At 34.2% G+C, this 144179-nt stretch overlaps 1 protein-coding gene across 1 annotated transcript; it reads right to left on the reverse strand.

Annotated features, from left to right (window-relative positions):
- Positions 1 to 5449: 5449 nt before the first annotated feature.
- Positions 5450 to 98904, reverse strand: hcn1 (hyperpolarization activated cyclic nucleotide-gated potassium channel 1). Its single transcript, XM_088628910.1, has 8 exons — positions 98405 to 98904; positions 86712 to 87135; positions 57232 to 57393; positions 42862 to 43080; positions 33042 to 33188; positions 28198 to 28438; positions 23111 to 23275; positions 5450 to 10464 (listed from the first exon to the last, which is right to left on the reverse strand). The coding sequence occupies exons 1-8, from the start codon at positions 98758 to 98760 to the stop codon at positions 9506 to 9508; spliced, it is 2673 nt and encodes an 890-aa protein (XP_088485036.1). The 5' UTR covers positions 98761 to 98904; the 3' UTR covers positions 5450 to 9505.
- Between the last annotated feature and the right edge of the window lie 45275 nt (positions 98905 to 144179).

Here is a 144179-nt window from a genome sequence, read left to right on the forward strand (position 1 = left end):
GCTACAAAAATATATTGCTGCTTTGAAATTCATTTCCAAACTCATGTATTTGAGATTGAATTTTGTTTCAGTGCCAAGGCGATGGGATGTGCAATATTGTTCTTTAAAACTATTGTAAAAATTATATTTGTAATTATTCATCAATAAAAAATAAATCAGTACAGCAGTGCTGGTTTCACTAAAAGCTGTGCCTCAGGTGTTGTCAGTTGACCATATTTGAATGCATTCTTTGTTATGTATTCCCAGTCAGTTCACCTGAAAGGGGCACATAAACAAATCCTTCTTATACTTAAATGGTTCTGAATCTGCATGATAAAATTTGGATTTAAAGTACACATAACAACCTACAGGTTTCCCTCAAGGCCAATAACATACACATGTACAGTAAATGGTCAAAGGTAGAAAGAAAGTGGAAATTAAATGAAAATGCCCTTAAAATATATTTAGAAAATAGAGAAATGCATGATTACTGTGCAGTTCATATACAGTTCCATTTTTAGATTCATATTCAGTAGATTTGAATATCTATACAGTGACTGATCTGAGAGGAGTTAAAGACCTGTACCAGCACATGAGCAAATGATAACTATCATTTCAGCAAAGAACTGACCAGATATACTGTAAATCCTCTGGATAACAGTTTTAACAACATTGTAACCTGATCCCTTGCTGGATCTCAGATGTTAGTGTAAATAGTATGTTTGACCAGTACTGTAGGTGGTTTCCAAACCAACATCCCAGAGACACTGTGCTATAGCTGGTGCCACGCCTTGAATGAGACATCAAAGATTAAATATAATTTAAGACATAGATATTTAAAGGCATTGCAATGTTTATAAGAGTAGGGGTGTTAACAGTGCCCTGCATAATTTTCACTTCTGGCTTGCTCAGTCTGGCCTTCCATAACCTCACCCTTCATTCCTTTGTTCAACTCACTTCTCATTTCCTCACCTGGAAAGCATAAAGTGCTTAAGGGATCCTCTGGGCTGAAATGAGCTATACAGATGCAAGAAATTAAGTGTTATTGTTTGTAAAGATTAAGCTGGTTTAACAAAGATCTAGTTTCATGTCATGTGGTCATCTACCTTGTTCCCAAAAGTCTGTTACTCCAGGGTTTCAAAACCCTGGTCCTGGGAATCCACACACCTGCTGGCTGTAGTTCTTTCTGAGCTCTCAAATAATCAAACCCTTAACAGACTGACAGTAATAGTAGCTCCTGTTTGGACTCCTTAATTATGTTCACTTACTAAACATGCTGGAGGTTGTTTTTTTTTAATAACCTCAGTTATTTAAATCAATCTCCAACATTTAAGTACAAAAAAATAATCTAACCAAGCAACTTGTTGGTTCAATAAAGAATGAAGTTAAGAGAAGAGCTTAGCTGCAAGGAAAATCAGCAGGTACATGGGTCCTCAGGGCCAGAATTGAGAATCCTTGCATCACACCCAGACAAAGGTGTACATACAGTATCCACGCAGGTGTAAAGCATTCACTAGACTCAAGGACAAATCAGGTGCTGTCAATCAATTATCTAACTCATGTAAGAAGAACTAGCTTGCAGAAACATTAGAAAATGAAGCAGTGAAAAGTAAAGTTAAAATCAATACATAAGAAAAATTGCAAGGCAAAATAAAGAAGTGAATGAATTTCAGACTGAATTTTAATCTTGACATATTTAAATTCAGAGTAAGTATATAAATATGAAAATATTAAACAAACAGTAGTCAAATTCAGCAATATAGCAAAGAAAAATTCCCCTCTCTTTAAATCAGAGCTATTCCGTCACTCCACTGCAGGATTTCAGAGCAACAAGAGCTTTTAGTGTTATAATGAACCTGCTAATTATATGTTTTTAGACAAAATATTTATTTCAAACTGGAGTTTACACGCAGGATTCCAAAAGATTTACATATATGACTGACACTGAAAGCGGTTTCAAATGAGAAGTGGCTGTGATTGAATGGGAGCTGCTGTAACGTATTCTGTATGCAGGAAAGTGTACAATACAGAAAAAAGAATGGTTCATCTTACCTAAAATAAACACCTTGGTCTAATTACTTTTTGGAGATTTAAGACAAAAAAATCAAACATGCCTGATGTTTCAAAAATCACAGAGAGAACTATACTGTACAGTATGTACCAATGACAATATATTGGAAAACAGCAATATACTGTAACGCAACGGGGGCTCAGGCGGGCGCCCTTGCCGCATCTGGTCGGCCCCATCCCGACTGAGGCTCGAACCCGGGACTTCCGTGTCTCTCTGCAGTGACCTAGCCCCGTGAGCTAAAGAGAGATCTCTCTACAGCCCAGTAGCTGTAGTCCTGCTATCACAGGGAAGGGCGGTGACGTCACCTGCTCTGGTACGCCGGCTCTTACACAGTGCCTGTCGGCCGTAAGCGTTACACTCTCCCCCGCTTAAATCGCCGTCCCCGGCGAAGGGCTATCCCACCCCGCTTCTGACACCAATGTAACGCAACAGGGGCTCAGGCGGGCGCCCTTGCCGCATCAGGTCGGCCCCTCACCGTCCGGGGCTCGAACCCGGGACTTCCACGTCTCTCTGCAGCGACCTAGCCCCGTGAGCTAAAGAGAGATCTCTTTACAGCCCAGTAGCTGTAGTCCTGCTATCACTGCTCTGGTACGCCGGCTCTTACACAGTGCCTGTCGGCCGTAAGCGTTACACTCTGCCCCGCTTAAATCGCCGTCCCCGGCGAAGGGCTATCCCACCCCGCTTCTGACACCAATGTAACGCAACTAGAGCCCCGGACGGTGCGGGGCCGACCTAATGCGGCAAGGGCGCCCGCCTGAGCCCCCGTTGCGTTACAATACTATAACTGGGTATTCATTAAATTTAAGAAAAGAAAATAGCAGCAACAGTAACAATAAGCTGGTGTACCAGTATCCACATCATTCGCTTTCCACATGGCTGACTTGCCTGCTGTGATACCTTCATTAAACTAAAATAGAACAATAGTTCAAAAGGAGGGCATGAACTTGGCAGGTGACCATTCTGACTCTCTAGTCACAGTGCAGCTTCTCCAAAGTACTGTATGGAAAGACTCAAACATATACGGCATTAGTGTTAACCCTAGTGTATCTATCAAGTTGAAAGACTTCTTCAGGAGTCATATCTGCCACTATAATTTGAAATGCCTTTACTTGTTTGTCAGGATTCTCAAATAATTTAATATGATCCCAAAATTTTGAAAACATTTTGAAAAAACATTCTGAGGGACAATTATGAATGACTAATAAGCATTCCCTTGTTATTTCAAAGTTGAAACACACCTTATTTGCTCAAATAACCAAACCGTGTCAGGATGTGACCTTGACATGATTGTTGTTTCAGCAATTTAAGCAAACATTGAAGAATTCAGAAATCACTTTATTACAGAAGGACTACTTACAATATGTACACAGATCAATACTCTATTGTTGGTGTTTATTTATTGAAAACATTCATTTTACTTAATGACTGTATCATTAGAATGGCTAAATTTGTGCCAGGAGTCACAAGGTCACGTAACATGATTTAGTTTGATCCTTTTAAAAATGTATTTTCAGAAATGACATTTTAATTGGTTGAAATTGTCCTTCAGAGTGTACATTTTTGGGGAAATGTCTAATCATGTCTAAGTCAAAAATATTGTAACACATACGACCGACATTATAGGTTGTGCGAGCCAGCTTGCCAGCGCGGTGATGTCACCGCCCTTCCATGTGAATAGCAGGGACCTCAGCCGCCGGGCTGGGGGAAAATCTCCCTTTAGCTCAGCTGGCTGGTTCCCTGTTGAGTGATGCTGGAGACCACGGTTTGAGTCCCCAGTGGTGGGGGGCCAACCTGAGGCAGCAGAGGCGAGGGCGCATACCCACGTGAACCCGAAAGCACTACAATATATAGCAAACAGAACAACAAACAAAATAACTATATGTTTTACTAATTCAGTGCCTATTTACTGTATGATCTGACACATACAGTAAATTTATCAACAACCCAAACAACATTGAATTAGCCTCTTGAAACATTTATTGTGCAAATATGATTTTTAATGCAATACTGAATGAGATACTAATGAAAAAGAAGAAATCATAAAATATTGAGCAAATTAATCTGAAATATTTTGAAATAAGTTGGAGAATTTTGTTAAAACAAAATTAAACTGCAATCTGGTTTCTAAATATTTAAGATGTCTTTTGTTAAAACAAAATTAAACTGCAATGAAGTTTCAAAATATTTAAGATGACTTCTTAATTTTAAGAAATGCCAGTACTTGACAATACTTTCTTTACTTTGAGATATCTCTAGTTTACTTCCATTTTTATTTGATGGGGCATCAAAATTACTAATGCATATTATTCTAAATGAATTGGATGCCATTTAGAGATACTTTAGAGAGTCTTACACATGTTTTACAAGGAGTGATGACAGCCAAGACTTAGTTGCATTTGTGGAGGTACAGTATATTGAGGATTCAAGTACAGTGAGATTGGCTTAACTCTGAAGCTTGGGGTTGGGACCCTCATGCAGAGTGAGAAGTTAACCAATAGGGAACTGCAAAGGTAGACATGAGATGAAGGAGGGTTGCATGAGATGAAAAGAGAGGAATTTGCATATGATACTATATAACCTTTGTAATATGACATTGGGAATTTTTATTATTTAGAACAAATGGGGCAAAAGTAACCTACAGTAGTTGTCATCACTCCCAAACTTCAGTTAAGAACTCCATTAAAGTAGCTGCTTTGAGAAGCATTTAGGGCTCTTGAATGGAGGATCATAGGTTTAAGCCCAATGTACAGTAGATTGCTGTTGTTGTACACTTGAGCAAGGTACTTAATTCAGATTGTTCCAGCAAATGTACTGTTATATAAATGGGTCTCCAGGTCATCTTTGTACATGAGAATTTCTTCTGAATTGCCCTACCTGATAAAGTAATATAAATGAATAAAGAGTTCTGGAAATGAACAGAACGTCCATCACAACAACAATTACTTTAAGGACAGTAAGGTACTTTAAATTTCAAAGTTAAAAGTACCAATTTAGTACATGAATTATCTTTCGAAATTCATACTCCACTTCAAAACATGTACGGACCAGCAACAGCAAATTCAGCAACAGATTGAAGGGTGTTACTCAAAGTCCAACATAATTGTTCAATTGCTGTTACTTACAAACTTGCTCTTCCAGTCCTCTATTATGTTGTCTTTTGTCAAAAGGTTTGTGGTGCAAGATACTGTGGAATCATGATTTTGTATAGCAGATTACTACACTTTTACATTCATGATGTCATCTTTATCACAGATGACATTATTATCACCTTATGGTGTCATATTTAATAACACTAGTTGTGCTTCCATAATTTCAAACAACTTCCCATCTCATGAAAGAATTCATGAAAGAAATTTGCTCCTAAATTCATATATCTTTAAAAAAAACACCCTTCGGTAGTAGTTGACAATATTTCTTTTATTTTTTTCTAGATTTTTAAATATTTATTATTTAGAAACCAAAAAAAAAAAGAAAAAAAAAGAGACAAACACTGTCAGCATGTAGTTTAAGAAAGAATACATTAATCTTTCCTTCTGTTGTACCAGGCTTCCAACTACCAATTCATTAACCAAACCTTGTTTTACAAGAACGATTGTAAGTATAATATGACAGTGGAATTAATAAGCATATGTAGCTTTAAAATGACTGTGTCCTTTCCAATACATACATATTACTAAACATTAATTATTTTTATTTTCTGGTAATTTGTACCTGTATTGTAAAAGTCTTAAACCAAAGTTTTGCTTTGTTGTGTAAGCGTTGCCTTTGTTCTTTCTATATACATTTGAAAATTAAAAAAATATATAAATACAATGTGCTGGTTTATTGAATGTTTTCATACTATTCCTTTCCCTCAATTATATTCACTTAATGCCCATATCAGAATGCTTGTTATGTGGTCATAATAGTGAGAAAAACAAAGCAGTGGGAAACTTTCTTCTGAAAAGGCAAATATCAAAGAGCATATGGATGTCACTGCCATATGGATATACAGTAGGTTGCACAGTACAGTATACTGTTTCTAATACACTACAACATAAAACCAGAAAGAGCTTTCTGTTGCACATTTGATCCACGGAGGGTCAGAAACATTTTATACTATAAGATACAGCGTTCTTAATAGCATTACAACCTTGAAAATCCAGATAATAGATCTGCTTCATATCAGAAAGTGCAATTTTAAATAAATAAAATTATTCTGAATAGTTTGCTTTGGCCAGTTTCATTCCACACAACAATATATTCAATCAAACATAAGTGGCTAATTTTATTTAGAAAAGGTGCTCTAAATTACTAAGATGTCTCATCTTCCTGATAATATCACCATTCTAAGGAAATCTTCTTATACTGCCTAATAATTTCCTATGCAATATCAGAAGTAAGAAAGTCTTTTACAGATAGAGCCACACTCTGCATCCAAAGATTCAACCATAGAAATCCGTTTTAACATCATAGTTCATTTGGCTTTCTTCAACACAGTCATGATCTTCTCTTCCAAACATTGAACAAAACTTACATCCATATTATATATGCATATATATATATGCATACATACATATACATATAGCAACAAAGAATGAAACATGGCTATAGTTTAGGCACAAATACTTAAGAATGTCCTTTATGAAAATTAGATGCTGCAGACACACATATGTAAAGTCTAGGCAGACAATGAACAAAATGTAATCTCACAATACACTTAATATTAATAGTATTTTAAATAGTATTTTCATTTAAGTATTTAAAACAAATAACATTTACGGGCTGCTTGTGACAATGCATGCTTTAGGTAGGACTGTCTGACAGAATATGTAGATGAAATCTGAAGTTTCAATTATAGATAACCAGAAAAAAGAGACAGAAACCTTAATGCAAACCAGCTTAATTTGTTCCTGAGACTATGATTTGAGTAGCAGTTTCAGTTAGTGTGCATAATGCATTTAAAAAAAAAAAGAGCGACAGTATTGCCAGGCATCTGAAATATACAAATAGATCTATAATTCCCAATTGGTCCCTTTCTTACATTCTCTATATGTCACAATTTAGCATCTCAACTTTTGTACTGTACATCCAAACCGTGGAATACAAATTTGGTGCATCATGTTTTGACATCCCAGTTTAGAAGACTTTTGTAAATCCTTTCAAACAACAAAAATATAGCATACAAGATAAACTTTTACATGCATTATTGAAAACATAACTTCTATTGCTATTGTTTTTACCACTGCTAACAGCAATATTATAAACAGTAAATGCTGAATTGATATAGTGAACTGAATTAATGCCCTTTAAATGCCTGAATATTCAGGATGACAAGTATTGAGCAGAACACACTGTGCTATAACTGATAAACCAAAAACCAACCTAAAGAAAAAAATAACTTGTATCTTATTATCTCGCATAATGTATGATTTCTTGACAGTGGTAGAGACACAATTACTTTCTCTTACTGTTTTTGTTATTGTTGTTTTTCCATTGAATTGTCTTAGTCTTTCAGATAACATTATCATACTACCTTTCTGAAGCTGAGTGAAAATAAATATGAACTTGAAATATAATCTCTTGTGTTTGTCTTCCAAGAAAAGTATCCATTACAAAGCATTTTACATTAAAAGCTGTTATACATAATTTTATTTCAAATGAAATAATATCTTTTAACAGTGTATTAAATACCATACCTGTATAACAAGAAAACAGCTTAAAAATTTTAATACTGGTTCAAAATGTCTAGGCTGCACTACATCAAAGGAAACCATGCCAGGACATCCATGTGTTTGTGTATCTCTGAATACTGCAAGACACATGATCAATATGCATCGCTTTTTGGCAGCCTGGGGGCACAGAAGGCAACATTTTTACTGGCTCAATAAGTGGCTAATTCCACTTCACATTCCTTTTTATTGTAGAGCTCCTATTTATTGCAGACTTTTCTTTGCAGTATATGCATTTATTGTAGTTGCAATGCAATTTTTTTTGTTTTATTTTAAACTAAGGGACAGATGCCCAGTTCTATGGAAGCAACAGAACTTTAAAGACAGTAATTCTGATGGAAGTACTGTATGAATGAATGTTTCTGGTGTTTTAGCCTCCCTTAATGTTGCCTAGTAATATTATTTGTTTCCATTTGTATGCAGCCTCTTTTTCCAATGGGACAATAGTAACCTACTGCTCTCACAACAATTTAAACAAGATAAAAACACATAAAGTGCTCTATACTTTAAACTAATGCTCTTGAGCCTTTACTTGCTGGGAAATTGATTTTTTCCTTTGAACTATTATGTATCACCCATTGCCAAATACAAAAAATAGAAGTAGCCAGATTTTCTCAGTATAATTATTTTTTTCTTGACCTGTGTCGTCTCTTTAAGGATGCCAACAATTGCATTAAGGTTTACTAATCCCTGATTATGTCTGAGTGTTTTGCTGTTAATCCTCTACCCATATTTTTAATATCCTATTTATTTAAAACTTTACATATATACATATATGTGTCTTTTATAGATGATACCATGTTCTTGATTAAAATAAGACATTGCCATGACTGAGAATGCACCACACAGTATCAGGAAATACTACACCTACAAAATTATTTACAACACACATATAGTTCATTTTTATATCACAGTCTATTGCATAATGGTGATATTTTTCAGTTTATAAATATTATAAATGTACACATATTTATTAAGCAACATTAATGTCCATCTTTTTCTGAAATTCATATTAGAAAAAGAGTATCATCCATCTTACTCTCAGACGAACGTCATCCTTTTCTAAAAAAAAGCAGCAAATATATCCTTTATTCCCTTTGGACCCATAACACTGCCATGGTCTTAATTAACCAGTATTCAAGGACTGTACTTCTATAGAAGTATTGCAGAAAGTCATTGAACATCTAACAATTTAATCTACTTTAATAGTTTCAACAAAATTTTTCAGATTTGAAAAGTAAGCTACTTTAGTAGGTATACACAGTTTTCATTTTCATTTTTTTTATTTTCCACAGTGATGGCATTGATGCTGCACTTGAGGAATTGTCTTTTTTTGTTTTCTGATCCATGAAAAAGAAAGATAATTTCCAGTCAAGGGCTAGGGTTCATGTTGCATTCCGGTTATAAAACAAAAAGACAACCAAAACAGAAAATATTCTTCATATACTTAAGAAAACATAATAAAGGAAGACTAGTGTTTACAATGAAGTTTAATAGTAGTCAGCTCCAAGTATTCTAGCTGGATGTACCCATATGTACTGTAGTTGTATCATATACATTCTTGAGTTGAAGGAGAACGTGACTAAAATATAATACAAGGGCAGTCTGTACAGGCGATCTATCAGTTGTTTTTTTTTTTCAAATAACTTTGAGAAAACAAAAATACTCTCCATTTTTTTCTTTTACTTAAAGTGTCCTGTTTCAATAAAAATAAATTAAAGTTTAAAAAAAAAGTCAGAGGGAATCATAAATTTGATGCAAAACGTAACTTGTCTTGGTCTGTCTCTGTACTACTTAAGACTGTTGATTCTCTTCTGGAGCCCAGAGAATCCCTGTGCTGGGATGCAGGGGGGGCACGGACAGGAGGCAAAGCCCCCGAAGACATCTGTCGAAAGAGAGTCACTCTCTGTGGGACAGTGGTTCGGATGCCACTCTGCAGGCCTGTCCCTTGCACTGCTGACACTGGCGGGGGGATGGAGGCCAAGGACTCTCCTGAAGTCGGGTGCGGTCTGGAGAGCAAGGAGGTCTCATGGGGCAGTGAAGGCTGGGAGGCAGAGAGAGGCCTCACTTCTCGGCTCAGGCTACCGGAGTGCAGCGCCTGGGTGCTCTTGTGTATGTCGCTTCTCTGCGGTGAAGGTACTTTTTGCTGTTGCTGCTGCTGCTGCATTGGAGGCGGAGGCAGCGACTGCTGGATGAGAGACAGCTGCGACGCTGTTGGGGAACCATATTGGAAAGTTCGGCCTGCCAGAGGACTTTGAACTGGTGGGCTGCATACGGCAGTAGTGAAGGAGCAAGGTGACATGATGGCACCTTGCTGCTGCTGCAGGGATGTTTGGGGGCTGGGGGAGGAAGAATTCAGGTTGCCATGTGACATACTTGGCACAGCATAGGCAGGTTGTGGAGGACCCGACAGGACCCTTGGTACCATTGTGGAAGGTGTACTGTAGGTTAATGGTGCAGACTGCTGGAATTGGGAGTTGCTGAGGGCAGCGGTGTATGGCAGCTGACCGGGAGAGTTAATGATGGAGTTTCCAGAGATCGGGGTGGAATTCATCCCTGTGACTGATGGCTTGCGATCCACCATCATCACCATCTCCCTGTCCTGCCTGATAATCTGCTTCAGGATCTCGTTCTCCTGTGTGTTGAAGACGCCAGCATTCAGGTCTTTCTGGAACTTCTGAAGCAGAAGGGAGTTCTTCTTCCCTGTTGAAAATTGAAACAGGAAAAGACTGTTTTAGGTGAAAGCTACCGGAAAGAAAATCAGTCAAGTGATTTGAAATGTGGGAAAAGGGAAGGCAAAGGGGAAAGGATGGGAATACCCATGTAAAAACTAGAAACGGTAATTATCAAAGCCTTAGATACTGTATATACATATGTACAGTATACGTATATACAGTATTTGGAAATATACCTACCATTGGAAGCATCTAAAATGTATTAAATAGTATCCTGAAAACTAATAAGCAACAATCAAATGTATTTTCAATTGCAGAAATAAAATCTCTGTTTCTATAATGAGACATATGCACATAGAAATACACAGACTTAAGATGCCTTAACATTTTAAAATGGAGAAGGCTTTAAGTGGTCCCCTAATAACTCTGAGACAGGATAGAGTTTTAAACAATGCCTTAGAATTGAATGAACTGAATGAATACAATGTGAAACTACTTTAAATCCTTGCTAATTTGTCTAAACAGGATGATAACACAATGCACTAATCTTCTATGACATGCAAAACTTTAAATGCATCTTGAGTATCTTTTAATTAATATAATTAGTGCCACTATAATTTGCACTTATACGGGCTAAACCAGGGGTGGGCAGACGTTTTTTTACTTATACTTTCCAAGTCCCAACTCAGTGATACCTACAAAATAACAGCGGTCAAACTCCTTATAAATGAAACTAGAGGACTTGCAGCCCACAAAAAAGAGATGGCAATATACAGTAACTATACCGTGTTAATCCTCCAAAAATCAGAAAAGACACATCAAGTCATCCATAGGACAAAAAAGCCTTACAGTATATAGCTACAGTTAATTATTTTTTCTCTATTGTGTAACCGGCAGAAGTTGAAAGGATAAACATCTGCTGTCTGCCAATGTAAAAACAATTGATCTGCTGGTGTTACTGTATGTCACAGTAGACAGAAGATGAAAGTAACATGAAGTCACTCAGCCTATAAAGAGGGCTTTAATCCTAGCCTCCTAATAGTCTTTTTAGGATTAGTTTTAAGGAGTATCACCATTACCCAGGATGTGCACAGCAGGTCCTAATAAAAAAGTGAGTCAGCATAAACTATAGTCCTTTTTTATAGAAAGACAGTAATGTTTGTTATGCAGCAGTTTGAAGTAGTGGTTAGAAAAAGCAGTGTAAAAGTTCTCTCTACAGTAGGCACATTAATCATTTCTATAAATCAAACTGCAAATATGGATGTGATGGTTAATTTAAGAGTCGAAAACTCTAAACAGCATACACAAAGGGTGTTGAAGTAACATTAAATATTCGGACCCTCCTACTTTCATGTTGAATACATGGGTGTTTAATATGGATCCCACATCATTTAACTGCAAACAAGAAAATATCTTTATGTTACTACTCTGATCTGTTAGGCAAAGTTAGGTAATTCAATTGTTAGCTTAGCACCTTTCTAAGAAGGAATTAGATGTTCTGAGAACACAACAGCTGTCATTGTGCCAGGGATAATCTATTGAATTTCGATCCACAAACAGGAAACTAGTATATACTGTACAGTACAAAAATTCAAGTTAGGAAAATGCTGGAGTAAAAACCAATTACTATGGCACAATGGCAACAGTCAAGTGGGCAAAATGTACTGAATGACATCTTATGTCCTCCTAAGAAGACTAGTTAATCTGTGTTATTGCCAACACTGTCCTGAAGTATGCTTACATTAAACATGTAAATCTGATATAGCTTGGTTTAGCCCTTTTTCTAATGAGTTTGAGTCTGGATTTATGTACAATAAAGGAAAACAAGTTAGCCCAAATTGCGCCTTATCTAACTACGCCATGTTATGTCACATTTTTAGAGGACTGACCTATTTTACTAACTTGACCTTTTTAACTAACATTACATTGCAGGGTTATGGCTGTACTGTATATGTTACTTAAGTTACTGATTTTGTACATGGGAAATATTTCTAGCAGACCTCTTAATACAATTAGACAAACATACTACATAAAGGAAAATCCTTGGGATAAGGACTGTTAAAAATGCTTTTGCCTTTGCCTGTTTCAATGAGGAATCTTGCAGTTTTCTAGGTCTTCTCCTGCAGTGTCCTGCAATACTACATGCAGACATGACAGATGGCTAATTCAAAATCTTGCAACTGTTATGCTCCATGTCACAGGGATTGAAGAACAGCAATGTAATAAAAATAAATAAAAATGAGGTCTTAATAATATGCAGCATGATAACACCTTAACAGAGGCAATGTTTAGTGGTATAATGGTACTGTACCGCAACATTTTCATGACTGTTGTTCCAAAAGAAAGAACAGATACATACTGTACAGTACATTTTCATAATGATACATATAATTTGTAACACACAAATTCATAGCATGTCTTTGTGTAATATTTGGGCTAGGGCCATCATAAATACTTTATGTACCTGTTATATCTTCTGGTAAAGTGGTAATAAAGTATAACAAATGCTATTAAGACTATTATGTACAGTTGTTTTTATAAATTGGTTATATGATTACTTAAGACTGCTTATAAATTAAGTGGTATACATGTATACACATTGGTGATTTGATTGGTTCTAATTATGTGGCAAACTTCATTATAGTTTTAATTGTTATTATTGTGAAACTTTAAAATTTTGGTTCAATAATGTTTGAATGTCCTTCCATAGCAACAACACAGAGCATTACAAGGGACCAAAAATGTTCTTTACTCACAAACTGAGTGAGACTTGGGGTTTAGCTGGATAGTACTAAACAGCTGCTGCGACTTGCAACATTCATTTTAATTATTCAGCTTTCATCTTACAAGTAATGCTTGTTAAGAACATTACAAAAGAAAATAATTTTACCCTTAACCAACACATTTCAGCATGAAGGCAATTTCTCACAGAGCATCTTTATTCCCCCCTGAGCTGACTCTCATGTTGCAAGACTCTTATGGTGCCATATAATGGTACCAGGTAGGAAGAATAATTGACTCTAGGCTCTTTGAAGTTTTAATCCTATAATCTCTCAAAAACAATTTAGTTTACTAACCTTTAGTTTCTAACTTAATCGGAGTAAAATAAAATCTAATTTCGCCCAAACACAGTTTCATAAAACAAATACTCTTCCTGTAATACTGTTAATGGACTTTATTTCATGACATATGTATGTGACATACAGTATTAACCACTGATGTGAAGGGGCAACAGGTGATATGATTTGATATTCAAGGTGCTGCTGTCCCACAAAATCAAGAAAAGTCTGGGGATATCTTATTGTTCTTATTGTTCAGTTCCAGCCAATGATCTTGAGCTACAGTGCCCTCTATTCTGTATGTTTTGGGACAGTGAAGTCAAAATAAAAATTGTTGCTGAATACTCAAGCAATTTGGATTTGAGATGACAAGATGAATGAGGCAAAAGTACAGAACGTCACCTTTTATTTCTGGGTATTTCTGTCCATATACTGTATGCTTTAATGTTTTAGAAAAATACTATTTTTGTGTTCCAGCCCCCCATTTTAGGAGAGAGTAATTATTGGGACAAATTAAAGTAAATTAAAGTAGTTTAAAACTTACTAATTGGTTGCAAATGCTTTGTACCCAATAACTGCATTAAGTCTGCAACCCATTCACTTAATCAAACACTTGATTTGTTCTTTAGAAATACTTTGCCAAGCCTTTACTGCAGCCATTTTCAGTTGTTTGTTTTGGAAGGGTTTCTGACTTAATTCTCCTTTTCAGCAAATGCAATTTATACTCAATTGGATATAAGTCCAAGCCTTGTCTTGCTGCATGATAAAGTGACGGAACATGAGTCTGCAGACATTTTCTTGTACATAGGCAGACAAGATGTTTCAGAACACTTCAGAAATCATTCTGCTGCTGCAATAATTAGTTACATCATTAATAAAGATGAGTGAGGCAGTTTCAGTGCCCAAGCCATGACACTACAGTACCTCCACCATGTTTCACAGATATGGTATGCCTTGGATCACCTGCGGTTCACTCCCTCCCACACACTTTCACCTTGCCATCACTTTGGTAGAGGTTTATATTTTATCTCATCTGTCCATAACACTTTGTTCTAGAACCCTACTGGCTCATCTCTCTACTTTTTAGAAAAGTGTCATCTGGCCTTTCTATTTTTGGTGCCAATTAGAGGTTTACATCTCACAGTGTCACCTTTATATTTCTACTGTCAAAAGCTTTGGAGAACAGTAGATTTAGATACCTTCACCCCTGCACTGAGGAGGTTGTTGGTAACTTAAGCAACAGTTGTTTTACAGTTTTTCTTCACAGCTCTGATCATTTTTCTGTCATCAACTACAGATGTTGTCCTCAACCTAACCGGTTGTTGCTGTTGCTCACTTCTGTGTTATGGTTCTGTTTTAATTATTTTCTTTCAGAATCCAAATTGCTTGCTTCTCTATCATAGATGGTTCTCTAGTCATCAGGTTGGTTTAAGCCTACTGACTCCAAAGGTAGACACCAAAGGGAAGAGCAAAGGCTAAATCCACACTACACATTCACAACTCTTTTATGTCTGCATAATCAATGCAACAGGAAACTCCTGACTAATAAGAAACATCTGGCAGCCAATTGTCCTATTACTTATGCTCACCTGAAATGAGGAGATTGAACACAAAAGTGCTATTATTCTACAATGGTACAACATGTAAGCACAGAGATACCCAAAAATAAAAGACCCTGTAGTTTTGTCTCTTATTCATCTTTTCATCTGAAATCTAATTTGCTTGTGTACACAACCAAAATAGTATTTTTGACTTCACTGCCCGAATACTTACTATATGGAGAACACTACATGCTATTGTAGTGTGGCATTGAGTAATGTGCATTTTGAAGTGTACTGGGCAGCCCCTAGTATTTTGTCTTGTGTTAAAGAGACTTGCAATTAAAAGATCAGTCTGTAAGGAGTCACGAGTGAAAGAACATTGACACCCAGACCACAAACATCAAGCCATTAAAATTACACAGCGCTTTTACAGCAATTTTAACGATATCTCCATAAAGTTCAACTTTTAATCTTGCTTTTAAAACAACTCAGTGCCCACTAGAAGAGCTGTTAAAAAGCTGAAGAGCACCTTGCAATGCAAATTTAATTCCCCACTGCTCACTCAGTCTTTGCCCCATTCTCTTGATCATATATCCTTGCTTATCTTTGTACTTTGAAAAAAGCTTGTTGTGCTATATGTCAGGTTATGACTTATTAATTAATATTTGTCTTAGCTGCCTCTTGTTGCTCACTCAGCAAGGAGAACAGTGACTTATTTCACAACATCTCTGCCTTGAAAGCAACAAGTGAACAGTATCCTACAGCAGTGCTTACTGTATTTGTTCTGTCACAGGCTATATTTATTATTTTGTATATAATCATATTTGAACTGAGTCACAATCCCTGCTTTGTGTTGACCAGCAGTTTTTTTTTCTTTAATTTCAAACTTTATTTCCTTACTTATATAAAAACATTTTCTGTTCAGTACCACATTGCTAATCTGTTAAAAGGCTTATTACCTAACAGTTTATTTCTAATCACTACCAACATAAAAAAGGTGAAAACATGAAAAATAATGAAGTATTCTGTCAGAGACAGTGAAATACAAAAACGTATAATCTATTTCTATGTCAATATGCTGTACCACACTGTACCACTGTACCACACTGAAATTTTCAATATATATTTAACTACTGAGTTAAATGCAGACATACAGTATTTCTCATAAAGGTAGAAAAGAAAAAATGTAGAAAGACTTTTAATGTACTTATTCTCCTTACTTCCTATAAATCTGAAGAGTACGAAGCTCAAGAAATTTGTGGATGCATTATTTGCATTTTCTGGGATCTCAGGCACCTACATGGTCTACAAGTGAACCATTTGGATTGTTCTAAAGTAGCTAAATGAATAAAAAAGTGTTAATTTGTGGAAAACCTCCTATTCCATATTCCACAAACCTTCTATTAAATATAGTATGTCCCAAATAATTCATAAAACAATATTTTAATTAATGTGATGTTTTTATTAGACACTTACAATTACATTTTTACCCTTTCAATGGTAATACAAATATTGGTGTATACAGTTGTAATGCTGTGTTTTTTTCTACATGGAATACAAATTAGCAAATGCAAACATAGCTGTTTTTTTAGTTTCAGTTGTAATATACTATAATGTAATAACACTTGCAAGCTCTAATTTAAATTCCAAAATTCTAATTCAATTTCATTCGCTTACTGTTTGAGCACCTAGCCAAGGTTTCGCTAAAAAGTCAACATATTCTGCCAAGTGTACAGTATGTCCAACCCTTGCAGCAATGACCAAGTTGCACACACCTCCAGTTTAAGCTTAAGCTCTTCTAGGTTTTGAGTTGTTGTGTAGAGCAAGACCCCAATGATGAATAACAGCAGTGTTACTAATTTTTAGTTTGACCTTGTCAGATTTCAGAACCTACTGCCCATAAAGGCTGGGTGGCACTGGCTAGTAGTGGGATGGGACACCAAGTTGCTGCTGTACAGTAAGTAATGGTTCTGCACCTGTAGTGGCACTCTTCCCTCTGTGCTAATAATTTTACACTAATGTCCCAGTAAGGTGAAAGATGACACAGTGCTGTAGGAGATACTGTCCTTTGAATGCAAGGTTCTGACTACTTTGCCATTAAAGTTCCTATGGAACCATTTGTAATAGTGGGAATAGAACCCCAATGGCCTGCTTAAGTTCTGCTCTAGTCTTGTACATTTCAGCCTATATTAATTTCGCCATTAGTTCAATTAACAAAGCAGTTTCTCATTTATTCACCTAACCTGCTGTGTAGTGGTATTGTTGACGAATAATGGCCACTACATATCAAATGTCATCTGGGTGGGAGCTGTACCTCAGTAGAGGATGAAGTCTGTCCCATCCCATACCTAGGATTGCACTCCTTTAGGAAGAAAACTTCTATATATATACAATTATTATTTTTCTAAAGGTGCATTTTGTGATTTACAGTATATCAGTGGAGACAACAGTTTTCTGAGATATTGATGTTTTAATTACTGAATAAAGTTCATAATTTAATGGCTCTTTAAACTTGATTAAATATTACAGTATGATTCAGAGCGCCATGATGCTAAACTAAAGATACCACAATTTGTTGCTCATTTGTCCTCAGTGCTGGCACTATTCCTAAAAAAAGGGATTGTTCTTGTAATTCACTGAAATCTTCAAAACATAATGCAAAGAGGTGTCATCCTGATTAAATCACACACTTTGTGGAGGTCATACATGATTGAGGTTGCGTGCCGGTTTCTTGTAAGATTCTGAAATATCTTGCAAAAGTCCATCTACCAAAGTCTAGGACTTGATCCCAAATCAATCCTATCCTTGATTTCAGTTTCTGGTAATTGTAGCATAGGAAGGATAGCTTTTCACATTTAACACCTTATACATCTCTAATCACAGTGCAAAGTTTAGTTCAACAATAGTGTGTTAAAAACTTTATTTTAGCTGTATGGTGTCTTTTACTAAAAGGTAAGAGAAGAGAAACAGAGGCAGACTACATTTGAGTAACAAAAGAGTAAAAGCCCTTAACCTCTTGCCTCCATTGAAGTAAAATAAGTCTAAATCTGAGAGTTACTTTTTAAATTGTACAGTAGATACTTATTCATCAAAAGTGGAGGAAGTACACAGTAGACTGAGTGTGTTTTTACTGTACAACTGAGAGATTAAAACCTGCAATTGACTTTCTAGGCTTCACTCTTCCATCTGTTTAAACAAGTATGATGTACACCTGAGGTTAAGGTGAGTTTTGATCCAATGAGAAAGCAAGATTTTGTTTAGACAGTTCTACTTTGCATAAATGTATGAACACTTCATCTTAAATGCTTGTGATGATTTTTTAAATATTAAACTAATTTAAAAACCTAATTGCTTAACACGGCAAAAAAACAAAACAAAATGGAAGTGACATTTGCCTGTTCTTACAAACAGATGTAAGTGTTAAATCTCCCATCCTGGAGTAAGAAATTTGGAATTTAAATTTAGATGTCTAACAAGTAAAAGATTAGCAGCGGATTATGTAAAAAATAATTTTCTTTTCTTCCTTATCTAGGTTTAGACAGAAATTAAGATAGAACTACAAAAAGCAGTAAATATAAAAACTTCCTTTCTAAAGTAAACACAAATAAGTGTAAAATGTAGAATAAAATCATCAATGACTCATTGTATTCAGAAAAGACGTTACTGTGGGAAGCCAATGTTAAAGTTGTATCCACTTCTCAACCTACATTGCCATTCACTAAGATTTGCCCTCCAGATGTTCCCCGTTAAATGGCATTGCTATTGGTGATTATCCTGATGTTTGGTATCCCTCCCACTAATAGGTATAAACTGTGACTATGATCAATAAAAAGGAGGGCAGGAGAACGTTAAAAGCTTTTAATAATATATGAGTCTGTGCCTTTGATTTCTTATTCATCACTTCCTTCTAAAGGTGACACTTCATTGCCATCATATCATATGGTCACATCAGATCACTTAAAACAAGATTCCTCCAATCAATGATTTTGTGATTTTCTGAATGAGCAAAACTGTATGGTCATGCACCATTTTATTAGCACAATTGCTATCAAATCTTGCATTTCAGAATCCCCTGTCAGAGAAAACACATACTTGGAATAATATCATGGAGCATTTCTGATGGCATAAGCTACTTTCAGGATCATTTTTAATATATTTTTCAATATTATTATTTTATATCACATGGTTATTTTGCTTTTGCTTAACTGTTTCAAGAAAATTGGTAAATTGAGAGAAGGTCAAAAATGATGGGGGCATTTAAAGCGTTTATCTTCATTGACATGCTTCTTTCATGTGGCAATCATTCATAAATACAGTATAAGCAAATGCATAAGAGATGGGGTGACTCTACTTCAGAGAGCTGGTCAACATTCAACAAATGATGTGTTGATAGTTTTAGAAATTGCTTCAGTTAAAGCAGTTGTTTTTTGGGGGAAGAATCACTTCTCAAAATGTTTTAGACATTATGCTCCTTTGTGAATATTGTAATTTGAATAAGATGTTTACCTGCTGCCTACTGTCCTCCCAGGACACCCTTGAAAACGAGATGTGCTCATCTCAAGAGGCATTCCTGGTCAAATAATTTTTAAATAGAGATAAATAAATTGTGCAACATATTATTTGTATCAATACATGGTACGTTCTTCACATTTTTAACCAGACAAGCACTAAACCAAATGCAGTCAATATACAGTACAACTGGCACTGACCATGGCATATATTTATTTCTCCCTTGTATGAGACAAACCAAACCCCTTTATTAATTTGTTTCCATTCATGAAGAAAATGAATTAATTTATCCATAACACTTTTTTGAAAAGTGTTATTTCCAAGTTATTTTCTGTTAAAATGATCATATGTGGAATATCGTAATAGCAACAGGTATGTGTAAATGAGTATGTTAATTTCTAAAAAGGGCAAATGTAAACCATGAACTTGCTTGTCAAAGGGCATAGGTGATGGAACCTTATTCTACTACGCCATAGTTGTATCTTCCTGGAGATTTACAAGGCATGTGAAAAAAAAATGATGTCCTACTCACAGAACTGACTTTTTAAAAAATTTAATAGAGCGTATTACATAGCTCGTACATGTCCATGAACACATTTGACTGTGCTGTTTTATTTTCTTATAATTGTACTTTTAAACTGCATCATATTCTTGCCTGTCCATGCAAACGTGAGGTTGTTGGCTAAATATCATAGTTGCAATAGAGAAAAATCGATTAGATACCACCATTTTCCTAAAATAAAAACAAAGACTATCATGATGAAAAAACAAACCTCATATTTACAAAATTGCAGCAACAAATAAAAATACTTTTCAAGTTTAGAGTTGCACTGTTCACTGCAGGAAGAACGTCATTCATAATGTTCCAAAGCCACATCCTTCTCAGGTTCTTACCTAGCTTAAGGTAAAAAAGGCTTACCTAACGACTGCTGAATCATTTGAAGTATCATGTGCTTTCCAAGGCAGCAGGTGACAGAAAGTGTGGTGATCACTCTTCAGATCAAACAGGGAAAGCTAAGGGATTCTACTGTATGGGTTCATAGGCTGAAGCAAAGTTTGAGAAACAAGAGCCTTCTCTTCAGTGTAAAGAAATAAGCCTTTGTTTCTAAAAGTAGGAAAATATAACTGCTGATGTCAGAGTGCTGTAATGAATACTACTGCTCATGTTACTACATATACTTCCTCAAAAAAAGGACTCAATCCTGAAACATCACACAATTTTATGACTACAAAATTAAGGAGCCCATATCTGGTGTGATTCCAATTTTCCATCCATTTACTGTAATCTAAAAAAACAATATTAGAATGATGACTATATTGTTATTTTAGTCCTTTGTTTGGAGTGAAGTGAGGCTAATAATATAGATACTGTCGTGCTGTATTAAAGAATTATGCCTTTCTATATCTAGGAAACTACAAGCTTAAAGAATATTAAAAGCATTTTACACTAGGTGTTGCCACCTGTGGCCTTGTTATTCCAGGGTGCATTGAAAAAGGACAGCTTTTAAAAGTTGCTCCTAATGTAACTGAAAAGTAAATCAAGTATTTAATCTTAGTTAAACTGATATTGTTGCAATTAATTTGAGAATGCATACCATCACAAAGTCTTTACTTAAAATTCAATAACAACCTTATACTGTATATAATGTCTATAAATCTGTACTGTACTTTTTTCATTAACCCTCACTTTTACTATTCATCTTATTTTATTTAAAATGTTAATAGTTAAAAACTCTCATTAATTAAGCATTAAAATCACTAATCCAAATCAGAAAGAGTGACCAAATCAAATAATTAGTATTAAAGTTATGTCTAATTATGATAACTGATAAAAGTTATGTCTAAATATGAGGTGGGTTCCAAATGTCTGAACAAGAGACTTTTTGTGCCAAATCTTCATGCTTTTGAGTCCTTTGCCTATCAACTGTGAAGGTGGTGTCATTGAGTGAATTGTTTTTTTTTGTAGCTGATGCCAAACTTTTTGAGTGTTATTTTTCACGGTGGCAGAAACAATTAACTTTTACTTGTGAAAAGCAAGGAACTCTCAAAGAACTTGAGGGAATTGTAATATAGATTTTGACAGAAAATAGTACTGAAACCTTGGTTCATCTTCAATATTCAGCAGGCCTAGCCTAGCCTGTTCAACAGTCTCAGAAATTCACTTTTTTCACCTCAAGAGTGAAAGTAAATATCAAATTTAGAAGTGCAATTTACAGTACCACTGGCTTAAATGTACTGTACATGTAAAAATTAGTTTGCTCAATGTTATAATGACAAGACAAAACATTTACTTCTATGTCTCGAATAGGATGACATTTATGTTGAAAAGTAAAACACAGGGCAATGCTGTCCTACATACAATGCTTCTCCATTCATTCTAAAACAGTCTAGACTTTGGGGGCAAAATATGCATGCTGATTTTTAAGTGCAACAGGAAATGTAAAATCGGGGTAGGTACAGAAAAGTAAATTAAATCAACATTTAAAATGCTAAAGTATTTGCCTGTGTCTAATATACTGTCATGACTGTTAGTGATGGTGTAGAAACATTTCAGCCAGGGTTTAAAAATCAATTCACACATCCATGACTTCCAGTTTAGGAGAAACTTTGAAAACAGTTTCTTGGAATTACAGTATATGGCCAGGTGGAAACCCTATAGCACATCTTAGAGCTACTGTATATGCCATTACAGAGAAAGTATACAGCAGGTAATCAGTCTTCTTGTCAAACTGGTGTTGTGTTTATTCAGACATACTAAGATCAGCTTCAGTTCTATGCAGCTGGTGGACAAAACAGAATTAACATTTAAAACTGAAAAGAACTGTGTAGTTAAATCTCAACAGCTACACCTTGCCACTCCTTTGCTTTGAAAACACATTAAGGGATGTGATTACCAGCAAGGCCTGAATATTTAATCTTGATGTTCTCTGTTTCATATATGAAAGTCCATTTAAAAAAACACTGTGGTATGAACTGTAATAGCTGAAATATCCTTAGTAGGTTTCCTTTAGGACCAAATGCCCTGGTTGTTTATATACATGTGCCCCTTTTGTCTCCAAAATCCTAATAATGGTTTTTCATGCTCTTAGGTTATCATCTACAGATGGGAGACTACAGATTTCTAAAGAGACATCAAACAAAATCCTGAAAAGCACTTGGTGTCAGGGAGAACCACAAATTACAATGGGAGAGATCCTCACTGCAGGAATTAAGTGAAATGAGGCATTGTTCCCTTTATCTCATTACTTTGTCATGAGATCCAAGATATTGTCTCAAATGGGGTTGCTGCTCATACCCAGGTGTGCAGGTGAATGAAGCTGAGGCACATGCAAATGAGTTACACTTTGATGAACTCCATGAAGTCAGTCAGGATGAACATGAAACCAAAGTCAACCTGATTTCCTCTTTGGAGAGCAGCATGCACTGTATTTTTTATTTTATCTTTTTTTATTGCTCCAGATGAAGCAGAATGCATAGAGCATGCAGCACAGTTCAGGACAGGTGCCATAAAACAAAGCAATGATAAATACCTTTAAAGGCAAATAAATAACACAAGATTACTTACCAATACGGTCAAGCCTATCAATGGCCACAGTTTCAAAAGCCCTTCTCATCATTGGGTATTCCTCAAGAACCTCATTAAAGTGGTCCACAGATAAAGAATATAAGCGGCAGTAGGTGTCTGCTTTCACGCTGGCTGTACGGCGCCCCTTGGTAAGCAGGCAGATCTCTGTTCAGGAAAACATAAAAAAGGAGGATGGTGAGGAGAAGGAAGAACTGAAAGCCTTATGAATATAGTGGGCACAGCCCCAAACCTATTTGGGATACTGGTGTTTCTCTAGATGCCCACCAATTAAAGTATACCTAATACAGTTTTTTATGAAAACCTTACCGCTGTAAACAAGGGTGGATTGGTAACATCTCAATTTATTTTGCTTCATACAGTATGTCATACTTCATACTGAACCTTCCAAGAACTGGAATTTACAGGGCTACAGGAGCCTGGGATAGTGAAATAAATCCTGAAATGTTGAAAGACCCTTGAATACAATTTCATTTCAATTATACGTACATAGACATAGGCTGTTTCTTGCTCTAGTGATTTTCCTTTTAAACTGTAAATTACTAAAACTATTAAGAGTAAAAACAACCGAAATAACTGACTTTACCCTTTGTTTATACAGTACAGTATGTATACTGTATGTATTAGATATACAGTAGGGAGATATGGCCAACCTAAATCTGATGCATTATTGAATCAGAAGCTCAATATACTGGAAACTGAGCTTAAATGAAATGCCTAAACATCAGTTTAAGGAATAATATCTGGATTTAAAAAAAAAATGAGCCAGAGCTGATTACATTCTCTAGACAAGATATAGAGGACAGAGCATGTCATTCAACTGCACTTAGAGGTTGCAGATACACTTAAATGATGGATCCCTTTACAAAAATAACCTGCATATGACCTGTACATTATGTTCATAAGGGCTGTGACTGCTTCTAGATAGAACCATGTCAAGACCTAAGGCAACCTGCTGCTAATGGAAAATGAGTTTCTGAGTTTCCTTTATGACCAGAACGTGATCTATCCATTTCATTTTTTATAATAAACATAGAAAATGTTTTAGGAAAACATTTTGTTTTCTTTACTGCTGTCTAATCAAATAGTCTGAGGTTTAGGTTAACTGGTATAGCTAATATAACAAAATAGCTCTTCACAGCTCATGCATTATGAGAACATGGAAAAAAACTGTTAATTGTATAGTATTTTACAGTGTAAATGTCTGTACAGTAAAATGTAACTATTTTATTGTCATCACTGTTATTACTGCATCACAAATGCTTTTCAAAGTTCTTAGTACCAACATTTTAAACAAAAAAAACAATTCGATCATTGTAGCTTTTTATGGTGCACTTGTTTTTATGACATTTTTACCATAGTTTTCCACCTCATTTTACATGCCCTAACTTTCATTTGCTGTCCTATGCTTTTACCATGGACTTACTAAGCATTACTAGACTATACTATGATATACAATGACTTACTTAAACACTCAGCTTGTTCCAAAATGTTTATGATCTCAAATAGATAAGTTGATTTTTTTCTGATTGACATATTGCAATTCCAAAATGGTTGCGCATTTAAATTGCATACTGATGCTGCTGTGTCCCTCAACTCTTTGCCACATTCAATTCAAATTAGAAACTACAAAGTACAATAAATTCTGTAGTACCCAATGATAACCAAGTCAATCCAGTTTCATGCAAAGCTTTGAAGTTCTAGCACATATTAACAGATCATAATAGCAAAAAGAGGTGTCTGAGGGAACACTGTGTTAATTAAATATTGAGTAATGGGAGAAACTGAAAGAGTGAAGTATGCAGCAAAATGTCTTTAAAATGTCAGTATAATGTCTTTAAGAAACTAATGTACTGTAATATAATAATGACATCTCGAACAATGCGCAAATGTCAAATTAGTGAAGCACTTCTCCCACTAGATGTAAACATCTACTGTAGGCTATTATGATCAGTGTTTTTGTGCTACAATTTAAAAGCTGTGACTGTAACTGGAGCAAGATGAAACACACCTGCTTATCATTGCAAAATATAAAATAATTTAACTTTGAATCAAACGTAGCTGGCAGATGATAGACACACCAGTGCCTAATTATGCAGTTTTAAAGTGGTATTCCCTTTGAAATCAAATATGCCAGTCTATAAAACATTTAAAAGGACACAATCTTAAATGCTGTACATAATTGGCATAGCCCTAATACATCCATGAACCAAGAATGTTTTCAGCAAACACTAGTATTATACTGTACCAATGAGAACATTTGAAAAACATGGAAAGACATAATAAAATCAAGGCATATTGCTGTGATATTTTGGAAAAATACACCTACTGTATAAATAAACAAGCCTTAAAAACCACACAAAGTTTTCTTATGTGTCATGCTTGCTGCACTGTTTGTACTTGCTCATTTTCCTGTGGGTCCTTGCCGTGTTTCTGTGTGTGAGAGAAAGGGCACTGGTGGGCGTAGCCGCTGTGGCGTGATGGCAGCATGTGAAGCGGTTGGTACACAGCTGCTCACTCAGCACCCATCGGGGAGAGAGGTGGGGTGAGTGCAGGCTCCCCTAGGTGAGCTCATAGATCTTTAGCGAATGGGTCTCTCCTTTGCAAGGGAAGCTCTTTGACCCCAGATTCATGCCTCCGGTACAGTACATGACATACTGTAAATAGGAGACTCCTCCCACTCTTGGGAAGTCCAGCTGCTGCAGGGTTGGAGTTTGTGCAGGTGTGACTCTGTAAGCTGTGGTATCCCCAAAGAGGTGGCCTTCTCTGAGCTGGTTTTATCTCAGGTTTGTGTCTTAAGTGCTTTTGTCCTAAGAGCTTCCTGAAAATATAGGTTTTATTACAGTGTAATAAATGTTCATAAGGGTGTGGCGGAGTCATTGCTACTCTTGTCTCTTGTTATTCTGAACCTGAACAGAGTAGACTGCCCTTGGAATTCACTGAATGTGGGTGGGTGAAAAGTCTCATTAAACTCAAGGGCATATAATATAATGTAACACCAGAGGATATAAAATACCACTGTAAAACTCAAAGACGATTAAGAACAAAAACAGTCATAGGCTTTTGAAGGACATCTGCAATAAACGATGGAGGTTTCATGCAAAATGAAAAATATGCTGTACAATATTGACAAGGAAGAGCTATTATGCCCATTAACTTAATAGAATTCATGATTTCTTGTTTCATGGCTACTCATTACATTTCTGCTTATAAATGCACATCATAATGTGACTGTCTTACGTTAAAATATGAAATAATCGATGAATAAGACTTCTGAGAATATATTTTTACATACATGAAACCTTTAATCAACCCCTCTCTTGAATACAGCCATTATCATGCATCTATTTTTTAATCAAAATCAAAGATATACAAAATTAATCATCTGAACATTTAATTGTCACTTGGCAAATTCTGTTCCCATTTCTGTGCTGGGTTTTTCTCTGTTAAGTACTCTGGGATAGGATCTACTTACAGACTGAGACAGCAGCTTGCAGATTTGTGTCTGGGAGTGACTTGGTGTAAAAGGAGAGTGCAGCTTTATTCACTACCAGCTGCTACCAAGTCAAAGCTGATCTCCTAATGCCTTACTCATGCAAAGGGTAAAAATATCACAGACCATATGGGGAGCTGATTGCAGCAGGTTGGTTGGCATCATTATATAGCAGTGCAGCTACCCTGTTCATGCCTCAAATAGGCTTTGTTTAATTTCAATTAAATTTCCTTTTGGTGTCACTGAGGACAGAGTCATAAAATGAGAAACAAAAATGCTAAACACATTGCAGAACAAAATAGTGATTGTGTTTCATGGGTAAAGATTTCCTTTTTGAAAGCATCAGATTGGGGATTTCATAATACGACAGGCTACTTGCTTTTGAAGGTCTGTTCACCAGCTTTTTACATGACTAATTTCAAAAGGTCATGTATGCTTCAGAGTGCAATTATTTTCAGGTGGTCTTGGCCTAGCCGTTGGTCTACAAGTACATACAGTATAATCACTGGTGTATCCACCAGTATCTAATTTGATTGCTTCAGTTAGTGAGCATGAAGAGTGCCGCTGAAGGCATTGAAACCAAGATTCTCTACGAAACCTAATTAAGTTCTGAATAGGTTTTCCAATGTAACTCTGCAGGAAATATTCAGTAGAAGTCAAAAGGCAGGCTTTCATGATTTAACGCTAGGTCTGTAGTCATTTATGTTAACCCACATCAATAAGTGAATACTTTTAAATTATTGTCACTAATACACTACAGTATGTATGTACAGTATAATGAACTAAAATGTATGAATGAATGGCAAGTAACTGTAGAATGTACAAGCCCTTTTTTACAATGGTGGCTGTTGATTTGTTCCTAGCTTTCTAAAGGGAGGTCAACACACGAAGGCTGACATTTCTGAGAGACATTATTAGGGTTAAAAAAGAATCTCCAGCAAAGGTTGTGCTGTGTTTTATTTGGTATCTACAAAGGAGGAGCAAATTTAACACTGAAGGAAAAATACTCTCAACATACTCCTTAAAGATAACATGGTGTTATCCTGTTCTACTTTATGTCCTCAATCAGTAGCTCATATGAAGTGCAGGAGGTGTCGCAACAGAGCAAATGCAATGCATTTTTTAGAAGACAGAATTGTGACAGCCACAGGTATACAAAGTCTACATCAAATTAATTTCTTAATGTTGATGCTATCCCCCTGATATTTCTTCAGAAGGGTATAGAAGTGGATTATGTATGCAACTCAAAACAAGAATATTCCATATTGTTTCTAAGCTAAAAGGCTTGTTTCTTCCAATATATTTATTTCTAAGTATTCAGCTTAATCTACATTCTGACTTCAAGTCTTGACCTTTATCATGTTACTGACAACAGAGTGCAAAATTTTCAATTATGTGTATAAAAGAATTAAAATAAAGTGAAAGCTTCAAACAAATATGACTTTCTAATCATGACCAAAAGGGTGACCAAAATAATTGAAACACCATTTTTTTTGCTCACAATGCAAGCATAAATTATTTTTTTCATGACCTGATTCATTTACATTTTTTGTTGAAGCACAAATATTTCACAAACCTCCAAAATAAGAGCCATCTGTGAGCTTCATCTCTTTGTTCAATTTTGTGATCACACTGGCCACTCCATGTTGAATGAAATACATCTTTTTTCCAACAGTGCCTTCTCGTATGATGTAATCATTGGGCTGGAACACCTCGAACTTCAGCTTACTGAGCATGCCTGTCACAAAGTTGGGATCTGCATTCGCAAACAAGGGCATAGTTGCCACTAGTTTCCGGCAGTTAAAGTTAACTATTTCCTGGAAAGATAAAAGAAAACAGGTTAGAGTATTCCACTTTCATATGAATGTCTGCTTTAATCCTTCTTGTTGCACAAGCCTTAATAAACAGATTAAGAGATGGCCTTTACAATCCCTAGTATAATCTTGAATGTGGATTTTAAATTAATGTGAACCAGGTCTAAAACCAATTCTCTAAAAAAGATATTTACGAATGCCAGCTTCCTTAAATATTCAACTGTACACAAACATTGCAGTGGTTGACTATTAATGCAGTGTGAAGAGTAAAAAGAAATATGGTTTTGGACCTACCAGAAAATACCCTGCCATCCTACAGTAAGTACTGGATTGAATTAATAAAGTATGTTGAAAAGGTTGATGTGTTTTGTAATTCACAGATTTGAAATGACACATGGTAGTGCTAATCCATTTATTTGTGAAATATGACACATATTATCTGGAGCTCTTGCCATTAGAATTGAAATAAGTATATTTGTTATATTAGTAAGCAAAGGAAAAGAAAAAAATAGAATCAAAATGCAAAGAAAATTTAGGTTCTTTCCTAACATGTCTATTGATTTTTTATGAGGAAGAGACAATAAGGCAAAACATGGTACAGTAAGTGTCAATTAAAATCAGATACTGATGTCACTCATTACCTTACTTTCTATTCCTCATTCCTCAAACAAAATTCATGCTAATTTCAAGTTGTTTTTTTAATTTGTATGTTAGATAATAATTCTCCTGAGAACAGATACAATCAAGGCAAAGATTTTTTGCTTGATCTACAATACAAATAATCGGACTTGATGAAACACCTCAGATCTCAAGAAGTGGTAATTTTTTTAATACAGTGAGAACCACCAACAGCCACTTAGGGTATCACAAGCGGGAGACAATTATTCATTTGTTAGTAATGCTTTTGACATATTGACTTAGCGAGAAAAGATAAATAAACTCCTTACAGTTACTTTAATAATATTTCATTTTGAATATTTTCTTCCAAAATCACAAGGAAAAATCAGCACAAAATAACCAGGAGACATTTTGAACAAGGTAGGTAAGTCCAATGCTTTGATGCAGACCATGCACTTCAAGAATAACTGTGATAAAGTACCATTTATGATTTCATCATTAATTTAATTTTACTAAAGCATTCAGAATTTAAGTGCAGTGCACTTTTATAATACATTTTTTTGTTCAAAACCACTTCTATCAAGATTTGCAGTCTGGTGTAAAGTATCTTGTGAATAAAGTGGGGGGAATGAGAAGAGACAAGCAATGCAAGACTTATTTCTTTTGATTAAAAAGAAAGAGAAGTTCATTCATTGGTGTGCACCTGTTTATGGCTAAATATTGCACTGGAATGACAGCTGGTTCTTCTGCATTTTAGTGATGGTAATTTATTTTCAATTTTTACAGAGCAGCATTCAGAAATCACAGAATACTGACATAATTTGCGCTGTAGTATTGTGGTTAGCACAGCTGCCTTTCAGGGCTGGAGACCTGGGTTCCTGCTGCCTTCCTTGAGTAAAGTTTGCAAGTTCTCCGCCTGTGCAGTTTACAGTATGTCTGACTACTCTAATTTGGCTCCTTTCCAAGAAGGTGGCACTTGTTCCCATTAATAAGACCATTACTGCTTCTGTGATTAAACCAGAACAAAATAAAGAAAGGAAATAAATAACCTTCTTACATTTGTAGCCATTCTGGTGTTCTTAAATACTATCACGACCTTGATAAGAAATGTATATTGTAAACTAGAGTAAGGGGATTATTCATAAACCTGCCATCTGCTTTCCATTGTGGAAAATTGTGTTGTTTTAGTCTTTTTGTGTTTTGTAACACAAAGTCTCACCTGTATATGCAAAAAACAAAATGTTAAAGTTGTAAATCCTGTGGTACATACGTATAATCATGCACCCTTGAAATAAATTTTACTTATCCACTTTTTTATCAAATGTGACAGATGTGACAAGTTATCTTATCAAATGTTATTTTTTACATTTTACTGTATATAATTACCACTTCAAATAATTTGCCTTTTCTTTAATTTCAATTCTTTATAATAATATGTTTTTGAATGGAGACATTTTTCCTTTCTCACATCTTAATGAGAATCATCACCAAATTCCACAAGCCAATAAGTATAGCACAAACTCTGCATAACAAATTTTAGTAATTAGTTTTATATTTTGGGTTTGCTCAAAATTCTAGAGATGTAGTTTCTTCTAATTACATGAATGTAGTGTAAAGTTTACTAAATGGTGGGAACTTTCTTCATTAAAGGAATAAGAGTGCTTCCAGGATTCCAGGTTGTTAGCATGGGCAAAGGCAACTGTAGCAACAGTAGCAGGGGTTTTGACCCCAATCATATGCTACGAATAATAAATTAGATACCAGCATTCAGCTCAGAACTCCTCAGGGGAACAATCTTTGGGCTTTATCTATTTAAAGCCTTCCGTTTATCACATGACCATTTTAAAAATAGACTGTGTGCTGCAAAATTTCAGGGGTGATAAGATGAAATACTGTATTAACTGTTTTCTCACCTTGCCAGCATCATCAATGCATCAGTAACCACACAGAATGCTTACTGTTCTCACATGGTAATGATGATCTGAATTGACTTAATGGGGCTACAGGCAAAGCGAAGGCAATTAATGTCATTTTTTTCAGCAAACACTTTCTTTTTTACTGTATATGATGATATATTGAGAGCACTGTGTTTTTTGGGAAAGTTAGTAAACCAAAATACAAATGTTTATAATATTAATGAAATCAAAGGATATTATACATTTTTGCTATTCTATGCTCATGATAGAATAGGGTGCCAATGCAAATAAGCAAATTTTACCTTGCTTGTTCTACAGAGTAACTTTCAAATGGCTTTAATTAAACACATGAAACAAATGAATATCTTTTTGTGGTTTCACATAAGAAATGAAATCTGACTTCATTTATTTTTATTTAATCCCCTCAAAGAACAAATTTTCATGCACATTTCATTTAGTGTTGGCCCTTGAGAACAATGTGGTACAGCATGTTTTTTATAAATAAGCAATGTAATTGAACATTATCTAAGGCTAATGAATTACAGTCTGCATTCTTTGCTTTATTACAAATGTTGCTGAGCTTTAGACTTTTTAGATAATTTTGTGGAATCGCAAACTGGCAGTCATGCATCGCTGGCAACTTTCTTATTATCTACTGTAAGTCCAAGCACCTTGTCAGTTATTAAGGTACTAACCTTTGATTTGCTTTTCATAAGTTTAAGCAGAAATTGTGAAAATATCTTCTAGGTTTGTGGAATATATATACTCTACTACACTAAATAATAAGACATCCGGGTCCCTTCCCTGCCAGTAGAGTGTAGTCCTGTTCCCGGAGGCTGCCATCTGAAGGGAGCCTAGTCTCCTCTAGGGCAGCAATATCAATATTCAGCCTCTTGAGTTCTAGGTTGATGATGGCTGTCTTCCTAGAGTCGACGATATGACCTGGGTCATTGGAGAGGCCTGGACACATGGTCCTGATGTTCTAGCTTGCTAAGCGCAGGACTGGTGATCTTTTAGTTCTGCTTGGTGCAGTGTTTTCAGTCTGCTTGTCAAGTTGATTCTCTAAGCTCCATGCACCCAATGAAGCAGGCAGACTGTGGCGGGTCAGCACCTTACTAGCTTGGGGCTGCCCAGCTTGAGGTGGGCAGTAGCTGACTAAAGGGATACGTTGATCCCTCCCACTGTCAAAGGCAACCTGTAGTGCCCTGAACTATGCCAATCGCTGTGGGCTTATTACTCGTAACTGCTGACTCCCGTGTTGTTCTGTCGCTGTACTCAGTGGCACTGGAGTGACCTCACCAGGGCGCAAGCCTTGTCAAAGTGTATGGAGACCCTGGGCTGCCCAATTGTCAGAGTCCCCCTCTCGGCCTCGTCAGTGTGGTCCAAAGGAGTGCAAAGCATGACGTTTGGCACTAACTTGGCTGCAGGAGCTGCCAGAAAGATGAGTAGTAGTTGAACTGACCGCCTTCGGGGCTCCACTCCGGATTCTCTGTCAGGGTTCACTCCCTTAGGCTTTACCTTTCCCAAGACCCTCACAAGGCCGTGAGGCTATTTACCCATAGCTGGGGGTTTGGATCATGGACAACAGGGCATTACCACACGCCGGTGGGCCATGCATGCCACACGTCTGGGGGCAAAACCACCGCGAAGTCCCTGCAGAATGGCCTGGGGCCTTGCGGTACCCAGTTACCATCTGTCGCCATGAGGAGGCACTGCATAGGGCTTGATGTGGAGAGGCTATGTACTGCCAGGAGAGACTTATGCACTCGGCTCTCTTTTCGCGGTTCTGTGAGCAGCATTGCTAGCCAGTGGTGTGGCTGAAAGCGAGAGGTGACAAGCACACAAACACTTCGCCAACACACTAGACGCATCACACAACCATTGACAAACTAAGACATACAGTACTGATGTGTTTTATTAGAGATTTTTTGTCAGAGATTTGAATATATCTATGAGAAGACATATAGTAATTGCTTATACAACATATTGATTTTTTTACACTTTAACAGTTAATTCATTAACTAAAAAGGATCTCAAGTGTTCTTAAATGGAAGTCTGAAATGCCTTCTCACCTCTTTGAGTGGATCGTTCAACTCACTGAGAATATTTTCCTCATCAAAGATCTTGCCCTGATAGCGGTGCTCATAGTAATCATGGATCTTCTGTCGCATGTCCGCAGGCAGCTTATGAAAGGACATGTATTGCTCCACTTGCTTATACTGCAAGGATACAAAATAAGATGAAATGAATAAGATTGAAATGTACATTCTGTAGCTTAGTTGCAGACAGCAGAATCAGCAGCAACAATCTTATTAATCAGATATAAACTGCCATTTTGCCACATGTATCTTTAAAAAGGTATCCTTCATTAAACAGACATACATTTCATTTTTGATTTTTTCTAACACAACTGCAATCATCAAACAATACAAAAGTGTAGTATTACAATACAGTTAGCTACAAAAAGGACACAACGTGTCTTGCAGTTTAACAAAACAGAGTTACAGTACAACAGCGAGTCGAACATGACTAATGATATTTCAACATAAATTTCTGTCATCACTCCTGAAAATGGCATATGTGAAAACATAAACAACAACAGTTTGTAGCAAAAACTACAGCAATTTTAGCAAAATTAATAAAGCAAGCAAATAACATGTATGCTAACATTGATGGGAAGTGTGTTAACTCATTCAATTCTTCCACTACTAAGTATGCCGTGTTCTGGTTTTAAATGCACTCCCAGATAGTTTCCACTGGTGTCCCCAGTTTGTGTTTTGCTGTTCAATCTGAAGACATCTGCAGCAATATATTTTCTATATAATTTCTATGCATTATAAAGAGTAGAGTTCCTAGGACTGATCCATCTCTATTAATTATATAACCTCCATTTGAATATTCTCCCCTTATCAAGACCCTCTATTTTCATTTCAGTTGAACTTTAGTTTAAAACTATAGCCAGGGTTATTGGTTATAACTGGGTAATAAGTTATGATTGTATCTATTGTTTTCATTAAACATCTGTCATGCAGATATGATGGCCTGCACAATATGGAAACCTTATATAAAACTACATTCATATACTGTATAAATACTTAATGAACATTCCAAGAAAAGTCTACCAAGAAATTGTAGAAGACTTTGCCATAGTATAAACAGTTCTCAAAAGAACGGATGCATTTATTTATAAGACTCTATAGGATTTATTTTCAGCATTCAAATGTTATTTGAAAAACAGCCAGTTGAAATTAGAGGATGATTTATAATGGCATATAATTTTGCATTCACTCATCCATTTCGAATGATTGCTTAGTCCGAAACAGGGGCGCAGTGACCTGGATCCTAACCCAGCAGACAATAGGTGTAAGGCAGGAGACACCCTGGAAAGCATACCAGTCGGGTACGGTATATGAGTGAAACAATGTTAAATATCTATATTGTGTAAGATTCATATGAATGCAGCAATTAATTAACAGGAATGTAGCATTTACTTATTTGTTGGAAAGTGATTGCTCACACAGTACAGTATGTTCTTTCAGGGAATCAGTTGGTCTTGCACAGGAAGCAGTATGACAGCATGCTGCTGTGAGGAATGAGCAGGTGGCAGGTGAGGATGTAGGTAAATCTAGATGTCCCATGGGAAGCATTGCACTGCCTTCATAATGTTACAAAGTGCAGATTCAGCAGACTTTTCAGTGGAGTTCGTTCCTGTATAATTAAGGACTTACTAACACTAACAATGGCATGGAAATGAAATAATACATCACTAGAATGAGAAATCCAGCCTTAAGTCAGCCATTTGAAATTATGTAAGTTAAATGTGATGGAGCTATAATTTAGTTCAAGGTGCTGGGTAATTAATGTAATGTTCCAAAAAATAGGGTGTCTCAGAGTATTAGTCAATTTGGCATGGATTAAATAACTGCCTTTTAAAGCCATAGTATAAGATGAGCTGCTCCGGAAGAAAACTTGCTGATGGAGAACAGAACATTATATCATTTAGGGGTGTTAGGAAGCCATCTATTTATTTTGCAAAAATATGTAATCAAAATAAAACTAAATAATTAAGTATGAGACCAGCAAAATGAAGTACTCGAACATGTCCCTCAAACTAACTGCTAGCAGAAGTTAATTCCATCATAAAAGCAAAAAGCAAAGATAAACAAAACACAACATTTTGCTCCCTGCAACTAAAGAAGGCTCTGCAGCCGAAGACTTATGCTTTTTTTATTCGTTGCATTGCAACTTGTATGTTTACACAGTTCACCACTCCAACATCATCAAATTAAGATGCGTAACTATTTTGTATATTCCATTGAATATAAAGAATGTATTTCATTATTAAGAAAATAAAGAAAGGGGAACTATCCCTCAAACTACCTGTTGGGCTTTTGTGTTTATTTATTTATGAGTCTCATTTCAGACTGTAGAGCATTGAACCACACATTTTATGAAAGTGAGCTACTAGAACAAAAGGCATTTCCAAAGCATTCAAGAAAGGAAGTGGTCCAAAAAGAAACTCATCTATCAAAGCCAGAGAGTGAGACTACATTTACAAATTGGCACAGTTATATAACACTTGTATGAATGGCAGTTGGCAGAACTTTACCCAAGTAAATAAATACCACCTCTTCAGACTACAGCCTGTAATCAGAAACTCAAAGACAGACCACTATCTTAAGTAACCTACAGATGACACAGAAAGCAACATGAAAATCAAATTGATCAAACAAGAGCCGTAGCAATTATTGTTTCTCGTGGATTTCTAGTTGCTGCTGCAATGTGATAAGACAAGGGTTTTTTGAGAAAAATCGATTAAACATCGGGCGCAAAATGGCGTTTAAATAATTTTTTTACAACATTTCAACTTTCAAATGGAGATCAGTCACAGTAGTGGCATTTTGCCCTGATCCCCCAGATGGGTTTGGCATCAGATTTATAAACACGTTGATCAAATATTAAAACAGCCTTGCTAATCCTTTTTCATCTACTGTGGCAGTTTTATAAAACATGCATGTGCTGTACTCCAGATGCCTTCTGTCATAGCATGTTTCACAAAGTGATAAGTCTGTACGGCATATATATGTCTGCACATACTCTATGTTGAACACACCCAAGTATCAGACTGAATACATACCATACAGTACATACCGTGTGTATGATACTGATGCTATACTGTATATATAAAATTACGGAGTACAGTTGTATTTTAGTTCCAGGAATTATAGAATATATTGCTCAATGTCTTTAAGGTAAAAACATTTCTATAAAGGTTATGTGCCTCCCACAAAAGTGTAAAACTACTTTAAATAAATTAGACAGCTTGTGAAATTCTCAACATACAGTACGACACCTTTCAAAGTTTTTGCATGTTTTTAACTTGTTCTGCATCCATAAAACATATCTTCAGCAGGCTACAATGTTTGTTCCACACCCCAACCCTTATAGAACACTGCTGCTTTGGTTTCTTTCTATGATGCCTTTCTATTTACAATGGCCACAGTCTTCTTCTTAAAATACAGCTAGAGTTGTTTATGTATACATGAGCAGTCTTCACATACTGTACTAATCTGACTGAAAAGAATAAAATAACTATGCTGCCCACACAACTGTCATTGCTAGCCACAGTGCACTACAAAAAAAGTACAATACCTTTAAATGATTAAACATACAGTAAATAAGAACCTCTATGGGCTGCCATTCAAACCAAGGTGTTGTCTTCCCTTGAAATCTATGCTTCCAGGATAGAATTCAAGTTGGTGTAGCTCTAACAAGAAATATGCAGTCGTCTGTTACTGGATGGATATACCGTATACTGTATATCTACCTATATATAATGTTTACAAAATGCTTTATTACTTTGGTTTTACGCATTGCTAGAAGATATGCAATCTCCCATTTAAAAGGAAAAAAAAAACACCAAGCACAGGAGCATATCTCCTTTAAAATGGTCATCACATGAGGTTTCTGTTGCAGAATATGTAGACTAACAGTATAATTGGTTATGTACTGTACATGTACTTAGTGTATTCTAGTTCTTACGTTTCCAAGTACAACATACTGATGATCTCGTCACTTTGTAATGCTTACACTGACTACACAGTATAAACAATCTTTAATTTAATGTGGTTTTACTTTTTATTAACTCAATAAGATCATGTAAAAGGCTGCTTATTTGAGGCTGCAGTGACTCATTTTACTGCGGGGGTTCTAAATTTTGCTGACTTTTGCTAGTTCAGCAGAATATTTGGAGAAACATTTTGATCTTGATATGATGTACAGTACAGTACCAGATTTCTGCCTTTGCCTCCTTCAGCTTTCTCACTCTCTAGAGAAGTCACTTATGAAAGGTTGTTAGGATGTTTATAACAATTTTATCAGCAAATCTTATATATTCATATTCTTAATATTTAATGAATTGTCAATATTTTATTAATGTGTATTGATAATACTGTTAGGATTCATTGATTCATTGATATTTATATTGATATTTTAATTAACCAGTTATTTTTTAAATGTTTATTAAGTTTATAAACAATCACTTTAATAATATTTTATTATTACCTAATCACAAATATACCTCTTATAAGGGTTTCCTTATTAACAGCATTTCGCAGTTTTTGGCTTCGTTTTCTCTTTTTTCAGTATTTCAGTATTGCCCTCTTTTCACACTGATAGCAATTTTATTCATTGTTTTTGTTCTCTTATATTTTCTATTTATAGCAGTATTTTACAAATGTGCACATTATATTCTTCAGGGATTTATGCAGGTTTTCCATTAATGTACAGTATGCTGTTTTGCACTGCAAGGTGCTGTACAAGAAGACAAATATCATCACCCTTTGAATCTGGAAACCTGCAATATGTCTATATTTAAAATGTCTGTTTTAAAACATACATTTGACACGGACATTATTCTTGAAATAGCAAAAAGTTTCCATACATTCAAATATAAAAAAATATGTATTGGATATCTGTAAAATACCAGATTTTGTGATAAAGTGATAAACACCCATACAGAACCCTACAGTATCTATTCTAGAAAGAACAATTCATATAAATATGTATTGATCGGACATATTATATTCCTTTAACAACATACTGTGTATGTAATTTTTAAACTAATAGGGGTTTATTTAAACTCATTGCATTTTAAATGGAAATATATTATACAGGTATGCAAAATATTTCTGAAGAATGTAAGTCATAAACATTGTTTATTATACAAATTACTATTAAAACTGTGTTTCAGGAACATAAATACATGTGCATTTAAAATTGTATTTCTGAAATACAATTCTCACATACTGTATGTGGAACATACTTTCAATACATGTGTTACTGTTCAGTATCAGTACCCCAAAACAGCACTTCAGACACAATTTCTAAATATCACTAATATATTAGTACTACAGTATATTGTACCTTGCAAGCCTTCAAGGTGAAAAGCTTCTGCCTGAAACACATTTGTCTACCACCTAGTAAACTTCTGATTATTTTTCCATACTGAAAGTTTGAACATGAAGCCTAGTGCCAGTGAATATTCAATAATTAGTGCACACATGCACACATAAAGCATACTGTACATATTAGCTAGTTACTCAGTTTTATTTATTTATCAATGTTTAGACAAAACACACCATTTTATCCATCCATTTTATAGCTGCTTCTTTCAAAACAGGAGCTACAGCCTACCCCAGCAAGGAATAGGGCGCAATTCAAGATACACCCTGGATTGGATACCATAGACAAAAATATTTAAAGTGTATTATACAGAAATCTAATAATCAAATGAATAGCTTTTGCACACGTTATGAGGTTTGCATTATACTGTATACAGTATATACTGTAGATGTTTATTTTTTGTTATACGAGCTTCTGTAATTAATGCATGTTACTTGAATTAAAAAAAATCTAAATTCCCCATATACAGTACTTAGGCCATTCCTCCCATATAAAACAGGATACAAAATTCTGCCTATAGACCAATTTAGTTTTCCCCTCACTTTTAGACACTTCTTTTTTTACCTTTCCTATTTTCCTACAAAAAGTTGACAATACAGTATATTCAAGTTATAGCGGTACCTGTAGCCATGTTCAATGATTGTTTTTTTATCAAATTTAAATCTTAGGGCTGCATTAATCAGTTTTATACTTAAGAGAAAATATTAATAGCAAAAATTAAGAATATTAAAGTCAGTAAATATCTATTTTAGCTCCAGGTTTTAATATTGTTATTAATGCATATACAGTATTTATAAAAATGGCTTCTGATGGTAAGAGGTAAATGTGACACAGTTAAAGAACAGTTAAGTTAGCCAAATTCATTCACATTTTTCTATTTGCCAGATTACCATAGGGGCCTTTCCATAAACTTCTCCGTAGACACAAATATGTTTTAGTATGAATTATTACTAATGTATGAGGTCGACACTTTAATCCAAAGCTATTTACACTTGAACCCATTTATAGATGTACAGTATCTATAAATGAGCTGTGTATTTACTGAAGCAATTTGGGTGAATTCTTGTTCAAATGTACAATAGCAATTTCTCACCTGTGTTGTGAACCCTTAACCTTCCAATTACAAAACCAGAATCCCTAACCACTGCTCACAATGGATCAACTACACACAATGGAACAGAGGTGCTACCTGATTGATTAACAAATTCTACAGTTCCATGTCAACCAAAAGAGAGAGACAGATGAAAAAGGGGACTGCTTTAATGTTACCTATCTTTATGTGTTCCATGCAAACTATTAAATATTGTATACGCATTTGTTTTTATAGCCTCTAAAACAGCAGTGACTTCATTTAATTGCATCATTCACATTTTCTCTCACAGTCCAAAGTCATGCAGTAGGGATTAACAGGAAGTGCTAACTTGCATTCCGTATGCATGGGTACAGTATGAGTGCAGTATGAGTGCATCACACAGTTTCTGACAAGTGTATCCTGACATTAAATTGCTTGCATGTTTACCGTTTGGTAAGGTGAGTGAGCAGAGGTCAGGATTTAAAAAATGATTGATAAATTATCTTGGTTGGGAGTTGGAGTTGAGAAAACTAGTCATTTTCTTGGTTACAGCATAAGTGTTTTGTTGAAGGAGGATCATATTCAGCTAGTTGTTTTTGTGTTATGAGGTAGGTGTGCGCTATTTCTTGTTGACTTGCTTTTTCCTTACTGCACCATTTCAACGATTATCTAATGACTTAGTTTTGTTTGTAAATATTAGGCAATTTTTTTCACTGTAAATAAAGCCCCATATTATACAGTATCTTTACTGCTGAACTGGAGTTCAACCTGTTTGTATTTTCCCACCTCTACCACCACACTACCAAAATAGTTGTCATGGACATGTAGCAATTGTCAGGTTAGATACAGGGTGTATCCTATCTTGGCTAATTATTGAAGTGGATGGATGGATTTTTTTAATATTTTCTTTATGCTAGTTCAAGAGATTGAAATATTTAATAGTAACAGACGGCAACCTAAGACATGAAATTAAAAACCTCTGATGATTTGTTTAAATCTATGATAAATTGGATCATAGTTTGTCAAAAAATTAATGCTTATTTTCTAGTTTAGGAAATGAAAACATTCTAATGCATTTGCAATATAACACAGAATAGCTGCACAAAATTAGAACAAAATGGGAATTAAATGGATGAAAACACAGTCAAATAAAACAAATAAAAAAACAAATAAAAAACTTTAATAAATCCTGATAAAATCCTGATGTCTACCATTTTGAAGAGAAATTGAAAGATACAAAATGTAAAAAAATACTTCCACATTATGAGGTTTTGTGTTTGTTAAGCAATGCCTAGTCTAGTGCAAACATTAGATCTAGTGTGTGTGTGGGGATTGGTTTTCCATTTTATTATTCAGAACATAAACTGATTAGCTACAGCTCAGCAAAAGTTATCAGCCTCAGGGTTTGGATCAGGGATGTGGAGCCCACGACACACAAGTTGGCTAGCTAGATTAGAGCCAGTCAAACTGATCATGGCTGTTCAATGTCTTTCTTCCTGAGTGATCAAATGACATTTAGAGCTGGCAGCAGCATCCTATTCAGCAGACTACAGGGACATTTATTACAAAAACTACTGCAAACCCTTCTTTTGCACATTACTCTAAGCAAAGTTCTTCAGAAAGCCCTGCACTTTGGCTGCCTCATCACTATTTTTATTATTTCAGTTAATAAGAAAGCAGTTTTCCAATAGAGCTTTCATCCATTAAGGAACAATAGCAGAATATATGTGCTCTATACACAGTATGATAAATACATATTATTTTATATTGTTGATAAGAAGACCACAAAGAATTCTGTCTGCATAAATTATAGCACAATTATAGCACTAGCTATTCTTTTGAGTTTCTTCTTCCTTTATTAAGACATTAGCAAAGCTTAGTAAATTACATTCTTCCATCTTTTAGAAATGAAAGAATTGAGGATTTACAGTATATAATATTTAGTGCATTACAAAGTACATCATTAGCAATTTGTTATCATTACACAGAAAATACCTTCTTACAATATGGGTTTCAACAATAACATAAATCAATACAAAATGGTACAACTGGTAGAGTTTAGACCCAAAATCAAAATAGAATGCTCCCAAATGGCCCAACTGACTTAATAAAAACAGAGCTAAGGATTCACACCCAAGGATATCATTGTTATTATCAAAATCTGCATTAAACTTTAGTATAGCTGTCTGTTGAGTTACTGTATAGTGAACGCAGTTGGCAAAGATTTACAAATAATGCTTCAAGACATAGGTAGGAGAATACATTGTCAAATGTGTTAAGAGTCCACATCAGAATAAGACTTCATTGAAAAGCCAAAAGCCAGGTTGATTAAGGAAGTGGCACATGATTTACAGTATGTGTATGCCTGTATAAGTATAAGTTCTTTGCACTGATGATGACGCTTACATATAGCTACAGTACAATGAATTTGCCTTTTCCAACATTTGCCTATCTTGATAATGGGAATTTAAATAAAACATATTTTGCTAGTAGTACTGGTTTTACTATGAAAGTGTGTAGACTTGAATATAGACTACATTTTAAACATATAGTTTGTTAATACTTTAATCTGTAACGCAAATGAAAACTATTAAAAATAATCAGTTTGTGCTGGATAGAAATGTACTTGAAACATCCTGAAAGAAAATCTAGCTATAAATATTGTCACAGCAGTATAATTTTCAGAAACAAACATAAGTAAGTACTCAGAGGGGTTAGAAGTAATTTAGACACTAAATATAAATCCCTAATGAATTCTCAATGCACACAACATAATAGACTTGGCCTTAAAAATTATAATTTGATTTTATTGCTTTTTATTACCAACCCATTATTATATTCCATAAAAAGTAAAATTGAAAGGCTTAGTCCTGGGGGATAGCTATCTATCTTTAATTTCTCACTCTACCTTTGTGAGGAAACACACACGTGCAGGACTGAAATCATATGACCAATCTTGCCATGAACAGTGTGCCAGTCCATCTCAGATCAATGGAAGAAAGACACAACATAGGGCAGCCAATCAAATCTACTGTGGCTAGCTTGTCTTTGGAGATGAAAGGAAACCAGGGCACCAGGAGAAAACCCATATGCACATGCAAACTCCACAAAGTACAGTAAGTGCCCCAAGTTTATGTGGAAACAAACTAAAAGTCAGTGAAGTAGTGGGATAACATAGCGTGTCATGTTAGAAATTCTTTTTTTTTGCTCATTAGAAAAATCTAATTTAGGTAATTAAACAAGAACAGAAAAAACAGTCGTGCATTTGCAGGTTCTATCATGGACAGACAAGAGCTGCGTGGGGCTCACAACATATTGTTAGAACAGATCCTAGATGGAAAAAAGAGTGTGTTTACCTTTTCTTGGTACTGCCGGCGTGAAGAGTCCAGTGACTGGATAAGGGCGGTGGCATGACCCACAAACATGGCATAGCAGGTGGCACCCACAATCATGCTCAGCATGGTAATCCAGAGGTCAGACATGCTGACTGGTGCGCGGGCACCATACCCGATGCACAGCATGTGGCTCATGGCTTTGAAGAGGGCATATGAATACTGCTTACCCCAGGAGTCATTCTGAAAGTGAGAAAGGGGGAGAATGATATTGCGCAAGGTTTAAGGCAATTTGTTTGATGGATCACGGGATTTTAAGAGAACATCCTGCTCACATCCCCTTCATGCATGAGAGGAAAGATACACCAGTTTATAATCAGAAAGTTTTGAGCAATTGTTTTTTAGTACAGAAACTTGATGGCTGTAAGCATGCTAATCAACATCTATTACTTCCATTTCTTTTTAACTGCTGAATTTTATTTTCTGTTCAGCCTTGGGACATTTCAGAATAGAAGAGAAAAGAAAAGCCTTGCCTAGATTTGGCATGCACAATGAAGATACATCACCAAATGTTACATGAAATTACTTGGAAATGCAGAAAAGTATAAACATGTTGATTACATATTCTGTATATGCTATTCTTTCCTCCCAACAATCTGTTGCAGTCACTTTTCCCAAGTAAGCATTACTGCCATTTGATGGATTGTTTGTATTTACAGCTGTGAATGTGACAGCCAAATATACAGAGTGTCTTTAAATTCACTTAACACTTACTGTTGGGAAGACCTTACAAATGATAAAATGTATTTTAGTAAAGTTATGTCTGGTTGAGCACATGATAATGAAGCACATATTTCTTAGAATTTAATTTTATCCCCAAGGGATGCCGTTAAAACTGTGTGAATGCTCCCATGTACAGGTACAGTAAATCATTTTTTTAAGTACGCTAACACAGTTGGCAAATAGTTCAGCCAACCTGCGAAGATGGAAGAAAACAGAGATGAACTCCAATATCCCACAACAAGAAGGACTTTTTTATACAATAGCTACTGTATGCTTGCGTCTGAAGTGTTTATCTAAGCCAGGGGTGTCCAGTCCTGAATAAATAAGTCCTGGAGATTTTTTATTCAAACATGGCTCTTAATGTCCTATATCAGTTTAATGTTGGTTTAATTAAAAAATAATAATATCCCCCTGATTTTTGGTTGGTGATGAAGAGACACGGCTAACTATTAGGCACTGGGAGTTTCCAATGTGTCAAAATGGCTCTGCACATGGGTGCATTGGAGAAGTGTTTCAATTCGTAATTCCACATTGGAAGTGGTTTAACACTTTAACACTTTCTGTAAAATCTGGCACTTCATATCCAAAACAGAAACATAAATGACTGTATACCAAGACAGTCCTTGACGATATTAGTAAACAGATCAGTAGTGACAACAGGCAAAGTCATCATCACTCAGGCTTATGTCATTGTCTCTTCCTGACAAGAAGACACACACCATGACTAATTAAGCATCTTGGGCAGTAACACCTTATGTGGTAAGTAGCCTTCTGCTGTACGTCTAGCTGATTATCATTCCATTAACCATTTGTTCTTGAGATAAACAGTTTCACAGATCTGAAACTAAAGTTCCACATGCTTGACCTGTGCAATAATGAGGTTAATTTCATGAATTAAGGCAGATTACAGAGGCCACTAACAGAGAACATAAATAATTCAGTGTGTGGGAACAAGTGGAGGTTCCTTTGAAACTTCACACTTTAAACTAATGCTGTATGTGAGCACAACATGCAAGGATGACAAATTTTCCATTTTGTTCCTACACTGTTCCTTTTCCAAATGATGACTATGGAAGTTTAATTTGGTGAAAGACATCACTACATAAGACATCAAATCTTCAAAAACTTGTCACTGCAGTGCCTAAAATAGCTGGTCAAGGAGACAGGATCCTTACCCTGTTGCTCTGGCACCATGATTTTCTTGGTAGTTTCCTGATATTGTCCACACTAACCACACTCCACAATTCTCTCACAACAATGCAAATTGTTTGTCGTCTTTATAAAGGGGTATTTGACTTCACAAGGAGGTATGTACAGGCAATTTAAATTAACATTAAAATGCAAAATTACTTCACCCATTTTATTCCTTGAACTGTATACATGTATACTACACTTAACACATGATAATACAGTTTTTGATCTTAAAGGGAAACTATTCCCAGGCACAATGATGTATCTAACAGTTTCACAAACTTTATAAGAAAGAAAGTAAAGTTCTAGAGAAGGTATCATAAAGTGGTGTCACTTTGTGGAAAATAGGCAAATACTATAAATGTATTGAGTATGACCCAGTAAGAATGCAAGCTTCATTCTGCTATTGTGATGCTATTTTGTAACAATGTTTAAAATGGCAATCACATTACAATTCACCACTTAGAATATACATCAGCTGGGGGCATATCCCCATTTTCAATTAATCTGCAATGTAATTCTCCATGTTAAATAAGTTATTAAAAAATAAATATTATATACAAATTTATTGGTACACTTTGATTTTCTAATTTCCTTGAATTGCTTACAGTGCTGCAGAACATGGTTATTCAGTGGGCTCAATCACAGTACAGTAGGTACTGTAGCTCCATTGCATTAAATAAAAATGAGATCAACTTGGGAAAAAATGTCATCAATTACAAAATAGAACTTTACAGTATGCTGTTTATTATCTCTTTTTTGAAGTATTTAAAAAAACCTTAAACTGTTTTTCATTTTGTACATACTTACTAAAGCAATAAAAACCTCATCTGACCATCCATTTTTTGCCAGTATGGTGAAGTAAGATTACTTCCTCCAAGGGCAATACAGACCTTTGACTTGACTGATGCTCAGGCCCCTGGGAAGGAACATTAAAAATCTAGAATTCACTTTTGAACATTCATCCTAGAAAATAATTTGTGGAGCTCTCGCCCATAAAAATGTAAATGAGATTGGCTGTAGGAATCAGTGCTCATTAATATTTCAGGCATCAATAAGTTTCATTTTTGGTAAATGAAGAGCTTTTATATTATTTCTAAAAAAAAACTCTCAAGTCACCAAGCAAAATGGTTTACAAGCATCTGCTATACTATGAGGCACCACAACACATTGTTCAAAGGTTAGAAAGAAAGAGCTAACCATGCTTGAATTAATGTCTTATATTTACTCAAGTGGACAAAAAACAATTTGTTATGGAATTTCTACCTTTCATTTTTCCACACGGAGGGAATTCATTGTTATTCAATGAGTCAAAGGACATTACGCAGGATGAAGTCATTTCACAGGATATGCTTTTTGAAGGTGGCTGGAATGCTGTTTTGTGTCTCGAGGCAACCATGATACTAATGGTAGCAACGTTATCTTATCAAATGATTAAGTAGATGAGGTTCACCAGAGGTTAAAGCTAGTTTCATGCTATTAATCATGTAGATAATATATCCTACATTATACTATTCAGCAGTATGCACAGTACATTGCAAATGCTTTGAGAAAAAGCTAAAATGTTTAATATTTTTTCTGCACTGCATTTATATACATGTAGTATATATTACTCTTTAGATGTGAATACAAATAAATGGATAATGGATTCTAAGCATCAGCAGGAACTATTTCTTCTCAGTAATATAAGGGACCAAACAGGTTTATAAAAATTGGCTATAAAAACTGACATGATCCGTTTGCATGTTTGTCTGAAGTATATGTTTTGTTTAGTGTATAGCTGGCTATTGTTGGAATTTTGTTTTTTACACATTGGCTTGTATGCATACTTCCTTGGTTTAAATGAATTTGCCTAATGCTTTTATCAAAACAACTTACAGTACATATAAAGACATTGTGACATTGTTGTTATTACAACAGTACTTCAGACTGGGTTTAGGTCCAAGGCCAAAACACCTGCTCCTAGTATATTGGGCAAAATATATTGTGTTTTTTGTGAATATTATATTAAGGTGTTTGTTCATACTATATTGGTATACATGAATACAGACCTACTGTAATTTTCTAACATGTAATTGGTTTCTAAACATAGAGCATTTCTACAGTATGTATACTGTATCACATTTGTTTATGTGTACCACAAAGCAACAAACTGATAACTCAACATTTAGTGAAAATCATCATTTTCTCACCACTAACTGTACAGTATGTATTAACCAATCCATTCAACAACCAAATCAAACAAACCTGTATACATAAAACATTAGCTTTCAAAACAAATAGCATGTGCTAAAGATGTAAATTATGACTAGTTTGGCCCTTCATACTGTATCACTGGAATTTGAAAACAGTCTTTTAAAACTGGATTTTTCTTTTGTTGGGAGTGTGGCACAGTATGTTAAAGTTTTGAGCCTGATAGAAAGAGAAAAAAGAGAAAAAACAAGGCACAAGTGCTACTCATTCCAGAGTCCTGTTCTGAAATGGTTTTCCTTGACACATTGAAATAAGTAGTACAGTAGATGCGTTTTGGAAAACAATGGCTGGGGAGTCACTTTCATTTTCATTTGGAGCCTGTTGCTTGCTCATCAAATATGTTACTATGGCAGTCTAGAAAAAAAAAACTTTGGAATGATGTTTGATTTGCCTCAAGTCACAGAGTTAAACGTCATTTCTTAAGTCAGTACTTAATTATTGAGAGATACAGAATTGTGAAAAAATACAAAAGGCTGCTTATGTGGTTGGTTTTTGGAATTCCCTAACAATATAAAATAAATTCACAAAAAAAATGTTTTTTATAAAAACAATATTTCCCAAATATTTTTGGGAAGTAGGCAAAGAGCAAAACTGGCATATAACATATAACATGTAAAACTTTGGTGTGACATCAGAAACATAAAAACATAACTAGCACAACAACTGGCAAACATTAGTAAATGCTTGACTCAGTATTAGCGTTATCCTACAGTGTATAAGAAATATATAAGAAAATGTTTTAAATAATGCAAATATTTAAAGAAAACCAAAAGTAACAAGGCCCAAATAACATTGTTGTAGGAAAACATAGCAGAAGGAGCACCATTAAACTAATGATTAATTAGTTGTTTGTATAAAAACTTTACTTCTTAACACAACAAAGGGAGATATATGTGACACTTACAGAATTCTTTAGGAGAAAAACATTGAGGATTTCTTTTGAAAATCTGCTGAGGGAGGCTTCCCTTTTTGATGGTGTTAACTCCAATCCTCTTAACTCAGAAAAGAGAACCTCCCTCAAAAGAGTAGATAAGTTGAAAGCAAATTATTTCCCTGAGGATACTGTTTATATAAATTACAAAAAAGCAAAAACATGCTTCAGAATAGACATTCACAGAAAGTAATTTGTTTATTTTGGAAAGTAAAGAAAATAAAATCTTATTATTAAGATATTATTATATTATTATAGTTCAATAAAGTCCATATAGACTGAATATTTCATTTTTGTTGAAAATCTGCTGTCCCCTCAGGTGTATTATGTGTCTTATAGGAGACAATATTGTCATCAGGTCCCTGGGACACTGGTTTTCTAATAAAAGCCTCAAGTTTAGTTCACATCTATAATATAATATCTCTCAGCACTCCTTTAAAATACAATCCTGCTTTTTTATATTTTTTAAATATTCTGTAGAATATATTTTGTAGTTTGCCTATAAATGGATGTACTGTAATATCTAATGATATGTAGTACTGTATGAACAATAAAACAAAAAAACAAAACATTTTCTTGTAAAAATATGCTAATACTGAATTTTACATAATCTTTTTATCATTGGATTATACATGTATATTTTAAGCATGGTGTGTAAATTCTAAACATTAAATTATTAGAGAAAAATAACAATGTGCCTTTTTACATTTTGGTAATCAACACTAACCCAGTCAGAGAGAAGGTGAACTAGCCAACCTGCTGAGTCGTGGGTTTTCAGTTTAAATCTGTTGTATTGCTGTCAGCATATTAATGTCTAGCCTCGGGTCTGTATGAATAGATTTTACCACAACAAGCACAATTCTTATCAAAGACACACAGAATGGGGTAATATTGTGTACACTGTGTCTTATGTACAGTAAGTTCTTCAATCAGTGTCAAAGGTGCAGCACGGCTAATATAGTTCTCATTAAGACATGAGTTTAAGAAAACCATATAAAATATAGAAAGGATGTGTGAGTAATTTCTAAAACTATTCGTCAACAGAATTCCAAGCAGCCTTACAAAACAGTAGTTTCTATGGTTTAACGGTATATCAATAAAAAAACAGTTTTTGACTTTGATTAGGAGGACACGATGTATACAGTAGGTTGCTCTGCCTTTTGTGCTTGGTGATACAGATCACAAATATCAAGATGTAGAGATTTAGTCTATAAGCCTAAATAATTTCTGTCTGTTTATAAAACAGTTCTCTGGTTCAGCTTTCAGAGTTAAATTTAATCGATGTAGTAACTAATTGTATGGCAGGTGCTGTATTGAACCTAAATGTAAAAGAACAAAAATGCATATAAAAGAATTAAATAGGTACTGTATAAAACAATCTTATATTCACAAATACGGCAAATTCAGATAACTTGCATTCAAGTATGAACTTTCATAAAACCCCAAGTGTTATGATGGGATTTGACATTAAATGATACAGTATATGTAATTTGCCGTCATAATTATACATTTATTATAAAATTAAATTTATTAATTAAAAATTTAAAAAAATTAGCTTCATTCTTTCTAACAGGTGTCAGAACTAAATACGATTTTTTTTGAAGAGTCAGTTGCTCACAACAATAATTATTTGAATTAATATTAATCTTCAATAGATTCCTAAGGATACTTATTTAATTATGTATGTATTATTATGTATTAATTGTAAAACATTGCATTCACAAACTAAATGTGAACATGCTGAAGAACTGTCTGCATTTTCATCTAAAGTATACTGTCTTTTACAAACTGTCAAACTGCAGCTCTATTTTTGTAACTAAATAAATTCTTTCTACTGTTTTCCTTATGAAAGACCTTTTTTCTGATATCATAGGAATTGCTATTTATTCAGGGTTAAATGCTTTATAATTGTTTAATTAATAATTAGTAATTGATAATAAATAATATTTATTATTTGAGTACTTACATTCCATATTTTTAGAAATTATTTCAAAGGTACAGTAATACAGTAGGTCAGACAATTCCTGTTTTTTTACCCTTTTGAAATTTATACACTGGGGTTCTTTGCCTTGTTGGTATCTGGAACTTAGGGGAGATTTTGTTTGTCAGCTTTTCTGAGAATATCAGTCCTTCTGTCACAACCAGCTTTGCCTTCACGGCAGTCTAGCTCTCTCCTGGAAACTGTCCGGAAGCACCCCATTGCTCAGCAACACATCAACAAGTCTGCTGCGTTCTGATTAGAGCTCCTGATGGCACGCAAGAATAGGAATGTTTCTCTACATGCTGCAGGAATTGATTTTGTTGAAATTTAAAATTAAATGTAGGCACAGCCTACACTCATTTGGAGCCCTTCTTATGTTCTGTGTCCTTATGTTCATAGGAGACCAGCAAAGTTAGACCAGTGCCAGTCAAAGGTCTCAATTAAAAACTGTGTTGCAATTTTAGTCTGTGATCTGCAAGGAGGAGAAAAGGGGAGGTACTGTAGGTAGTTATGGGATACAGTTATCCCATAGCAGAGCTTTCAGAAGTTTACATTTGCAGGAGATCAAATCTTATTTAATTGCACATGCATTACTGTATTTGAATAAAATAAATACAGAGCATCCAATTACACTTTTCATATAAATGCTACAAATACAGATATGATCAGGAAATGACCATTTGTTGTGGGAATAATTTTGTTATTTTTCATTGAACATAGTATAAATTAGCAATTGAAAATCACAGGTTAGTAGAGAGTTTAGGAAGGGCAGCAAGTTAGGTTCAAGGAGTTCTGTAGCGAAAAGACACTCCTGTCCAGACAAACACACCTGGCTCTCCCGGTAGATTTTGGCAAGATACCTTGACTCCCTGATCATGACCTATTGTCGACGGACTTTGTGTCTGGCTATATGGTCTTGTCTTTTTTAAGATTTTCACCAGCCATCATATTCATCAGGTAATTTACTTTGACTCTCTCAATAATCAGATGATCTAGTGCTCGTAAAACAGGCAAAATAACACTCAAGTTAATCTTGGTCAGTCGTGAATGATCAATTATTCAAAATGACTTTGAAATATTTTATCAATATCTAAAATCCATATACTGTAGTAAGTCCATATCGTTGTTTTGTTTTTTACAATCAGCAAAGAAATGTACGTTTATGTGAATCTTTATAAAACATTATTTTGTCTTTTGATGTATAATGTTTTAAAAAATCAAAGGTGTCCATGAGGTGGGACTCCACAGGAAATAATACATTAAGTATAAGTGGAACAAATATTACTACAGTATATAACATGAGGTATGATGTTATTCAAGACAATAATCCAGGGCAAGTACAATTTAATAAAAATACATTGTAGACCATCTTCTTTGACACAACAAATCAAACAAAGAAAGATTTATGTCCGTAATAATGTAATGTAATAGTCTGTCCATAGCAAAGGATAAGAGCTTAATGTCTGCATGACATATTTGTTAATAACTGTTTCATACTGTATTTATGCTTGTAATCTAAAGGATAATTAAAGCAACCATTTTAAAATTATCACACACATATACAAGCATAAAACTGAAAAGATACCATTAATCAGATAGGGGATGCCCATATTTCTCTATACCAATGCCCATATGAGGGCAGAAAACCTTCCACTGCAGATGATGTTCAGTCTTCTTCTGAAGATTCACTTCATTATCATTAATACAATTTAACATGAAAAACACAATGTTTCAAAGATTCAAACACTTCAGCACTCCATTTATGTTCGAACCTGATTCTTAATTCACATTTACTGTCTATTGAGTAAACTTGTAGACTTTTACCTACAGTACATGGTGAAGCAGTATTTAATATGTTAATGTATTTAATGGCATTTTAGTTCAGTTTTTACTGCTACAGTATGTCTAAATATGTTAAACCATAAACTCTTAAGGGTGTGTACTACTCAATGCTGAATCATTCACCATTGCCATTGTCAATGAAAACAAGTACTGTATGTAGTGATCCCAAGTATCATGAACTTAATAATGTTTAAATTTCATAATGAATTTAATAATAATAAAATTGAACACTTTGGTTACAGTATTTTTCACATATTTATATACAAGCGAGACAGGACTCACTTATTTAGAGTGACAGAATCTTATTGCACTTTCTAATCATTCAGTGTTTAGAAACTGAGTTATTGGACTTACATCCACAGGAAGTGTATTTCCATTATTTAGAGTAATGACTCAACACGGAAGATGCTTAAGTGAAACTAAGCATCCTTGTAGAAAGAATAACATAAATTCACACTGCTTTCAAAGACATTCACAAAAAATCCTGTAATTGTTAATTGTACTTTCTGAGATTGCTTAAAAAACCTGATGGAGACATACTGCACATGCATGGCTTAAATAGCTTTGTTACTGTAGTTTAGTCATTAATACCCATTAATGGGTTGGGTATTAACTCCTCTGTTATATGTAGAAATCTTTTTAAATGTATTTTTAATTTAACTGTGCCTTTTGAAGTCCATGTACTGTAAATAATATCTGATGTAGATCATGCTTTCATTTCATCATAAAGTGTCTACTACAGTCCTTCCTAAGCTATAATACTGTACTGTATGTACTGTACAGTCTTCTGCAGCTGGGTTTCATACAGGTCTAGCTTTTATGAGTGCACAGCTAATTTGAAGATTCTGTACAAATATTTAAGGCTTTAAAGGAAATAGTGCCTGCCTGTCTAAAGGGTTTATTCCATCACTACATTCCTGTAAAGTACCTGAGTTCTGTTGACCTTCATTGTGCAACTAAAATTGAGACTTTTTGTGCTGTCATAGTACACATCTGAAATTCACTTTCTATATTACTTCCAAATAAACAATGTGTATTTAATGTGTGTTAAAAACAATGTGTTTTTAATGTATGTTATTAAGACTATTGTATAACTTATGAGGCATATGTTTGCAAATACACAGTTGCTAAAAGTTATGAAAAATATTTTACTTTTAGTTTTACCAGCAGCATGGTGCTATGGCAGTAAGTGCTTCTGCCTCACTGGTTCTGTTCAAGGATGGGACATCTTCTGTGTGGAGTCTGCATGCTCTCTCTCTCTTGGATTTTCTGTGAGTGCTTCAGTTTGAAAAATCAGAATATCTAAATTGACCCTGTTTGTGTGCACTCTGTCCACTCTGTGGGAACTGGTGTCCTGTCCAGGGTTCATCACCTGCACTGCTACTGTACATACAGTACATGTCTATGTTTCTGTGACACTTATGTTAATTTATCATAGAACAATTTTTTGTACATTAAAGCCACTTTTACTATTTTGTATTAATACAGATCAATTGCAAATGATGTTTGTTAGTACTGCACCTATTTTAGTTCATGTCACTAAGTGTGTGTTGACTGAAAAACAAGGTTCTTAATGAAATGTTCATGTACAGTATAATAATAAGAACATTGTTTTTTCTATATTTAGTAGATAAACAATTGAGAAAAAAATTGAAAGGACGACGATTATTTTTACTTAATTTTGTGTAATTATGTACTGTATACAGTACAGCATTTTCTTTATAATGTATTACAAAACCTAACTTTATAACAAAAAAGCTCCATTTATTGAGCTGCAGTGACCTCCTATTTTGTGTGCTTATTGAACATCCCGAAGGCAAATACATATCTAGCCCTGCCAAATTAAGACAGATCTCAGGCATTTATAGCATTATGGGTAAATAATGGACTCTAAGAACAAAGTGTGACTGATGCTGTATTTCACTCTTAATGAGAATAAAACTGACATACAATTGATTTCTCGGGCAATAGAGACCACCCAAGACAATGAGTTTTCTGATATTAAAGTTTTACTGCTGTGTTTCACCCATTTCTAATTTTACCTTCAAAGCAGGTACAAAACACAGATAGATGAAATTACTGTCAGGGTTGATGGAAAGGTAAAAGTATTTGTAATCTGTGGAACCAAATCATCGTGAGAATGTTGAAAAACTGAATGGTCAATTACTCCAAGGGCCCTAAAAGAAACCCAGGAATCTGAAAAGTAATTTAGAACAGATACTAAAGATGTGTTTCACAGAATTATATACTAAGCATGTAAAGTATGTAATATACTCAGTCATCATTATCTACAGTATAGGTCTATCTATCCACCTTTCTGGTATAACAAATTCTTCAGCAGAAAGAATAATATAATGAAATAGAACAGGAGCTGTAAACTAGCAAGAATATGGAAACCTTGTGTTCTACCTAAAATGAAACCACTGATCCCTCGAAACTGAAAGCAGCCTAGACAAAAAAAATGTTGTTGTGTAAACAATTTTTTTTTAATCTAGAAGAGCTATAAACAAAAATACATTTTTTGCTATTTGTGCTTATACAAATTTAAAAAAACAAAAAGCAGAGTAACATTAAACCCAGCCTTGCTCCTTTTGGGCAAACACTAGTAATGGTCTTTACAATTTCTTTTCTGTACTATGGGTGCTCTGGAAGGTTTTTGCAAGTGCAATTACATAAGACAAAGAAAAAAACAAACAAGTGATCCAATGTGAATATGGTATTGTACTGGTAAGAGGAAAGTAATATACAGTACTGTAATGATTCCACCTGCCAGGAACATGGAATCACAAGCAGCTGTTACCTCAGGGTCACTCCTTTATTTGTTAGCAGGTTTGACTCCGTGACATGGTAACAACAGTCATTACAGTATATAACGCCCTCATTAAATTAATATTTTCTTATGTTACTAAAGGCCATACTAAGATCAAGAGTTCTCGGAAGATAAACAATAATCTGTTTTAGATGCTTGAACCAGAAAAAAAAAACGAATGTACCTTTGGAATACTCTAATATGTGCTTCCTTATAAAGGTCATCCAACCTTTAAATCAATCAACCAACATGAAGTTTAAAATTCTAATCTCATAAAATACAAGAAAGCCAAGAAAGAAATTGCTACAGAGATTACATTAAATTGGGCATCAACCTTTTACTGTCACAAAAATACGGGCATCTTGCTTTCTTTGTAAAACAAATCTCTTTCATTAGAAAAGCTTTCAGATTTTTTAAGTATAATCCTCAGCTGAACCTAAAGCTTGCAATATTAAACTATTACTTAATACTGAAGACTCAGTATTTCAGAAGAAAAATGTCAGATTACTAGTAACCAACAGCTCAAAGCCTTAGAGTGTTATAAAATGTTGAGTTATAGAATCAATTAATACTAAAACCATTATACTGCATTGTGTTTTTTTTTTGTCTATGCCATCGTACCATATTTATCTTGAGGAACTTCGCCCTGTCTTTAAGGGAACAAAAGCTGATTTTTTTTAAGACTGCATTTTTTGGGGTGTTTTACGTTTATCCTGTGCCAAGTTTGGTTGCAATGCCACTTAAAGGCTTTGCTGATAACAAAACCTAGAAGAAGAACCTGAAGAAGGCTCCACGGCTGAAACGTTGTGTTCTCTTTCTTCTTTTTTTCAGCATGGAATAAACCTATTACTTGTTCCTTTGCAGCCTATGCATGCTGACGCAGCTACCCACCTGATTTAACTATGATGACAGATGACAAACTTTAATAAAAAATGGACAATACTGTGTATTACATATTGATCAATAGTACAGTATATCAAATACAGTCAATTCATAAGTGAACTGGTTTACTACAATTTGGTGTTATTCGTGACTAATTCACTGGTATTTTGCTTATAGAATGCATACTGTATCTTATTCTGTTTTCTAGTTTTTTGAATGAACAGTTCCAGCTTTTGTATAACCTTCCAAGTTCCAGGCTTAACAGTTAACAAGATAATAAAATACACAGTGAGCATAAACATAAAAAAATCAAATTTACTAAGATTCATATTCAGCACCACATGTTGGAGAATGGGTCTTTTTTTTTTCTTGGAAAACAGATGAGGTCTGAGGAGGATTAAAAGATGGAATGTAGTAATAAAAATATCCTAGTCAACATAACTTTGGCCTACCTTCTTTGTGAAACCTAGTCCAACACTTACAGTATAGTGACACAATAATGTTTAATGTGGTTGAGCCTAATAATGTAGTCCTAGATGTAGCCATCAGTAGCTATGCAACTTTTTATGCAGTACTACAGTATGTACTGTGTACAGTATGTTTTATAACTATGGGTCAGAAATAAGTTTCACTGCCTGATAGTAATGGAGACAAAAAATATTGATTTGTATTGGGGACTTCCTCACGACATTAACACTACCTTTCCTGGTACCAAGGGATCTTTTTAGATGTTGTTCATATAGAGATGTCTACTGCTGTGCATGTGACCAGCCTAGCTGCTGGTTCTATCAAAGCACTGTTAATTTCACCATCATATTCCACTAGTGGGTTTGATTCTCAGGGGTCCTTTATGAGCTAGAAACATACAGTACATGGTTGTGGTTGTTGGGTGAGATGCTAGTGTACTTCATGGAGGAGGAATTGGAATATATCTGACACTTTGTTGTTATGTATCACCATTGAAATTTTATTTCATTACACCTACAGTATATGGCAGAGGTACCCAACTCTGGTCCACAAAATCCTGTCCATAAGAAAAAATGATTAAACCTATACTGTAACCAACAACTGTCTACAAATTCCAAATAAGTTCTTGGGGAAGCTTTCCCACACCTTTGGACTTATTTAGCTTAGAAAGAAGGTTAAAGCATTCATAACTAATTATTGTGTTTACTACATAAGAGCTTTTGGTACTAAACTTGATCCCACATCCGTGTACCCTACTTACTGTCTATTATGAAGAATGTTTATTTCGGACCAAAGGACCCCCAAAATGAAGTCAATCATGGCAGACATACAGTACTAACTGTGTAGCAAATCACTATGCCACTATCATTCTTGGTTATAGTCTGACTTGTAAGACCGAATATTGTATTGCTTGTGAAATTCACTTTTCTTAGTTTGTGAGAAAATTGAATGTGATCTATAGCTATGTTTTGAAGTAAAAATGAAACTTTAACAAGAGTTCAACTGCTGTATACGTGTCCTGATTTTATGGAAGTACTTGTGTGTGGCAAATGAGGTCCCAGTTTGAGATATTAAACTACTGCATCTGTTCTCTGTCTATCTACATTTGTGATATGAAACAGCAGAATCATGGCATTGGAAATTGAAAACTACATATATATATATACAGTACAAAGGATGCACAACACTTGGATACAACCATATAATGTAAAGGAAAAAAATAAACAAACACCATGAAAAATGTACAATACTTACAACCATACCGTTTAGCGACACCCAGCAATCTGGAGGGAAATCCTGGAGAAGTGGCACCAGAAACTGGAGACAACCGTCCCAGTGGCAAAGAAGAAGCATCATTCCAATGAGATTAAATATTCTTACCACTGCACTTGCGAGATCATATGTCATGTGGAAGATCTGGAAAGAAAAGCGACACAACCTGATTTATTCCAGGGCCTGGTTATGGCTACTTTCAAAGTCCCCTGTAAAATCGCCCAAAAAGAAAGAAACAAGAGAAAACAATGTTCCAATTACAGTAAGATGTTTATTAGAGAAAAGATAAGTAATTTGTCAGTATGATTAAGATTAGAAACATCTTTAGGTTGTATTTAAAGTTGACAATCTAATTAAGCTGTAATAAATAATATTGTTTGTCAAATCCAAAACTGGGCATGGGTTCCAAATCACTAGAAAACAGCGTAATGTCTAAATTTCCAAGACAGGTGCACTGAACACTAATACCACAAGGGCTTTGGATTTGTCAAAACTAAGGTCTCATAAGCTTTAATTTCACACTAGGTTTATTTTTAGTATTTTTTGGATGCACAAGCTGTTGCAAAATTAGTGAAAACAAGAGAAATTACACAAAAAGAAGATTCTTTAATAGTCCTTGTTTCCTAAAATTTCCCAAATCTGTCTTTAAAATAAATTTTAAATGTAACTGTACAGCACAAAAAAGATGGCAAGATTGATGATCCAAATATTAAAGCTTTAAGATCACCTGAATAGAGAAATCACTAAAACAATTATTAACTCAAATATGAACTGTTTTCAAAGCAGAATTTTATTTTATAGTAAATAGGTTTTTTAAAATACTTGCTGGTTTTCTAACTGTACGAATCGACTAGAGGTTAATCTAGGGTTTGAACATCAGAAAAGAGTTCTGTAGTCACTTGACCATACAGTAGGTACAGTATACTCCATTTATAGTGTCATATCATATTGTATAATACAGTATCACATCATAGCCTGCTGTAATATCTATGAATGGTCATAACCTTAAATTTTTATGTATTTTTCAGTTTTCTTTTAAATATAATCAACATTATTTTATTTATAAACGTTATTTAAATTTCTGAAAATCATATCAGTCTCACTTATTCTTCAATTAGAATGTAATACTGATCACTTGGCTGGATCGATGTAGTTCAAAACAGGTAAAGATCTAAGAATTATGTTTCATACACAGCATACGGTATGTGAAATCTGTTAGGCATACAGTATATTTCTCAAAATTAAGTCTCAAGCATAAAATGCTCAGTATATAATGCTGACTTAAGTACAGTACAAAGCCCAGTGGTTTATTAACTCCAAACTCGTATGCAGTTAGACTTTCCATTCCAGAAAAAAAAACTGGTTTCTCTTGTAATATAAGGGAATGAGGCAAGAGAAAGTACTGCACAGTTTTTGTTAACTTAGTTTTCTTGATGACACTGAGTTCCTTGAGGTTCTCAAGATGTGTATATTTATCTTACAGCTGTGATGGTGCCCTAGGCTAGCAGTCATACAGTACGATTCCCTTCCCCATCACTTAGTGGAGCTGTAATCAAGGTTTTTATTGCTCTGTGGAAAATATATTTTCCCCCCAGTTACTCATTTTCCTGTGAGTCATACAGTACATATAGTAGAAGAGCTGCAGATACTGAGACATGAAAAGCAGACAGATTCTCGAATAATGCACAACACTACAATTTAATTTTTACTTAGAATAAAACATTAAAAAACAAGTATTTTGACACAATATGTTTTTACAAGTAAACCTTTATTGCTTGGTTCAAGCATATACTGTATGGTGTCAGGAGATAAATAGCAATGCAGCAGTATTTACATATTTTTAGACTTGATTTGTTTGATATATTTAGGATTACTTTGGGCACAACAGATGCCTGTTCTTCCTGGATCTTTTTGGTTGTTGTTAGTTTTATAACATGCTCTTTCATCACGATAATTGCTGTGCTTATCATTGTCAGCCATTAAGGTACAGTTTACAGTATCTCAATAGCTGTATGATAAACTCTATCTTATTTAAAATATGAAAACCCTTAATATTGTATAAGAATATTTATATTATGTGAAAAAACTAATTTTCACATGCTAAGAAAACAGATATTTTAAAGTATCTAAATATGTATTACTTGAAAAGATACAGCCTATATATTATGATAAAGAACATAATAAAATTTTCAAACAATATGACTCCTTTCAGTTAACAAATATGAGGTTCTTATCTAAGTATTTTATCTAATTGTTTTGCGAAAAATCCCAGTGTGTCCCAAAAGCAAAATGATGTATTGTACCATGTAACACAACAAATTCTTTGTACTTCACATAATGTTTTCCAGGAAATGTTTTCATTGATTTTCTATTTATAAAGTATTCAAGGTTGAACACTAAAAAAAGGGCTTGACCTAAGTACTGTAGGAAATGTGAAAAGGAAAAAGGCATCACTGTACCATTTCTTATTTTCCAGCAAACGTTCTTGTTTGGGCTGTGATTTTATTACATATGTGAATGGCAACTGGCACATCAATAAGTATTACTTGAGTGTATAATAAACCAAATATATCACAGAAACAACAATAGACAATTGTATGGCAGATGTTTGAAAACAGTACCTGGTTTCTTTCTAAAATCTTATTCCCATGAATAATTAAATATTTAAATACACCCGTAATTGGTTTAATTGATCGTAGAAATTGTGGACATTGTTTTGCAAAGGTCAAGGACCTAACAAGATAGTTATACAATGATGAAACATTTTTATTGCATTCTATTTATAAATCTTACCTTTATAAATCTCAAAGTATTCACAACCTTTCTGGAAGTCTTTAGAATGCGCAGGGTAATGTTAAAAAACATGTAAAACCACAACTACAGGAGCTATGAATCAGTCACAATATCGAAACAGCACATTCTTACTTTGAAGCAACAATTAGATGCCACAATAAAAAAGCACATCTTCTCAAAAACTTTCTATTAGACACCTATTACTTACCAATGTCTTTCCGGCAAAAATAAAAGGCAAAGAAAATAATTGTGCAATTTAAACACTTTGTTGAAACAGTAATAACGAAGCAACATAATTTGAAATATCAAAGAGAAGCATATGATGTACAGATTTAAAGATAATTTTATGTGAACTTATATTTTCATTTTTTGATTTTTTATTTGATCATGTACTTGGAAAATACTATACCCTTCAGTTCTATTAGAATCTGCAATTATTCTGTTGTTTCATTCACCATAATTTAGAATTGCCAATTGTCAATCATCTCTGTTGACCACTGATTTAAACCTGTGTGGGAGGAATGCAAATTCTTCAGAACTTGCACTGTCATGCCATCTGCATTGGTTTATATCACAAACCCTGCAGTGTCAATATCCAAGATAAGGTGTCAGTGGGAGGATAGATGTAGCTTTGAGCGATAACACTGTACACTTATAGCTGCCAAACAAGGCTCTGTGGTCATTGATAGGTAGCATTATGAGCACACCCTGGCCAACTCAAAGACATTCCACCCCAGCACTGATCAGACAACTGTGAGCCACCTGGGGAATTCTGAGGAATCCCGGTTACAGAGGGCTTATTACATAGTCCGCACTGGAACCAGGTATGCCTGTACTCTGAATGGTACCTTAGCTAGTTTAGATACTTGAGAGCCCCCAGAGATGTTTAAGAAAATGAATGTTTGAATTACAACAAAATATACCAGTAAAGCAAATTTTAGCTGTAGCAATAGCAATAGTAACTGTATAACCTATATAAAAATGCCATTAAATAGTGATTTTTAAATTAACTTAAATAGGGATTAGTGTGTGGTAATAAAACAAAATGGTGAGAATCAGTTGTGTTTTTTCAACCACATGTGTAAAATACGCTGTTAGTTTAAAAATAAATACTCCATGAGCAATGCACATGACAATCATGATATTAATATCTTGATAAGCCTGATTGCAATTTTGTAATTTTAGTGCTGTACAATACAAATCTTAAAGGCGAAGACATGCTAATTCAGATACTACTGCACATAAACTGTATGTGCAAATATATGATTACATTAGATTAGATATATTTACTTTAAAATATTTTTTAAATAGATATGGTTCTTTTTTTAAACTTCATCGCATGTACAATAACAATGCACAGTTAATACATTTCATCAGCATTTTAAAAACCAATGGAAAAAACAGTGCTTTTGGAAAACTGAAATTAGAAAAGTGCATTCATCCACAATGAAAAATATATTGATTATTAATAAGAAACAACATAAATTGATAATTTTGTTTAATTATTAATATTGGCGCCCCTCCACAATTAAAGGAATTAGTTAAGGAGTTTTTTTCAGGCCAGGGACAGAGAGGAGATAAGGAATGCAATGAGTGCTTGGATAGAAATGAAATAGTTTTTAAAAATATCTAATTTAATTTATTAATTTATTAAAATGAGTACTAGCCATGGCAGTAGTTGTAGTAGTGGTTCCACTTTGTACTAATATCATTAAGCACAGATAAATCAACATTTTAATTTATATTTAATACGTTAAGAGATTGTTTAAAAATAAGAAAATGTCATAGTACACATACTTACATTTTTTTTGTTTTTTTTTGTTTTGACTTGTCAATTATGCGCAATAACAGTTTATCCAGAGCTTGAGGTATTTCTTCTCTATTTTTAAGGCAATAGGATTGCTCTCTCCATAAACTGCTTAATATTCCAAGGCTGTACTCCTATACACTTGTATTATTGTCCAATGGTTTTGTGTTGTGTGAAGCAACAAGAGAAATTAATTTTATGCAGAACAAATTTACAAAATGGCATTTGTTTCTAAAAAAAACACAATTTGCTCTTAATTATGACAATCCTAACCTGCTAAAAGTAAATTATAAGGTTTTCAGGTGAGGATTACAATGATCAAAACACTTAAATCTAAATGTGTGGTTGTATACAGTAGTAAATTTACTGTATTACAATCTATTGTGTTAATTCTAGTAAGTATAATAGTGACTTTCAATGCCCTCCAGTGAAATATTCTTCCATTTCAGTGATTAGTCTTCTTTGTCCACCAAAGCAAAGCATCTCTATCATATCATACATGGTTCAGAGGAACAACAGCCAAGTATATACAGTAGTTATCCTATTTACTTCTATAATGTTATGGACACAAATGATTAGTAGCTCATGCAATATCACTACGCTTGGGAGAGTTTTTCTATAGCACTAAAGGCTGAACTAGAAGTCATAAGACAGTTCCACCTCCTAAATACTGTGATATACTGTAACAAGAGATAATTAATATTGGTTATCATAATTTACAGTGACTGCATGTTCTTGAAAAGTTACTATAAGCCTAGAGCTTATACACACAAGTACAGTATACCCTCACCATGAACAAGCAGTTTTGTGATGATGGATGGAATTATTTTTAAAGCAAGAGGAACAAATTAAGATTGAAATTACTTAGATATCTCCTTCTCCTAATTTGTGTCCTTTTTCAATTTCACTAGCTATACCAATTATCTAGTTTCTGGTACACAAAGTAAATTAGTCAGATGTGCACATGATACCAAAGTAGGAGGATTGTCAAACACCGTGAAGGAGGCAAACGCATGGCAGATGATACTTAATGTAGACAAGTGTACAGTTTTGCATGCAGGTAGCAAAAATGTAAACGATAGATACAAAGTGAATCACTGAGACAGAGCAGACTACTTATGAACTTACTGTACGGTAAAAGTTAATGTACTGTAAATACTGTACGTCTTCCAGATAATGTGGGGAAGCAATTTAAAAGACAAACAACATGCTAGAACACACATTTCTAAGAACTTAAATCTATAGATCTTATGTTTAAAAAACACAGAGATAAAACATTTTATTGAACAGACGTTTGGTTGGACGTCAAGTTCTAATCTAGCTCTTCCGCATCCCTATGCATAAAATGTCCCTGGCTGAACATGACTCTGTGACCATCTACTCTAGTACCCCTCTCTCTTCCCCATCATCACCACAGCAGCAGCCTCCCTGGCTCCTGCCTCATACAGTAAGGAGGGATGTGACATCATTGACCTCCAACCATCAGTGTCTCTCAGCCAAGCAAGTAACAGCCAAGTACTGTATATAACCTGAAGCCTACTGTACGTGGTAATCAGAACTTTGTTTTAAAACCGGTAATCTACTTTTGTCATTTTAATTTAAAATTTGACTGTTTATTTAGTTTTGCAAAAAGTATTGCAAGAAAAATTCCTGACAAAAATAGCCTTCTTGAGAATGTCACAATGCAAAACAGAGGAAATGAAGTCAAAAGACAAAAAACCTTTTACAAATGGTTCTAAACAGTAAAACACATGAAAGAGAATGAGAAAATAAAGAGGTATAGACTCACAAAAAAATGTTATAATTTCTGCATTTCAAGAGTATCCTTTACAACTGCATTCAGATTTCAGTATCTTTTAACATTCCTTATTAAAGGTAGAATGTCTACAAATGTACTGTATTGTGAGCAGTCCATTTGCAAAGCACATTTCAGTTGTTAATTTCCAAATTTGTTCTCCTAGGAGCATACTGTACATTAAGTCAAAACAGCTCTCGAGTACAGGCTTCCTGATTGACCTACAGTACCATCTCCTTGTCCTGATCATGTTTGATCTGAGTGCAGTGACTTCATCTGTACAGTAAGTCTTTTTGTAAGTCTCTTGCTATGTTTTTGGAATCCAAATACTCTGCCACTTCTATTTTGCATGCTTCTCTTACCAGATCTTAATCTGCGGCATGCCTATAGTTTACCTGGCAAAAATCCTGGCTGTTAAAAATTGATTAACCTTGCATAATCTGCCTTATGTAAATCATTGTAATTATTTTATAGGTACTTGATGCTGTATATGAAAGGTGGTACCAGGATAAAGGTTTTAGGTAACTATGAAAAAAACGTTAAACATACAATCAGAGAAAAGAGCTTGATACAGATGTATACAGAGTTTTATTGAACTCTGTAGGCACAGAAATAGTGAAGTAGTGAAGATCACCATTACTGATTATGTAAATCAGTGGTAACATAAGTACGGACTGCACATGAAATAAGACAGATACACTGACGGGAATCTGTCCTTGGAACCAGATACAGAACCTGACTGCCTACTTAGCAAAACATCACTGACTTCCAGTTGTACACTTATAGATAGAGCATCTATATGCCCTGGAAGATTAGAGCCTGTAGTTCTGTTCCTATGAAACCTGTCAAATTTCAAAATAAGCTAAATACATTTTAATTGTATAATTAAATACAATTTAATTAATTTGATTAAATTAATGGCAAATCCCAAAATGTCCTATAAGTTAATCTTATTGTTATAGATGGTTCAATGGTTTTTGAGAGTAGAACGAATGAAGAAACCAGTAATGCGTAAAACAAAAACTACAGTAAGTACACCATCCATACCAACTTTTTACTGCTCATACTGTATGTACTGTATATCAAGGTAGCTTACAGTAAATACAATTTTTGTTCTGGTTCTTTATTTCCCTGACAGCAATTTAATAAGGTCTCAATAAATCAGAATCAAACCAGATTTCTGCAGAACCTTATACAAGAGGCAAGGAGGAGGAATAATCCCTCTGAGGACTGATAGATTAAAGTCAGTTCCTTTCCTTACTCCCACAGCAAACAAAAGAGACATACTGTACTGTATGCTCTTGCTTTTATGTGTTACTCAATGCACACTGGAAAACTCCTAAGGGATGACCATTGAATCACTGAGTTTGCCACTCTTTGCAATTACGAGGCAGAGCTAGGAGTAAATGCATTAGTTGCTGGGCTGGACACCCAAAAGCTGCGCTTCAGTCCAATGTTTTATTCACTTTGAGAACTGCATGTCATTGCAGTCTTAGACTTCATTGCTTATAGAATGTAGGAAATAGAGTCCATCGCTAGACAAAGACTTTAGATTATTTTTTAATTTAGAAATTAAAAAATGTGATTCTAATAATAGAGTAGTCAGAGTAGTAATTATGCATTATACTTATCATACTTTTTGGGTTTCCTTTAAGTATTATGAGAAAGGTTGCAAATTCTGGGTGACTTGTCACTGACCTACAGTTAAGGTTATTTGGGATTAATACTGGATGTAATTACAAGGATTAAACCAACCACATTCTTTCCTTGCACTGTGATGCAGACATGAAACTGATATTAGGAAAGCCACGGCTGCTTTTAGTTTCTTGTTTCTTGTAGGTATTTTTTCAAAATGTCCTTATTGAAATTAGCTGTAAATAACATTTCAACTTTACTTCTGAAATCAACAGTCTTTTATGCCTGTTTGGAGAGTCTAAAATGACAAAGCATTGTTTCATTTTTTATGAGTGTCACCAACTGTTTCTGAAATATATATTTTAAAAAAATATATAGTAGTGCGGTGTTGCATTACCTTTGATGATTTGGTTGCCTTTACTGACAGATGGTCACCATTGATCAAACTGAAGAGGTGTGACATAAAACAGTAATCATTTGATGAGGATAGCTACTGGATTACTGCTGTGTTTAAATCACTCACACTTCTTTTTTCTCATAGCTTGTCAAACAGTGTGCAGTAGGAACCCAACATTTTCCACCATATGTGTTGCAAGGTGCAAGGCTTATTTTTGTACTGAGACCAAAATGTTTTTTTCACTGATACAGCTCACTACAGAAACACAGAAGTGGCCAAACCAAGATCTGTTTGTGTTTTCCTTCTTGGATGACGATAACTGTATAATTGTAACTTGTTTGTAATCAGTTTTTCAGTATTGTGAAATGTACATTATAATATCAAAGGCTTAGTTGCACCCTTTTCTAAAGATTGCATTTATTAAACACTTTTTTTATTGCGGACTAAGATTTGTGTCACGTTTTTTTTTGCTCTGATACAGTACATGTTTTATTAATTATTTTCCCCAACTTTCCAGAAAGATGTGTAGATGAAGTGGTATGAGGTGATTTGGTTTGTGAGTTTATTGGTGGGTCTGATTTCAGTTAAGTGGATGGAAGGATGGAAGCGAAAGACCACTGTAATGGTACAGGCAGATGTTATTGGGACTGTTTTTGACTTGGGCGAGGGCCATGTCAGTGCAGTCTTTGCAGTCCATGAACACGAACCATCCCAGACAAGCCCCTATCATAAAATGCAAAACAATACAGTACATATCTAGCAGTGTACAAATACATTGGCCCTCTGTTCATTTGAAGACCATCCAGATAACATCATGATTGTCCGACAACCTCATTTATTAATATATTGCAGGACGTGCAACAGATGTTTCACTTACATTGGTGAAACAGGAGTAAGACTAATTTCAAGGAATGCATCAGAGGAGCAAACAACAAAGATAATTTCAAGCCAGTAGTTCTGCATTACCTGTCTTGACCATGCTTCTACTGACCTTTTTGTCTGTATCCTTTCACAAGGATTCCAGATTTCAGGATTCTTAATCCAAATATACCTCAGAATCCAAAATTGTACTTTAAACCAGAATCACACCTTCTACCATCTCTCAATGATTGACTTGTTTCTCCTCATCCTGCAGTTACAAATTTCAGCTTTTTCACACTTACACTGCAATCTATCTCCCAGAATTCCATATTTTTTGGATGCTCTTTCTCATTTCCTGCTCCCTCTTTCTCTCAGTAACCTACAGTAAGAATGAAAGACTTTAAGAAACCCAAAGTTATGCAAAAAAACACGTTATGCCTGAGTACATTAAGAAAAACAAAAATAATATACTTTCTTATTGTAATAATGCATAATTAATAACCAAGCCAATCCTGAATAAAAATTTGAAAAGTCTGGTGTATTGCAGTTCCATGAAGAATACGGTCACATGCAATTCAATAAGTACAAGTACAGTGTATAACAAATAACTGAAAAGCTTTAACTACATTCATTCTTCCAAAATATTTTACACTTAACCAAAAACACAACACTATGATCCCCTTAAAGTCTATTGCATAATGTTCATTTTTGGTTTCCTTAAACCATTCCATCAACCAAGCCTCACTTTTAAGAAAGGTACTATACAGTACATGCTCATAAGGCTTTTTTGTATTATCATGAAATAATCAACACCCTTACTTTAACAGAACCACGATGCTATTAAGACTTTTTATATCTAGTCTCCATATATGTACAGAAGCTGTTGCCATGATACAATCCAGTAATCAGTAGGTTTAGGGATGACTGAATCTCCTAAATCCATTAATATTAATGGCTTCAAACTTCATGATTGACTCATGAAGAGCCAGAGACAAAATTAACACATTAAGCACCAACTAAAAATAACATCTCTCATTGACCACAAGGAAGGACAATTACAGTATGTGCATTTTACTGTGTAATCAATGATTTTGAAGTTAAAGTTCCTCAACTTTTGGTATCCCAAAGACACAAAAATATTTGATTAACTTAGATGTTTCTTAATTTAAAATTTTAACTATAATAATTACAAAATACTTGCATGCCTGCATATCAAAACATTTTACTGTCTTTATAAAAAACTAAAGTACAGCAAACAAAAATGAGCATTAAAGACAGGGAAAAATACTCATAATGAAGTCACCATTTGATTCAGCATTATTAATTGTTTTGAAATGGAGAGACAAAAGGTATTTTTTTGCTTCTTTACTAGTGTTTCAAAATGAAATTTAGAACTGTTATTTTTTTTTGTTTTACAATCAAGCAATGCATTTGTGGTCATGAATTTTTTATGAGTAAATGCTGTTTAATATTGTATATTGTTGGGATATTTCATGAATGCTGTACATTTGATCATATAAGAACTAAAACATATTTTATGTTCAACTCAGTAATTTCAGGAGACAATAGATATTGAGACACATTCATGTTAAATATTTTTTTTGAGTCACATTACAGTATTTTTTTCATTCAATAATTTTAATTGCTAAGCTACACTGGTAGTGTGGACCAAACTACCCAGCCATGTTGTTGTCATTGTAACCTATTGGTAGCAAATTGGCCAAAATGTTTTGAATGGCCCTTTTTCATGTACTGTATAACAGTTATGTTATAAACCACTCACTGAAAGTAGGCCTTGTGATATGATGTGAACATATTCAGGTTAAGAGATCAGTGCTCCTTGATTACAAGGCATGATAAGAATGGTTTTAAACCAGTGATTTAAGTGTTCATCACAATTTATACAGCGACTGAATAAGCAAATACATTCAGATCACTGGGATAAAACACATGAGCACATGCTAAATGGAAAGGTACTGACTAACTTTGTTTTGAAAAGACTCACTACACATCTCATTCTTGCAGTTCAAGCTGCAGTTATCACCTTGTTTCTCAAAACAAACCTATAATTGTTCCTACAGTAATGTAATTAAGATATCCAAATAAGTTTGCAATTTGAATAAATTTAGGTTCTAAAGCTAATTGCTTTTCTTATTGTGTAGGCTGAACCATCTTGATGCTGGATGCCTTAAATACAGGCAAAGAGACAAGTAAAAAACTACCATAAGCAGGCATTCTACGTAGAGTGCAATCTACATTACAAATTATTTTGTAATATAGTAATGGTATACAGTACATACAATTACATTTTCATTTAGAATTAAAGTCACTGAAGGAAAAAAACTCAATTTTGATATATTATACAAAATCCCTAAGGTTAAATTAAATTCATTTACAAAATAAACTATAAAATGGAATGGTTTGGAACCTGTTATGAAACCATCATTCAGTAAATGTCCAAACTTCATTTAAAGTTCTCTGCATAATTCTGCTAAGCATGCCTGTACACTAATTTCCAAGCCATTCATTTTTTCACATGAATAGAATGGATGACATTAAACGATTTGAGAAAGTAAGTGTTAATTCACGAGGAATAACAGCACTCAGGAGTTTAGTGTATAGCATATTTGGCTTATTTGACTATAGGTATAGTGTGATTTTAATCCGCTTGGCTGAGGGCCAATATACTGTACATGTACAGTATTAGCTTTCGTGAAATCACTTTGAAAGTGATTATCATTTAAAACAATTGAGAGGAAAAGGACCCGGTTGTTGTCATTCCTCCTGAACTTTAGTTAAGAACTTCCAGAGTCTTGTCTCATAGACATACACCAGAAAGGCGTGCTTTGTAAGTTAGAGCTGATTGTGAACTTGCATCTTGAATACAATTTCTCAATGTCCCAAAATAGAAAATAGTCATATGACTGCACTTGTATGACAAGAGAAAAAAAAATCCTTTGTTTTCCTGAAAGGGCTCAAACAAATACTGTATGTAGGAGTCCTCCTACAGCTAGTCCATTTTAACATTTTAATATAATGTTGGCAATGAAAATTTGAACAGTGGATTTTTCTTCTGTTTCATTGTCATTCCAATGTGTAATTCTAAAGTCTTGTAGTCTATTGAATTTACATGCTTAAGATCACACCTGACTTTATTTTTTGTATTTTTTGATAATATTACATCTATCTTACAACAGCAGCAACTAAACAAGGCAATGGCCTTTGAGATTACAGGTAAAAGGCTCTTTGTGGATATTTGGATAGATGAGTATGAAGAAAGAATTCCAGTAACAAATAATAGCGAATCTAATATGTCCCAAAAACAGGTACAGTATACTGTAGCTTTTTTGGTTTCACATTGTTCTGTACTTTTACTGTTACTCACAAAATCACCTACTTTCATATGGCGACTCATTTGTTTATGTTTTAAAACCATTACAGATGGTAACCTATTGAAAAAATGTGGACTTTAGGGAAAACATCAAAATCATCATGAATCACAAAATGAACACCTGATGATGTTTCATTGTAACTGGATTGTTTAGTGAATAACACCACCTTGTGTCTGGTTAATATTACTTCCTTAATTAAGGAGACCCCCTGTTCTTAAATTGTTCCACACTAACCCTTAAAAAATCCTTTTAACATTCTATTACATCAAGTAATAGGTTTATTCCATGCTGAAAAAAAGAAGAAAGAGAACACAACGTTTCGGCCGTGGAGCCGTCTTCAGGTGTCGCAGCCTACGCATGCTGACGCAGCTACCCACCTGTTCTATTACATCAGTTCATTAGCAGTATAGTTCTTTCATTTCATGTGCTACAGTTTGAGAATGTTTACCATTTTTCTTTACTTCAACACAATTGCTCATGTCATCATAGTGTACTGTATGTATTCTGCTTTTTTCTGCTTTTGTGTTTTTTTATATATTTTAGGAGATAAAAATAAAATTAAATAAACACAAAGGATTTAGAAATAATTCTGAAAAGCTTTTTGCATTGGAGAGGAACAAAATAGATATTAAGAAATATTTATCTGTTTTTTTCTTCCTCTGCATGTGGCTCAAAGGCATATTCCTGTTCCTGATTTGTGTTCCTAGCCTTATTGCCTGAAAACTGAGTTTCCGAGGAAAGTGATAGGGGCCTGAATCTCCCAGGAAATTAAATAAGCTGCATGGCTGAATGGCTACATCACTGACTGTGAACCTGAAGTGAACGTGAAGGCATGCATTTAAGAAACACCAACAAACTGGAAAGCATCTATTTATCTAGTCTATAGCTTGAGAGGCCCTTCATCTTTCTTATTGATGCTTGACTGAAATGCTAGACACTGGAAGAGCCTCTGCATTGACGTGTGTATTTGTACACAAAAGAATCAATCTTCTCTTCCTAATAGACAGCACAAGGAATGCGAGTTTCTGAAAGCCAAGCAGTTGGCTAAGAATGAATTACCACTGGTGGACAGGCTTGTCATCTAGGCAACCCATAAAACATATAAATGGCATGGGTTTTCTTGGAAACTTTATAAAAACACAACTTTTTGCAATATGCAGTTTAACTGGAAAATTATGTAAGGGATGAAATTCAGGTCATAGTCTCTGTAGCATGTTCCCTGTATCTCCATTTTCTATATTTCCATAAATGTTTTTAAAATGTTTATCATGAAATTTAAAATATATACAGTAAAGGCAATCAATGTCTTAACTACAGCAGGAGAGTAAAACCAAAACACATACAGTAGCTCCATAAATGTTGTGTTTTAAAGAAGATGCTTGAATTGTGGCTTGCATTCCAAAACTTTTACTGCAATTTCATTGTGAATCATAGAAATCAGCATGGGTTTTTAATCTCCACTAGCACTGTCACCCTGCTTCCCTCTACTACTCATTCTTCAGTTGAACCCAATCAATCTCTTCTCATTCATTCGGGTATGATGAATCAAGTCAAGTGATTGCACTAATAGTAATAAAACAAATAATTAAAAATAATCAAGTAATGTCACTTTCTTATAAAAATAATTATTCTACTAAAATAGACCTATAGCATTTAATTTTAATTTGTTATCAGAAAGTAAATTGTAATGCACTTGATGTAATTTTGTTTGATTGAACCATTTGTCATAATTCTCAAAAATCATTTCTCTTTGCGCTGCTGTACTTCTTCATCTGCTGATTTAATGGTCAGCGAGGAGTACCAATACATTCATGATAATTAGCACATATCAGGTCAAATGTACAGTACAAGAAAATGTTAAGACAAAATTATCAGAGGTTCTTGTGACATGTTTGTGTTTCCCTTAGACAGCACAAATTCAAAACTTCATGCAAATAGTAGATAATGCAAACTCTAAAATTTGCTTTGAGCTCTGCGCTTCTCTGCTGCAGCCTCACTTTGTTCATTTGAAGGGTGATTCACTCACTGAGGTTGAATGCTTACGCATGGTAGGAGGTTATATTGACCTTGTCATCCTGAGAGCTTTAGAAGCCTTATTTAGATGGCTTACACACAGACTTAAAACGTTTACCTGACGTTACAAAGCTTGTGCATTTCATCCAGCTTAAGTGTGCATTGCATAGCTCCTGTCCACTGCCACCTTCTCTGTAGGCCACCTTGCACAGCCCATTAATATAATATTTTTCAAGGATTATTTGTTATTAAAAGCCTACAGTACATACTGCATGTGTTTACTTCTCATGTAAAGTGAATTACATAACTCTTAACTCAATTAAAGCTGAGAAATTATTTTATTTACTTTATGCAGTACCATTGCTACTATTTTCACTTTGAAAATTGTCTAAAAACATTATTGTATATTTTATTGTATATCTTAAACTGCATAAATCTCACACTATGTTTTCTTACAGTTGTTGGTGTTTGGTTCACATTTTGAAGAAATAGTCGGACACACTGTGCATGACCTCAGAGGGTGAATCCTCGCTTTGAGGGCTTTTCAACTTACTGCAGCCTGCACTAGAAAATCCAAACTGTAAATCTAAATTATCACATAACCAACAGCTGCAGTGGTGAATTGCAAACTTGAAAAGGGTGATTAAGCAGGAAGTCACTAATTCATTGCAAGAAGAGACTTGATTTTCTTTTCAGAAAAAAAAAGACCTGCTGCAAATTAGACTTCAGTGCAAAATCCTTGATAAATCCGGCCCTGTGGGTTTACATGGGTTTATTCCAAAAAGCAAATAGCTTAGTGGAAGAGAAGAAAAAAGAACCTGGGAAGAGGAGAAGATTGCATCAACTGAAAAGGCAGTCAGCTTAGGTGAAAGATTAAATGCCATGTGAGCAAAGCGAGCTTGGTGGGTTATGGTGAAAACCCTTATCTGACCTGCTGTGGTGGTTGAAACATGTGAGTGACTCAAAACCAGAAACTTGGCCAAAACAAGTGAGATTAAACCACAGCCATGTTTAGAAACTGATCATTACCCCACAAACACTTTCCTACAAAGGCAGCCAAATAATAATAATAATAATAATAATAATAATAATAATAATAATAATAATAATAATAGCTTTAACATATGATGTTCAAGCAAAACTAAACATAACATTTTTTTAACATTCATTTTTAACATTAACTACTAATATACAGTAACTTACAGAAGTGTTGCTCATGAGGAAAATCAGTGTTCTGAGTAATATTTTAAAATACACATTTTAATTATAGTGCACATTTTACATTGTGGATATTTTACGTTACCACCTGTAGATCTTTCTTAACTCCATTTTGTTTAATGTGGTTAATTCTACATAAGAAGAGATAATAAATTGAAACTGGTAGGATCTATTTAATAATTAAAAGACCTCAATAAAAAACTACAGTCCAATAACTCACTCTAAAAGGTGAGTGATTTTTTTACTGTAATATGTTCTCTCCTCAAAAAAAAAAGATGGAACATACAGTAGTAAGGCGGTTTATACTTATGGCCTTTAATTACAGTGAATATATTTATTGAAAAAGCTAAGTGTATTTTAAAATTACAGTACATTTCTCTTTGCAGTTGAAGTGGAAATCTAATAAGTAAATTGATTCTTAAAAATGTAGAGAGCTTTGAAAAAATATATTGGTGCTTTTAGATAATATATTTCAAGGATGTAACTGCTGTGCTACAGTGCGTGCAGAATTTTAGAAAACAGTTCGTCAACAAAGTACACTGTTTAGGTTAGTTTAGAAGACAATGTACCAAAACAATATATGCTGTCTGGGTCATTAGAATTAGCTGAAAGTAACTGATAAGCTTTGAATAACAAATCTAGTTTTTCTTCTCTCGCTCTATGATGTAATCTGTTTTCTCTTAGAGAAAGGGGAAGTTTTAGAAGGGACCAAGTGCTGAACTTTTTTACAGCGCAACGTCTTATAAAAACCCTGTACTGCTTGTAACAAATTGAGTCTCTGGTTGCACTTTGCGAAGTGGCAGCAGGGCTCCCAATATTGCAATATTGAAATAAAGACCTTACTCAGGTGAGAACTCTCTCTTGTGGCTTCCTTGATAGTTATATTTCCATGACACAGTTCAGAAATATCAGGTGAAAGTAAATATAATGCAAAATTATACAATTCAATAACGTCACTGACCAGCAGCAGCATATCTATTTTACATAACAAGATCTATACTATCCATGGATCTTTCAGCTACCTTTTATTCTAAAAATTATTAATATACAGTAACTTATTTAAGAAAATATCATGCTTCTTAAATCTAATACATTTCTTTTTAATATACTGTAATATTAATATATTTCATTCTCAAGTACAATTTACTTAAAATTTCCATCGTGAACAATGAGTGAGCTAAGTGGTCTTAAAAATAAGACTTTTTGTGTGTGACCACATAATAACTCTAGATTATAAATGGTTAAGTGGGGCAAGTAAATGTTTAAGTAAGGGTAAAATATTTTTATGTGTTACCCTTCATGATTAGATAATGGAATCGAAGAGTTCTATTTTAGCTAGAATATCGATTAAACAATTAAGAACCATGTACAGTATTGATTCACTTTCTTTTGTACATCTCATCTCATCATGAGAATCATCTGATCTCAAATACATATTCTCAACTCTCTTTTTACAAAAAGAACTGAACTGTAATTTAAATGACAAATATAAACTCTGATAGCTAGAACATAATTTTGAGCAAGATTGTGTTGCTTCTTTGTCTGTGCTGTGATTCTTTTATGACCTTTGCATCAGTCAGTTTCATTAATAAATCAGCATTATTGAGTAGCATTAAAAATGAAGACGGGAATGAAAATAAAGTCATTCTGCATTCAGTGTACTGTATATGCATTATGAATGTACAGTTTTGCATTCCAAGTCTTAAAGATAACCTTCCATTTAAATCTAAACAGAGCCAGCAAGGTTATCAACAAAGGGAAGACATGATAAGAAGATCTTTCTAAATTTAACCTTGATGCAACATTAGTTTTGAATTTCAAGGTAAATCATTACAGCTGTTTTTCATGCAGTAGAAATAAGTGAAAAAATAAGAGCAGCAGAATATGAATTCAAGGAGGAGTTGTTAGTCACAGTACACAACAGGTGACTCGTAATTAGTGTATTCTGCATAGTACAATATGTCCATATGATTCTTTAAGATGTATGAGAAAATCACAAAAGCCTGTCATCTAGTGAAATTGATCAGAAATTGAGGCACAGAGACCACCCTAATGCTACAGTTTGTATTTCATTGTTTTAAAAAAGTTTGTGAAATTAAGTAATTAACTTTTTCTCACCAGTGTGAGAAATCTTCAGGCTGATGCAAAGTTAAATCCTTAGGGGGGATAATGACATGCTACTCTATAAACTTCTTCAGAAGCCATACCATCACAAGGCCAAGTCATTTTAAAAATAAGGCCAGATTAGTCTAATCTCTTCTTATCTCACCAGAATAGCTCATTCCTTGTTTAAATCTTGTAATTATATTCTGACAATTAAAAAGTTACCATTATGTATGGCGTTAATGCACACACAACAGTAATTTAATACAGGAGTAATGTAAGCACTAAAAGTTCAAATAAGTTCACTAAAATTCAAATTGTATTATGACTCAGTTAATTTTGTGATCCATGACTTCAACAAAAGTTGTAATAAAGACACTTTTTATGTCTTTCAGTGTCAGCTATAACAATGTGTTGCTGCAGTATGTGGTTGATTCAATACGCATACTGTATGCATCTACAGTACATCTAGTGTCTGCAGTAAAAATACCCTACAAATGCTTGAACGTTCATGAGAAATGTTGAGCACATCAATAGTGTAAGTTTAAACTCATTTGAATAAATCCGAAAAGTAGAAGTAGGCTTAAAGGGGCATTGAAGTGGCTGAAAAAAAGTATGCTGTAAAGTATGTTCTAAATATTCCTCAAGAATAAGAGAGTGCCAACTGTGTAAGTTTTGGGCATTGCTCAAATACATAGAGATTCAAATACTGTACAAAGCATCAGGTACTAGTGCTTTCTCTTCACAAAAAGTGCTACATTCCCAGAATGAGATACAAATTATATCCATTTTTTAAATGAGCTTGTACTGTATATCAAGCATTATGCCAGATCTTAGAATTATCTCTGGAAATATCGAGCTAAACCCTCACAAATGAGAGTCAAGCATAGTACCATTAACTTTTGCTTAAAAGTTAAAATTGACTTCATACTGTATTTGACCATATTTTATCTTCTTTCTTCCTTTCTCCTTACACATACTTCTCCTTTCACCTGAAAATAGTCCAGTATTTAGAAATATACAGTAGTTAATGCACATTGCAAAACACATTTTCACACAGGCTGTTACTGCAGTCATTATAATATCAGGCACTTACAGCATTGAGTATGTTGAAAAAATCTAAGAAAAAATAGTAATTACAGATTAGTTAATAATTATATTTGCATAATTAAAATCATAATAGCTGTGGCTCAGGGTGAGATTTTACATGTTCATGCATGCCTTATAATGTAAATACCCTTCAAGCTGGTCTTCACAAAGTTTTAATGTTTCAGACCATAAAGCAATCACAATATTTGAGCAGTTTACTGTCTTTTTCAAATATAGTTCTATGCACATACAGGACAGTATATCTAGTATACTACTGCTACAGTATGTTTCTGCAGTATGTTAAGCAGCCTTGATTAGAAAACACACTAAAACACAGAGACATATTAAGTATAGAATATACAGTTTCCTTTACTGAAGTGCTCTTATATTTCTACATCAATCCATTTTCTACCTTCGTTATCTAGTACAAGGTCATAGAGGTGCCGGAGTCTATCCCAGCAAGCAAGGTGTGCAAGGCGGGATACACCCTGGATGGGACACCACTCCATAGCAGGGCACACACAGACACAAACACACACACTTACACCTAGAGACAATTAACCTACCCTGTACCAGTATGTCTTTGGACTGTGGGAAGAAACCAGAACGCCTGAAGGAAACTTGTGAAAATGGGGAGAACATACAAACCCCACAAAGACAGCTGCCTGGGAATTGAACCCAGGGCCTCAGGGCTATGAGGAAGCAACACTAACCTCTGCGCTCAATGTGCTGCCCTATTTTGTACATATTAAAACTACAAGGGATTCATCTCCATTCATCCCAGCATGTGTGACTACAATAGATGGACACTGTATCTTTTAAAATGATGCTGATAGCAGAATTCTTTTGCAGGTTGATAGAAGGTTTATGACTTTGGAAACAAAATGCTAAAACATACTGTAAGTGACTGTGCACCTGGTCCATTGAAAACTTGTTTGTCATCACTAAGTTGGCAATGATTAACACAAGAGGCTACTTTCCCCACCTGCGTGTAGCAGAAATACCTACGCAAGCAGTATAACATTTGTCCTTTAGTTACGTTCCATTTCTTTTTTGAAGTCTGTGACAAATGACCATGAAAACAAAAAAATGCATACAGTAGGCAATCTGCATCTACCTACCTATTTAACATTTTTTGTTAACAAAATTTGATGATAGATGTAAAATTAACTATAACAATATGTGGTACAAACTTCAGAACAATTTTCTTATTGCCATCTCACCTTTAACTTAAAACTGTACGAATATACAGTGGCTTAGCTAACAGGGTTACAAGCCAACAGAGCTACAGGCAGTGTTACCAATACTAGTAGCCTTCCAAAAGTGACACCCAGCCTGCAGCTCTCTCATTATAATTTGAGAACACGTATTGCAATTACGTGCTGGAAGGATACATCAATGTCCTGAGCATTGAAAGCTATGATAGGGAATTGAATAAAAATCCTCTGGTCCCAAGGTGGATGTTCAATCAGTACAGTTAAAAAATACAAGCATTAACAAGCCAAATGGCAGACACACTGATATACCCAGCTGACTGAGAACTCACTGCAGAAGCTTTGCAGACATTAGACAAATGAAAGCAATACCCTCATTCTGGGCCTCATGAATAAAGGTTTGTAGCATATTTTTGCTTTACAGACTAAATGGTATCCTGTCGGCTACAAACAATGCGAATAGGTATTGTTTTAAATTTTATATAGCAAAAATGCCTTTCAATATATCATCTTAATGTTCATGAATTTCTTTTTTAAATGTAATAATGTTACCAGGAAATTAAATCAGCTGACTTTACAAATTATTAATTCATTTGCAAGTCATCATTAGAATGTTAGCTGCAAAAGCACTTTTTAGAAACAACAGGACTTAGATTAGATTAGTCTAATGTGAGCTTCTAAAACAGGTATTAAAGGGCAATAGTCTCCGTTTAGAAAAATATGGTTTTATATCTCTCTACTTGCTGCCAAAAGTACAGTACCTCTTTGTTTCATTTTTGATCAAATAGTCCAATTTTGATCATTAAGGTCTATTATCTATCATAATATAATCAAAATATTATCAGAAACAGTTTTAAAAATGCGGAATCTGACTTGATTTTTCTACATACTGTACAGGAAAGCAATACAGAGGAAAAAAATACATTACAATTATACAATATACAATACAATTAGCTGAGGAGAATGACAACTTGTCCAAAACCCCACCTTAAATGAAAGAGCCAGAGAGTGGCTGCAATAGCGAAGACGGGGCAATGGCATCGTGAAAAAGAAATGCGCACCAGCGCGTCAGAAAGCAGCGGGTTGTTTATATGTACAGCAGGTGGAAGCAGAGACCAGATTAGAATTTTACCTCCTCCTGAACTTGTTTAAAACTCTATTAAAACTGGCTTCTGTGGAACATCATGTGATCATGCTACTGTGTCTACTGCAGTGGAAAAGTCCAGACATGTGTAAATGTTATTTTTCTTCTTTCCAGTAACAGAGGAATTTGAACAGAAGTACAGTATAAGCTTTTCATAAAAAATAACCCAACATTATTAAACAGAAAAATGACAGCAATCTGCAGAAACCATTTGATTTGAATGAAATGAACCGTGTTACTTTGCAGTTCTGGTTTACATAAATTGGCTGCTGAACAGCCTCATACAGTATACATACTGTATGGAAAGGTTAGAGTGAAGATTTATATATAATATATAACATTACTTTATTTACCTTTTACAATTTCTTGCATTAGGAATTATCTTTTCGCATACCCCAGCTTGCTCTCCATGAGACACACAGACACACAGATAGGGAGAGAGCCCTCTATACTGAGGGCTTTTGAAGGTACAGTAAGAATGATTCAGTTGTGCATCTGTGATTAATTAATTTCATTTTCCTTTTTGTAAAGGTGGTTTACAATGTTTGGAGAGAAAATTAATTGTGAAGAGAAAGCTTGACAAATGCAGAAATATCAATACAATGATTATTAATAGGTAAGATGGTGTTAGAGGCCCATTAACCCAGTACACATAATGACTTGCCTGTTAAGTTGTTCAACCAGTAATGCTACTTGCCTGGCACAAGTTGAGCTCTGCCATCACAGGTTCGAGCCTGAGTCACTAGCTGACTGTGACTGGGATTCATACAGTATGCAGCAGCACACAATTGTCGCCAAAGTTAGGGTGGGATTATTTGGCCAGGGCTCCGCCGGCTCTCAGTGACACAGTGCACAGTGGACTTGCACGTACTGTATACAATGCTGTTGGTGATGGACACACCTCTCATCCACCTGATGTAGTACAATAATAATTTGCTTAGCCTTTATTGTGTCAAAAAACAAATGGCTCAAAGGTGTGCTAGTAAGAGGATTCTGTTACCTTCCTCATTCTCTCCTTTGGTCTGTATCTTTCTATACATGAAAAACACACTTTGGCTATTCCTTATTGAATAAGTATAAATAAGAAATAATGACTTTGAGATTAAGCTTCCGTTTATATTGAATTTATGTTATATTTATATTGAAATTATAATTATGATATTATGTATAATATGGAAGATTTATTGCTCTATGTTACTTTCCTGAAAGTAAAGAAATTACATTACTTGATGTCTGATTTAGCACATTTAGCATGTAATGTATGATTTTTTGTTTTGGTAGAGGATAAACATTTTAAACCTTCAAGTGTTCAAAATATGATAGACATTAAAATAAAAATGAATGTACTTTACTTTTATGCTCTTTTCAGTTCCATATTCATTTTTATTTTTCTTGAGGCAGCACATAATCAGAATGCATTGTCGATCATGGTAAAAATAGCATTTTTATAGAACAGTATTTTCAACATTTTCAATTTTGAAAGCAGATTGCAATACACATAGAATTTAGGACATTAAGTGTTCTTGGCTAAGAAATTCCTTGGCTAAAAGTGTAATGGCACATGAACAAATTAGACATCTGTTAACTAGAACATTGGGCTGCTTGAAAATGAGGAAATCTACATCAACCGGCTTAGGTCAGGATGACACTTAACCACATCACTATTGTCCAATGACTGGGAAACTACTCCTTACTGACAAGTTTCTGTATTGAATGTTCTGACAAGTGAGTTATGGAGAAATGGAGTTATGGTACTGAATTTCTCAGGTATTATCTTTATGCAGAATGCAATCTACACAGATGATGATCTGTGACTGGATTGGAATGAGCATACAGCAAGGACATTCAACAGTGCACCTTAGTTGTACAGTGCTAGCATAACCAGTCCAATTGTTATTTTAAGATAATATAAAACTACAAAATGATCCTTAAATTTACCATTGAAAAAGATGGATCGGACAAGGATATTTTCTGACCTACAGTAAAACCAGTGTCTCAGATACATTACCAGAGAAACTCTATACTCTGCCAGTGTTCAAGTGTGCCCTCATCAAGAACAACAACAACAATGACAAGATCCATGATTGTATTTACAAATAATATAATCATCTTTTTACTCCAGTGGAAAAATAAAATGCCTAGGAAAAGTTTGTGAACCTCTAATTTTGGGAATTACAGTTTCTTAACATGGTACCCTTCTAAGTAAAAAATGATCTTCTATTAAATAACCAAAATAGTTTATATTGACCAGTTCAATGTGTTTTGAGATGCAATAATACAGTATACAGCATTTGGAAAATAGTTTTAATAGAATAATCTAGAATTGGTGTATGTAAAATTAGGGAAACTCTAGTTTCACAATTTACCACACAATTTAGAGGGTAATTAGGATCAGGTGGTTAAATGATTGGCAACAAGTAGACAGTGACTGAGGTTTGGCAATCCTCTCCAACAGTATGTACAGTAATGGTCAGACATTTTGTGAGTTTGGTCTTTTCACCACACAGGTTAGTGATAACATCATGTCACGATCAAAAGAGATTTCAGGGAACATAAGATAAAGAATAGTCGTATAGCTATATATAGTCGTATATGTACTGGATGACAAAACAGCTGATAAACATTTGAATCTCCATCCATCCATTGTCAGACAGTCTATAAATGGAAAATATTCAAGACCATGGTGAAACAGCTGGTTGTCCAGGCTGGAAATGGTCCAGAAAGTCACAGATTTTCCCAGATTAACATCTAAGGAACTGCAGACCTCTGTCACTGAAAATAATTTCAGTGCTCATGACTCAACCTTTAGAGTTAACGGGAATTATTTTTATGGAAGGATAGTGAGAAAATGTTGTGCTCTAAAAGGAACATTGGAACCCATCTTCAGTTCGCCAAAAAGCAAAAGTTGAATTTGTTGGCTACAAAGTGAAATATTTTGTGTGGTAAAAACCAAGAACTGCCTTACAATAGAAGAATCCCCTCCTGAATATCAAGCGTGGTGATACAGTAGGTTGACCATAGTTTGGGTTTGATTTATAGCCTCAAGGTTTAGATAACTTGCTATTATTGAGAGAATTCCATGAATTCAGTATTGTTTCAGCAAATTCAGGAGAACACCAGGCTATATAGTACATCCATCAGCTGAGCCAAAAGTATCATGTAGTAAGACAATGGCACTAAACATACAAGTAGATCCACAATAGAGTGTGTAAAGAAACTTAGCATTTTGGTTTAGCCAATTTTGGACCTAAACCCCATTAAATATTATGGTAGGACCTGAAGCAAGTTATTCATGTAAGGGAACACTGTCACTGACTGGAAGAAGTAAAAAACATCAATGTATGGATGTACGGAAGTAAGGGTCCAAAATTCCTGATAAATAGCTACAGGAAATATCTACTTGAATTAATTGCTTCACAAGGAGGTGCCACCAATTACTGAATAAAAGCTTTTACATACTTATACATTCTACAGTACTTATACAGTTTTCAATATTGTATTATAATGTATGTACGTACAGTATATGTATTTAAGACGGTTATGTTAATCTTTTAATAATACTTTCATGAAAATGCAGTTATGTTGTAGGTCTAAAATATACAGTAGATGAATATGGACCAATCTAGGGGTTTGATTTATTGGAAGTGTATGCTCATGTTCCAATAAATAGCAGTAATTGGTATTTAAATAAATATTAATAAAAAGAAAAAGGCATGCAAGCTTCCTGTCATGGATCAACTTAGCGACTATTTCTCTCTTCTCCCTGAGAAGCCTACTGAATCACTGGTGTGTGTAGAGAACACATTTTGGACACATTTCATTCTTTAGAAAACTAGTTTATTGCCCTAGGGTGCACAGAGGAGAACAGAAAGTTAATTTTTTTGTGCAAAAACATTATCACTGGGTAATTTGTTATGCAAAAAAGTGCAGCGAACATCGTTAGGGAGATGGATTATTAATTGGAAGGGCACTGAGTGAAATTACATTTGAATCTCAGGGAGAGGGAGATGTTTATGAATTCAGGATGATCCTATGTATTACTTTCAGTCAATTCACAAAAAGTAGACTTTTCCAGACTTCTCCATTTGGTTAGTTCTCATCTAATGAACCAATTGGAGTTACTGTGCCATGTCATTTTTAGGACAAAAATAAATATCACCTTCATAATGTGATGAATATGTATATTTCACATTGAAAACCAGGCAATTTGACTCCCTAAGTTATATGAAATATGATATAAATATACAATAACTTGATAGAAGTAACTTGATAGGAGTTTAAAATGCAGAAGCATGCAATATTCAAATATTTATGTCTCAAAATAAGCATATCTTTGGATGTCTAATCAAAATGTAGCTGCATTTGAAAACTTCTGAGAATAGTATTGATCTATATTCTTTGTCTATGAAATAAACATCTAGTCGCCATCCTTACGCTTCCCTAATTTCCCATATACTGTATGTGAAACATCACACAAAACGTGGTTAGATGTGTTTGCAATCAAAAACGTATTTTGTATTTTATTGTATTTTTTATATTTTACTTACAATAGCTCCAAATACTTAAAGCAGATTTTCTTGGATCAAAACTATCCTGTTCTCTAACTGATTTGTTTTCTCACCATGAGAAATGTCAGCACTGTTCTGCTGAACCAGCAGCTAGCTTAGTCTGAGTCTTCCGAAAGACAAGACAGATGCCATGTTATCATTTACAATTCAGTAAAGAACCAAAACTAACACCAAAGGAAAAGGTCATTCATACAGTCTCAAAATACACTGATCTGTCGAAGGAATGTCATATTAGTTAAATTATCAGTGGAAGAAAAACACTTGGAAGGCTCATGCTTTTTGTATTGATTTTGTACATTTTATTTACCTTCTGATTCTGTAAGGTTCTGTAGAAGTTAATTTTAAAACATAAATCCCTTAGTATTATATATCCAATGAGGCCCATAATACACTTACAGCTGTTGAGATATTTCTTCATGTACAGTATTTGCTTTATTGTATTTTAGTAAGTCAGGCATTTGTATTTTAGTTCATTTTCCAGCCATGTTAAATGGTGTTGAATGTGTCAGCATGCAGAGAACATTTTTTAAATGGGAAATTCTCAGCACTTACATCACTAAAGAATGCTTAACATTAAACAACTTAAACAAAAAACCAGTGAAATCTCAGAAATCAATCTCCTTTCCTTTTTTGCTTGCAATGGAATCATATAACATTTTAGTCTACAAGATGCAGAAAGGAATATTTTAGATATTCTTTGGACACCTCGCCACAATTTCAAATGTCATTAACATTGTAACCTGGGCTAGATTAAGGCATACTGTAGGTAAACTAGGCATGTTCCTGGGACCCAAATGTCTAAGAACAGCCCTATCAGATGTACTAAGTGTTAATTTTTTTTCTAATATATTTTTATATTTTTCTGAAACTGTACACTTATTTTTAGATTCAAACAAGATATGATTTTCCAGGTCAGTAGAACAGAGCAGTAATTTCTTCACAAATACACACAAACAGGATATTCACCTGTCTACTGCTGATGAAGTACATGCAAAGGTGGTTGCAAAAGGTCCAGTTCATTAGTTGATTTTGCTAGTTACAAAGGAATACACAGTATAGTGGCTAAAATACTAAAATGGAGAGTAGGCTACAACTAATCTCTAATGTCAGCAACTGTCTCTTTTGAAGGTCAGCAAAGTGGAAAAACAAAACAAAAGAAAAATCAAGAAGTCTTTGTAACTCACAGATTAAATTCATTTAGAAGAAATCATTATTAAAATACATTATGACATCTTTGACTTCCTAATAACTGAACTACAATGCAGCAAATGAAGAATTAAAGTACAAAAATTGATTTTGTACATCATTAGATTACTTGAATGTTCACAGGGTTTGTGTAGATGCAATAGATTTTAAATAGCACTTCAGTGTTAAAAAATGCTAAGACATCAGTAATGATGACCATGTATACTCTAGTCCTGAGTGATACGTGTGGTCACATGCTTTTTAATGTACCCTTAATATCTTTAGCTCTGTCCCTCTCTCTATCTGTATCACTTTGTAGTTGTTCTGGAGAACTGTCATTTTCTGTGTAAAAAATTGATCAACAATCAACAATCAACAGCAAAGTATAAGTAAATACTTCAGCTTTATTAGAGATTAAGAACTACTTTACAGTTTCTTTGGATTTTGCTTTGCATTTATTATATATCCAATGTGCACTGGTTTTATTTAATCATTAATACCTCCTCAAATTAAGATGTGCTAATTGTAAAATTGTGATGCTCTGACTGCTATTTATTTAAACTTAAACTGTGAAAAATGTTTTTAAACAATTGTACTACATAATAATTAAAACTGAGAACTAAGCTATTTGTGAATGAGGTATTTAGCTACAGAGACAAACATACTGGTATTTACACATTACTACAGCTGGGAGGGGGCAATGCATTTGTCCGCCTCAGCCCACTACTGAGTTAATCAGGCCCTCGGTGTGGAAGAATAATAAAGAAGAAATTAACAGTGGTAATGCATTGTATATTTGTATATGCATTGCATATTTACTATATCCATCTCTCAGCTTTTGTGTGTTTTAGTCATGTACTCCAAGAATAAACAGAAACACAAGCTTTTATGCATAAGAAACATCAAACTTTATCATTTTAAATTAATGATAATCCCACTTCTTGAGGTAAATAAGAATGGCAACTTTAGTTCAGTTTACAATTCCCTCCCCTGCTTACTACAGTATATGAACTGTAATTATCAAATTAATATTTTTTCTTTGTTTTGCATTATTTATATGTCTCTTCATTATACCTTACAATGCCACTCTGCATTTTCCATTACATTATGTAAAATTAGTTTCTTTATAGAATTTGAAAATAGCACCTACAGTAAACGAAGACGAAAGCACAAAATTTTCTTTGCCATCACAAAAGGGGGTTATGATTTATATTAAAAAAATCTGTATTTCACGGAGCACTGCTTGTGATTTACTGTATTTCTAACCTTAAATGTAAAGAAGTCTCAGGGGTCATTACAATCTAGAGAGTGCCAAGTAAGCGAAGAATTCCTCTTGGACACAGTCTTCCACAGTGTGTCAACCTCGTAAACTGCTTCACAGTGATATGTGATATGGAACATGGAATGACATCTGTTTTGACAATGACAAGTAGGAACACTGAACTGTACAAAACCATCTTTGCGTTGAGTGCTAGGCTTTCCAAACTCTGGAAAACTAGTATAGTGAAATATTCAAATTCTGCTCATCAAGAACAAATACTGTAACTATTTCATTAGTGCTACAGTACAATATTGAAAAAATGTAAGTCAACAGAGACAAAGTGATCTTCACCCATCATGCTTGTAAATCATTGTAAAAGACAAAGAATTATAATACGTCTAATGTTAACAGGACTGTGCATATTGTATCTTAGTGAGAGCAAACCAAGACATTTACTTGCATTTACTTTAGAATGTTAGCAATTTATCTTTAAAAACTTTGGGAAAAATGTCTCAAAATAAAATAGACAACAGCAAATTACTACTATTGTTGCAAGAATTTCATTATCATGTTTAAATTATTTGAGTTTTTAGATCCATTAATTAATTTAACATACAGTAAACCAAGATCTCAGCTAAGCAAGGTTGTAATGTCTGCCAAGATACTCAAGATAACAAAGCCACTCTTTTAGAGGTCAAGAGTGGTAAAAATTGGTTATTGTAAGTATATTGAAGGGGCAAATTGTGCTGCAATCAAGTTGGATCAGATAACGAGATCAGTCTCCTATAATTTAGAGTAATTATATTGCAAAAGTAGGAGATTCAAGTATTTAGTTCTTGAAATCTTACAAGATGTTATTTCATCCACTGTCTGATGCTATGCAACAAAAAGTGAGGTGGAACATCTTATTGCAGATTTTATGTTTATAAACATGCATATACTGTACAGTACAGTTTACTGTATATAGTATAAAGGTAAGGTTCTTACCTCTTCCCATTGGTGTATGTATCTAATGAGTCGTGAAAGTCTTAAGAGGCGCAACAGGCTGAGGATTTTTGTAAACCTCACAATGCGAAGCGCTCTGGCGGTCTTATAAACCTCTGAATCGAATCCCTTCTCCACGATTAGAAAGATATAATCCACTGGTATGGATGAAAGGAAGTCCACAACAAACCAGCTTTTCAAGTAGTTCATCTTTATCACTTTGGGGTCCAGGATGATTTCCGAACTCTCCTCATTGACTATCCCAGTTCTGAAGTTCATAACAAGGTCCACTAGGAAGATGGTATCTGAGGCTACATTGAAAACCAGCCATGGAGTTGTTGTCTGCTCGGTAAAGAATGTTATTCCAACAGGAATGATAATTAGATTCCCCACCATCATGATGAGCATAATCAAGTCCCAGTAGAACCTATAACACAAAAACAGACAAACATATTAATAATAATGGATAAACAAAGACTCTTTTTACATGCCACACAGAGTCACAAAGACATACAGGGTAGCTCAAAAAACATGAGAATTACTATAAAATTAAATTAGAAGTTCCCATATTCTCTGAAACATAATTAGATAACTTATTTTGCCGTTTTTTAATATTTCATGTGCATTGTGTTTTTTTTTCTTTTAAGCATAACACTCAACTTTAACAGTATGTCTATCACTGCTTAATTCAACTATTTTCTTTCAACAATAGGAGATACTTATACAGTATGATGTAAACAGGCCAGACGGATTTTGCCATTTTGCTCTAGTAAGTAATGGTTTCATTTCAGTATCATGACACATTTTCATAGATACCAGGCTATTTCTTTTATTTATTTATTTTCTTTTTATTATGTTATGTAAATATATTATGTGGATTGCTAATCAATGTGCTAAACATTTTGACACATGATTCCTCAAAGTCTGCGTGATTAACTGAATTTGGAATCGACCCAGGCCTATCACATCTTTGATCCATTTGCCAGTTAACCAAGTACATGGTGATGGCTTATTGTTTAGAGGAGGCCTCTTCCTTCTGCCAGAAGGAACCTGGTATCAATGAATGGGTTTGAAGTTTGAAAATGGTAATGATTCAAAGGTATAATTTGATCCTTGTTTGTTTCCTTTAATATTTTACTATGTTCTTTCAAATTCTCTTTTCAACGTCATGAACTAACACTGGAGATCCAAGGCTTCTTGGTTGCTCTTCCCTGGAAATCCTTTTAGAGAACTACATTTTTTTCACCATATACTGCAGAAAACAGAACCATACAGTATTCCAGTTACACTCAGTTTAAGATCAAAGTGTATAGTAGTTTACTATAGTAGTACAGTATGTGGTATGTAGTATAGTAGTAGTACTGTCACTGCTTGCAAATTGTAGTTCATACAGAAATTCAATATACACAACATACAGTACATAAGATATGAAGGGGCATATACTGTACTTTAGAAAACATCCTTTATTTAGATTTTTTTATTATTTTATTTATTTTTTATTTTCATTTTGACATCACTCAATATAGAAATTGTATACTAATTTCTTTTTCAAAACAGGACATCAAAATGTCAAATACAAAAAGGTACAATGAACAGAAACTCATACAATTTCTTATCTATTTTTAGATAAAATAAAATAAAAAGAAAACATTTCATATTTTCCTTTGCATCAAAACAGTGAATTTTAGCTGAAAAACATAAATGTTAAAATGGTTTATATTGTCACATATTTTTCAAGTTAAATCAATCTTACACTTTAATTATTTTTTTTTCCTCATGAGCAACAGCGTTTCAAATCATTACACTCTCACAAAGATTGAAATTCCAATTAATTAACAACAGACATTTCCAGTAAATGTAAGGTAAGGCAGGATGCTTGGTATGTTAGATAAACTTTCCATCTTTCTTATCTGGAGAAGAGCACAACAAAATAAAGAATGCCAAGCAATTTACTCCTTCTTACTGTACATGTCATAATTACAGTATTTTCAATTTATCAGGTATACATCCTTACAGATTGCGAAATACAGTTTCATATAACACACAAGTCAAAGGTGTCTAAAAGTACTGTACAGTATCTAATAGTACTTTTAGTAACACACTGTTTTATTAACAATGAGTTAGTGCCCCCTGTACTATTTAGGAGAAGCTACATTGTTGAAAGCTTATGACTTCTATACTATTGAAGCTCATAGCAGAATGAAGAGTGTGAAAACAAGTGCCAAAGACAGTAAGTTAGAAGAGGAAGACTGAGCAAAAGAATCAGAAAGTGAGAGAAACAGGAAAAACTGGCAAAATATGTACATGTAGTTTGTTATTTGATTAAAAGAGAGGTATTGGAAGTATGTTTTGTTTGTCACTTGGAAATAGGTTAGCGGTTCTCAATTCTTGAGAAGGGACAAGACAAAAAAATAAAGATAGGGCCAAAAAAAGCTACAGTAGTCTTTTGATGTATTTTCCTTTCACTGATATTTCTCTGCTGCTTTTGCTTAGCTTACTCCTGTATATGGTTTGTTTTCTGCACCAGAGCCTCCAAAGGCAACAGCCCTATCCCCTTATCCCAACAGAAAAAGAGTAGGCATGACTACTGCCTCCATAACCAGAGCTAGATGGGAAGATCATCAGGCTAGGGCCAGAACCAGGGTGGGTGGAGTTTCCTGAGATCTGCAAGCTGCAGAGTCAGAAGGAGGAAATATGAGAACTCTCAGGAGGAGACAGGAGGGAGTTGTCCTGCCCACAGGCAAAAAAAAAGGCTAAGACCCGGATGCTTACACAGAAGAGAATAGATGATACGAGATGTTAAAGATGATACGAGCTGATACTGTACACCTGTCAAGGCTGAGGAGGAAGGCATTGAAGGCACCTCAGAGAAGCCAAGACAGAGATAGAAAGAATCTACAGACCCCACCTTCCTCCTCTGTCAATAGACTGGATGTGTGTGATAAAAAATGGCAGCTCAAGAGTTTAAATGGGAAGCTAAATGTAACCCTTTGATGGTGCTGCAGTAAGACTGGGTCAGTCTAAGCCTAGAAAAGAGTGTGGTGGAAGACACTGAGAATAGTACTGGACTGTCAATGTGACACAGGCTAAAGATAGATGAAACAGAAACACAAAGAGAAGACAGAAACAATTTGGCTTGAGTGAGAGGAATCGTGAGCCAGTAGCAAGAAGCTGTAAGACTGAGAAAAAAAAATCATTGGTTGAAAGAAATAGGAAAACAGTAAACAGACTAATGTGAATTTTAATATCCAAATATCAAGGTCCAATTTGTATGACTGTAGTCAGAAAAGGTTGAGAATATTTATGTTATAACTACTGTATATAATCCTCATACAGCATGTACTGTCAAACATGAACACAGTGGCATTCTAAAAATGAATTTCATATACACTCAAAAGTGGCACTGTCCTATGATCAAGTACAGTAAGTTGACAAATTGGATGGGTACATAATGCATCTAACTTAATTATGCTCATCAGAAACCTTTGAGTACAGAAGCCTTAGATGAATAAATTTACTGTATAGTAGCTTTTAATTTGCTTAATTGCTTTTCTTTTCCCTTTTTGATGCTATAAAATTGGGAAAAGCTTTCCCAGCCACACCCCCCAAAACTAGTTTTATATTTTATTTTTATATACATTACTTTCAATGTGCTATATCTTAATGCATCTGGATTTTCATGTACACATTTGCAAAAGCCATCATAACACAAAGACCCATTCAAAAATGCCACATTTAGTCATTCATTTAAATTATTTAAATTAATGTTACTTACATTGTTTCTATTACATAAATTCTCTATGGTTTTCGTGGGCCCATGTACTGTATAGAATCATTTTTTTTTAAATAAATGGTTTAGGATAGATTATCTATTAATTAAAATATTTTCTTGATTAATTAAAGGGGAACTGCAGTCCCAATTTCTCAGACCATTAATTTTCTTGGTTATTAAATCTTGGTAACAAAATAAATTCATTGATGGTTTAGAAAAATTTTAGAAATCTTGAATTAAGCTCAACATTCTGAATTTTGTGAACGTACTGTACAGTAAGTTAACATGTCGCAAACCCCTGCTATCATCTCAGATGAGGGCTAGAGTTCCCTTGAATTGTGACGTGATGCACCCCTTCCTGCTCACTAGTCACCGTAATGACTAATGTAATGCGATGTACAAGTAAATACAAGCTGTAACATTTATTCAACTGAGTAAGTAAAGGTTGTGCAGCAGACATTTCACTGCAGAAATGTTCCAATGTGATCTGTATCGGCAGAACTGTCTCAAAATTGGAACAATATTTCTATTGGATTAAAAGAGATGCATTCATAAAGCTGCTCGTTTACAATGTCATGGGGCCGCTTCACATCACTGGATGTTTTGTTGTCAAGTTCTGAATTCCAGAATATGGCACTGCATACCTGGAAATTTAGTCTATTTTGTGATGTAAACTGGAGGTTTACAGGTCACTGTGTACATTACTTTCATTGTGGTTTGAAATGCACTCATCAATGCTGATTCTTTTTAACCATGAAATATATATAAAAAAAAGTGTTGCTGTGCCCCTTTAAGGCACAGGAGAAAAAAAGGAGAGAGCAGGTAAGAAGGGGTGAGGAGCAGTGGAGAAAGGACATATTCAAGGAGAACGGGAGGAGAGGTGTAAAAAGCCACAATCTGTGAATGAATAGCAAGGATTTTGAAGGAGGTGAGTCATTAACAGAAGGGGAAAGGTGTTATCCAAGTTTCAGGATGATTCTGATTTCGGATTTCCTTTATTATTCATGTTTTGCACTGTTTTCCTCTTTCACTGGTACTGTGCATGATCAACTCCCAGCAGGGGCAGAGAGACCTTCTCTCCCCACACAACCTCCAAGCCAACAAGATAAAAAGGTCGATTTTCCTTTTCATCTGATTGAAAATTGCTAGAAACATTTTGCTATGAAATGTCATGTACAGTAGTGCATTTCCACTTCAAAGAACTCTATCACATATTAGCCAAGATTGTAGCTTTGTGTTACATTTGTGGTTGATTATGGTTTTGTCATAGCAGAAGCAGTGTTTCCATGTCCTTCCTGCAAAAACAGATTTAATTCAATCATTTCCATTTACAAATATGTCAAAGGATTGTGAAGAAAAAGCCTAGTGTTTCTTTAATAAATCCCTGTACCAAATATAACAAACAATACAGTATACTGTCGATATAAAAGTCCACATTTTATGCAAAAAGGCTATTTATAATTTTTGCAAAGGAACAAGTAATAGGTTTATTCCATGCTGAAAAAAAGAAGAAAGAGAACACAATGTTTCGGCCGTTCTGAACTATTTATAATTTTTGTTTTATACTAGAAGTTTGTCAAATATAGTAAACGTTTATTCAACTGAGTAACACAAAAGATTTGCGATCATTCAGCATACATATTAAAACCTATAATGTAAAAACCTAACAACCTTCTGGGAAGTGTCTACTAATGATTACAGCCATGGGCTTTCAGGGTTGGCCAGAGTGGGTTTGTCTTGAGTTACAAAAGTGACCCTTGGTATATGGCCTGTGATGCATATAAGACCTCCAATCATCATAAACACTCCTATGTGCACTGTGGGACACACGGTGTCTAAGGTGAATCACATTGCTGACTCAAGATGGACTAAGAACATAAGAATGGTTACAAAAGAGAAGAGGCTCACTCTAGGGCTAGAGGGCTGTTGTGATGAACAGAGTTGATTACCAGCTGACAATTCTAAATTAGAGAGCAATAAAAAGAAAATAACAGTGATTCCCCATTGAAAGCAACACTTTAATTTCTAAGATTTGGTACTTAATATTGTTCAAATGGAAATGCCTTTCCTCTTTGTTAACAGATAAATGACTGGAACAATCTAAAAAATGTGCTCATATGATTATTACTGTATATGCAACTACTGTATATATTAGAGATGTCAAAATTACCAAATGACATAAAAATTATAAGGCAGTAATCTGATTTGTACTGTACATATACTGTATACCGTATTAATAATTATTTAAAATAGTTTAGTATTCTGTCTGTCCAGTGTCAAAAGTCAAGAAAGGTATTGTGCATACATAATCATATTTCAAATACAATATAGTATATATTTCTTTTTCAGTTTAATTCCTATAATGCATTAACTGTTTGAGTAAAACTAAGGAATTTATCTTACTTAAGAACTAGAATGTAATAAAGAATATGAAAAATATAGTTCTTTTTAGGTTTATATCTTTAAGTGCTTATACAGTAAGTAAAGTATGTATGCAATTCTGTACTTATTATGTAGATATGTACAAATAGTGTAGATGCATATAAAGTACTGTACTATATATAGTATACAGTATATGAAGTAAGTAATAGTTATTGTAAAATTACTATACATTTAGTAAAACTAAGACTACTGCAATTCTTAATTATTACATGACACTTTCAAAATTCTAAAAACAATAGATAAGAATCCCAAATTTTGCACTACACAAATCAATGTTAGTTTGAACTCTAAACAGCATTTCATAGTGAGCACTCTGACAGCACTGAAATATTTCCTTCAGCATCAGCCCTGTTAGTTACAGGTTAAGGGTGAAAGGAAAAAAGTGTTTGTATGGGAGCTGTAGCTAGAGTGAACTTTTCTAAATGCCCAAAGCACTGATAACATTTTTACAGCCATGCACTAAAATAGATGCTTACGAGAATCCTATCACAAGCTACACTGTTCACTGCCTCACATGCATAAAAAGAGTTACTCTTCTTATATATACTGTATGATAATATATTGACACACACAATGAGAACTGCATATAAACACACACAAACTTACAGATAAGAACTAGTGTACAGAACGACTATAATTGCTCTTGCAAGGCCCTGACTTGTTAAATATCTAGAGATTGTGTTACAGATAATTGTCTCCCTTTCAATTATGAGCAAGACCATATTACTAGCTACCTCACAAGTTAAAGATAATACCCACATACAGTATGTTCCTTTCTCTCAGGAAAGTATTTGAACTGCTGTGGATTGTGTTACAAGGGGAAACCTGTTTAGGATTGTTTTCTAACCAAATACTTGTGTTTCTGTAAATCTATCCTGGTCTACTATTAAAACCCATGACAAACTTTGAAAAGAACAACAGAATTCCCAGCGATATTTCAGTTAAAATGACTGGTTTGAGCTTTTTCAAAAGAAGTGTACAGTACATTTCTATTGTTGATGTACTGTACATGATTGTTTTGTGTGCTTAGACAAATTAGATAATTATATTTAAAATAATGTACTTATCTTTCAACAGATGCAGCCAGTATACTAGGAATTCCAAACATGAACATCCACAAAGAAATAAATGGTAGCAAAGAAAAACTTTCTGATTCAAAGAAATACTGTAATTCCTCAAAATACAATTTAACATAAGATGCAAGCACATTGTGTAACATATACTGTACAGTTCATCATGGAATGAGTTACTTGAATATCTATAAACAAAAGTTACACCCACTTCACAAACAACAATTTTCTGCAATTACTGAATGAAACATAAGAAACTTATGTATGTATGAAACATTTCTGACAAAATGTCAATAATAAATATTACTAATTGGACACAATTTCCTTTTATGTTAAGAGATTGCTGGGGATCAAATTTTAAAGGCTTTAGCCTTCACAATCATGATGTATCATGAAGTTTTGAATGTGTACATTTAATTATTTACGCTGCATATGGCTGAAAATTTAAATTTGTGCAGGAAACATAAAAATGTAAAACGTTCCAAACTCAGCAAATCTCTGAAAAACAGCACAAGTGAAAAAAAGAGAGAACACACTACACTGCAGTGATCTGAGCAAACAATGGGTAACCTTACATTGTGCCTTGCAAAAGATGAAACAGAATTTGAATGTAACGGAGTCACCGAACAGTATCATACAGTAAGTAGTAAAAGTAGAATCGTTTGTGTTTGCATCTAATATAATCAGCAAGATCGTGATGTGAAATAAAATATATCACCAGTATACATAAATACCTGTGTTGCCTTTAGCTAAAAGTTTCAGAAAAGTTCCAAAACATTTTTTGTTCTGAGAATTGCAGGCACAGTATACACTCATTTACAGGCACATTCTAAATGTGTATGCATATCTGTATGTCCCTTCAATGTATTGATTGATAAAGTGCAACAAAGTAAATTCTGCAAAATAAATAAAAATGAGGATGTTGTTTATTTGGTTAACAAAAAGTCTGATCAATATCATCCAGTATATAAAAACAAAAATTTGTTTGTCTGCCAAAAATATGTTTAGAAGTACTATTTATAAATAGGCAATGTTGCTTACAATGGTGTACTTCTACAGTATCTGCAGTTCATACACCACATATTCTGTTGGACATATGTAGAGAGATTGTGATGATTAAGGAAGACATATGATTTAGTCATCTGTTTCTGTGAGTGCTCTGAATCCTATTCCAGCAGGAATGTCCACTTGAGACCAAGCTTGAGCTACTTAGCTGAAGACACCAGTGTTTTGGACAAGCTTTACTGGTATGCTTTAGAATCTTGATGCCCTTCAATTCAAGCAAGTGCCAGTGGGTGCAAAATACCATCAATCTATAACAGTATAACAGATTTATCTAAAGGATATATGACCTTTTGAGAATCAGTTTCACCTTTTTCTCTTCAAACATGCCATGTGTATGTGTGTGTGCTCAAAAAGTTCAATCTGACAATTCCAATCTGTCTCATTCTGGAACATTGAAACCCAATGTTACTAATGTTGAACTGTAGTCTTGGAGAAATTGTGTCACATTTATATAATGTCCTGTAGAATTATATACTATTCCATAATATATTATGTATAAAATACAATTATACAATGTGTCCCATAGGTTTTTGAAGATAAGCAATTTTTTACCTTGGGTTTTATTTAGCTTCCCATATCAATTTTATTATCAGTATTGGAACCTTCTCAGGACTTCAGAGTAATGGCTTGTCAGCTTGTTCTGGTTTCATGTTAAGCAATGCCAAAAATGTGTACTCTTCTGATAAAATAAAATACAGAAATGGAAGAATATTTTTCCTATCAAGAATGTACCATTCAAAAACTAAATATGAAGTTAAATTAAAAGGGATATCTGTCACACAAAAAGTGCTATCACCTTTCTGTTGCCTACAATGATACTCTTTATTTTAATTAGTGTACACAAAACAGTGTATAAGAGAAAGAACGTATTTAAAACCTAATCATTTAATTGTAGATTTTTTCAATACAAACCAGAACATTTAAACTTGTGACTTAAAGCAAGTAAATAAGTACTTATAAATTAATTAGAAACGTTATTGATATCATGTTAGTTATCCATATACTGTATAAAAACATCTCTCATAGAGACATTATAGTATAAAGTTCCTTGCGATATGCAGTATACTACATTTATACCTCTTGTTAATATCAGATATGTAAAGGTCATGCTAATTGTTATGTAATTTAAATTTTAAAAAAATGCTAAGGCGTGGTGTAATCTCATTCAGGCTCATGTTGTCTAATCCCAGCTCACCTTCAAGTTTAATCTTAGTGCTAGAGAGTTCATGGGGACACTTTTAATAAGAAAGCACATTTGGAGGAGACACTAACGTACTATTATCACTCAAAAATTAGAGAAAAGATCTTGAACATAAAAGTTACAAAACAAGGAAAACCTCCAAATACATATCAATGTTTCAATCCAACATAAAACCATCATAGTTCAAACTAATGAGAATGATACCACATGTATCTTTGACTTTCAATCTCCCTAAACCTCAATTACACATAAATTCCATGTGTTAGTCTCTGAAAACTCTTAATCTGAAGGTAAATTCGGAGGCTAAAGTGCTCAGGAAGTGTGACCGTTCTACAGTAGTTTACTGTCAGCACCAAGGACAGCACCAATAATAATTATGGGAAACTACCGCAGATCCGTTTACACTAGGAATGCGACTTTTTAGTAGTGTCAAGCGATTGCAAAATCTTCAGGAACGTTATCACTCTGGCTTAAAAAGTATTAAACGTAGGAAAGTAGAAAAACCTGTAGAAAAGTGTGAAACATGAAAAACTGGCACACAGCTACTGTATGTTTACTTATTGAAACTGATCAGGACATCAAATATTGTATGGATGGGAATATATTCAAGAAAATAATGAGACGTTTACTCCACAGTTTAGTATTGTTTTGCTTTCTCTTGTTTTGTCGTTCCAAGTACAGCAGTCTTTTATCACTGTTCTTGGTGTCGATAGCGGTATAACACCTTGATAAAACACACCAAATAAAGAGCAGGAAACAAATAACACATACAGTATCTTTAAACATATCAGTGTATTATGTATATGCCAATGTCTTGCAGATAATTATGAAACAATAATGGTGATCTTTAGGCAATACATAACTTCGGGTTTCCCAAGCGGATAAAAGAGGTCACAGCTGCAAATCCAGAACTTCTCTACATGAACTTGTTTAAACACTATTTTGCAACGTTGTTTTATTTCGTTGTAAAAACACAAGTAATTGTTATACGCATTTAGAGCCGTCCAGATACATGTGATCATCTTCCATCAAAAAGCAACAAATACTGTACATACAGTATGCAGACATCTACTACAGTATATGTAACATGTCAATGAACCACAGGCGTCGCAACCTACAGCCGCAATGCAATGTCAGATCTTAATGGTGCTGAACTCAGTAACGACTTTCCTGTAGAAACTTCAGTGCGGTACCACTCAGATAATATTAAAATGATACATTTTAGGGTCAAATTATAACTCCAAGTCAAAATAAGAGATTGCTTTTATGTCATATCAAAAACTGTAACATTCAATGTCATCACATAAATCAAATGTTCACAATGCATAGAAAGAAGTATAATACAGTATATTTAACAGATTTAATCAATAACAGAGATGTATTTTCTTTTTCCTTCTGTTACTATTCTAAAGGAATAATCTTCGTAATTAACGTTGTTTCGTTATAATATATTTTGCTGCAGTAGATAGACATTTTCCCGCATGCATTTAAAAAAACGGAACAACAGATGAACGTGAAAGAATACATCTCGAGATGTTTAATCCTTTATAAACAGGTGTCCCGGCTGTTTTGTAATGTAAATATGCAATAAATAATACTGATTTTTATAAAGAGAAAAGGTGCAGTATCCGATGTTAAATACAAATGTGTGATAAAGAAAGATACCAAATCAGCTACAGAAAGATATATAATATAAATCTCGACGAATTCCCCCAAAAAGGTTGTTTTAGAGATCATTCTTCATTTACTGTACCTTTACTTACACATATCGATTTTTAGATGTGAAACATGCAATGATTATAGTAATAATTGATTTGAATATTAATAGTAATTTTTAGTGTTCACATCCATCCGAAATGGTGCTCAGTTATTTATTTGTTTATTTAATTTATCAAGATGACATTCACCATTTTGGTCCACAAGGGCACTGGAATTTTAAACTTCAGTTCTGAATTAGCATGATGCAGCCTCGGCTAAAAGAAACTGGTATGTTTTTTTCTTTCTTTCGGCACAGAAACAATTCAGCATAATAGACACTGGCAATCGGAATTGTGAAAACACTGAGCACATGAGAATAATGACAATGTGGTCTGCTGCAGACTAGAGTACGAGTGGAGGCGTGAGAAGGTGACTTTCGACTGCTTACCTAAAATCGCTGTAGGGATGAATTATCCAGTATCCTGCAGTTTGGACCCGTTCTTGTTCTTTTTCCACTGCTTTCTGACTGCCGAACATTCGAAGGGAGAACTTATTAACACCGGGCTGAAGCATGGCCCCGATTTGCCTCTGCATAAAGCCAGATTGTCTAGATGACCCATCCAAATCTTCGAACCCGACCACGGCTTCTTCACGATCCATCTTAAAGCCCACTGAGTTGCCATGGTCTTTCATGTTCTGGCTTCCCATATTGTTCTTCTGTATCGAGTCTTGCCTCTGAAACACATTATTTCCGTCCGATTTCTCTTCTTTGTTGCTTGAAAAAGAATTGGATTTATCTGCCATGTTTTCAAAACGGAGTGTCTCCTGGCTTTGAAGACAGGCTCCACGCAAAACTCAAGAGGACCCGCTGCAAGCTCTCCTCTTGTTTCATTTGATGCCCTTCAACTGATCAGCTTCACTGCCTCCTGCGCAAATGCTGCAAACTGAGGCTGAGTTCTGGTGAACTCGCCAGATCAGGTTTCTTGGGCTACCGCCATCTACTGTTAGGAATTACAACTCAACCAGCTTCGTTAAATTGTCGCTTGAATAGCAGTGAGGCGCTAACTGGCAAATATTTTATTTCCATGAAGTATCCCATAATCGTTCTCACATAATTACTCGTCGCCTCATATTAATATAATTAATGAGCCCGAGCTGTTGTTTTTAACACAGTGTACGTCACTGGTTTAGATTTTAGAACAGCTGCATTTTCTTCCTTCTCTGCACTTTGCACACTGCAAAGTTTCCATTAAATACTGAAAAATTCTATAGCATTTGACGGTTTACCCAGATTAACCAATATAACTATTTTCAAATATTTGTTTTTATTCTGATTTATCTTTTGTAGACTATCATGAAACGTGAGTAACGAGAAATTATAACACCAACTAACAAAAACTCAATTATTGTTGTGTTTGCCTAACCTCATCAGTATTTGAGGTCGCCGTAGTGGCCATGATTGTTTAAACCTTTTAAAATAGTTCATTTTCTTTTTCTGAAGCCCCAGGCGACGACTCGAGTGTATCATGATAGAGACATGCCTCAAAGATACAGAATCAAACGAACAATGCAATCCCGCATGGTTTACAACTTGCAGAACATGAACAGTTCAATACCCATTTATTTGCCTATTTGTACGATTCTTATGTTTTTTTTCTTTAAACTTGTGAAATGCGCAAGTTTAAACGTTTCTTACTTGCATTTTTCATTTAGGTTTCATAGGTGAAGGAAAGAATATGTTCAAAGAAGAGGAGTTAAATTTATAAAGAGGTTCATGTTTGAGAACTAACCTCCGTTCAGCAAGCGATTGTATTACTTGTGTGAACAGTATAGTTTATGCAGTACATAGCGCTGCAAATGGGGATTCAGTTCTATTAAAGTGAATAAAAAAATCATAAGTAAATGCAATGAAAGACTGGAACGTGATAAATTCCAAAACATTAAGTGCGGATCTTCCTGGGTCAATTTGTTATGTAATTATTTATTTTTTTTTATCCATTAATACAGTATGGATCACGCAGACAATGTCACAAATTCTTCTGTAGGGTCTTTGATGATATCATTCACAAAAATGTAAGTCACTTCATTGATTAATGGCTTGGATTTCACAACGAACGTTTTTAAATGTGAAATGACAAAGGACAAGGCAGTGCATTACAGATCCCCATGACTAGTTAAATAATAATAATAATAATAATAATAATAATAATAATAATAATAATAATAATAATAATAATAATAATAATCTCTTTATTATCATTATTGTCTTACAATTTCACAAAAAATGAAAGCATTACAAAAGTTATACCACATCTAACTAAACGGAGTGCACAAAACATTGTTTTACAGTATATTAATTTCCAGAAAAAAATAATGGTTGTTTCTGTAATAGTAATATTATTAAATTACATTTGTTTCATATTTAACAAATTATTTGCAGCAGTTTTTTATAACAGCATCCAGACATGAATCTAAAATACCAGTTTCAGTATAATACTGCACTATACAGTACCGTACAGTATGTGTTCTGATGCTGAAAACACAGAAGAGAGAAGGCTTTGAATCTTCTGTTTGCTGTCAGCACTCTGGTCAGGACAAAAAGAAAACAACTGCTGATGGAGAGAAGAGGGGTGAAGAGCATCCACAAAGAACAAGCTAAATATTAATGTAAAGTGGAGGATCCTGATTGTTAATAACTCCCATGAGAACTGAGTGGAAAATAATAAGTGAAACTGAACTTTCTACTTTTTCTTGTTAATTTTTAAAACGTGCGATCCATATGCCACACTGAATACCTCAGTAGTCCAGTATTTTAAGCATTAAACACAGTTGCTGGTTTTCTAGAATGAGAGTGACATATACTGTACTGTATATGACACTATATAGTTTATTGTTTCAATCAGTCATGAATTTCTGTTTTGTGGTAAAAGAAAATCATTTGAATAGTTATGTGTTTGCTTCTGTCTGTGTTGCTTCTAATTTGATTGGGGACTGGCATTAGAATCGTGTCTCTGTAGAACTGGAAATAAAAGCTTTTATTTATTCTGGATCTCATGATAGTTTTCATTTCTATGGTCGCTTCTGAAAGTATTTAGGTAACTTTGGTATTTGGTATTTTGTAACTGATTTTACACTGTATATACATGTTTACCTTTGTTTTCCTTAGTCATACCCATTCATGTCTTGTTCTTAATTCCTTGACTTTCTCCTTCATTCATCTCTGGCCACCTCATTATCTCTGACACAAGCACTCTCACACCCTTACTGTTTTGTATCTGCTGTCTCCCAGGAACTGTGCATGTCAAAACCTTTAGCTACAGTACATAGGATGTTTAGCTTTACAAATACAGTATCTACATCTAACAGAGGCATGGTGCAATATTCATTTTCTGTATGTGACACATCACACTAAAGGTTTGATTATATTAGCAACCTACAGTATAACCAGCTACAGGTACTGTAGCTGCATTATGGATAAATTAAGAATTGTATTATATTGTTATATTAATCATTGATAACTTCATTTTAAACCAGATAGTAGCATTAGCATTTTTCCTTTTACTCTATAGACGTTTGTCCCATTGTAGTCCTAAATTTACCTTTATTTCAGTAAATATGAAATAATATTTATTCTACGTGGGTTCCAAATTGGATAGACAGGATAAACCTTGCTTTATAAATGCTGAAAGTGTTTGTTTTCTTCAACCCACTATTATTTGGCATAATGTTACAGTTCAAGTAGAATGCAGCTGTTTTCACCTACTGTATTTAATAACTTACTGTTTGTTCCCCGGCTAAGATTGTAAATTCCTAAAATAATTTTTGCATACTGTACCTTAAAGTTATCTGCATAGCAATATTTGAAATTTGTTATTTTAGAAAAAAAAGCAATGCTTTGATATGTTTCTGTTTGTAAGTGTTTTTTACTTTAAGCTTTATCTGATGTGCCCATCGTTTCTTTCAAGGAGATGTGAGTGAATACATTGAAAACTAGCTTTTTTAAGAACATACAACATAATGAATCATCTATTCTTCCAAAAAAGAAATACATTATACAGTATTTTTATTTTTATACTATCCGTATATGAGGATGATGGCACACGCATAAAAAAGCCTGAATAACACTGTGATATCCTTACCTCATTTTGGAATAATGCCAATAATCAAATTAATTACTAATAGTGCAGTACGTTTTATGAGTTACATAAATATCTGATATGAAATCATCACAGATAAATATATAACATACTGTAATCAGTTAAACCTGAAGGCATGGAGTTACAATAGATGTTGTGATGGAAAATGTCCTTACTATTCACACTTTGATGAAATTATGGAGGACCACTATTGCATATCTAATAACCTTTGATTTAACTGAATATCTGCTTAATCCTCACAATTGACACTTCCTCATTTCTCCATAAGATCCTCCCCCCAGATAAAATACATGAACTTACAATTTCCATTCACACACACAGATGGGACCTAATGTACTGTATTCCTTGTTTCATATTCCACCATAATCTATTGGTGTAGCTTGACTGCACATAGTGCATTGTTATATCTAAAAAAGATAAGATAATAGCATTATCTTCTGAACTGAAATCTGTGCACTTTCCAAATTTGTTCTTCAGTCTTGCTATTGCTTAGTTTCAACATGTAAGTGATTCTACTAGCAAATCTCTTTTCTCATGTGATCTGGTTTCTAACACAAAGTATAGCTTATTTTAATCTTCAGTATTGCTACGCTGAAACATACAATTGGTATTCAGTAACTCATTCTTCATTCATCATTTAATATAATTGAATTTCAACCCACCTTTTTGTGGGCCATTCTTTCAGCTGGACCCCATTTCACTGATAAAAGCATTCTTTTTCAGTATGCTTAGGTGTGCTGTCTCTCCTTACACTTTCTCAAGGATAACAGCTAATGGCATTATGTTGTGTCAGATAGTTTTGAGAAGGAAGGATAAGCTGATCAGCATATTATATACCTGCCAGTGTATGAATTTTTAGACTATAGTAACATTAACTCATTAGAAACCATACAGTAAGTAGCCATTAAACACAATGGCGTGTTAACAAAGGAAAGAAAATAGAATCTCGCAAAGGAACTTTAATATTTCAGAGAAACCACTTTAATACTATAAGGAATAGCTAGGATAATAATATCTATTTTTCTAAATGATAGGCTTTTAGGATAGTAAATTTGTTATATTCTTGTCCTGATCATTGAGACCCAGACTCAGGACATCTCCAAAAAGCTGCTAAAAGTTTAGTTACCTTAGCTAATAAACTGCTCAAAAAACATACAAATCAAATACAGTAGTCTTCTTATACTGTGCAGTATGTGCTAACAGTCTTGTGTTCTGATAAAGTGATAGATTTGTCCAAAACGTACAGTAATCTATAATATTTTTGGGGATGTTCATCAAAAAATTCCATTACAAATGTAAACATTCTTCCAATTAGTTCAGTTTCAAGCTATAATCTTGAACTATTTTAAAAAGGGAAAGAAAAGTTTAACTAGTCCATGCACTGAAGGTTATTTGCAAACTGCAAGCATCATTTTTTATTTTCTTATGTCAGTGGTTTAAACTGTAAATTTAAATTGAATTACCACTTCTCAGCTGATATATATGAGTTGCTCCCTTATCTTAAATAGAATTTTAAATGCTCTTCTCCGGTGTTACAGAAAGCTGGTCTAACAAGGATGTAATACAGTGTTTATCTTATATTCTTAAGGTTGAAAATAAAATAAAAATGAATTAAAGTATAGACTTTAATGAGTTAAATCAATTTAGGTTCGCACACTCTTCACAACTCTCAGAGAGGATTGACTCGTTTGATTTCCTGTATTTTTTCATTTTAATTCTTACTTAATGAAAACATTTTTTAGTAATTTTCTGAAAATACAGTTGTTATCCTTGGGTTTTGGTTGATATTTAGGCATTGTAAGAGCAAAGTTTCTTTATCGCAGACTTCAAATTTGCATAAAATTATTAAGGCATCTTGAAAATACTGGGATAGTTCCAAACTTTTCTTCTGAAGAGTTTTAAATTTTATTTACGGAGATTTCAGATGAGTTCAAGGGTAATTCATATGGCATGGCATAGCTTGCAAGCAATATAATAAATGAAAACATTGTACTGTAGTTTTTGCAAAGGCTGTGGGTGAAGAAAGCTCTTTCCTTGCCTTTAACTTTAGCCTCCATCACAATAGTAATTTGTAAGGAAAGCAGCATCACCCTTACCCAGTATTACATTTCTTTTTGCATTGAACAATACTTGAAGGCTATAAGCTAGCTCGGGTTCCTAGTACAAAGTCCCAGCAATGAAACAATTCTAATGTACAACATGCTGGTGTAGCGGAGCTAGTGTGGTGACATCAGTGCCCTCACTGCACGGTGCAGGTTCCTCAGCTGCCAGGGCTGAGGGAGGTCTCCTTTAGCTCACGCGGTTGGTGCCCTGTTGTGTTACGCCGGAGACCTGGCTTTGTGCCCCAGATGTGGGGAACAGGCGGCGGGGGGCACGACCCCGCGCGGAACCGTGACTGTCACACTGGACACAAGAACAGCTTTTCATTTCTATTGTAGCTTTTAATATTCTTTAAGGATATAAAAGAATAAGCCAAACTACCTGTACAACAACATGACATAAAAAGTTTTAAAGTTCTCTGATTAGATTAGCATAAGCTTCAACTGTACGTCTACAGCATGACTAAAAACTAATGATGAATAACTAGTGAAAAGCAGCATGGTTGAGCACAGTAGCGAGGCCATCTGGTACTCCCACTCCAGTACAGCAAAATTTTAAAAGGAATTCTAAACTACCTGTGGCTGTGAAATCTGAATCAGGTGATGAGATAAGATGAGCAAGGTTCTCACAGTTGACAACTGATTACTGGGACCTTCTTATACTGCCACACAGAGCTTAGCATTTTCTGTAGCTTATCCTTGTTAGGAGCTACATTAACCTTTGTCATTCACATTTTTATGTGTCATAAGCCTACAGTTTTGGCCCTTTTTTTCATACATGGACATGTGTTACAAACAAATTTCAGATTAAATAATTTCTATGTTTGTTTTTTTGTCATTAGAATGACTTTCTTGGTTAAAAATGCAAATTCAAAGGAATGTATAGGCATGACCAATTAATTACACTGTTTCCAAAGCAATAAAAAATTAGCAGAAATATTTACAGACATTTATAATAAAGACATACATTATTATGAGACATTTACAAAACATAGAGACAGGAGATCACATACTGTACAGTAGTGTGTTGGCATTTATTGTTTTTATATATACTGATCAAGAAAAGATACATTTTATGCTCATGTCATTCTATTTGTTGATTTTTGTACAGTATATACTGTATGTATTTTTTATAACATATAAGGATATTGGATATTAATTAAAAGTTTTTGGCATAATTTAAATTAATTGATCCATCGAGTCTGATTGTAATACACTTAACTGACTTGTTACATAAACACTAAATCATTTTATTAAACAAATAAATTGGTCACAGACCTGTGATAGACTAGTGTCCCATCCAGGGTGTATCCTACCTTGTACCCAATTGACACATTTTACTTAGTTTAAAATATGAAATATAATATAAAAATATGAGTTCTCTAGGTAAGAATCATAATAAATGTTCTCTAACTCAAAATGCACTGTATTAGTTTGGCATCAAATCCATAAATGAGAATAACCATTAATTTAGGTTTACAGTGAATTAATCCAACCAATCAAATCTATGATGCAAAGGTGACTACAAATGAGGATTTATGATCAATTTTGAATTTACCTTTGTTGTGTTCTATAATTAAGAGCATGACTGAAATAAGAGCATGGCCTTGTACTTAAAGACACAAAGAGGAAGAAAGTACTGATAAAGAGCAAGATACAGTAATTTCAGTAACTTTAAAATATAGCTCACAATTCCCCATAACATGTAACAAAAATATCTATTTCTTTTTCATATGTAAATGTATCGAATTTGCTCTCGATGAAATTTTCAACCCCCCTTAAAATATCCTCTATTTTTATTGGGAAAATGAAGTGTTTATATGAAACATTTGCAGATATCTTTTAGAAATCTACAGTAGATACTACATATTGCACATTCTATACTGTGTCGTTGGTATTGGTACTTGTTCAAAGACACCTGACAATTTAGCTAATTAGGATATTTTTTTAACAGTTATTTTAGTTTGTATAGTCTGACATGATAGGAACGTTCTAATTACTTTTGCAAAGCCCCGTATGGATTACCACCTGGAAGTTCCCATTATTGGGTTACAGGTATCCTAATCACAAGTAAAATTAACAGTAAAACCAATATTGTTCCAAAATTTACTTCAAGAGTTTTTGGGTCAGGCACCCAAGGGTCCTTTAAATCAGATCTTAAGGTTACAGTATACAGTATTAACTATTAGTCCAAATTGAATAATATCCATTTGAAACAACGGCAAGACATTACTCTGGAAATTGATTTACCCTTTAAGTGTTCATTCAGTAAAAATCTGTATTTGTTTTCCAATGTATTGTCTAGTAAGACATATTATTTCATTACTTAATTAACAATTAAGTATTTACTGTACAGTAATTCTTTTTCTTCTATATGGTAAAACCTACCTCAATGAAGAAGTGAATTTGGCATAGAATGAATCATTGCTGTTTCTTATCATGAAAAGCTCTGTGTCATGTGTTTAGCTGCCCTAAAATCTAATTGTACCAAAAACACATTCAAAATTTGGGGAAAAAAAGCATTGTGCATTTCTACTCTTTGCTAATCGGCTGCAATCTTTACTGACACTGTTACTAGGTAACCAGCCCTTACAAAGAAACAAACTGTTTCAATGAGTGAAGGCAAGACTCACTCTGATTAAAGGAGACAGAATAAGGACTGGTGTAAAACAACTTGATCACTTCAAGATTCATCCCTGTCTATTCTTAAACCTACAGTAAAACACAATCAACATTCAGAAGAGCCCAAGACATTTGCTTTTTTCAGTAATACAAATAATTCACAGTAAAAATTCCAATTCTGGTATCACCAGAAAAGGTTTCAATTTAACAACTTTAATGGCAACTGAAATTCTTTGTGGCTTATGTAGCTATCATACTGTATATAGTGTGAGCAATGACTGCATAGGAGTGACATTGATCTTCATTGCCTCTAGGCTAGTAAAGAACCAGCCAACTAGGGCTAATTTACCTCTCTCCCCAAGAGTGACTGCTCACGACTTGACTGCCTAACATGAAATCTGAAAATGAATACCACATCAGGAATATGACATAATGTCTAAGAGTGTCAAAATAAATGTATGGTTATTCACGTTACAAATCAAAATCAAATTTTGATTTGTAACATGTGAATAACCAGACATTTTAATCAAAAACACATTTTCTCATTATTTAATTTGTACTAAATGTTTTGATTGATGTCAGCCATGTGCAAGTAAATGTTAAACAACTTCAAGACCCTGCCAAACAGGCCAGCTACCCTGAAGGGGAAATGCAGATCAAGTGTGAGCACGGAGATGAGGCTGGAGGGTGAAGAAACAGCTGAGGATGACAAAATTGGTGAGGTTCTGTTGGTGCAGAGCAGTTCAAAGCTTTACTGGTATCTTCATTGCCTTTAACTGTAATAGTGGCTCTAACCTAATGTCATGCAGATAGTGTTAGTGCCCTAGTTTTCCTTCAGCTGCATCTGATTTTTTTAGTTTTTTTCATCTTTGTGAGTCTATGTGAATTGTATTTGTGCTTGAGTGTTGATTGTAATTGGATGCAACGTCTATATAGTCCTGAAAAGTGTCATATACTATAGGTTATGTTCCACATAAAGCATCAATTTAAACTACAAATAAAACATTAAAGGCCATATTTTTTGTGCTTGCTATTAAGCTAATTTAACAAAATACATAATTTCAGTATGTTTACACTATAAAAAAGTAAATACATTAAATAAAGATCTCACCCTCTTAACACTCTGTACCATACCTCCAATGCTAAAGCTTGGAGTTATGAAACTTCAACACCAAAATCATGATCTCACCATTTAAATAAAGAGTAAATAGCCCTAATACAATTTACACAGTTACAGTCACAAGAACTCCACCTGCAAAAACAGAAAGATACCAGATTTCCAGCACAATGGTGATCCTTTAAAAAGGAAACCACAGCTTTATAGGCAATGTTTTAATGTCACAGAACACTATACTGAAGACCTAATAACAAAAGGGGGAACACATTTATCAGTGATAACTGGAGACATGCAATTAATTAAGTCAGACACAAGTAAAATTAAACATGCTATAAAAAATTAAATTATGAAATTATTGACCTTTATAAGTAGCACAAACTATGTATTGCTGTCAAGGAGACCTACGCTCTCATTGTTTCTGTAGGTCAGAGCAATGACTTTTTTCTAAACTGTTCACAATGGACAAAAGATAATCAAATGCAAAGAGGGTGCAATACCATTATATCTGGGTCAATATATCAGTCAACTGTGAGTTGCTACAAACGTTTTTTTTCCATGCAGACTCAGTTGTTTTTTATCGGAATTTAAGTTATATCGATAAGCATATTGTTTGGTTATACAGTTACTGTATATCCAAACTTATATCTCACATCATAGCGGTAACATGTTTGAACATGAAGGACTAAAGATTGCCTAATTAAATCCTCTTAGCTCCTGACAAATCTAAATCATACTGTATGTGCTGTCGAGCTTTTTCACCCAAGAGTATAGGGCTCATGTTGCTCTGTGTTACTCAGCAGGCGGATCGTCACTAGACGATAACACAATGACAAGTCCTTTGTGAGTCTCAGTATCCCTCTTGAGTTTGGGATTCTGTAGAATTGGGAATTATACCAGCAACCTACTGATTACATGACTCACCTCTCATTGTCACTTTGATACTCAGGACTGGGGATAACATGCACGGCCGAGTGAGATTATGACCTGCTGTATGTTCAAAGACTTTTTCCAAATAATTATTAGCCAATCGGTAAAAATACATAAAAAGAACTGCTTGTGTAAAGTGCAAAGATTTTGAGGCAAGTTACTGTACATGTAACATTTTAGAAAATGTCAGTTATGAAAATGATAGATGAACCAAATAGCTAAATAACCATGAGATCTAGTGATAAATCATTTGCTATACTGTACTTCACACAATGCAGTTTTGAAAAGGTCAAAAGCGAAGAGAAAATTCAAAACAAAAATATGCTATGAAATATAAAAGCTATGAGGCTGGCATGGTGTTGCAGTGCATAACACTGCTGTCTAACGGTGCTTGGGCCCTGGGTTCAATTCCTGGGATCGCTCTGTGCATGAAACTCCACATTCACAGCGAGAGTTCACTTACTGGGAGAGATTCCAGCTCCCCCGTATAGGATCAAATGGTTTGAAAATGGATGTATGGATACTGTATTTGCTATGCTCGCCTTCCTAACACGAACTGCTGCACATGCACTTTTTGAATAGTTTAATGATTCAGAATAAAGTATTTTTTTGTGTAACTGATTTTAGTAGTAGTTTAAATGAAATGCTTTAAGATTTAAGGGAAAAGAATAATGCAAATGTGTATATTGTTTCTAGCCCAATCTTCCTGCATAAAATTAAACCTCATGACAATTCCTGGTAATGCAATGGAGGTATCTTGCAATACATAATTCAGCAGAAAAAACAACTGTGAAAAAAAACACAGCACCACAAAAGATTAATTCACTCTAACTATTGGGTTTACACATTGTTTATACTGTACACATACTTTTTTGAGTCTAACAAAATTACACAGGGGGGTTAGCAAAAATTTCAGATAGAGGTTTCATAAAACTATTACAGAGACAAAAAAATAAAAATACATAATATGTTTTTTTCTTATTTAAAATAAATCAATTTATTCAATTTTTACAGTATTCTTCATCTGATCAACATTCTGAAGTCAGTCGCTTATTGCAAAAGGCCATATGAATGTCATATTAAGCATAGCTAAAATTCTAAAAGAACCAGCAAGCAGTCCTGGTGCAGTCCACACAAATTCTATATGATTAGGCAGCAAAGAAATATAGGTGTTAAACTACTGTATATACTTACTACATATACTAAGACTAATATTTTGGGCTTCGATCACACATATAATACAATGAAAGTATAGCATAATTGACCAAAAATGTCTTCCTTATTTCTTACAGTTCAAAGTTCTTAAAATATGTAATTATAGATTATTAGTAATGACAATTATAGGCTAGGCCTGGATATTCAGGATATAGACCATCCATCCATTCATCCATTATCCAGCCACTTCTTTCAATTCAGGGTCATGGAGGAGCAGGAGCCTATCCTGACAAGCAATGGACTCAAGTCAGGGTACACCCTGGATGGGAAGCTAGTCCATCGCAGGGTAGACACACAGACACAAAAACACACTAACACCAATGACCAATTTTCCCAGAAGCCAATTAACCTACCAGCATGTCTTGGGAATGTGGGTGGAAACCAGAGCACCCAGAGTGGACACAGGTACAAGGAATACATCTAAACTCAATGCAGACAGTACCCCAGATTTAGATTTGAACCCAGGAGTGCTAACCACTGCACCACCCCAGGATACAGACACTAAAGCAAAATGAAATAAAAAAGAGATTATACAGTAGGTACGGTACTTGATTCTTTGACAATATCTCAATTGCTGAGATATTAAACTCCTTAAAAGCAATGCAGTATTATCAAAAGTGCATGATAAAAATCAACTCACTTGTATGCGGAATGACTCAGCAACTATACAGCATAAGTATGCTGTAGAAGCAGAGAAATTATTTGCCTTGACAAAAGGTTTTGCTAGAATGTGATGTCAAATGTGTTGAGCTCTGTCTTGCAAATCACTCCATCTGACTGAAACTCATTTATTTAAACATAAACTCTTCAGAAGAACACAAGGTCACATTTCAACAAGTCCTGCTTCCTCTCATCAAATCATTTGGCAAAATAATTACTGATTTTGACATTTCTAGGTTACTTACAAACGTCTCCTCACAAAAGTAAAACAATATTTTAGGCACACTTTAGAAGTTACAATAGACTTCAAATTCTGGGTACATCTCAATGTTGATCTCCATTAAAATAAAAACTACACATACTATATTTATAACCAAGAGAAACCAAATAATGTTAATATACAGTATATACAGTATAACCCAAAAATGTTAATACACAAAAATAACTAAATGAAACTTAATGCGTGTTATACATTTTTGGATAACTTTCTAACAGCTATAGTAAACTTGAACCCTTTAAAATAAAACAGTAGGTTCTATAAACTCCAAAAGTAAAATAAATAAACTAAAAACATATATAGACTCAAACACCTAGATTAATGAAGTGGAAAACAATTCATTTCCACAGGACAGTAATCTAGGACATAATGAATATTAGATCTCTTTGAATGTAATTTAATTCCCATTCTTATCACATGGTTTAAATTCCAAACATATAATGAGAATGACATTTACTGTATACAAAATGGATCTATGTTTGAATATTTGTAATGTTTAATTGCTTTTATTTCATTTTTCACTTCCATTACCTTTCTCAGAAACAGTGAGAGCATAACACATTAGTTCTAATACTTACAGTATAGTTACTGTAAGAGAACATTTTTCCAATACATTTATGTATAACAATGCTTCCTTTATCTGAAAATGAGAGAGATATTGCTGCACTGAACTGTAATTCTGTAAATCTGCTATTTGCTTTATTCTAGACCACATTCAGTTTTGGCCATTATTAAGCTTAATGATTTAATAAAGATAGCTCTATTAAAAATAATATCTTATTTCTGTGATTATAATAATGTAATGCTAAGCTAATGGTACTTAACATATTTGTGAAGGGAATAAATATGTATTAAATTGATAGTTCACATTGAGTCTATGGGATCAAACAAAGAATCTTAAAAAGTTATACTAAAAGAATATTACAACTGCTTGTCAGGTGATCTTGGTTATGTACAATATATGCATTGTTTGTTAAGTGATTTAATGTGACTAATGTAATGTACATGTTACAGTATGTGGTTGTGTATTACCCATCAGCAACAGCTTCACGCCATTGAATTAAACACTAAATCCATAAGCTGTATGGATTTCAGAATGTTATGTGCTGTTCTGACACTGTTGAGTCTCAGCATTAGATGTTGTCCCTGCATGAACCTCAAATCCAGGTGATGCACGTCATACCTGTATAGAGATACTAGGAATATGAATGTGAGTCTTTAAAACTTGCAGGTTGCTGTAATGTCTGTTTTATATTTTTGCATGATCATCAGTTTTGGTCTGATTTCAAAAGAAACATCTACCCAAGACAAAGGTATGTTGATTGTTACTTTAAGCCTGGTTTGACAACTATTAATTGAAATATCAGTATGGACTGGAATCAGAAAGGTTATGAGTTACACGTTAAATATTGCAAACAATGTTATTCATACAGTACACCTCATACACTTTGCATTCTTCTACTCTTTTCACTTAACCTTTTTCCTTCTTATGCAGACCTTTTTAACCATTTTATTGGGTAATAATTAATCCTGTAGGTTTCTTGTTTTGCTGTACCAAAAAAATCTATTTATCTTCTAAGATACTACATGATAAGTTTGGTTTCTTTTCACCCAGACTAAGTCATAGTTTTAATAGTACAGCAAATAATAGTCACTAATTGAGACTTGTGTGTCTAAAACATCTAAGACTTTTGCACAGCAGTGTACTTGAAATACTGGAAACTTAATTCATAACATAGCTCTTACAATCTCTCAAGAGAAAGATGAAAACATGTTTTTAAATTCTGACATACAGTACCCTCCAGATTTATTTGTGAAGTCCAGTGAATCAGGGCAAAAACCTATTGTATAACAAATGACTTAAAGATTGGATAATGTGTTTTGCTTACTAAAATATATATATATATCATTATGCTGTTATCGGTACAGCATTATAATATTTTCCAGAATCAAATCTATTTCTGAACATCCAAAAGCAGAAAAAAAACTTTGGTACTTCCCTTGTGTACATCAGTAAAACTAAGTAGTTTAAGTAGTTCAAAACTGTAAGTAGCTTTGGAAATTCCAAATACTAAATGCAATATGTGGTATAATTACTAATGAGACCAATATTCACTGCCTTGGGAAAAATATCAAACTAGTTTCATTATCAAATAGATTTTAGAGTAAGTGTTTCCTGCTTTGATCTTTTTCATGATTGATTGTACAATTTTCAGAACAAATAAATGTTGTAAAGGAGGTATTACCGTGTGGCTAGTCAGTTCTTTGAGAGACCTTGGTTTGCTGTGATATTTGCACTGTGGTGAGTCCAATGCAATGTTAAAGCAAACACTTTGACATTTTGCATATTTTCCTAATTTCACTGAGTGCTATAACTATTTTAAGCTACAATTCGGCATTACAGATCTGTATTTTGTAGGATAAAGGAAGCTACTACAACACTCAGTGCTGACTTGTAGTATACTGTACCTTGAGTTACTGTTATCAAGGTTTCTGGAGATTCAATTTGGAGATGATCAATATAAATTTCATATCATCAAGAAGATAAAAATGACATGTCTACATAAACTGTAAGACTTCTTTATAGACAGTTTCTTGAATCTCAGTGTTTCCTATTTTATATCTGTAGTTTTTTTTTTTTTTGCTATGTTTATGAAATTGTATGTAGTTCTCTCCAATTATTGGTAATCTTCCAGGCTTTATCCAGGTCATTGTAAACTTCGTTGGCAAATTCCACAGTGTTTGCTAATTTTGATATCAGTTAACCTGACCAGTTAGCTAACTATACTAGAATCTACAATACTAATATTAATCAGAAGAGCAAAGGTCCTAATCCAGATCCTTGAAGTACTCCCCACATTACTACATCACCTCAATTTGAACAGTTACTGTCCTACGGATACTGTTAACTACAGTAATTGTTTTTGTTGAAATTACCAACATTGAAAATAATAATGAATAATTAAATACAAATTGTACGTATGGGAAACAATTCCATTACAGAAAATAAGTTGAAGGGGCCCCCAGTGGTTAACAGTTTTCACTTTTGTTAGGGGATGGATATCTCCGTTTCAAAAAGCAAAAGGAACAACAGTCATAGTTACATAAGGTGAGATTATTAAGGCTAATTTCCTAAGACCAACACTCACTTTGACTTGCCAACAGTGTAGGAGAACATTATGCCTTGAAGACATACATTTTCCTTTTGCATTGATGCACAGAGTGGTCCATCTCTCAGGTGTGCTCCATCTTGTTGGTGTTGATCCAGTGTATAGTCCTCAGAGTAACAGGTCTGTTATTCTGATAACTCTGAATATCTTAGTCAAGATGACTACTAATGTTGAGTGAAATCACAGGAATCAAGAATCAGAATCAAGTTTTATCAAGTATTTTCTATTGTTGCAACGCTTTATTGCAGGAAGTAATCTAAACAAATTTCTGAACTCCTTATACAGCATCATTGTAAAAATGTACCACATTTGAGGAAATGTGGGATGAAACCTCAAAATAAATTATGATAAATATAATAAATTTGAATGTCCACAGAAGACAGTTCTTAGCGGTAATTCCAGTGTTCTTTATGTTGTCTAACATAGACAGCTTTTTTACTGTATATGATGTTGTCTAGCAATCGTCTTCATCATGTTTTGCTTCACCAATATATTATTATTACTGCAGTACTTTTCAACATCAAATAAAGCTCAACTGTTAATAACTATTATAACTGTTATTCAGAGTTAAAATATTCCAATCTTATTTTTTATTTTTTGTATTTCAACTTTAAAAAAATGGTTTCCATTAAATATCATAGGTAAAAACAGGATTCATTTAGTATGTATAGTCCATAAAGGGAAGTACGTTTTTATGCTTTTTTCTCTGACATGAAAAGATATTGCCCTCTACTGGTTCATTTAAAAAATTCTCACTGGCATCTTGTTTTAACGAAAGCTAAATGCATGATGCACTTCAGTGCAATTTACGAGAAAGGTACAAGCTTACAATCTACTATTTCACTATCAATATAAGTGAAAAAATGACAGTATGTACTCGGCTTCTTCTTCATTTTGTAATGTAAAAACTACCATTTGGGAAAGAATGCTGCATCAGCATTTTGTTCACAATCCCACAGAGAAAAAACAGATTGCACAGAGAGACTTTCTGTTAGATAAATCTACCTAAAGGACTGATGGGCAAAAATACTACTAATAATTTAACTTTAAAGTATGAAACGTGTTCTGATCCTCATGAATGCTCAACCAGGCTTATTAATATTTCCTTCAATGGAACTGAGTGGCTTTCTCTTTTCTGTAACCATTCCTATCTTCTATAAATGTTGCTGCCAACCTCAATTCACTGTAATCATTTATCATTTTGTAAAAGTATAAAAATAAATCTGATGAAGGCACATCAAAAGCCAATAACTGATGCGTATAAAAGTTTTATTTCTTTGTGTTGCTTTCTACCTTATATTAAATTCACAACTTGAAATGATAGATATTTTTATGTTCTTATAATTATTCTCATTATTTAGCTCTTAAGGCCATCTAATGGTTCTTGGACTTTCATTATGAGTTCACCTGATACAGATCATGAAGCCTTAGACTCAATTTGCAGGAGTAGACTGCTGTTACCGTATTAGTTTTCATGAAATACCACTTCCTTTTGTTGTGTACAGGTACTTGAATAAGAAAATGTCTTCATCATTCTTGTTGATGGAGAATACAATAATAACAACTCTGTGGTACATGTTGAGGGTAGCAACATGGAAGGTTAAAATACAGTGGTGTGAAAAAGTGTTTGCCCCCTTCCTGATTTCTTATTTTTTGCATGTTTGTCACACTGAAATGTTTCAGATCATCAAACAAATTGAAATATTAGACAAAGATAACACAAGTAAACACAAAATGCAGTTTTAAATGAAGGTTTTTATTATTAAGGGAAAAAAAAAATCCAAACCTACATGGCCCTGTGTGAAAAAGTGATTGCCCCCTAAACCTAATAACTGGTTGGGCCACTCAATAGTTGGGCAACAACTGCAATCAAGCGTTTGCGATAACTGGCAATGAGTCTTTTACAGCGCTGTGGAGGAATTTTGGCCCACTCATCTTTGCAGAATTGTTGTAATTCAACCACAATGGAGGGTTTTTGAGCTTTAACCGCTTTTTTAAGGTCATGCCACAACATCTCAATCGGATTCAGGTCAGGACTTTGACTAGGCCACTCCAAAGTCTTTGTTTTGTTTTTCTTAAGCCATTCAGAGGTGGACTTGCTGGTGTGTTTTGGATCATTGTCCTGCTGCAGAACCCAAGTGCGCTTCAGCTTGAGGTCACGAACAGATGGCCAGACATTCTCCTTCAGGATTTTTTGGTAGACAGCAGAATTCATGGTTCCATTTACCACAGCAAGTCTTCCAGGTCCTGAAGCAGCAAAACAGCCCCAGACCATCACACTACCACCACCATATTTTACTGTTGGTATGATGTTCCTTTTCTGAAATGCTGTGTTACTTTTAGGCCAGATGTAATGGGACACACACCTTCCAAAAAGTTCAACTTTTGTCTCATCAATCCACAGAGTATTTTCCCAAAAGTCTTGGGGATCATCAAGATGTTTTCTGGCAAAACTGAGACAAGCCTTTATGTTCTTTTTGCTCAGCAGTGGTTTTCGTCTTGGAACTCTGCCATGCAGGCCATTTTTGCCCAGTCTCTTTCTTATGGTGGAGTCACGAACACTGACCTTAACTGAGGCAAGTGAAGCCTGCAGTTCTTTGGATGTTGTTGTGGGGTTTTTTGTGACCTCTTGGATGAGTCGTCGCTGCGCTCTTGGGGTAATTTTGGTCGGCCGGCCACTCCTGGGAAGGTTCACCACTGTTCCATGTTTTCACCATTTGTGGATAATGGCTCTCACTATGGTTCGCTGGAGTCCCAAAGCTTTAGAAATGGCTTTATAACCTTTTCCAGACTGATAAATCTCAATGACTCTGTCTAACTTTTGAGGATCTTTTGGTCTACTTCACTTTGTTAGGCAGGTCCTATTTAAGTGATTTCTTGATTGAGAACAGGTGTGGCAGTAATCAGGCCTGGGTGTGGCTAGAGAAATTGAACTCGGCTTTCCAAAGATATGATAAACCACAGTTGATTTATGTTTTAACGGGGGGGGCAATCACTTTTTCACACAGGGCCATTTTTTCCATTAATAATAAAAACCTTCATTTAAAAACTGCATTTTGTGTTTACTTGTGTTATCTTTGTCTAATATTTCAATTTGTTTGATGATCTGAAACATTTCAGTGTGACAAACATGCAAAAAAATTAGAAATCACACCACTGTATCAAAAAAAGAAACAAAAAGTGACAAACTGTCCATGTGCATACTTTACAGTATATACAAACTGTCTAAAACTGCACATTATTCAGAAAGTTCCTGATTTGTTTGCAAAACTGTGTTGCACTACAGTAACTGTTCCAAAGCTTTTTATCCTACCTAGGACAAGATACGAAAACTTGAACATGGATCATTGTTAACAATAGAATTAGATCACTTAAACCATCAGATATTTTCAGAGTTTGCTGGGAAAACTGAGCTAGCTGTTACAGAACTGATTATATGTATTTCTTTGTTTTAGAAACTGTACACGTTTTCTTTTACATGAACAGGACAAGTGAGTAAAACAAAATATCATTTATCCCTGGTTTAGTTCATTTTAACTTTGACCCAAGGCTCACTCAATGAAGTATAAAATTCTTGGCCAGTGGAGCCAAGACAAGGCAAAACTTTGGATAATTGTGTTATCGAGAAGAAGGCAAAAGTTATAAAGTTGAATGTCATACAAAGCTACCTAGTGATGATTCAAAATATTTTTAAAATGTTATTCAGAAATGTATCAAGCATAGAGACTGGTTCACCAAAGATGGGTTCATCAGACAAAACAATCAATCCAGCTTTTTATGAGCAAATGTATTGAAACTCCAACTCTGACCACCATGATTTGTTGAAAATATGACATTTCATTTTCCTTTTATGTAGTGAGATTTGATGTAGACCTGAAATTGAGATGAAAACAGGTTGAAAATCAATTAGCTCTGCATTCTCAATTTGCCATTTCTCTCAGCTGTTTTTATTTGAGTACTTTATACAGTAATACAGTTTTCTACACCTTTCTTCCTGCAATATAGAATGCTAAACTATGATTTTCCCTACAATATCTCATCCAGAATTCTGTTTGTTGCAAAGCAAAGATATGGATGCACAGTCATAATTTATCTCTTTCCATAGAACAACTAACTCATTTATCACACACTTCTACTCTGCTCTCCTTCAAACTCCAAGTTCAAAAAAACAAAACTGTTTTATACATGACTTCAACCTTCTGACAGAGAGCAAAACATATTATTAATTACCAAAGACAAACATTTTGTGAAATAGGCAATAGAACAGTACAAAACACCCACTGTTACATTCTTATTTCTTGAATAAGCATTTTAAACAGTTTTCTTCAGAGTAGGATTTTAGTACTAATGCAAAAAACAACTTTAGTAACAAAGGCGAAATAAAAAAGGTGCTGATCCTAACAAAAGACACAATATAGTGTCCACAAATCCCAAGCATAAATCCAAACAGCACTGAATCAAAGTATATTGCATCAGCCTTATACAAATGGAAGTATTTTCTCATACAGTTGATTGACTGATTTCCTGTGCAGAAAGAAAAAGGTATTTAACTGACCATTGTCACAATCAGCTAATCTGAGGAGACAACACTCCAGCCAATGAACTAATTAAGGCAGTGCTAATGGGTGCCTTGCCAGACCATACTTTTATTTAATGAAACAATACATGCAACAATCCTGAATAAATAACAGTAAAACTACACATAATAGCCTGTTTCACTACCTGTTTCAGATGTGAAACCTTAAGTTACTAAATACAAATAGGCCTAGATGGGCCAGATGGCCTCTTATCTTTTGTAACTTTTCTTATGTCCTTAAGATACAAGCATACAAGGTTGTAAGGTCACTTTCATTGTAATCAGCAATAAAGGATATTTTGCTATTCCTTTGATTTCACTAGCCACATGAACAGTTCATCTAAATCAATCCAGTAATTTAATATACAATTCCAGTGTATTGATTTACTGACCCCTCAGACACTACATTAATTAAGTGTCACAGCTGGTGATGAATCACGGTTCACCTGTTTTGCTACATGTGGCTTTGACTGTCAGTTTAGACCTTTTAAGCATCTTATTTCTTCAAGAAACCTGGTTTGTGTCCCCTGATCTACTGTATGTGCAACTGAAGCTAAAAAGTGTGAAATTCTTCCGTCTTAAAAAGGTTACTTAATGAATCCAACAAGCACATTACATTAACAAACAGACTGTTATGTGATATCAAAACTATGAGTTAGAATGTCATAATAACTTTAACTGCTTTTATAGAAGAAAATGTGGACAGATTTAATACATATTGTGGGGGGGTCTAATAATTCAGCACTTTGGAATTCCAGTTCAACCTGAACCATATATTTGACATGGACAATCTGTGGACAAAATGTTTAGCATGAATCTGATTTATTTTGCCATTTAAAAGAAATGTAAGCTAGTGTACACCATGCATGGAAGTGTAAACAGTTTAGTTTGATGTTTAAAATATAAACCCTTGTCTTTTTCCATTTCATTCAAAGATTTAACCACTCAATTTACTTGGCTGCTGGCATATCAAATATATTTTTATAAATGAATGAATCCTTTTTTCTGTTTTCTTTTACTGAATGCAAGTTTGGCAATCTTGTTATATGCCTTTGTTGTATTGCTGTATCTTTCTGTGCAGAATGAATCCACCATGGAAAGATTGTTTTTCAAATTTATATTTCATACTGTCTCCCGAATATTCTGCCTCATTTCCTGTAAGTTTAAAAATATTTAATACAGCTGGGAAATGATCTGTTTTAGACATATTAGTGTCATAATCCTGAAGAAACGACCACAGCAGACATACTAATATCAGTGCCAAAAAGAAATAAATACAGCTAAAAGTCTATGTGGTAACAAGGGATCTGACACAATTTTCTCATTTATCAAGCCAAACACGTACAGTACAAGCACATTCTATAAGCACTGAACAAGCTCTAATTTATTACCAGCAACACCCGTGGAAAGGCATTGCCTTGATTCAGTATCAATAGCTATACAAGTTTCCTACAGCTTAGCATTATCCCACAGTCCCACACATAGTCAGTGTTTGGATAAGAAGTGATACATTGCTCTGGGGTGAAAACTCACCTTGATGATATTAGCAAAGGACTTTGAGGTTAGGAGATAAACACCACTTATTAAATTCAAATTCAAATTTTTACTAACAAGGTGCTGGAATTTGCTGAAGGGAATCCCCAGAAAGACATAAACACACCTGGGAAAAGCATGTCCAGAAGCAAAGAAAAGACATTATGATTCTAGAAACTGTTTTAAGAAAAAGAGTCACCAAATTAAGTGAATTGACCTATTAATATAAATGGAAATGTAACATAATTAGAGCATCATCATTACAATGTTTGTTCTAGTTTAAACTGCATTTCTTTCAGGCATTCTAGACTGAATTATGCCAAGTTTTTTACAGTAACTTTAAAAGTTCAAAAATACAAATCTAGCCAGTCTTAGATCTTTCAGTTCTATAACGTTTTTTTTATTTATTTCAGTCTGTCTGATTACTTTGGGAAATTGCAGCGTACACTATGCTATTTCAGCTTAAGAGCATACTAAAAAATCACACAGTATGATTTTGTAACAATGCTTAATGTTTCTTGAAACTAATATCATTTTAATTCCCAAACAATATTTATACTTCGCTGCTCCAAGAGGTACAGTACTACAAGGGTCAAGAGAATAAAAGAGGTGGTTCAGACAACAAACCAAAGATCTATTATTTAATGTAATTCAAATGCCATCAAGGAAATTTGTGGATGAAGAGATGTACAGTATTTTATATTTTTGAAATATTTTATATTTATATGCCAGCAGCCATATCACTCTGCAACTCACAACTGGCAACCCACTGAAGCTAAGAAGGTGTGACCCTGGTCAGTACCTGGATAGGAGACCTCCTGGGAAAAACTAAAGTTGCTGGTTGAAGAGGTGTTAGTGGGGCCAGCAGGGGGCACTCACCCTGCTGTCCATGTGGGTCCTAATGCCCCAGTGTCCAGTCAGTAGTGATGGGGACACTATACTGTAAACAGGCGCCGTCCTTCGGATGAGACGTAAAACCGAGGTCCTGACTCTCTGTGGTCATTAAAAATCCCACGGCGTTTCTCGAAAAGAGTAGGGGTGTAACCCTGGCGTCCTGGCCGAATTTCCCATTGGCCCTTACCAATCATGGCCTCCTAATAATCTCCATCTATGAATTGGCTTCATTACTCTGCTCTCCTCCCCACTGATAGCTGATGTGTGGTTAGCGTTCTGGTGCACTAGGGTTGCCGTTGCATCATCCAGGTGGATGCTGCACATTGGTGGTGGTGGAGGGGAGTCCCCATTACCTGTAAAGCGCTTTGAGTGGAGTGTCCAGAAAAGCGCTATATAAGTGTAAGCAATTATTATTATTATTATTATTATCATCCAGGTGGATGCTGAACGTTGGTGGTGGTGGAGGGGATCCCCATTACCTATAAAGTGCTTTGAGTGGAGTGTCCAGAAAAAGCACTATATAAGTGTAAGCAATTATTATTATTAATTATTTTAACATTATAATAACACTATATTGACAGATAGACTCAAAAATGACACAGTGCTGTAAGACTCAACAAGATTTTTATATTAGCTATATAACATGAAAGAATAGGCCATCTTTGCCAAAGTTTCGGGAATCAAAGAATACACTATGTAATTTTAGGTTAGGTACTGTACATACATATTTTAGGTTACACAACATTTCGGCCATGGAGCTTTCTTCAGACCTGTTGTGTTTTCTTTCTTCTCTTTTCAGCATGGAATAAACCTATTACTTGTTCCTTTGCAGCCTACGCATGCTGACGCAGCTACCCACCTGAACTACATATTTTAGGTTAGGTACATTTGCCACTTCAGTGGCATCTTTCCAAGTTTGGGTTTATATATTTGTTGCACAATTCATTCATGGTAATCTACAAATTATAGTAAATACAGTATATAAGCATTACTTGTCATAAATACTAATCATTAGTACTGTATTTATGAGCTTTCAGACTAAGTTTCATAACCTAACAATAAATGAGCAGCTATTCACCTTACTTATCTTAAAAACATGTGGTAGTTAGCAGTTCATTAATCTCATAGATCTCATCCTGCTGTTTCCTGAAGGAAGCCAGGTTGTCTTCTTCAACAACATGAGTGTGTCCCAAACTCTAACTCTTCTTCCTCTTTCAGACAGTTGGAGCTTCCTCTGCTAGTAGTATCAGTGCTGGCTTGTTCTGTATTGCTGGAAAGCAGGAGTATTGAATTTGTCTTTAAAAAGATCGTTGGTGTTGAAGTCCTTTGAATATTTTATTCAGTCATTGTACCCATTACCATGCACACAACCTCTGGTGTATAATCATTTAACTGATTTTTGCCATAAGAAAGAATGTATTTTTAACACTTTTTAACACTTTTACTTTGTTGGTATATTTCCTATGGCAAGGATCAAATCCATGCTTTGCACAAGCTAGTCCACATTCTCACTACAATAACAAGTGCAACTGAATTTTCTAAACTACATTAAAACCTGTTCATTGATGTCCTGGATTTATTAATTCTTTGATCTAACCAAATTAACATATTGTATGCTGAAAGGCGTTAAAAATGCAATGAATGAGTACTTTTTCTGGTAGCATTTCTATTTTAATGCTATGGTATTATAATATAATATATTATGGAGTAAGATCATGTACAGGTGTGATGGATAAGAATAAAGCTTTTAGATATACAGTACTGTATATAGTGCATACAAGTAACCTACTGTATATATTGAACATTTATATTCAAGAAACTTTTTTATAATGTAGAAAATACATATTAGGTTTATCACTTCATGCATATGATGGTACTGAAATTCATTTCATGGATGCACATAATTCAAACGTCTGCTTATTCCAATTGCAACAGGAAATTCATATTGTAACTACACAATTACCGGTGATGTTTTCGGAAAATTCGGTTGTGCCTTGGAGTCTTTTTATATGATCATGCTGCAGAATAAAAGGGCAAGAGATTACGTCAGTGCAGCCCTGGTAAGGACAGGCACTCTACACCCTCTCCCCAGAGCATCCCTGTGCTGTCTCAGCAACCCTGCAAGGTTGAGAGCACAAATCTGTGATGTTTGTCATTGCTTTGTTCACTGGAGAACACAACCATCTATAAAAAAAGACTAGCTCCTAAGTCCTTGAGTGTCGCTCATATTTAGTTTCCAAAATTTTGAACATCTTTTATTTTTGACTTGCAGAGATATATAATGTATCTCTTGGTAATAAAGGGCTTACCCGACAGCTAATATAAATTATTGCCCCTTGAAACTGCTACAGTACATGTTTGATCATTAGAATACCCACCTTCATAAGATAATTCCATTTCTGATTACTGGATATTTGAAGAAACAGATTTTGAAAGCCAATGTCATAAAACACAAATGAATGAGTGAGCGTTCACCAATTGCAGGCAAACTAGTTAGGTTGGGATCATTGGATCATTTAGATATCAAGATTTATGCTAATGGAAAAGATGGTAAAATGGCTGTTTACTGTCCTTCTCAAGATTGAAAAAAAAAACAACACACCCACAGTGGAAAATAGTAAAATCAATTTTCTTCTGCACAGAGAAGTCAAATATTTGTGATTTTTCAAAAAGCACTCAGGGTTTTAATGCTTAGGCCTAGTAGTTGAGAATGCCAGTTAAGAAGACAACATGATCAAATACAATTCTCTTCAATTTTCCTAAAGGGTTAATAAGCATCAGCCATGTACTTAATAAATTCCCCACTGAAAATAGTTCTGCAATCCAAGACATACAATAAGATTTATTATACAAACATCCTTGAAGAGGAACTCTTAGGACCTAAAAAAAGCATTATTACAGTATATCCCAATGAACATAAGAATATAAAATCACAAGGACATCCAGACACAATGTTTAGACTTATACTGTTGCAGACTTGAGAATAGGCACTCTCTATTTAAAGGGGCACTCATAAAGTACAGTAATAGTTTTGTGTCGAACTGTACTTACAATATTTTCTAATGATACTTCTGAATTTAATTCTTACTCATGCTAGAAAATTAAATTACAAATAACCCATCAAAATGAATAATTTTAATTTTCAAATAACCCATCACAATTAATAAATAATTTGAAATCTGCAAGTGTTAATGACCTGGAAAAATAAATCAGTAATAACTATGCAAAATGTAAAGATTTTGCTAAAGTAATGGAGAGCTTGTGAGTGAGACTGGATAAGATACCAAACTATATTATATATATATAAAGGCATTATTATAAATTGCCATTATACTTTATTTAATATCACTAATAGTGATTATATAGCAAATCAAAACACAATTTTATTTGTTGTGGATGATTTTAAAAAGAAGGACTGTATCATAAATAATTATTCAAAAAGCTGTAAAAACTGCAACTATTGTAACTGAAGCCTGGCGATGTGAATAAATAGTGTTGGACCTGGGTCAGATTTTCCTAAACATTAGCATTAATGGAGCCTCATATTACCTGACACCAGATGCTGTGCTGAACAGATAGAGATTTAAGCTCAGATAACTAGACTCTATCCTCCACTGACAGCCTAAAAGATCACAGTATTTGATGACAGTTATTGCCTTATCTGAGATTTTTTAAAGGTTTTTTTTTGTTTGTTTCAAAGAAAAATAGCTTTCTGAAATAGTTTGCAATTTCATATAATATTTAAGAGTATTTTGTTTCAACACCTGTCAAGGGGAATCTCTCTCCTACACATTTTAACAAGAATTTCAAATAGGATTTTATAATTCTATCTCCAATACTCTGCATATGTTTTTTCATCCAGTTCATGGACTTTATTGCTTCATCGGTTCAGTTCCAAAAGTGCTTCTTTTCCTGATATTTGGCATTTTATGATTTGTGATCAAAATCTACTTGACTTGAGATTCACTGTCCTTAAAACAAGTAGAAAGAATTTTAAAGACTCAGACAATGCAAACGTAATTAGATACTGTCTAGCAGAAACATGACTTGATTAATATAGAATTAATTGACCGTGAACACTTTACATGGTGAGCTACAGTGCATTGACTTAATGTAGCCTCCAACATAATGATTGTACAAAGGCATCGTCCTCTTCATAAGCAGGTCCATTGCTTCCTTCTTGTTTTTTTCTTCCTTGATTTTGACCCGGGCAGGTTAAATCACATTATCACCTGTGACTAATCAGCTTTCTCGTTAACTACAGTAGGTGGCTTTACTGCTACTGTACAGTAACAGTCACTCAAGTGTATTATTGTGAGTCATTACTGATAAATTAATCAAAATTATGTCAAATCCATTTAATAAAAGTCTGTTCACCTTTAACAACATACAAGTATGAATAGTGTGATATGTTTTTTTATGTTCCATATGAACAGTATATACTGTATGTGGTGCAGCCATTGCAATTCTTCTGTCTCAGTTGCAGCATACAGTGGATTTTGTTACCTTACCAATGGTCCTTGCAAATTATTAGAAAATTGAATGGCATTTGTTTTAGAGTTTTCCTTGACAGCTAACAAGGTTTATACATTATATTTTTTTTCTTTTTTAATATAATTAAAATAGTTGATTTTGTGTTTCTATAGAGTTTTTCTTACAGCTTGAAAATTCCCTGCTTTTCATTAATAGAAAGTTTGACCTGATGTGCATAGCTCTTCTAGAAGTGCCTACCGAACCAAAAAGTGACCAAAAAGAGAAATCTGCCAGACAATTATTCCAATCATTTCCATATTCAGAAATGTTTTTCAATGCCGTTCATTTATTTTTTTTTATTTAACATTTATTTAATGCAAAAAGGTAACTTAAGGAGAGTAACAAATTAATTAGTGTCTCTTAAAATATAAGTCAGTCATACAATTTTCACCACAAATGATTGTAATTCATTTCTTTATTCATTTGGTAATTGTTTTGAAAATCCCAATATAGATTTCACTGTCCAAATATATCTGGAGAATACTATAAATGAACTAATGTACTCTGTCCAACAAGCTGTTTAAAGGATTATTTTCAGGATCAGGACTTGATAAACATTCTTTTATTTCTCATAAATTAGAAAAATAAAATCAAATGTAAAATAGAATGTATTATTCTTTTGTGGCCAAAGAATATAGTAATCATTAATTTTAAATAAGTTACTGTAAATACACAAAACAAATGTTGTCTGGAAGAAGCAGCAGTTTTCCTTCAGTTATCTGGTATCTGTATGTTACGTTTTGAATTATTAAACAGGTTTTCCTTTACATTTCACACTCCAGGTTGGTTTACATACAGTATCTTTTCTGAAACATCTGTTCAAAAGCTACAATATCAGTATTTAATAGATCATTTGTATTAATACTGATGGACTCAGGACAAAGGCTTCTGCAAAAAATATGATAATATGAATCTTCTTTTCAATTCAAAACAAAACTCCACTAAGTGAAATGATTGTTAACTATATACAGTCTACAGTATATACAGTAGCATGATTTTATTGAAATAGCGCAACTGGAATCTCAACATCATGAAAAGGTTATAGATGGCTTTGAGAAAATCAAGAGAACAGCAACCAGATTTATCAGTTGTCTTGAGCATGAAGTATTAAAATCCTAGTAAACAACAGACATGGGGAGACTATAAAATATTAAAGAGATAAATCTGATTTAATCTAATAATTCAGTATACAGTACATTCATAAAGCAAAATGTAAATACCTGAGATGAACCCTCAGGGTGCGGCATATTTTGCAATGTTAATAGAATGAATTGTCATGTGTTTGTGGAGATCTGGCAGGGATATATTTTGCAAGCATGTGAAAGATTAAAAGTTACAAGACATTTAGAAGGCATTATCACACTTCAGGTTTTGAAGGCAGTTACTGGTTAGTAAAGCTGACAACATAAAAATGAAAAAAGCCTACAGGAATGGTGAGTGCCATGGGTCAGATTGGGGGGAAATGGCACTGCCAGCTCAAATCTATTCCAAAACTGTTTGAAGGGTAGATACCATCCCAGACCCTTGACATGTTGCTTAAATGGGAATAAGATTGCATAAGGTAGTGAACTTTACTCTGAATATACAATATACTTTCTGCACCCTCAGCATCACCCTCACTGCCACAGACTGAACAAAAAGAATGCCAGCAAACAGCCAAGTCTTTAGCAGCCACAGGCTCCTCACATCCAACTGTAAAACAAGATACCTCAGGCATTAATTGAGAAACTTGATAAATCAAAGTGGCAGCCTCTCTTTGCCAGTGGCAGGTGTCATATTCAGTGCTGATTTTGTAAAGCTACTGATTTAGATGAGATGATTTCCCTGTCGAACAAGTCATTGTCAAGATTTGTTTCTCATCAATTTAAACATAGTGTGAGGTTAATGACCAGTTTTTACAATAACACGTGACACATTAGTACAGGGCTTTTCAACCTTTTTCTTGTAGTGATTCAGTTGAGGCATTGTCAGTTCTTTCGTGATCTCAAAATATAGGATAAGGATAAGATCAACATTGGCCTCTCAGAAATGATATTACATGTATTATAGGTAATATTGAAATCGAAGTGGGAAAACTGAGACAAAAGATTATTAAACATACTGTATCTGGATTATCAGCAAAATATCAGCCAATATGAATTATAGTATTTGTATTTCTGTATTGTTTGAACTATGGATTATGGTACTATACAGTCACATATTTTTAGGGCTAATATTTCAGATCCCTAAGAGTGAGCTCTGTGTGCATTCATATTGTTAAGATATTTAAGGCTTTGTCTCAAAGGCATTTTTTGTTACTGCCAGCACATGATTGACTGCTGTTTCAACTGTGTCGTGGTTTTCACAAGAGTGACTCATTCACAGTGGACAAGGCAGTGACATGCAGTCAAAATAAAAGGACCTAACTGCAAGATTGCTTGCATTGCACAGAAATAATTAAAGACAGCAATAAACTTTAAAATCAGTATTGTGTAAAGACACAAATAAATGAATAATATTGCAATATAAAACAGGTAGTCTTGTGTTTTTTCCTTCATTAACAATGATGCAACATACTATATATGTTTACATAATCAAAATAAAATTGTTTACATTATTGTGGTAGGCATGAGAATCAGATAATAGTGTTACAGACAAAAATATGAACTTATTTAAAGTGCAGTGAAATACACAAAACAATAGTGGATTCAGCAAATGCTTAAATAAAATAATTTCCACAATGGAACACTCTCTTAGTCATGCAAAGTGGTAGGTGTATTACTGTATATAAAGAGTTTGCTTGATGCCTTACCTGTATCTAAAGTGCTGCATACTGCACAGTACAATTATGATATCATATTTTAACTTTCTGGCAAATTAAAATTTCCACTTTTTTTCAAATGTGAAGCTTGTTTCTCTATGCTGGGGCAATGATGAGGATGTAAATGTATAGATCATTCTTTGGAGTTCTTGGGAAATGAATATGTTGATTAAAAGACATCAATAGTCAATAAATAGGCGATAGGAAGAATAATTCTAAGACCATGCAGGGTATCACACTTTTTGTACTGTTAATCTGCTACTCACAGCTTTCAAACATTAATTAGATATTGCATGTCTATTGGCTTTTAATAGATGGTATAGAACTGAATAGCTAGGCCATATAAACTCCGAATTAATTGATTCCATCTCAGAAGACAAAATTAATCTCCACAATGAATTTTTAATTTTGCCACCATTCCTAGAATAATTTGCAAAGAATGAAAACGACAAAAATGGTGCTCATTATAATATTACCCCCAATACAGATTGAGGCTTCTGTCCTGGCTTTGACTGTTCAGAGGCGGTCTTGTTCACTTTTCATTGGTGTTGATGCTTACTCCCCTCATTTAAATTTTCATCCTTTTCACTACACATCACTCTTGCAGGCTATCTGTCTGATAATTCCTCCAGCCATGCCTGTCCTTAATTAAGGTGCTGTATTATCTCATCGGTGAGAGAGCCCTGCTTATTATACTAGGGTGTATTCATTTATTTGCTGAATAAGGACTGATTCTCCTGTCATCTCCTTCTAGCATGGACTAGAAGCCATGTTCAGAAAGACTGATGGGATGATGCACCCTTTTTGCTTTGGCAATATGTTCCAATCATTGTATAAATCATCAGCACTGACCATTTCCTAACAAGTTGTTAACATTCTGCTAATCTATTGCAGGTTACAAATGATGATGGAGTGGGATATGTTGTGCCTGTAAGCAGGCCTACAGTAAGTTTTATTGCTTTGATTTCATTGCTTTTGTGTCAATGTATAGGTATGCTTTAGAAACGTAAAATGTTTAAAAAAATGCCAATTGACAGGTGTAAAAAAGTTTTTTCTTTTCTGCTACAATATTATATACTTAGGTTTGGTGGTCTTTCCAGTTAGTTTTCTTGAACAGTCTGTATTACTTGTTATTGATTATTAGCACAAACGTTTTGTATGATTCTTCTTTTTTCAGATATCTAAACACTTAGTGTAAAATGGGGTAAAATATAAGGGTTTTTGAAGAATCATATGACTTTGTCAGTCATTAATTGTTGGTAGAATTGTTTCACATAGGACTGAATCATCCTCCTGTAATTTACAGTACCAACCTTAAATTTGCATCAGGTGCTTGTAACCAAACTTTTTTTTACTGCACATTCCAGGTGTCAGTAATGTGAAAAGGTGCCATGATTTAAAAAGATGTATGTTTATCATAGATTGTTACTATGTCAAAATCGTAATATAAACTATAGAAATAAGGCCATACTGTAGATTGTCACTGAGAAATCAGTAAAATGTTAAGTAATAATTAACATCATCAATACAAATAATCATACTACTTTCTGTATTTTTCTGAAAACAGGTCTTAAAACTTTATTTTTATCTGTCCATACATCCATTTCCTAACCACTTCATCCAATTCAAAGATGTTACCATTTTTCGCTGCTCCTTGTGCAAAGCCAATTGTATTATTCATTGTAGTGTATGACTTACAACAGCTGAAAGAATGGATATATATTTCTTAAGGTCAACACCTCAGCCACCTAGTTTGAATATTTTATTGTCAAGAAGGAATCAGGTTTTCAAGATGTAGTGTACTGTATCTTTTGACCGTTAACCCCATACCAAATGTATAAGGTGACTTACCTAAACTGCCCCCAATTCAATAAAGATACATTTCATTTTTTTAAGCATTATTTAGTGACAATTGTGGAAATATACAATGTCAAACTGCATAATAATTTACTACGATCTAGTCAGAACATTGTAAAGGCTTTCATTTGAACCTATCTCTAGATAAGCACTTCTCTGTTTAATGTATAAATGGGAACAAGGGAGTAAGTTCAAAGCAAAAGCGTGTATCATTATTAAGTCAAACTGCTGTACAAAAAGAAATGGACAGTTTTATTAATATGTAAACTATTCAAGCCAGTTTTGACTACACTAATCTCTTCTGACAGATCATATACAGTTATGTGGTTATTTGTACGGTATCTTTTATGGTTATAGATATACAGTACCGTAATTGTGCTTAAATTGTGTAAGTGGCCAATGCAGTCTGTCACTTGATCCAAAAAGTCATCACAGCCATTTCATACAGTATCTTGTTTCAATAGTCCTTACATTATCTCATCTTACTGTACTGTATATAACTTCAAATAGCTGTACATAATTCTATGTAACAGAAAGATCAAATAGATTTATTACTATTGAAAATGTATTTAATGTGATCTTCAGCTTTGACCTCGTAAATTTTATTCAATATTTTCCCAACTATACAATGATCAATCAGCCTGAGGATTTAGCAAAAAATACAACCTTGATGTGGTAAACATGTTTTGGAATGTTTTATTGTATGCACATTTACAGTAGTTTACAAGTACAATTATGATGTGCTGGTGTAAAAAATATTTCTGTTGTAATGCATTCTTGTCCAGTTTTGTTACTACATTTTAGAAGTTCTGCTTAATGTATTGTCTGCTATACATTCTTGATCTCCAGGATGTTCATGATAGAGTTGTAATAACAGTTAGCAAAGATGCACAAAAGTTTGGGTAACAGCTGCAACACCAACAATAAAAAATAGCATCCCACTAATAATATATCTACAGTATACCTACAGTACATCACTGTCTGATCATGCACATTTACAGTGCACAGCATTAACACAGCACTGCATTCATTTCACTGCTTTTTCTAGTTTTTTTCTCAGTTCGCCAATTAAATTTAAGTACAAAAATTGAGTCACATTAGCAAGTGTGTGTGGAATTTTATCTCTGATGACTTGGTTCCTCACTGATACAGACAGCAAAGTTTGTGAAATTAGTCTGCTGGTAGATTAATTATGAATGGAGATACAACTGCTTTAACTGTCTTTATTTAGTTACACACTTCAGCTAACTGTAGCTGTTGGCAACAACAAATATAACTGGACAAAACTCTGTATCTTGCAAAGTAAATTACATTTTCCAAGTGCCATTTCTTAACAGATACTCAGTGACAAGTATAAATAATTCTAGCCTTATTATTCATTAATAGTCTCTGCCTCTATAAAGTTACAATGTGTGACCACAAGGCACGATTGAGTAAGACTGCCTGATGAAATATCTGGCTCACAAGTACTTGAAACAGAGGGTTAATAATCTTCGCTTACCCACTTCACACCATCTTGCATTACTGAAAAGAATCTGAGACAGTTAAAGGTACTGTTTAATTATGCGTTTAATGATTTTAAACACACTAGTTTAGAAAAGTGAACTTGATGCCATCTAATGATGACATGATTATGGAATGCACTTAGAAACGTCTGCTATAACATTTTGGGTGATTTTAAGGACCATTTGTACTTTATGTTCTGCCAGCTTTGAAATGGAGTTGTGTCAAAGGCAGAACTAAACCAATTTACACAAAACAGTATCTGACTGTGAAACAGGGATTTGTTATAGTGTCATAGCAAGATTCTTGATCCAAAAATGATTTGTTAAAATCACACCCATCTGATGCTTTGCTACAAAAATCTGAAAGGGATGTGTGTAGTTGTATGTTTAGAGGGATGGCTGTTCTGAGTACAGACTTACAGTACATACATTTAGAATCAAAGCCTATTTAGTAAATACAGTATACCAGTGCTTTTCAATAGTTTTATTCCAATCTTTTCTTTTCAATAATTGATATGTAAACTGACAATTTAATGATTGCAATGGTCTTCCAACATTTATTTATTTTATTGTTTGCTTTTTCTAAAAAATGTAAAGAGGAGTTGAAGATCAATGTTTTGAAAAGTGTGTTCAGTGCTGATATATTTTAAATTGTATGAAATCCAATTTAGAATTCCAGAGGACAATGTCTGTTCTTCCAGCTTCATAAGATTAAATATTCAATTCACATTAGCTATATACAGTACAATGGTATGTAATAATTTTCTTAATTTATAAAATGCGCTTGCCAAGCATCGTCTACAGTAGTTATTTTTTTATTTCTTATTATTCTGGTGCTCTGAATAAAGATGATTAAATTTCAAATTGTACTCCTTTGCTCTGAAATTCATACATTTTTATCTGCCTACTGTAGGTCTTTCCCTGCCACTATAGAAACTATATGTTGGCTTTATCAGCCAGCATACCACTGGAATTTATGTGTCTATAAGATAGATTCTTCTATCCTATATTTTTATGCTTAGATTCTGTCTCTATTGTAAAAACTGTGCACCAGTGAAGACAATGAATGTCTCTTTTTTAACACACACACTGCCTAAAACTGCAGAAGTTTGCCAGTGTTGCTGGTATTGATAGGGACTTTGTTTTGATAAACAATAACAGTGTTTTATTCTGAACACAGAATAAAACTGGCAATCATTTTTTTAATTGTATAGTAGTGTTGTCCAAACCTTTTGTTTCTCCAATGTTTTTTTTGCACTGCCATCGAGGCCAGTAGAAGGAATCATAAGTACCCATCCACTTGTTTTCAAGAAACTCTAGTTTACTTTTGTTTATTAAGAAAGTGGATCTAAAATTCAGATCAATATTCTCAGAACTGGCATTGAATAATTAGAATGGCTCAAAGACATTCCTGAAGAATTTAACCTTTTACTTACGGAAGGTTATTTACTAACTAAAGAAGACAAATAAATCAATGTCATTCCTCTCACCTCCCCAAAATATGCTGGCTTTAAATTGTTCCTGTACATGTGGCCTAAAATGGATTAGTGTTTCGTCCAGTCCAGCTCTACCTTCTACCCTCTGCTGCTGGGATAAGCTTTGAGTTGCTATGACCCCACTAGGAATAAGGAGCTTTCTGATAATGGATGGAAAGATCTTTAAAGGACTTTTCGAATCTCTAAAGACTATAATAGGCTCACAAGAAAGGTTACGTTTAAGAGCTATAAAGTACAAAGAATAATTGCATTACGGATTATTTTTGCATTTGGTTATTTTTGCTTTCACAAATTACTATGTATGTGTAACAGACCATTTACTGTAATTGTTTAATAAAATGAGTGGAGTTAATTTTTGAATAATTGTAGCATACAGTATATATAGTATGGAACGTACTGTATTGTTCATTAATATTCTAATATATATTAATATAACATTAATTAATGATTGAGTAGGAACAGGAGCAGAATACCTAAAAAGGAGCTGTTTTATTGTTGTCATTATTTTCTACCCAGGGACTAGCCTACAGACTAAAATGAAAACACAATCCATTTTATGTCATACAGTATAAATGGTATTTACTGTATACTATATTTGTATGTGTTCCTGTTGAGTAAAACAAATGAGATACTCTTTATTGCATTTTATTAACTCATGTACTCATTTCTATGTTTTAAAAGCTTACCAATAGTAAATAGTGTTTTATAACCTACAATGTGAAATATTCAGAAGTTGCTCTGTAGTTACTTCTAACTTTTTGTTCTCTGATCAAACCAAGATGAAAGACAAAAACTAAGAAAAAACAAACATGCATTCTATTGCAGTACCAATTTAACCCAATTCTATATAGATTTAATCATATCTATTTTTGATTCACCATCTGTATAAATGTTTCATATATGCACCACATAAGTTTTATTTCTCAGACATTCTGAAAAATCACAGTTTTTACAATTTCAGAGAAAAAATGTTACATTTCATTTAATTGCATTTGTTCAGGATAAAGTAAATTTTCCTAGAATTTTATTAGAAAAAATTGGCAGATTGGTCCCTTAATAACAGCTTTTACACCCTTCCTAATACAAATCGCCAAAGATATAATCTGTCAGACATGGGTTTTTTTCTAGGGCTCGTGTTTTTGGCCCATCCTTTTTATGTTACACCCTCTCAATCTGGAATCACCAAATGTTCAAATCATCTCTTCACTGTCTCTTGCACCAGTCTAGGGGAAGTGAAGGCCATACACACCTTCCTTTGAATCAAGCGCAGTTCAGCCAATATCCCTTTCACATCATGTACGCTTCAATGCTCTAAGAAGAAGCATGGAGTAGAGCTGCAGATTGGAGGGTTGAGGGTTCAATTACCAGGTGGGTTGCTCCCCAGTACAAAGTACAATACTTCACACAGGTTGTTCCAGTAAGTGCCCTGCTGTACTTTTCTGGTTGTCATTTTAAATGATAATTTGTTCTCAGTTGACTCATCTGGGTAACTAAAAATTAAAAAAGGAGGCTGTTTACTGTGAAAAAAGTACTGTAGATCACAGGGAATCAGCAATTCCATTTGGCTATTGCTTTCTTCAAATTGAGAGTACCATCACACAGTAGTCAGCCTTTTGTGTCAATTAGACACTGAGAATATACAGTTAGCTAATGATATAAACCATGCTAAATTCTTAACTCTTAACTTATTTTAAAGAATAGAAAAAAGTTGTGCATGAGTTCAATGACATTATTTAAGAAGTGGCATTCTTTTTATGAAATCACTTGCACTAGCATGTGTCACGACTATAGTCCCCCCTCCTTAAGGGTGCTCCAGCCCTTTCACTAAAGACTTCATTCTCTGCACCTGTTTCTCATTCCCTGCCCACCTTAAAAGCCAGGCGCTGAGGCTCATTCGGGCTCTGCATCTGATTTCCATATCGTGCAAGTCCGGGACCAGGGAGCGCCTGGTCCCGTTAAGGTTTTAACCTCGGTTCCCGTTCCTGTTCCCCGTCCGCCGGTTCCGACCCGGCCTTCGTGGTTTTTAATTCTTGTTCTGATGGATCTCCTGGTTTTGGACTTACTCGTGCGTTTTGGATTTTCCCTAAGGATTACTCTTGGATTGTTCGCCTCGGCCACACCTCCCCGTGCACCAGCGCACCTTGGACACACCCCCTTGTCTTCAGCCCCGTTTTCCTGCATGACGTTTCCCCAGTGTTTCCCCACTCCGTCGGACTGTGTCGTCTGCATAGGGTCCGGAAAGAACTGTTCGTTACAGCATGCTCCTTTGAGGGCAGGAAAAGATACGGATCATTAACATTACTACTAAAGTTTTGAAGCTTTGAATTGAAAATGCATTCAGAGTTCAAAAGGGTTTTAGAACCACGCAAAAGGTTTGACACAATTGCTTGTTACAATACATTGTGTGTTACAATACATTAACGTAGTGCTTTTTGAGCTACACCTGGCCTTGATATTTATTTTATTGAATGTTAGGTCCTGGAGCTAATACAGTTACCAATAGAAAATATAAAATAGTAAGTACTGTATATTGTTCACAGACATATTTCTCACATTTCAGACATGATTAAAATTTGACAGCTTTTTTCTTTTTTATCTCTTGTCAAATGAAGAAATGGCAGGAGCACTTGTGTTATTTAGCGATTGCCTGGCTTTCCTAAGGGTTAGTGGCTAGACTTTAAGATTAATTAATCATGTGGCAGATATCACCTTTTGTCCTTTTGATTCTTTTACACACAAAAAAGACTTAAGCTTCAGAACTTAACATCACTTTTAAGGAGCTCATTCCTCAAGCAGCAAGCAGTTTTTGTAAGGTAAGTAGCACAGAAAAATAGTACTAATATTTTTTGATAGTGTATCTTCCTATCAGGCTTCACGGGTAATGATTGCAAGTGTATTAAGTTGATAATAAATCTGTTATTACCTATTATCAATTATTCAGTGGTCATTTTAAAGTGATAAATGCATATTCTTTGGAAGTCTTATTTCAATAGTTTTCAAAATTGCCATGTCATAAAAATCTAAAGAAATTTTGTAAATTGCGCTCTGAGTATATAGTTTGGTTGATAGTAGCTAATTGACCTGAAGATCTCACCCAGACATTTCTTAAAAGAAGTCAACAACATTGGTAGTTCACTGCTCCTGTCACCTTCAACACAATTTATAAAAAATAACTTCAAGTCCAACTTAATGTTAGCAAAGTACAGAGGATTTTGTGGATGTCTTTTCAAATACTGTAACTAATTATCCATCCACTAAAAGTTATCACTAAACTTATAAGAATACCTACAGTATTTACTGCATCTGTATCTTAATACACAGCTTTATTAAGGATTGTGATTATCCAGTCATTGGATACAAGCAAAAAGAATATAAACAGCTAGAATATGTGCATTATAGAAATTAAACATCCCCATGCTTTACAAATGACTTTACGTGACAACAGTAATTTCTGAAACTACATCTGTTCATCCTCATCACTGCTGCTAACCTTCATAACTCTATACAGCTGCTACATTTCTGAAAAATAACTACATTTACATTGATATTTATTAAAAATAGAATTGAATGTCAAGCATCTAATTAGAGATTGTTTCTGAGCTGTTGACTCCTGGATGACTGAGCTCCTGCTGAACTATCTATACCTGGTCTAACTGTTTGAAGTCTCTTGCTTTTGTGTAGTAGAGTTAATGTGTCAATTGTTTCATCATTACAGCAAAACCAGTGTGTCAGACGGGATCAAGAAATTAGTCTAACCAAGACTTAACTGAGCAAGATCCAACTACTGAAGTATTTCATATTTTTTGCAACAGGAGATTGTTGTTCTTTTCTTTGTAGAAAGATATACTTGAGCCTTCATTAGGTTCAACAGAAGCAGAATGCAATATACAGTTATTCCATAGACCTCTCTCTGGTGTAGTCTCAGTACTGTAGCTTCAGCAAAAAGCGATTTGGTCCCCATGAAAATAACAAGAATGGTGATAACAAGAAAAAAAATGTTTTGATTAATATACAGTACATCAAGTTCCAAGCACTTTTTTATTATACTCTAAAGAACAATGATAACATTAAGATACATGTATATATTTCCATTTGGTTGAATGTTGATTTGATGCGGAATGAAAGAAGGTTATTTTTATCCTCTCAAAGAGGAATCACTGACTTCATCACTAGAATGACCCCACTTGTCTTTTCTTATGGAGCTATTAAAAATTACTCTCTTGAGGCCAGACTTTTTTTGGAATAATTCATTGAATGCAATAAAATACAGCAAACCTGAAGAGTGGATTCCAGGATTTAATTTAAGGTCAACGCAGTAGTGACATGACACAGAATATGTTAAATGGGAGATTGTTTGGATCATTTAAGGCTATTTTTGATTAAGATCAAAAGAGGTTTGTATTGTGCTACTTGCAGACTTAAATAAAGAAACTAGAAAAAGTGCCATTCTTGTCAAATTCCAAAAACACAGAGAAAGGAGGTACAGGGATGGAGTCATCCCAGTTTAATTCAATAACCAACAGCAATTATCTTCCGTAATGTGCTGCTTCTTATGGAGGTTAAAGGAGAACATTAAAAACAAATTCTCAGCTTTCAAAACATAGAACAAAGGATACTGTACCTGTATACAGTAAGTCTATGGACACAATCAGATGATGACAACAGAATGTGCAATGATACACCGTTACACGTCCTTCACCAAATCTCTGTCAGATCAGCAACTTTAGCTATCACACAGTTCTCATTCTAAATACTGAGAACAAAATGGGCTTCATGAAAATGTGCCCCTTATTATGATATAGACTATGGAAGTAAATAGCATGCTGTTAGTATATGTACAAATGCACCACTTCTGATCAGTGTTATCTCTGATCAGAGACTGTTATTTCCTCATCAGCAAAGGAAGTTAATGCAAAGCATTAAGAACACTATTTCTTTATATTAGTCAGCTTGTTTTGTCATTATTAGAATTTGACCGAACTACAGTAAATTAATATAAATAGCGGAGATAAATCCAGTCTGGAGATTGGCATTCCTGCCTTGCAATGCCTGGCTCTGGGTCCAGTCCCAGACCTTGGTTATTAGCTGTGTGGAGTTTGCATGTTCTCCCCGTGTTGGCTTGAGTTTTCTCCAGGTGCCCTGGTTTCCTCCCACACTCAAAAACATACTAACAGGTTAATTGGATTCTGAGAAAATCGATCCTAGGTGTGAGTGTGCATGTCTATATGTCTGGCCTGTGATGGACTGGTGTCCAGTTCAGGGTGTACACTGCCTTGTGCCCCGCTCCTCCATAGCCCTAAACGGTAAGAAATGGTTGGAAACTGGATGTAAAGAAAACCAGTATGATTTATCAATAGTTCTTCAGGATGTAACTGGAACTATATTCAATCATTTTTTTAAAGAAAGCAATTTAACACATTTGTATTATTTGCGTAATGTTAGTCAGATACATCTTCTAAATTGAATATACAGTACTACAACCACAAAGTACAAAGAAGCACCTCTGCAGTAAAGAGTATTAAAAAAATATAACCATCTACATTTGTGATAATCTATGAGCCTCAGAAAATTATGGTGGGTCTATAAAAATGAATAACTTATTGGGTCAGGGCATCTGTCTTTGCCTCCTTATGCAGTACAGGAGTAATTACTATGAATCAAAAAATAAATAAAACAATTGGCAAGTCTTCTTATACTGAACTGTTAAACTGTACACTGTGGCATAAGCATTTTAAAATCTGACTACAAATACATCTGGTCGTAAGCAATTGCTAACGGATGACTATTCTCTTATGGCATTATAAGATAGCTTCAAGTGTCTGTTTTCTTAGCTTTACAGTAGGTACAGATGCACTGTATGCACTGTATATCTCTACGGATGTAACAAGTGTTAGACAATGTTTTGTAAAATGATAGAGTCATGCTACCAAATAAATAATGAGTATTAATCTGTGTATTTACAATTTTGTCCATTACCTACGTATGTTGGAGCTTTCCACCCACACCGGGGGGGGGGAATGTGAGTATAATGCTTAGAAGGAAGTTAACATTATGCCCAAACTCCTAAATTCCTTGAGTTGTGTGTTACACAAATATAAATAAAGTCCCAGATGGTTATTTAATGATTACAGGGATTTTTTGAAAGTAATAAGAAAACTATATTTTATTTATAGAAAAATATACAAATGGCTTCCAAAAGTATGTATTTCTTTAACAAAATTACTGCAAAAGCCAACAATATCTTTGCCATTACCAGAACTTTTGTTTCCAAATTTAACTAATTGATTAGATTTGAAATATCACAATAAAACTATAATAATTCTATCGACACCATCACTTGGATCCTTAATTTTATTTGTACAGTACATACTGTACTTTTACGTATTTTAACTGCATTATTTTTTGGAAATTGTGTTGCTTCAGTAACTTGCAGCAATATTTGTTGTGATGAAATCACGATGAGAGAACTTAGCTGTATAATGTGTAATTGCATAAAAATAAAAAATGCAGGGAGAGAAATGTATTTTCTAGTGTCAGCAAAATATAAGGAAAAATGTTACTTAATAGTAAATTAGGTTGTCCTACAGTGAAGAGTTAGGCTCTAAATTTATTTTCTTCGCAACTTTTCTGCAGACTTCTGGTAAATTCTGTCAGTTTCTTTTGTTTCTTGCTTTTTCAATGAACTTTTCGAATTCACTGTCACTTTTTACTACTGCCCAACCACACATTTTGAGAACACAAATTACAGACAAAGATCCCACCAAATGATTAGTGGTAAATTCTGAGTATTTGTGTTCTTGTAGAACAGCTTTCTATGAATCACCCAGAGAAATGTATAAATTTGTAATTGGTGAATGAACTAAGCAATTGAAATAATAACAAAAGCACAAAATCTCAAACCATGCCATCTATCAAAACCTGTACTTATTTACAGTGCCAATATACCTGTAGATCAAAAACTTGTATTTTAGTCTTGATTACACTCTACAACTGTTTCAGCTTTTTAAGGAAAAAATACAGACATGTCAGTCTGAAATAAAACCTTTTTAAAAGTTTTACAGATGGTAATGCCTACTTTAGGCAGTTAAAGGTAGTTTTAAAATGTATTAACCAAAGGTTTTACTTTAGTCTCAGTATAACACACATGTCCTGCAAGATTTCTGCTCCTGCAAGGACTTTCTTTTACACTGCTGTCAAACTTACTGCTGTTGAAAATGTAAAAGTCAGCAAGCATCATGCTTTGCCTGTGTCATAAACACAGTTTTCAGAGACTACTTCTTCAATGCTGGAGGTGTCCAACACGTCTCAGCAGTCTTTCTGTGCACACTGTACACAGAGAACCTGGGTAAAGTTGCTAAATCAGCCCCCTACTGGACATGACTGCCTAAAGCTAACAAGAGGATTGAAAATCTCCAGGTTGTTGGGAGGATCTGGTATACCTGATAGCACAGATAGGACAGACCCTGAGGAAGGCTGTACAAAATGTTTTACTTGGATTGGTGAATGTGCAATAAACTCAGAAGAGCTAGCATGACAAATGATAGATGGTGTGTTATTTGAGGCATTTTTGCTTCAGCACACAGTACAGTGTAGTATGAAGAGCACATCACCTCACTTACCCTTACCACCAGGAGAGTAGCATCATTCGAAGTAATTGCACACATTTTCTTTAAAAAAACAGCAGTGGTGTTAATGTCCTCAAAGTTAAGGGGTAGGTTTTCATATTCTAAAGGGAGAGGGTGCTTTCCCAAATTTATTTTTCCTTCAGGTGAAAAATATAACATAGAAAGAAATGTTTTTCATTGAATGTTTACTTCTTTTGCTGGCGACTGGCAATGGTACAGAAAATTTAATTCACATCTGCCTTCAAAACCTTCAACACAGATATTGATATTCCCTTCCGAATGACGAAAATTAGCATCACCAAACATGTGTTGAGTATTAAATCAATGTAAAATATATTGCTTAACACCTAGTTGTTAGAGTCTCACTTGCGTACTGTACATAAACTTCACATAAGAAAAAATGGCAAATATCTATCTTTCACTTGCAGAGTGCCAATATGTGCCTGTGTCTGTACAGGAGTCTGTAATCTGGCATACAGTATAGTCAATCTTTGTTCGTGTACTAACAGTCTAATGCCAGACATCTGGCATCTTGTACAATGTTTTTTTTTTTGTTTTCAAGTTTCAGAAAATCAATACCTGCTTGTGCCAAGGCAGCTAAAGCATACATCATTCAATGGATTTGCATCTGAGCACTGCTTATTCTTTCTCCCAAGCCCAAATTACCTTTAATTACATAGGCATTTCCAGATCAGGTATCCTTTAAAACACATCCTACTCTATGCTTGTTGTGTAAATAAGAGTTCAGAGGTAATATGATGCATTTGCTTTTCAGCACTGTCATGTACTTCTATAACATAAATTATGGAAAGAGAAGACTGGACTGAAATAATGGAATGATCAATCACCAGGCATGGTCTGCATGATAATGACTTCAGTAAAAGAGGACTCCCACTCAGTTTTTGCATTGGAAAGTCTGATAATGCCATTGTGGTTTTACAAACTAAATTACGGAGCTGTACAGACAGAGCATACAGGAGTTATGGAGTCCTTTGGCAAAAACAACAGCAGGCTTGGCTTATTTTAGTTATTTTAGTATTTTAGTTACTGCTAGGTCTTTATCCTGGATAAAGAGCTGTTGTATTCTATTTAAAAAATGGACACACACAAACATTAAGGGGTTGCCTGCTACTCCCAAAAGTTTTCAGTTCCTGTGGTAAACAGCCTTTTGTGTGCATGAGGCACTAAGCCAAAGACAAAAGTTACTCTTTGCTCTGTTTCGTATTTGCAGTTGTCCAATATATATATATTCTGTCAATATGAAAGCTCCTCATTTACAGTAGATAGATATTTGTAAATAACTACATTGGTTGCAATATTGTAAGCAAAATAAGGAGATGTGATTTAGATGTTGTGTGTGACTTGGAATGGAAATTAGAAAACAGTATGTTTGTCAATCCTTACTATCCCTCCATTATATCTTCTATCTGTGGATTAGGGCACACAGCACTTCTTCTTTAACCAATAAAGGGGAGAGCAAAATATCAGAAGTTCTGTTATATATTAACCCAGGAAAAAGTGAATTAACAATAATGACATGTTTGATGACAACACAATGGTACTGTAAGTACAAAGGGCCAAGACAGCAGAATATAGAATTCGGTTCAGGAATTTCAGCAGGATTTTAATGGAGCCTAATTGGAATAGATACAAAATTTAGCTTAATATGCACACTGGAAATATGCACATTAGAAAATCATTTTTTTGTGTCTGTTCTAGAAGTTATGCATATTTAATTATAGATCAACCTATTTGAATGAGGCTCTGCCAAAAGCATCCCTCTGTCGAGTAATGTATTTGAGGTATACATCTGGTATACAAATAGCCTAGCCTTTTGGAACATTTTATAAGAACTAGAAGAAAGGATGGTTGTTTACATTAGTAGTGTGTACATTATCTTTTTTTTACATTTTTGGCTTTAAGTGTGATGTCTTTGCAGCATGAGCCCGCACATAAATCAAGATAATCCCAAGGAGTCTTGGTTGATCTGCATTCCGGCAGAGCTCTGCTGGGATGCAGAAGAGCTGTACTTGCCGTACAAGAACAGTTTTATTAAGAAAAAGAGAAAACAAATAAACTTAGATAAACATACAAAAAAGATGTGTTATGTACCTGTATTGTGTATATGGATGTGTAGGCATATCCTTAATATTTTTTAAAAAGAAAAACTTCTAATATCACAGGCTGACAAAAATATTTATGCTGTCCATGGGGGTTGTTGGATTCTTATATTAATACTATGAAAGATTTACAGTAAGTGTAACTTTATAACTGTTGTTGTTTTCTTCTTGGTGGAAAAAAAAAGGTTTCAATGTATTATTCTTGTAAATGTTTAATGAATATGCCCCTAGGCGCAGATGAGAAAATAAATTATTTACATTTACAAGACATGTACACAGTGCAGGTATCCGAGTTTCATTTTATTTCATTTTAGTTAAAGCTCATCATGTAAATAATTGTGATTACATTTAACATGAGTCTTTAATAATCACTTTACTGCTTTGCAACTATTAAACATCTCCAATGAACACATAAAAAATGAATGCAAAGGCTTAATTATGAACTGTGCAGACATTTTTCATGACATTAGTTTTAATCAACTGAAGAGATATAAAAACATTAAAATAATTAAGAAATGTATAACCAAAAATAATATTGAATTCTCATTTGACATTCAATAATTATTATTTCATTCATTCATTTCACATCAACATGTCCTGACGTAGGTCATGTTTCCATTGTCACTAAAACGATATCATCTGAAATAATGTATGCATTTTTATTTTAAGCTGTCTGCTCTGGAATGGTGTTGGCTTTTTACTTAGGAGCGTTTGTTGTATTTGTCGAAAGAACATTCAGCAGTTGCATTTCTAGCACTACAATTCATGTACCCTGCAAACAAGTTAACAATGGTATTTTACAAGGAACAATGACACCAATGGGTATGTAAATATAGATTTGACTTAAAAAAGCTACTGCAGCTGGGACCAATATGCACTTTGGTTGTGCATTTCATGAATAGAAACATTTCAGAAATAGAAAACAATTCAAATAAATAATCCAACACTTAGCATTAATGATAAAGAAATGATGTGCTTGGTTTAAAAAATAATAGTATATTGAGTACATAAGAAATATATTACACTTAAATGCAACAAAT

Source organism: Lepisosteus platostomus, chromosome 4 (genome assembly GCF_059453375.1).
Source record: "Lepisosteus platostomus isolate fLepPlt1 chromosome 4, fLepPlt1.hap1, whole genome shotgun sequence".
In the NCBI taxonomy this organism is placed as follows: domain Eukaryota; kingdom Metazoa; phylum Chordata; class Actinopteri; order Semionotiformes; family Lepisosteidae; genus Lepisosteus; species Lepisosteus platostomus.

Excerpts from the sequence above, each read along its gene's own strand:
- hcn1 (XM_088628910.1), bottom strand. The coding sequence starts at position 98,760 with ATGGCAGATAAATCCAATTCTTTTTCAAGCAACAAAGAAGAGAAATCG. Across the intron at positions 57,394-86,711 it reads ACATACACCAATGGGAAGAG|ATCTTCCACATGACATATGA; the intron begins GTAAGAACCTTA and ends TTTTCTTTCCAG. Across the intron at positions 28,439-33,041 it reads TGAACGATCCACTCAAAGAG|GAAATAGTTAACTTTAACTG; the intron begins GTGAGAAGGCAT and ends TTATCTTTCCAG.